Source organism: Notolabrus celidotus, chromosome 18 (assembly GCF_009762535.1).
Source record: "Notolabrus celidotus isolate fNotCel1 chromosome 18, fNotCel1.pri, whole genome shotgun sequence".
In the NCBI taxonomy this organism is placed as follows: domain Eukaryota; kingdom Metazoa; phylum Chordata; class Actinopteri; order Labriformes; family Labridae; genus Notolabrus; species Notolabrus celidotus.
In genome coordinates this window covers 19,134,289-19,256,184 of record NC_048289.1, presented here as the reverse complement: position 1 = coordinate 19,256,184, position 121,896 = coordinate 19,134,289, and the positions used below count along the sequence as shown (strand labels likewise).

General features: G+C 42.5%; 1 protein-coding gene across 23 annotated transcripts; it reads left to right on the top strand.

Annotated features, from left to right (window-relative positions):
* The first annotated feature begins 6,217 nt into the window (after positions 1 to 6,217).
* tcf7l2 (transcription factor 7 like 2) lies at positions 6,218 to 102,380 on the top strand. Of its 23 annotated transcripts, XM_034708430.1 has the most exons (16): positions 6,218 to 6,976; positions 7,134 to 7,200; positions 7,384 to 7,508; positions 42,352 to 42,453; positions 51,696 to 51,755; positions 85,228 to 85,360; positions 87,957 to 88,059; positions 88,970 to 89,056; positions 93,152 to 93,277; positions 93,376 to 93,538; positions 93,787 to 93,894; positions 94,576 to 94,624; positions 95,395 to 95,445; positions 96,651 to 96,723; positions 97,911 to 97,971; positions 100,119 to 102,380. In XM_034708430.1, the coding sequence occupies exons 1-15, from the start codon at positions 6,788 to 6,790 to the stop codon at positions 97,951 to 97,953; spliced, it is 1,479 nt and encodes a 492-aa protein (XP_034564321.1). In that variant the 5' UTR covers positions 6,218 to 6,787; the 3' UTR covers positions 97,954 to 97,971; positions 100,119 to 102,380. The 23 variants fall into 23 exon arrangements, with proteins under 23 accessions (XP_034564321.1, XP_034564305.1, XP_034564308.1 ...); XM_034708414.1 differs by lacking the exon at positions 97,911 to 97,971 and having other exon boundaries at positions 94,561 to 94,624; XM_034708417.1 differs by lacking the exons at positions 96,651 to 96,723; positions 97,911 to 97,971 and adding an exon at positions 97,286 to 97,358 and having other exon boundaries at positions 6,219 to 6,976.
* Positions 102,381 to 121,896: the final 19,516 nt, after the last annotated feature.

Sequence of the window (121,896 nt, the reverse complement as noted above, 5' to 3'; positions counted from 1 at the left end):
AGCCTTTGCATCAGCTATAACCTGTTCACAACTCAGCCTTGGCTCATATTTACCTTTTCTTTTGACTCGTATTGTAAAAAAAAGAAGACGCAGGCAGATGTCTCATTAATGGGCTCATCTTCTATCCTGTTAATGAAAACATCGCCAAATGAACACGGCGCTGCTCTGATTTGCACCGAGAGGAAACTCATTTGAGACAAGGTCGCGGCTCCATTGTGTCACTCGTTAATAAGTGTGCATGTCGAGCGTTGAAGATGCAACTGTTTCTCTGTGCTTAAGCTTTTCCAATCATTTATAGAATTAAGGAAAAACAGCCTCTTTACAACTGAGTGAATGAGCACCAAAACCTAGGTGAAAGGAAAAAAGTCTTCATTTTCTCTCTTATATCTTTCATTTCTCTCAATAGTTTGATTTTATTTCATATGAAGATCACAATGTAATGTGTGATAAATGCTTGAAACCTAATACAATGTCAGTCACTGAACTAAAGTGCATTGAAAAATAGCCCTGAACAGGGTGTTGTGCGCTGCAATTCAAGGAGCACTTCTGTGAGTCGGAGCAGCACGGTATATTATCTTTTCTATCGATATGATACGATTTCATTTGGTGCTTAAAGCTGGATAAATGGCTGTGGATAAAATAAATGCGCAAGTCAATTAAGACATAGAAAAAGCACAATACATTGACAACCTGCCTCCATCATGCACATTCTGACCCTTTAATTCAGGCCCCCTCAAAGGTCAACTCGCCCTCACCGTGATTTAATTATGCTCGCCATTGTCTGGAACGTTAAGAAGAGCCTGCTCCTTCTTTCTCTTCTGTCACAATAACCACTCCTGCTTCCTGTTTGACGCTGTTGCTCCTTTACTCTCTTAAGAAAAAGTTTCTCCCCATTAAGAGCCCTAAATATGTGATGCGTCCCACACACAAGGCCATAAGAGAGGGTCAATTGGAGGCAGATTCTCTAAAAGGAACATGTTTGTCTGACTTTTGCTTTAATTGCTCAACAGTTGAAGATCTGAAATTCACCATTCAACATTTTTCAAACATGACCCAAAATACTGGGATAAGAGATTCTTTTTTTTCTCACAAGGGGTTGTAAGCTTTCTGTTTTGGTTTTAAAGTCTGCCAGTGATTTTCTGCATGCAACACCAACATTATACTCAGCATTTCATTGCACGAGTCCACAGGAGGTCCAGTGGCAAACACACCATCTTTTCTCCCAATCAAGACATAAATCAGTGCTCAAAAATCCCTTATGCCACCTGTAAAGGAAGTGGGAAAATATGACCCACACCATTAACCCACTGACGTCTATACCATTGACCTTTAAGTAACATTTACAATCCAACAGCAGCTGGCTCTCCTCCCTGTGTGAGACGCAGCCGTTATGGACAGGTTAGCGCCATTTGTGCCCAAGATCTTCACCAAGCCAAGTCCATACTGTCTGCAGGTTTCCTTAGTCTCTTAGGTGGATTCCATGTTTAGAGAGTTCACGGCCTGCCTGCCCCGGGACCTTTGATTAATGACTATCGCGTCCGTTTCTGAAAAGCGCTGGGCTGTTTGCTTTGGAGGCGACGGGAGACGGCTCACGTAGCTGTGGCCTGATCTTGTTCCCACGATGCTGCTTGGATGGAGACGCTCTGCTCCTGTTTGAGTCCAATACATACAGTGCTGCGATAAAGCAGTGTGCATACATTAATCATGTAGTGTCCAGAGTGAAATCTCTGATTGTACAACTGAGAGGTAAAAAACTTCTCTACATCCTGAGATTGAACCTTTTTTTTTTTATTGTTGCAACTTTAAACCTCATAAAAATTCTTGTTGGAATTTTTTCATACTGACACATTCATGTGTGTTAACATTGATTCTAAAATAGTTGGAAGTTAAATGTGAATGTGGCTCACTCTTCACTCTTCTATTATTCCCTTTCTTCCACTGTCTTCATTGTGATTTGAATTGTAAACATCCTGCATTTTAAATTGATTTCAGTGTTGACAACATTTCGAATATGGTGCTCTTCAATGCTAATGCACTCTTGAAAAAGTAGAACCTCAGATATTGTTGACTTTTAGTAAGCGTAAACACTGTTTCCTCTGTGCATGTGCTTTGCTGTCAGTGCTAACACTCCCTACATATAGAGACTCCCTTTACGCTTTGGTCAACATACCACTCTTTTTAAATTCAAGGACTTTAGAATGCACTGCTGGCATACAAAGCTTGTATTTGTATCAATAAAGTCTATGGTCTTATTGTGTCAAATGATTACAGCGTGGAGGGGGCAAAGGAGCAGAAAAGCATCTTTCTTTGATAACAATGAGAGGAAAACAGAATATACGTCTATAGTACATACACAACTCATATATAATTACTCATTCATAAAGAAAGACACCTTTCATATAAGATGTTTTTGTGTCTTGATGTAACGACTACAAATCCCAAGCCTCCCTCCCTCCTCTGAGTAGTTAATATAGTTCTAAAAAGAATGATTGTACATGTACACAGTGACATACTCCATTTAATAACAGTTTCAAGTACACTATTCAAGAAAAAAAACATTAACACAAAATACAAGCACAGGATGAGAATGTTTCTAGTCTGATTTGCTTTTACTCTAATGAATAATATAGAGCATGAAACAGTCTTTTCATTATCAGGTAAATCAGACGTCTATTTTTCCATCCTGTTCATTCCAAACTCTGATGAGCACCATTAGTATACATGTAATTATGGCTAACCACAGTATTAACCCGCTGACAGAATTTATATGAGCTGTGCTGACGATAAATGCCAAAATACTTAACAGCATCTCTCCGAACAATAGAGAGGAAAAGCACTCGTCTAAATGCAACTAAAGCTAAATGTTAAGTTTCACTTATTATCAAGCAAACAAAACGTCATTACCGGAATAAATCAAACCACAGTTGCCATAGAACAAGCATGTTTTTGTGAGGAGACAAAAAAAAACAAAAACAAGAAAATGTCCAGCGGTAATATGTTAATCAGGAATGAGGGACCTTTTAGCTGGTGTGGCTGGCAACATGGAGGCATGATGGGTAATTAACTGTTTGCAAACACAGAGGATGTGTGCTCGCCGTGTGCTGCTGTTACCTTACTGGAGATGAAACAATGAAGGTGTTGGCAGGAAAAGTAGGTGGTTTCTCACAGAAGTTTGGTGCTCTGTGTGAGGATTTTTGTTTTAAACAGTTTCTTTGAGTGTGTATTTATTTTACCAGGTAGTTCCTCTGTCTAATTGTGTCAGAATGAGTGCTGGAGTCAGACATTTGGTCACATAATGTGGGTGCAGAAATGAAGTGAAAGCTGACAATGAAAACAGTCATGTGTGTAAAAATTCATGACGAGGAGCGGATCGGTTTAAAATCACTGCTCTGAAAAAAATACTCTGACTGTGTGTAAACTTTGTATTAAAAAGTACATATAGCTTAATTTAATTAGCTGCCTTTGTTTTATTTTATTATCCATTCATATTCAAATCACATGACCCACTAATTCTCTCCGAACACACCCCTTTTAGTAGCAGCTCTAACCTGTTAAGCATACTATCTATCAATTAACGCTTAAATTATTCCACATTTAAAGGTACTATTTCTCCAGACTCATTCAAATCAGTTAAAAACGGATACAATGAAAAACACTTTAAAGTGTAAAATATTTGTTGAATTATAAAAAAGCCAGAAAGACACAAAAAATACATTTTTAAAATTATTTTCAGCATATTGTAAATATGTTTTGTTCAATGTCTTTTAGTGTAAAAAATAAGGCGTTTCAGTGTCTTTATTTCAGCTTTTTTTTCCCCCCTATATTTAATTATAGCACAAAAGATGCAGTTATAAGTGACACATGCATAGTGGGAAATAAAAGACTGAAAACGTTGTGTACTTTTGAAAAACTTCCTAGAAGCATTTAAAGTACAATACAATATATTGATATAGCAATAATAAGTACAACAATCGCAATAGAGCACAGTATCACAGTGTTATGCATTATTTAAAGTGTAAAATGTATAGGAAAGAGAAAGAGATATTTGATTGAATTTTCTTGTTTGTTGCAGAGGTCAGAATCAATCATCAGTGAAGATGAACACAGCAGAGATCTTCATTCTTGAGATCACACACTACTGATGCCGCCTCTGACTTCCTCCACTGTCTGACACATGGACGTGCATGGATGAGCCAATCCCCTTCTGCACACACACACACACACACACACACACACACACACACACACACACACACACACACACACACACCACATCTGCAAGGGGAGCAGAGGTGAGCATGCAAAAGCCCTTAACAACAATATAAATAACAGCAACAAAAAAGCGGTGGCGGTGGTGTTGCAGCCTATCATCATCTTATTAAAGGGTCCTGTAGATTAGAATCATCAGAGGCAGGTGTCCCCCCAACGGCAGGCATGATAACACGCTGCCAGAGCCCACTCCCCTCCCTGGTACACTCTCAGGTGCCTGCTGAGGCGATCCGGGGAGAGGCCAGCTTGGAGCTCCTCTGCTTTGGTCTGGTCCGTGTGGGGGTTCGGTTTTTGGAGTGGCCCTGATCTGCGGGGTGCCTCTTCTTCTTCCACCGGCAAAGAACCAGAGACGCAGATCCCCCTTTTTCCTCCCTAACACTGCTGCCTGGTCTGCAGCCAGCTCTCTCTCTCTCTCAAACACACACACACACACACACACACACACACACACACACACACACACACACTGCTCTCACCTCATCCAGATAAAGCACATCAGTGATCATGGAGCAGAATAGTCTGCTTTCATGGTGCTGCCTGGTGTAGATGCGTCTGTGTGCAGCTTCACAAGCCTTTTTACACTGTGCACATAATTCCTCATCACTGCTGTCTGACACGAGCAGAAACAGAGGAATTACTGTCATAATATTTGGTTGTATGCATCTAACCGCGTGATGACATGAAACAATATTTTTTAATCAGCTATTCTGCGTCTCCTTTTGATCTTACACTGATTTATTTTGCGTGAAAGGAGCCAGCCGTGTTGCAACAGAGTGTAAGTGTCACCTGCGTGTGTGCGTTTCAGCTCCATTCACTCGCAGTTACACATCTGAAATTCATTGTTGATTTTGTGATTGCTGCATCAAATATGGGCTGTGATAGAAAGTGCATTTCCTGAGCTGATGAGATAAGGGGGACTGAGCTCATCATGGCCCACACACAAACAGACTCAGGTTTTCCTCTCCTACTGCTTTTGTTTACATTTCAGGTTAGGAACGGCAGTTTAATATGATGTATTATTTTTTTTATGACCCATAATTAACCTGTTTTAACTCACAGGGAATTGTTCAAATTCCACATTTTAACATTTTTGTCTTTTCTTTAATATATTTTTCAATTTCTAAAACATGATAGTTAATTAATAAGGTGCACGGTACACTAAAAATGCCTTATTGACCTCTTTTAATAAGTGGTATGCATTTAAAATGAATAATAGGAGACAAAAAAAGAGCAAAGCAAGCTTTTGTGTACACACACTGTACGGACAAATATACAATCTAAGGCAATTTAATGTGTTCAAATTCTACTCTTTTTTTTTAAAACTCCAATTTTCATACAGTACGCATTATCTCGCATGTCTATTTCAGTATAGCTGCATTTCTATAAGGAAATAACACACAGAAATAGAGCCTCCAAATCTGCATCAGTTATTTGTGTCCAGTCTGTCTGCTGAGGGAGGAAAAAAAAAAAAGAAAGGAAAAAAAAAAAAAGAAAAAGCAGTCTGTGCTGCCAGTGAGGAATTCAGGTTAGTCCCAGAGGACATCACACCTGTCAAGAAAAGCAGGATGCAATAACACCCTCCGTCCCAAAAAATAGATCTGAGGAAACATTATCTAATATAATGAAAAATAGATCTAAAGGAACTGACAAAGCAGGTAAAATTGGAAAACAAGCTCGGAGTGAAAAAGCTTTTCTTCTGCTTTGATTGGCCTCTGGTATTTAGTAAGCAAAAAAAAAAGAAAAAGAAAAGTAGGTTATAGAGTCTTAATGTGAAGGATAGGTGAAGAAGAACTTTAATTTAAGCTGTAATGTGACTTAATGTGGCCCCAGTGTGACAGACTGGTGGAGTCAAACTGGTTGCAAACAGCCTCAGGAAGTGCCCTCCTCTTTTTTTTTTTATTTCCCCTCACCAGGAGACCGCCCATATGTGCGTTTAATCCACATTTTCTAGCAACTTCCCATCTTCCTCCTATTTTACCATCACTGTCCTGCTCCCAAACTGCCTTTTTCCTCCTCACATGCTTTTTCTCCGCAGTCCTCTCTCTCTCTCTCTCCTTCCCTCCCTCCCTCTCTCTCTCTCTCTCTCTCCCCCCTCTCTCTCTCCTTTTTTCCTCCTATTTATGAAAACGTCACTTCAAGTCCCTCCCTGTTTGAATCTCATTAGTTTCTTGTGTGTTTCTCCCTGTCAATAATCCTGAATCCAGACTCTCTCTATTTCCATCCCTCTCTATCTGTCAATCAGCGCCGCCTTTGAACTGAAAACCACTCCGACCAACTTCAACTCACTCAATCCGAGCGGCTCGGCTCCTTCTCCGGCTTCCTTTTTCTGCCAAGATTCCCCTTCTTTTTTTGAGTTTTCTACCAACCGGCCAGAGCTTTTTGGAAAACGCCAATACAAGACCCCCCTAAACTTAAACTCGGGACTTTCTAGATCACCGAGATCAAGGGGTTTTAAAAACTTCGTGTTTTTGCCCCCTTCTTAAAAAATACAGAGAAGAATTTTTGCAGAGGGGAAAAAATGCCGCAACTCAACGGCGGTGGAGGGGACGATCTGGGTGCAAACGATGAAATGATTTCCTTCAAAGACGAAGGGGAGCAGGAAGAGAAAATTTCGGAGAACTCCTCGGCAGAAAGGGATTTAGCCGATGTCAAATCTTCTCTCGTAAACGAGTCGGAAACGAATCAAAACAGCTCGTCGGACTCAGAGGTAAGTTGCACACTGAAACGCGGAGACGTTTAACGTCTAACTCAGGGGCCTAACGTTTGTGACATGTTAACACTTTAAAAAGAAACTTTACCATCTCCCTCATAACACCGTGGTGTTAACTTTAACGCAATCCCTGTGTTTCATTGCATTTTTCAAGGCGGAAAGACGGCCTCCGCCTAGATCTGAAACTTTCAGAGACAAAACAAGAGAAAGTTTAGAGGAGGGTGAGTTTCTGCTTTATTCTTCCTCTCTTCTTTAATTCCTTGCACCGTGACATTACATGTGCCCGGCGGAGGGATATCTCTTTGCTCCTCTTATGTGGAGAAGGGGGCATAATAATAATAAACTTAATAACAAGGCCACTTTATAAAAAAAGTTTCTTCTTTTTTCCCCCCCCGCCATGTTAGCTGCGAAAAGGCAAGATGGAGGGCTGTTCAAGAGCCCACCGTACCCGGGCTATCCATTTATAATGATCCCCGATCTCACAAGCCCCTACCTTCCCAATGGATCACTTTCTCCAACAGCACGCACAGTAAGTTCATTTATTTACAACTGTATATGTGCACACACACTCCTCACACACACACTCTCTCTCTCAGACACCGGGTGGACACGGAGGCACACAGAGACGGAAAGTTGTCACATAGAAAGTGCAGCAGATAAAAATGTAGAGCCAAGTTTTGCAACAGCTTCATGGAAGTGTACAGTACAATGGCATGCATGTCCGCCTGCAGCGGCAGCAGCAGCAGCAGCCTGTGTGTTTGTGTGGACGGCTGCTAGCATGCTAACTCTGAATGGTTGCAAATAATAAATGATGGATATGTTTGGAAAAAAAAAAATCTCACATGCACCTGAGATTTTTTTTTTGCACCTTCTGAACTTTTAAAATTTAACCCCCGAAAACAAGAAATATGACTTTTATTGTTATAATTAGTATTAACATAATAAACATGTAATAATTGTGCTTGCATTCAACGCTACAAGTGCATGTTTTTTTTTTAAACCCACTGAATAATGCACTTGGCTCCTGTTTGCACAGCCTCATCAAACATGCCCTTTTTTCTAACACGAGCTGCATGAGCATTCAGACCTTCACACTGACTTTCTGACACGCTGCACGCTTGCAATACAATGTAAAGGCACACAAATAAAATCAATATGCAAATGAGCTTTATCAAAGTGATTTGCATGTGTCAAAACGTGTTAAGGCAATAGGGAGAAAAGGTGCATGAATTAAAGTGGGATTTTTTTTAACACTTCAATGATGTTTATTTCTAATTGTTATGTATTTCCAAAATAGTGATTTATTGAATGGTAATGATTGTGCAATACTTTGCATGTGCATTAGATTTGCTTCTAATGAGGAAACCACTGCCTTAAAAAAAAAAAAAAAGCATGTGCTATGTAAACCCATGTTTATAATAAATTCATGTTATTTAGACACAATCAGCCATGCTATAATTATGCACACTTACTCATTTGCTCAGCACCTCGCTAGTCCCAGTGGGCAATGTGCAATCCTTAAGCGGAATAATTTTCTCAAACCACGGGTGTTTTTTTGCCCCCCTGTTTTAAACGGCTGCAATTACAAGTCTGCACTTTAGGACCTGTCATCTCATTTTACAAGGTTAAGGCAAAGACCAGGCATTAGGAAATGTGACCCCTCCACCCCAACACCACCACCACCTCCTCCACCTCAGCTCCGGCTAACGAAACTGATATTCCTCACCTGATTTTTTTTTATTTTTATAAATGCACACCTGACACATAATGCCTTCTTTTGTGTGTGACACAATTTCTGCCTTTGAGTTCCACATGATCACCCAGCGTTTCACCTGAAATTATTTGTGCTGCTTACACGTGTGTGTGTATGTGTGTGTATGTGTGTTTAATAGCTGAACAGATTTGATCATTCCAGGCATATGCTCATAAGAGAACATTTTGCCATTCTTTCCCTCTTAGTCAGCCGGCCTTGTTAACGCTACCGGCTGGTATTTGGAATTAGTCACTCATTATTCTCATCAGCGCTGACACAAACACTCATTGACAACAACACACATGATTTGAGCTGAGGCACTTCCTTGTTTCAGTGGCAGGGAGGTTTGTAGTTTGTTCTTTGTGGCTACCACAGCGCTGTGTTCTGTTACAGTCCGTGGAGCGCTCAGTTCAGTGTATTGTGCTTATGCAGCAGGTAGGAAAGCAGTAAATTGTAGAGCATGGCCGGAGGATGCTGCGGCGAGACCAGGGTTGACCTTTGCCCTTATAATCTCGCACCTGAGGAACTATTTTCAGCAGTAATTTAAAAGCAGAGATCTTTTTTGAAAATATTTTGAGAGTGTTCTGACGCTACCTGATTTATTTTTGATGTTTCTCTCTGTCACCTCTTTGTTAACCAGATAAATAAGTCATCATATATCTGATTATGTCGAGGCCTTTATCAGCAAATTAGATGACTACAGTGATTCCACCTTAACCCACAGATGTACCTGAGCAGCGACTGTGGAAGAACACAGTTTTTCGGCTTGCGGTGAGCCTCGGCCCCCACTGTCTGCAGCGCCCTGTGTGTCCAGCCATTAGAGCTTTGAAGTCAGCGGTCGCTGTAATATAAATGTATTAGACTTAAAGCTGGCATAAATAATTCACCTGGACATTGATTAGCTGTCTTGCTCCCTAACATGTCATGTGAGGTGCTGAATATGACTGCTCGTATTATTGCAATGAGCTCTTTTCTCTGTCTTTGAGCCTTTTGATTCTCGCTGCCTTGCCTTTCGTTCTTCTTCTTCTTCTTCTTCTTCTTCTTCTTCTTCTTCTTCTTCTTCTTCTTCTTCTTCTTCTTCTTCTTCTTCTTCTGTGTCTCCTGCTTCGGATGTTGCTGCTGTTTTATTTTTTTAGGATGTCATATTCAAAGTTAAGGCCTTTAAATCTCTTTTTTCTGTTTTGGATATTATATTATTTAAGTTATTTATTTTATAAGGCAAAAATGTCATTTTGTCTTGGGGGCAAACATCCACACAAATTCAGATTTTTTTCAGTCACTTATCTCTAATTCAATCTATTTTGACATTCTGCTTTGTTTCCTAAATTTCTCTTTAAACATGGCTTGAGATGGGGAAAAAAATACTGCATGTGGCGGCTACCATAATTTGTTTGACCTCTGGGAGCCATAATCAGTGAGAATTTGTTTTTCCTACCACCTCAGCCCAAGGAGGCTCACAATTTAGCATCATTTAGCAATTTGACATGACGTTGTGCCCAGGCTTTAAAAAGCCTTTCTCTCCTCCTCTCCTCCTCCACCTCCCTAAACCTCACACAAAGGCCTGCTGGATCACTGGGTGCAGGTCGAATTGGAGAAGTGGCCTGCCCAGTTCACCCTGCTTTTCCATCCTTTTTTGCTCCCTCTTTACTCTCTCTCTCTCTGCCTCTCTTCCTCTCTCTGTCTACCTTTTGTTTCCTGCCGATGCTTACACAGGTCTTGTGAAAAAAGGCGGTGGGTTAACTCTGCTGCTGTGGGCTAACATCACACCTCAACAGGTCTAAGAGACCGCAGAGGCTCAGGGAGGGAGAGCGGGATCTGGGCGGCCGGCTCTCCTGCATCGGGGGGCTGCAGGGCCGTAAATCCACTGGCTTTATTTACTGCCTCTCGGACTTATGAATGTTAAGATATTTGACGCCACCCCTGGCCCCATAATTCTCCAAGCCTGGAGACTTTTGGCGGAGGTTTTGAGTTTCGACGTATAATTACGACTAGTTTAAAAAAGAACAAGACAGTGGAAGGAAGGGGGGTTGAGAAAGAGAGAGGGGGGGGGGGGGGGTGAAAATGCAACACCAAGCATCCACTGCTGTGTTTAGAGTGAAGAAAGACGCTCCCAGAACCTGTGGCGATTCCACTACAAGACGCTGGAAAGGCTTTGTGTGGTTGAAACAATAGCTTTTCTCCCCTTATCCCTCTTTGTTTCACTTCCAGGATTGCTCATGTTGCTGCAGACTCACCTTTCGGAGAAATAAATCCGCTTTCACGCGGGGGCTGACTTCCCCCCTTTATCATTTTTGATTTTTGGGAGAAAATAATGGAGGATTTTCTGCTCAGATTATTGTAATGAACATGCAGTAAGTGAATGCAACGTTGCTGCCTTTGTGCTCACGTGCACACATTGCTCGGGCCTTATCTGTTGTAATTGGCACAGACAGACAGTATCTTCGCTTAACGTGGCAGCAGCATAAGCATAACAATGGTATATCATATGGATTATGTGTGTTCGGCTGCTGTAAATGGATTTTTTTTTTGGCTTCGACAAGAGGAGAGATAGTTTAATGCGGATTTAAGGGATAGGGCCCACACCTTATCAAATTGGCTTTACATGTTAATGGGGCCTAATTGGTGTCCACGGGGGGTTTGGTGGCACGACGCGGCCACAATTTGTGCCCCTAGCTGCAAAATGCACTCTGAATTTAGTCGGAAGGTTGCGCTCCTTTTGTCTTGCAAATCACTTTTGTTTACAAAGTATGGCGGAAGCTGCTCCCGCTCGCTCTCTCTCTCTCCCTCCCACTACTCCTTTTTGTGCTCCCTCTCTTCCTCTCTCTCTCTCTCTCTCTCCCTCTCTGCTGCTCCTCTCATCCTGTGCGAGGAGAGGGGAAAGAAAAGGTCCCTATTTTTCCTCGACTCAATAAACAGTCATAAAAAGCACAATCTGCTTTGGATTTGAGGAGTTAAGTTAGAGAAAGGGTGGGTGTGGGTGTGGGGGGGGTTTGAAGAAGGGGGGACTGGGAAGCAAAGTTTGGCACCATTAAACTAAAATTGGGGCCTGCTAGACATTAGCGGTGCGCAGCACATTCTCAGAGCTTAATTAGTCCAAACTGTAATTGTTCATGGTCTGCCAATAGGAGTAATGCTCAGGAAAGTGGAGTTGCACTAAATCGGCCCGGGGTTTTTAAAACAATAAATCACTCGCATATTTGTGCCGTGATTCAGATGGAGGCTCGACCTCTCCCATCTCGACATGTGGTAAATTGTAAAGTCAATGAATCGCAGATGTAGGGGTGGTGGTGGTGGTGGTGGTGGGGACGACTCAGAGAGAGAGAGAGGCAGAGGGAGTACAGTAGGTTTTGTATCTGGTGAATGAATGGAAAAGATATGTGCAGTAAATATTATCAAGGAGACATATAAATATATTTCTCTCAGCTCAGCCTGCTTTAATTGTCTTGTGCTGCTGATGACGTTGGCAGGCTGAGCTGTGTGAGAGCTTATACATACGCTCATCGATCTGTCACTGCTTGAAACACCAAACAGAAAAAACAGAGTCAGTTTGTGAGTGTGTTTCTAATCAGATGTTTAACTGGTGCAGAGGGAGTCGTGGCTCCCTGGTGGCGTCTAGCGAGCTTGGTTTGGGTGTAGCAAAAAAAAAAATTCAGCTGCAGTCAAGTCTGGTTTGGGGCTGAACCTTTCTTCAATTAAATCATTGACTTCATTGTTTTTAATGTAATGACAGCTAATCTGATGCCTAATTTGGACTTCAGTGTAACAGATTAGGCCTGTTAGTCCTTAGCACAGCCTGGATGTTTCCTTTTTTTTTTTCTCTTTTTGATGTATTATTTATTTTTTAAAGCAAATTATTATCAGATGGTAATTCATTTCACATCCCTGTTTCTGTCAGGGAGCCATCACACTCTGCTTTTTCTGCGCCTGAGCAAGAAAGAAAGAGAGAGAGAGAGAGCGAGAGAGACTGGAGTAGGAGAGAGATGAAGAGAGAGGAGAGACGAGGAGAGAGAGATAGAGAGAGACAGGCATAGTTTAGCAGCTGTTGCACTGGTGCCCCCCCACAGCCCCCAGGTGTAACCCTCCACACCACCACAACCACCACCACCACTATCCCACTCCCAGCAGCACCCACCCCCTTTTCCCTTTGCTGCCTCTTTCTCCCATGCATTTCTATAGAGCTGCACACAAAGATAGTACTGTACATCTGGAATGCACTTTTGTCATCTGTTAAATATAGGCTTGCTCTGCTGCTGGCCCACAGGGCTTGAGGCTCCCTCAAACATGGAAATTAAATTATTGTGTGCATGTGTGTGTACGTACGTATAGCCACCATTTAAATTTGTATTCATAAACAAATGTGGGTGTCATTATTTTGTTCCTTTTTTTTTTCTTCCTTTTAGGTTTTATATGCACTGAAAGTTTACTTAAATCTCAAAAGAGTGCAGAAATGTGCCTGAGAGAATTTAATTTGTATCTTGTGACTTTTTTTTGCATTTTGAAACCACTTCAACATGGACATACATAGAAGGTCCTGACTGTCATTTACAAATAAAACGCCCATTTGGAGTTACACTGTCACATTATTGCAGAGTTTTTGAAGAGTGTTGAAGCTTCCTCTTAGTGTTATAAATACAGACTTGTTGTTTCTGTGTGATACATTATAGGCAGTGATTCTGCGCTGCTTTCCGCTGAAGAAAATAGATCACGATGACTCTGTTTTTTGCATTGTTTCGATTTAAAGGTTATGGTTCCCATGAGCTAGTTCAAGATAAGCTAGAGTTGGTCTTTCTTGCAAGTGCCAAATCACAGAACCTTTGATTTAAGTAAGTTTAAGTTACATTGAGGGTATAAAATCCACACAATGTATTGTGCAAAATGGTTTGAGCTCTGGTATTGCACCAGAAATGCTTCTGGTATGTGCATTTCTTTTTTTTTCTCTTTCCTCGCCTGCATGTGCACATTTCTGTAAGTTCATTCATAATGGGACCAGAGTGCTCCAGTAGCCAAATGAGTTCACAGTAGCAGGGTGGGAGGGGAAACATGGGCTTGGGAGGGTGCAGAGGGAAGCGGGAAATGTGTGTTACGGACTGTGTGTATGTGTGTGAGAGAGAGAGAGAGGACAGAGAGAGAGAGAGAGAGCGAGTGAGGGGGGGGAGCAGGGGGTCGGACGCACAAAAGCCGTACTGAATAGAGCGCATAATTGCTGTTAATGCCGGGGCAATGAGAGCAGCGACAGTTCCTGGTTAGATGTCCAAACAATGGTGCCCCTAGGCTTCACATTTATCTCCCGGTTTAAAAAAATAAGAATAAATAAATAAAACCCAGCAGGGATTAAACACAGATTGTGAGCAGGCAAGTTTCAGCCAACACTATCCTCATGTTGCTCTGCATGCTTCCCACCCTAATCGTCATCAAAACAACACATAGAAACCCAGAATCAGCTGTAGAAGCTGTGTGTGAGAGGGTCGCTGTGACGCTGAAGGAATCTGGTGGTGCTGGCCTTCTGTTTGGATTGTGGAGTGTGTTTGGGAAGGGTCAAAGTGCACCGCCGTGACAGCTTTTCGTTGAGGAAGGAGCTTCCCCTCTCACCCCTTTCTTTTTTTTTTTTTTTTTTTTACACCAAATGATAGTGCTCGAGTCTCCACCAGTTTTTCTTTATTCCAGCAGTGTGTGTGCGTGTGTGTTTCTGTGTGTGTGTGCATGCAGGGAGGCGTGCCACAACTGCCATCACAGCCTCTTAATGATCATGTTGGGCTGGATAAGACTAGCCCTGCCAGTGTGCAGTGAAACCTGTGGTTACACACAGCCCTTTTTATGGATGTGGTTAGAATGCTACGGAACACACCACAGAAGAAGAATTTCATTCATGCTAAATCTTTAAAAATACTTGTTTATTATATTTTTTTGTCAGCTCTGACACATGAATCATATACAAGAAGTGATAGAAAACAAGCTCCCAAAACAAACAAAAATAAACTCTGGTATATTTTTTATATCTCTTAATTTATTATAAATGCTATCAAACTTCATGTCGCTTCAACATTAACTCAGCATATAATATTATGTTTCAGGAGTTAGTTTGTATCTCCAGTCTTTAAGTCGGCTCGGGAATGTCTGAATGCAGATAATCTGTTTTAAAATGGCTCAGATGGGAAGGAGGCCCTTTGTGTGTGCTCAACATAATAGAGGAGTTTAGGTGATAAAACTCCAGTCAATGTATTTTTAATCTACTAATTAAACTTTTAATTGTAGCAGGATAAGCTCCAAGGGCTGTGTGTGTATGTGTGTGTGTGTGTGTGTGTTCGATTATGTGGTGTTTGGGAAGCGGAGTGAGTCCACTAATGAGGCGATCGTCTGTTGTTTGTCGTTAAAGGTGCTGGATTCATACCGCCTGCGAAAGGTGAGGGAGGGTTTAGAGAGCAAGGCAGAAATAAATTCATCGACTAATCTGCGGATTATGGTGGGATTTCGAGGGAAAAAAAAAAATAGTTTGCGAGATACTCAAAAATGCACAAGGCTAATAAGATGTAACCCCTTTACAGTGATTGGCGAGCTGTGTGTGGAACAGCGTTAGATTCCTCTTGTGTTTTTTTCTTTCTTTTTCCTCTAGCTGATGAACCAATTCCAGTGGAAAACAGATTAAGGGTAAATTCCCATGTTAGCTCTTTAACCAGCTGTTAGAAACCTATTTAAACGCAATAATAATACGCCTCTTGTGAAGAGACAGCTGTCAACTTGTGTACAGCAGCAGATAACATTTCATGTGAACAGCTTGTCACATCCACACATGGCCTACGCGTAGCACGTCAGCATTCAAATGCCAACCATTGTGCAGGTAATGGAGTGTTTATTTTGCCCCAAAATGCATCTTCAATTTTCATGGCTGGTTGTGCAGATTTAAATGGTTTGCAGTGTATGAATAGTGCTCAGTAAGGTGTTTCAAATCAATCATTTGGATATTTGCTTTGGAACTTCTAAAACTCGGAATGAATCTCAAAGTGAAAAGTTTTAGGATCTCAGCTTGTTCCCTTTTTTCTTCCATTTAGGTTTTATATGCACTTTAAGTTTACTTAAAATCTCAAAAGAGGGCAGAAATGTGCCCTGAGAGAATTTAATTTGTATCTTGTGACTTTTTTCACTTTCAAACACTTAAACATGGACATACATAAAAAGTCCTGACTGTCCTTTCAAAATAAAACGCCCATTTTGAGTTCCACTGTCACATATTTGCAGAGTTTTTGCAGAGTGTGAAGCTTCCTCTTAGTGTTATAAATACAGAGTTTTAGTTTTTTGTATGATACATTTATAGGCAGTGATTCTGCGCTGCTTTCAGCTACAGAAAATAGATCGAGATGACGGGGAAGGTTATGGTTAGCATGAGCTAGTTTCAAGATTAGCAAGAGTTGGTCTTTCTTGCAAAGTGCCAAATTCACAGAACCTTTGAAAATATTAATTATAAAAAGTTTTAAAGTCTCAGCTTAAAATCATTCCTTTCAGTCGTAGTAAAGCATATTCGTTCCATTAAAGTGCGAAGGCACAGTGTCCGCTGTGATCGGGGTCATTTCCAAAAGTGAACAAATTGACTCTGAGAGTGAATTGTGGATGGCCTCCCTCCCTCCAGGGGTCAGAGTGAATGGAGTGTCTTGTTTGGACAACTGTCCCGAGGTGAAATGAGTGAGTGGCCTCCAGTGTCCTGCCAGAAGTGACGAAATGACAGACAAGAGAGACAGACATACAAAGGCGCTAAATGGACTGTCGGAGGAACAGAAACGCAGCACTGTCAGAGTGGAAAACAATGCAAATCGAGCCACCCTGACTGTGTTGGTGAACAAGAATCTTGCAGTTTATTGATATGGTGTTTACATCTGAGCAGGGTTGTCATGATGACAGAATTTTAAACTTGTTTCGATACCCTATGTGATTAAGTCTAGTTTAGAAAAAGTCACCAAACAGAGACTAACAGTTCACATACTGAGACATCTGATTTGTTGTTTCACCGCTTTGTTTTCATTAGCAATGCGCACTCTCTTCACTTTATCTCTGTCAATTCAATTCAATTTGCTTTATTGGCATGGACAAAGACATGTTGTTGCCAAAGCACATAAAATTCATACACATACATTGCATATATTCATTACATATATATTCATTACATATTATATATTACATATTTTATACGCATTAAAACAATGGTGTCACCCATACAGCATATCTCAATGTCCTCACTTGATGCGGTATGTTCATAAAACCTTCACCTAAAATCAGATATTAGGGATGGTGCGTCCCCAGGCTGTGACAGGCAGACACATATTTAGCAGCCAGAGGAGCTGCTGACCCTTCCCCCAGGAGAACTGACAGTTTCTCTTCTGGGGTTAATGTTGGGAAGTTTGGTACCATTTTAGTAATTTCCCTGTAGTGGGAATCTCTTAGTTAAGACAACTTGCTGCAGTGGAGGAGGAAGTGCATCTCTGTCTCTATGTCCCCTCTAGAGCAGTGAGCACATAGACGCTCCTCTCTGGGCAGCCATGTCTGTCTGTGTCTCCCTATCTCTACAGCTAGCTGGTGGTCACTCAGCCTGTATTTGGTCAGGATTTGTCTTTGTTTGTATCTCTGACACTGTACAGATATTCAGATAATTTAAATCTCTCTCTTGCACCTGCAGCATCTTTGGGTTGAAATATGACTGTAGATCTGTCTTTTTCAACAGCTTTGACACTTTTTTTTAACACTATCAAATGCAAAACTGTTGGGTTAAGGGATTACATTTTATTTGATTTGGAAAACGCTGTGGAGTGGAGCCAGCCCTTCAAAATTAAAGTCCAAAATTAACAACACTCAATTTTAAAGCTGGTCTTTGACTTCTTTTTATCACTTTGACACTTCGAGTCATTGATTCTCAAATGTTCCTTATTACAACACAGCACAACCTTATACATTTTTATTGTCAAAAGACACTTACTGTTCGGTTGGCATGTAAACCAAAGGTTGATTTCAGATATTACCTGGAAATGAAACCTGTTCAGTCATAATGAAAGTTGAGCTTAAGCCTGGCATGGCCAAAGTAGAGGTGGCCTTTGAGTCATGTGATGCATGTCACAATGCCCTTTAGAACCAGGACTCTCTTTATCTCCTTTTTTACTGCCTTCACTATCTTTATTGGCCACCACACTTTGCATATTTGAAATATCAATAAAGATAAATTTCCAGCTTTGTCATTACAGTGGCGTCAAGTGGGTACGATTTCAGGATGGCTCCTTTGGCGACGTGATGGTTTCAGGTGCCTCAATAGCTAATCTCTTTCCGTGGGAGGTCTGCTTGGACTTTGGCAGTCAGCATTGAAGTAGCAAGCGTAGCCCTTTGGAGCATTTCTAGCAGAAGAGTCCAGCTTTGCATGTCTATAAAAGCCCTTTTGTGTGTGTAGTGGATGACCCTGGCTGTTGTAAGGCCTGTATCTGTCTCTGCTCAGGCGGTCGGGCAGGCCTGCAGTGAGGATGCAGCAGCTGGCCGGGGCCCAGGCACAGGAATGCTGTGTGCGCTGTTTAAACAGTGGCTTGTCTCAGTGCAGGGCCTGGAGGAGCTGAGGGAAGGAAGTTGCTGCATGTTTACATAGCTGAATTGTCCTCTGGGCCCCCCCCAGTGTCTAATGCACTTCTGTTCAAACATTCACAAGTGTGCAGATGACCCCCACTGATGCCGGTGTTCACAGCTCTGCCTCTGCTCTCTCTGTCTGAATGTGTGTTTGTGGACAATGAAACAGTACAAGACTTATAGCTACTACTTTCCTCCCTACTGTGGGTGTTTGCTGTTTTAACCTGCAGGCTAGGATGATAGATAAAAAGTAAGACAAGGCTCAATTTATCACACTGAGACATAAGGGAAGGGCAACAACAAGAGATATCCAGATAGATGAGGATATAGAAGGCACGTCATCGCTCCAACCAAGGTCCTGTCCAACAAGGAGCCAGACATTGACATACGGCGGAGTCGCCGAGCTAATTGTTGTTTGAATTACCTGTTATGATCCGATGACAAATCTCTCACTCTCTTGCCACCAGAGCGGAAAATGCATCCGGGGATTGGCATGATCTTTGGGAGTGTGTAAACCTGGCTTCAACAAGATGGATAAATGCAATTATTGGGCAGACCTGGAGAGGAGAAAATCCATTTAAAGCCCGTAAAGCTAAGCAGGGGCCGTGGTTAATTCATTTGGCCAATTTACGGGTGATGTACGAGTGTCAGGGCACATTAGTCAGGCGGGGGAGAGAGGTGAATGTGTGCGTTGGCTCAGTGGGTGCGCATATTTTTTCCTCTCTTTGCGCATGTGATGATGCCTCTTGGTTGAGGAGAAGTCTCCTTGAGACCAGGTCCCTCACCGTCTCCCCCTCTCTGTGCCGTCTCAGTGGACAAAACAAATGGAGCTTAGACAGGGAAATGACAAAAAGATGCACTGAGGGCACTGAGTGGGAGGGAAGCGGGATTGCTTTGCAAATGAGGTGGGGAAAACGTGGCTGTGGTCTGCTGGCCTGCAGAGTGAGTACCAGCATACTTTGCAGTACCGAGAGCTCAATCAAGTCCTGTCGGCACCCTGAAAGTTAAACGTCTGCTTTGTCTGCGTGCAACTGTTGTAGCAAGTCCTCGTAATTATATGTCTTTAAGAGCAGACCTAGTTAATTCGTCTTGTGTCAATCCATCAAGCATTGTCTTTAGGAACATTTTAAATGTCATGTTAGTAGAAATGAGCGTCTTGGAAGCAGGCAGCATAAAACAGTAAAATATTGACACAGCATTTGTGTTAATGTTGATGGTAGAGTTCACTCAGAGTGACCTTGATACTCTCTGTGAACTTATGAGAGATTCAAATGAGGCTGTAATTACTGTCTGGATGCTGGTGTTTACTGGGTAAGCATAGCTGTCTGTACTGTGACTGGCTCACCTGAGAAGTGCTTCCTTTCGGACAGTGTCTGCCTCCACCTTTGGCAGCCTCATGTATTATTCCTTTTATTTTCTAATCAAGAAACCTCCTCAGCTCGTTCAACTTAATTTCCTCTGTTTTTCTGGTCTTGCGTGAACAGAACTGTGTTTATCAACTCTTGCGAGCGTTTGACATCGGATGGCCTCGCTCTGCTTAGTCTGTTACGCAGCCATTGTCTCGCTTGAGCAAAACCACTCAACGGTTACACAAGCTGAGCGGTATGCAAAAACAGTGGTTAGAGCGTAGGGGCGGGTAAGAGGCGTTGAGGTAAGCTTTGGTTTACTGCTGTAAGCCACAGCCTGAATCAGGGCAGGGTTATATTATCAGACAGAGAAACACCAGAGGGTAAGACCTCTCTCACTATGATGCCGATGCTTTTTAAGTGGTTGGTATCACACTTGAGTGCCTCTCGGTTCAGTAGATTTGGATTGCTGTGTTGCATGCGTTTTTTGCAGTCCGTGTCCGAGGCAGCGTGTGTGTGTTAGCATTTGTCACCTGACTGCCAGGCAACGGGCCTCAGGAAACCAGAGTCAGTGTGAATGCGGCTTGTCAAAGACAGGTGCCAGAGCTGCAGCCCATGCCTGTAGTATAGCAGCTGGGGACAGACTGCGAGGCACACAGTTAAGTGTGGGCCATTGGGATACAGCAGCAGCTAGAGTTCAGTGCTGGTGGAGGATCAAATGGGCATGCCTCACTACAGTCCTGCAGCTTAAGGCTGAAACATGCTGTGTGATAGGGGTTCAAGTCAAAAGTTGCATCATAATATAACAGTATAGTGACTTTTTGGACAATAACATGGTGTTTCGTGGAAGTCTGCGCGGATATGATCCAATTTGAATCACTTAAGCAGACTGTGAATGATTGGAGACAAAATCACAGCTATTTTTAAGGGCTAAATTAAATTTCATTCAACTCGCAGAAAAACTTCTGAAATATGTTTCAGAAAAGAGAAGAAGTGACTCACCTCCGTTCAAGTTAACTTTTTTTTCCACTGGTGCTTGGATTGAGTCAGCGAGCCAGATGTGTGGAAGAATTTAAAAATAAAATCCTGTCTTAGATATGACCTCATGGATACTTTCACTTTGTATCAATGACATTGAAGCCCTGATCTGTGAATCCACTTATCAATTCATATAAATGTGCACTTCCATCCCCCCTTGTGCACCTGTGCATACACCTTTTAGTCACTCCTTGCACTGGATATACTTCCTATTTTCTCATCTTTGCACTTTTTTATTTACTTTGAGTAATTTGCCACCAGAAATAAAAACTGTTGTATCAAAATTTAGAGTTTGGGAGATTAAAAACTCCAACACAAGACTTCCTTGAAATGGCTTTGGACAAATGTTAAATCAAAACTGAAACTTTTAGAATCTTATACAGGAGAGTTAAACAGTTAACCAGTTCAGTGCAGTTACATCACACCGTTATGTGACATCTAGCCAATCAGATAGTGTTGTGGGCGGAAACATTATGTGACAGACTTTAGAGTCTAAAATACAACTATGGTTGAGAAAACCACAGTCTGTTATAAATCTCATTGCACCATGACACGCTGTCCAACACATGAAGACTTTGAGCACAAGCACCCATATACCATTTCTCTTTTGACATAAAAGGAGAACTTGTTTTGAATGTAAAACCCTGATAAAACTTTCAGCTTTTTATCAACACACTGAATTAATCGTACTAAATGTACTAACTTGAATGCATGCTGAAGTTTCTAGAAGCTTGAGCAGGCATCTCCGAAGGGATATGTCGTAATGTGCTTTGACGTGTTAAAAAGCCCTTTTATTATTTAAGCACTCTTACTTTTTTTTTGAGTCTGTTTAATTTAAGCAGACTATAACACTGAATTCTGTGTAAATTCTTTAGCTAGATTAAACAGCTTATCAAATTCTGCTTAAAGTCTTACCGCCGCAAATATTTAAAGTCCAGCTGATTTGTTGCTTTGTTTTGAAGCTTTGTTTGAGTGAGCTGGAATCCAATGCATTTACCAAGAATCAAACACCTAAGACTGTGCAAGGGCAGCATCTCAACTCTTTTGGGAAAATTGGAAACCACTCTGCACATGTCAGGATTTTACCAATACAGCCATGAGACCTGGCATAAGGCGTTATTCGACTGCAGGAACTTTACCCTGGAACTAGGGACTTTACCCCTGAACTACGTGCGTTTTGACCGGAGGAATAAGGGTCTAAATTTAGTTCAGGGGTAGATAATCTCCCCCATGAAAAGCCCCTGTTTGGGGGGTAGTACTTTTCAAAGGTCCTGGGACTTTTGGTTGAACGTAACGGTGTTTGTGGAGTTTACACAGTTGTTGAAACGGAGGGAGTTCCTGGGAATGCATACTAGTTTAGTTTTTAATTAAGATTTTACCTTTTTTAATTTTATGTAATCTTTTTTTCTCCATACGTCACTGGCCTGATTTGCACAATCTACCCGGGACTTCAGCCCGCGGTCGAGACGCAGACAACAATAGGGGCATAGGAACCTTTTAGTTCTGGGGAAAGTAGTTCTGGGGGCTAAAAGACCCTGGAACTCTTGGTCAAAATGCACCTATAGGCTAGTTAGCACCTCTACAAAAAGGGACAAGTAATGGCCTTCAGTTTAGTTTTTGATATTTAACTGTTTTGACATCTGTTGCCTGATTGAAAGAAATAAGAAAATGGGATGATAACACAACAGTTAGAATTATGAATGCAGACTAACCGGTCATAATATCATAACTCAGAAACATCAAACTCCTCCCAGTTAATGATTTTATGTCTTGGTACATTATTTAGAACACTGCGGTGTTAAACTACATTACAGCTTCTCTCTCAGTTGGGGCAATGGCACACAACTGGAAAGTGGAACAGGAAACCCCCGTCCGTCCTCTTGAGCGAGTGGGGTGGTAAATGTGCCTGGGAGCCATTACTGTAAGCCCTCAGAGGCTTCTGGGGAAACTTCCATGGACCCCTTTCTTCTCATTTTCTCCACTTGCCTTTGGGATCATTTTGAGTGCAATCTGAAAATCCTCTGCAGTAAAAAAGCAGATCCAGTCATCATCTTTCCTGATCCACTCGCTCGCTTCTTCCCAGATGCTTGCATGCCCCCATGGGAGAACAACTGCTGGCTGCCGTCTAGAGTCCTCTGCGATTCCTAACCCCGACTCAGAAAAATAACCACATGGAAGTTTTCGATATGCTCCCACAGATCATTTTACATCAGTAGACGTGCCTCTCAACACAACTGTTCCCCGTTAGTGGCGAGCTGCCAGTCTTATTACGGTCACTGGTAGGACAAATGCTTTTCACTACCTCTCTGTTTCATGCTATGAGGCTTGTTTGGAAAAGTTATTGCAGCCAGGAAAGTCGTCTTCAAAACTTGTATCTCAGCTGTACATTATGTAGTCAAGTTTGCTTTTACATTTGGTATTAAGTGGAGGTTTAATATGACAGTAATCATGGAGACGAAATGTACTCAAACAAGCAGCCAATCGGCCCAGGAATCATCGTCACGTAGGCCTGAGCATCATCTGTCCTGGTAGTTTTGGTAAATGAGTCAACATTCAGAAATGATCTCACTGAAGGCATTCTTTTTCTGACACTAACAAGTCCAGTCAGCAGAGTTAATTTGCCGTTATTTAGCTATGCGGTGCTGTTAAATCATAAACAGGAAAGGAAAGAGTCCTCACAGACAGCCAGTGATGAATAAATAGTAAAATTGAAGCCTCAAGTTGAAGGGAATCTGTGTTTCTTGGCTGGCCAGTTCGGCTGTTGCAGCTCTGCCGGCCAGGATTGAGATGCTGTGGTCTCAGACGCTGGGAAAGTCGACCTCTAATTGTTCACAGAAGCCATTGGCAGGAGGAGCTGAGAAATGATGAGTGAGGCATCGACAGGGGTGGACACTGAGATGAAGGCGCTCACACTTGCTGTTGTGGAGGTTTTATTCGTTAAGAAATCAAGCCCCTCTGGATGCTCCCCAAGGACAAAACTGGTTGTCCTAAAGGGAAAAAGGAAAAACTGGGGGAAACCTTACTCTTTTTCCTTGGCTCATTTTTGAGAGACAGACACTTCTTCACTGTTTAAATTGGCCTTGTCGTGTGGTTTCCCCTCGACTGGGCTGCCGGGAGCCGACTGTTTCCACATCGGCCAATGTTTCTGTACCGGTTTTGGTTTCGAGAAAAATAAGGGTCTGTTTTGTCTGGCACTGATCACTGTGGTATTAAACTCCAATTTTTTTCCAAAAGCTAACACAGTCATGCGCTTGGTATTCGTCACAGCCTTTTGATCTCTGTCACAGTTGCTTGGCAAGAGGCACATCTGCCTCTCTGCCCTAGCACTGCCACGACCCCGTAACCCTCCCCCCTCCCACTTGTAGCACAAATCCAGTATCTGTGGTACTTTTTCTGTGCACCATAATTTAGCAAATAACACCAGTAATGATTCAATTGGGCATAAAGTAATTGAGAGACGGCCTGCTTGCCATCTGTCTGGTGAGTATACTACTTTCTGTGTAATTAAACGTGTGACCTTGTGGCCATGGAGGGAGGTGCCAGTGGGCAGCCGCTGCCAAAGAGCAGGGCCGTCTTATATGAAGTCTGGGGAGGCTTTCTGAGAGGGTTTGGGGGGAGTTGTTGTGGCGTTTTAAACAGTTTAGCCCAGCTGCTAAAGATAGCACAGGCTGATTGTGAGTCCAGCTTAAGTGGCAGTCTCCTTTACATGGAGGTGCCCTGTGTGTGTGTGTGTGTGTGTGTGTGAGTGTTCCACACATAACAAGCCTGTGTCAAAAACCCAAAGTCACTAACCCTGAAACATTTGGCGATGCGAAAGAAGCCCAGCTGAAGTTGGAGTGATCCCTGTGTGCACACAGTGTAACCAGGGGCCAAGGGTGTGTGCGTGTGCGCTAGTGGAGTCACGACGGGCTGAATCGAGGCTGCTGTTTTAACTCTGATTTTATGTGTGTTTTGGTTTGACTCCTGAGGTTTGTTTCCCTTGGACAGTGTCCAGAGACTACAAGGCCTGCTTCTCTTCAGCTCTCCTGCGAGGCCGACGTGATGGGCCCTGCAAAGCTGCATGATTGGATTTCACTCCTGATCTGGTTGTTTTGTGTTGTAAACAGGACATTAAAGACAGGGGGATATGGCGAGCTAATGAGTCTTTGTGTCAACGTGTGCATAGGAAGGGGGGTCCCGTTTGTGTGGTTTTTAGGCGCTATCTTCTGCATCCTTCGTTCTGGTGTCACACCACCCTGTTGAGAAGAGGAAGTAAAGCCCTTATAGTGCCCTGTTGACATAAAGTCCACACACATGCAAACACAGAATGCACAACTGAAAAAGACATCAGTGAGGTTTACTCAGTGTGGGCTGGATGGTGTCTTGCAATACTTCCGCCCAGAGCTTGGAAAAAAAATCCCTCTTGTTCCCCTAAGCAAAAATATCCATTTTAATTACTATGCTTATGCTATGGTGCAGCCACAGCGCGGCTGGCAGGACCCGGCTGAGGTGGCACTGGCCACTGGGGATGGGGAAGAGGTCTGGGCCGGCCTCCAGGGAAATTACAGGGTGGTGTGGAAGGGGGGGGGGGGTAGCTGAAGCCTGCCTCCACTCCCTGCTGTCAGCCCAGAGAGCTGCTGTTTGCTGCTAGCTAGCTCGTCTCTGTTTCATCCTTTGCCCTCTTGAGATAATTGGTGATGTACTTGTTGTAAACATGTTTTTTGTTTCAAAGTTAAGTTTTTATTGTTGCAGTTAGAAGATCTGTATGCAGAGAAAATAAATGTGACTTCTTTGTAAGAGAATAACATCCTCAAAGTGGACACAGTTTTCATTTTCTGTTTTCTTACCTCTTCACTTCTGTTCCTTCTCTAACCTCTTCAGCCGTCTCCCTTCTCCTCTCTTCCACCCCCCCTCTCTCCCCCGAGCACTCCCTCTCCTCTCTCAGTATGTGCTCTGATTACCTCTCCAAACTGGCATAAGTTGATTGCTTTACAGAGATGATGTAAGCCCCTGCCCTAGGTGACATCAGTTGGATTTCTCCCGCTTTATCTTGTAAAGCCTAAATTAACAGCTGGTTTGGTTGGAGTTCTCTGGATCTGACTAAAGGAGTAGGCCTTGGTTCTCAATGCGAGTCAATCCGTTTGATTTAATTGCAGGTCTATCAAAAAAGATCATGGGAGTCCTTTTGAAAGTAAATCCTTATCGCTCTTTGCACTTACGTGTCATCATTGTGAATTTTTTTCCCTCCCTTCTATCTCTTGCTCTCTCCTTTCTCCATTTCTCACTCACCCTAATTCTTATTCTTCCCTTACACACCAAGCCGTGTCTGTATTTATTTTTTTCTCTCTTCCCCTTCTTTACTCCACTGAAGCCAATCTGCAGTACTGATCTGCCTCTGGTGAAGGTATCACGGTGAATTGGGGGATGGATTTTTCTCTGTTCTCATTAGCTAGCCATCGAGGCAAGGCAACCAATAGCAGGGCTTTAGCATCCTTGGTTTTGATCATACCATGTATTGAGACCTTCTTGTTTTGGTCTTCACCCAAACTTCACCTGAAACATGCCGTGCCTTCTCTTCATATTAGGCCCGCACTCACATCTGACTCTAGTACAAGGAAGCTAGAGTAGTCACGTTTTGTTGGAAATATCCAGCCAATATTAGTGAACACAGTCTCGTCTATTGAGGAATAAATTGACAGTAAATCTGCAACCCATTTTAAAATGTTGAATATTTTATTAGGGATGTGAATGTTTCCGTCTTCAATAATTATGCTTAGTTTTGACCTTTAAGGAGTTTTTTCTTACCTTTAGCAAAGTTGGCTAGTTGAAAGGTTAAATTTCTGTTTAAAACCAAACATCCTAGAAACGTTCCTAATGTTTATCCATGGAGAGAACGATTGATCAATTAGAGAACAAGGTCTTTTGCTCTACTCATAACAGAACTCATGGATGGTTCAGACAATTGCAGGCACTATTGAGATATAGTCAATCAGTAGTGCACCAGTCGAGAAAGTCAGGGCCCATACTGAGACCAATACTGATTCTGATACCGATATTTAGAATTACAATTAGGCCCGAAAGAGCTATAAGATTGATATTCTTAAGTTGTTACCAGAAGTCTGTCCCTTGAAGTCCCTCTTAAAATTTCACTGGACATGATGTAAAAAACGCATTGCAACTGATATTTCTTAGAGATGGCGTGTTCTTCCCATTCTGCCAGTTTTCTAACTAGCATGCATTCCCAGGAACTCCCTCTGTATTTCAACAACTGTGTAAACTCCACAAATAACATTAAGTTCAACTGATGGTTGGACCTGGTTCTCCGGTCGAAACGCACACAATTCAGGGGTAAAGTCCCTAGTTCCAGGGTTAAGTTCCTGCGGTCAAAAAACGCCTAGAGTTTTGTCCAACAGGGGATCACTGCAGCCCAATAAAATCCTCTCATTTGAATCAGCAGTTAGAACAGCTTGTTGGTGTTAAGTTGATGGGATACTGATAAAGATGATACATGCATAAGATACAGATGAAAGTTGGCTACTGACATTGGTACATGATCGTGCATCCCTACACCCTTTTAGGTACCTTGAGGAAGTGCAATGATTAAAGGGAGACAATACTTTATCAGACAGACACCCTTCTTCATCTTTCACCCTCGGATATTTCAAATCTCAGTCCTCTACTCTTTTGGGGTTGAGGATGGCGTTCCTAAAGACATATTGAACTCTTGAATATGGTGGTAGCTGTTTAGTAAAGTATTGTTTAGACTCCCTGCTCATCTTCCTACCACCCCTTACTTGCATCTTCATCCCCTCCAGGCCTTGATACATGCTAACACACGAAACGTGCTAAACCCATTCCAGTAACACAAGCCGAACTCCTCGGTTATCTCACATATTGAGCACTGAATGCTTCTTTTCTCAACCATTTAAACCCACATACTTCCCTGTCAACAAAATGATATAACACTCAAACAACACCCTGCTGCATATTTTCATGCAGACATTCGTAAAGTGACCTGGCAGCTGTTGAGAAGTGGGGAAAGGGAAAGGGGGGGGGGGTTCTTCCTACTCCAGATCGCTTTCCTCACTTTCGGTAGTTCCTCCAACAACTCCTCCATTCACTCTTTGTTTCACACCATCTCTAAGGCCTTGACTTTCAGTGAATATTGTGACCAGTAGCTCCACCAAGGGCTCAGATGGACAGAGAAACCACACTGATGGTGCTGATGACAGGAGACCTTCAAAAAGCTGTGCTCGCTTCTCTTGAGTTTCTAGTTGTACTCGTCTGCTTCTGGAGTTTGTTTTTTCTTCCGTTGTGTGAATATACGTCGGACCGATTGAGGTAGTATAGACTCAAGGCTGATCGATGTCAAATTCAGTGTGTCCTCCTGCATGCTTGGCGAGCTGGATGGCTGCAGACCTTAGGGGGGTAGTGTGGAAGTGTGGGAGGGGCTGCTGAGTGGTGGAGGTTGGGTGGAGGGGGGAGTGAGATCGACGGATACGTGGGAAGGAAGAGCTTGCTGTCAGCCAGCTGGACCTCTTAATCCTTCAGCCTTGGGGAAAGGGTGTGTGAGTTTTGCGTGCACGTTCTTGTGTGTGTGGTGTGTGTATTTGTCTCGTAGAGATTTGTCAAGTTTAGCACACCTCTGCTCCCCTCTTTGGCCCAGCTGAGCCCACATTGTGAGTGTGGTGTTGTGTGTGTGTGTCTCTGTGTGTGTGTGTGTGTGTGTGTGTGTGTGTGTGTGTTTGCACTCCAGTCAGACACAACCAGGATCTATGCACAGTCTGTTTACTGTAGTCCTCGCTTTAACGGCACACTGTATATTTATGTCGAGACGACACAGCCTCTCGAACCCCTTGATGTTGGAGAGGCACTGGGGGTTGGTGTGAGGTGGAAGTGGGGGGAGAGGGGAGGGGAGGGGGGGGGGCGGCTGTCCCATGTTGCTGGTTGAACGAGGGGGTTGAGGGGGGGGAGATGTGAGGGCAACAAACACTGCCAGCAACCCCTGCTCCGCCCCAAAACATCCCTGCCTCAATGCCCAGCCCTCTTTGGGTATCCTTTCTCTGAAACTAGTGTGTGTGTGTGTGTGTGTGTGTATGCGCACACACTTCTCCCACTATGTTCTACTGTAACTAGCTGACTGATTGCATCATCCCCTTGTCATTCATTAGACCCAAACATACTATTTAGCCACATTCCATGCAAGCTTCCCTTTTTTTTTGCTCTCGTCTCTTTTCCTCTTCCCCACACAAACTCTCTCTCTCTCTCTCTCTCGTCTCTCTCCTCTCTCTCTCTCTCTCTCACGTCAGTCTCCTCTCTCTCCTCTCTCTCTCCATCTCCTCTCTTCTCTCTCTCTCTACTCTGTCTCTCTCTCTCTCTGTTGGCGTAGACTTTTGCATATATCACAGGGCTGGCAGGCTAAGAGCTTGGGACTTCCCCACGCCACACTCCAAGCCTTTGATCCTTTGCTTTGGGAGGGTAACATCAAAAGGAGAGGCATAGAAAGGCAGCTACTACTGTGAAGTTCAATGTTCAACTTGATGGCTTGGCTGAGGGCTTTTTGTTTCCTCCATCCTCCCTCCTCTCTCTCTCTCTCTCTCTCTCCGTCTCTCTCTCTCTCTCTCTCCTCTCCCTCTCTCTCCTCTCTCCTCTCTCTCCTCTCTCTCTCCTCTCCTCCCTCTCTCTCCTCTCTCTCTCCTCTCTCTCTCTCTCTCTCTCTCTCTCTCCTCTCCCCTCCCTCTCTCTCCCTCTCGCCTCTCTCTCTCCCCCCTCCCCTAACCCTCTTCGTCCATATCTCTCTCTCTCTCTCCTCTCTCTCTGTCTCTTTCCTCCCGTCTGCATCCTTCCCACTTCCCTCCTCCCCCCTTGCCTCCTCGAGCCCTGCGCATGCATCCCTCAGCTGACAAAACACACATTGTGTAGTCCAAGGTTTTTTTCTTTCTTTGTTTTTTCTGCTGTGTGTTTGCATCTGACCTCACCTCCATAGAACCAATCTGTCTTAAACAGACCCCTTCCTTTGCTGTTAAAACGCACATGTACAGATGGCGTCTACAAACGATGCAGATGCCTCTTTTTTGATGGACGTGTCAAACGTGTCGCTTCCATTGCCCCGTCGACTTCCCTTCACTTTCCTCTTTGTCTCTTCCACTCTGGCTGTGTGTGAATGACATGCAGCCTCCAATATTGCAGCTGGTTGCACTCAATGCAAAAGCCAGGCCCAATGGTGCAGTGTTGGTGGATAGGTTATCAGGAAGAAAAAGGGCATTCCACTATACTGTTTTCTCTCTGTATGGATCCATCCTTAGCTCTTTACATCTCTTTTTTCAGTAGTGAAAAAAAAGAAGAGACATGCTCAAAGGACAAGAAACTCCATCTCTCTGCTCTTTTCCTCACTTGCTGTGTTGACACCAAGCCTGTAAATGTTGCAATCATTCGTCCAGAGGGAAACAAACAGTCTTCACATAATGAATGCCTCAGCTGAGTTTCCTATGCAAACTCTTAAATTAAGAAAGTATCAGATGAAGCTGTGCATTCCAGGTCAAATCCAGGCTTCTCTGTGGTGTAGTCATTGCTATTTAAATGACACTGACTTGATAAGGCAATCCAGAAAGCTGAGGTGCTCCACTAAATGCTTTTTCCTCTTTTATGAGCTTCCCTGTCTGACTGTGCCAATTAGCAAAGGCGTGTGGCCTGCTTTTCTTCTCCTCTTTTCCTCTCTCTTTTTTCATCCTGCTCCAACTCTTTTTCTAGATAGACGCTTTCTATCACACACACTCACACACACACACTGCCGTACACACACCAAGCACACGTTTGGTGTATCATTAGCTTAGTGTGCGGGGAGGCGTGCGAGCCCGGGCTCTCCCCTGCCTTATCTCCATGTCAATCACAGCGTGTGTGTGAACATCAGTTGTAATGATCTCCATCCAGCCTGTCGGTGCGTGTTAGCGCCTGGCTTCCCTCGCCCCCGGAGCAAGCCGTTCCCTAGCTAATAGATGCAAAATTAAGCTGATCAATAGATGGCCTCAGCTCATTATTGACATGTTATCGCGGCGTGGGATTTTTGTGCGGGGGTTTTATACAGAGAAAGTCAGAGATGCAAGGCAGGAGGAGCAAAAAAAAGAAGTTTGCTGTCTTCTTTAAATGGCTCAGGTCACTTTATTACAACCCTGAAATGATATTACATTAAGCTAATTTATTCTTACCAAATATGCATGCTATATCTCAGATGCTTGCGCTGGTTTGTATTCCTCTTCCTCGTCATATTGAAGGAGTAATCACCTGCTCAGTTGTAGGAAATGAGATGGAGACTTACTAAAACGCCATATTAAAGATTCATCAATAATTGGCATGTGTGCTGCTGTTTGTGTTACGGGGGAGGGAGTTGGGTGGAGGGGGGCTCTTATGGACCGATCACCATGTGATTGAGCTAAGTGGTAATTAACCATGAGAGAGGTATGTTTGTGTGTGTGTGTGTGTGTTTGTGTGTGTGTGTTTCTTAGAGTCAGTGCTTGTAGGGTGTGTATGCATGAAGATGCTGCTGTGTCAGAGAAGGTGGGATGCAGAGGGGAACGTGTGTGTGTGTGGGTGTGGGGGGGTGTATAGCTGACAGAGTTGATTTGGAGGTGAGCGCAGGGGTTATGTGGTCAGGTTAGAGAGGGATGGGGGGGCTACACAGCCACCTCCTCTGACCCTCCTCAGGTCTTTTTGTCATGGAAGCGTCTCCCATTTTAATGAGCCCCAATAACCAAGCCCTTATTACTTATTTATTCATTAAGCCACCGTGGCAGAGCGGCAGTACCCCTTTGTATGAGTGTGTATGTAATTGCTTGTGTGGGAATTATTTTTATTTTCCTTCTTTCATGCATGATATCACTGTAAATACTGTTTTGTAACAACAATGACAAGTTTGGTTAAAGCTAATTGAACCCAAAATAGGATAGCTTACAGCTGAAGAATTAGCCCAGGTGGTTGGGTAACAAATCCATAACCTTAAACCACATTTGAGATCTGAGTTGAAACCCTTAAAATCTCAGGCTTTGGGTACGCTGAGGGAGCAGGCTTCATGAATATGGAGGCTGAAGTGCTTCAAGGTGTATGTGCAAGTGTGAAATAGTGTTTGTTGGTTTTGTATGATGCTTTTGTGAAGATAATTGCCTGTTGGTATGTGTGTGTGATGCCTTCCACATAATGCTTTCTGATTGATGAATGTGCGTAGGTGGAATTGTGTGATACAGTGTAGTGTTTCAGAATATCGGAAGTCTCTGTGAAGCCTGTGAGTGTACACATTCTCTCCCTCTGAGGCATGTTTCGCAGCTTCCTTATATCCAGTCTACCGTTTAACTAATTCATAGTGAACTCTCGCAGAACAAAACCAGACACCCAACATCAAGGGCAGCGTTCAAGCTCTCCTCCAGCACAATACCAAACACAGCAATCTCCAGCACAATGTGGGCGCTGAAATCAGCCTACTATTCTCTGTCAGCAGAGCTGAGCTGCTGTTCACGTTTTTAACTCTCCCTCCACGCCTAAGACCCTGGTTCCTGCAAACAAAGGTAAGCACGGAGTGTGAGTTATGGTTGCCTAACCTCCTCTCCTCCCTGGCCCTGGCCTTGCGTAAGGGGCTCAGACACACCTAGGCCTGCGGCGTGCCTGTTCACCTCTAAATAGGTCAGTGTGTAAGAGACGGCAACCAAGAAGGTCCAGGACTTGATCTTTGGTCTGATGATCCACCAGCTTACTTCAGCTGAGTTATAACTACCCGTTCTAATGATTCCAATTTGACTGTGCAGAATATCAGAATCAATCACGAATGATGGAGAGATAGCCAGATTGATGAAATACCCAGATGAAGCCAATAGTTCAAAAATAGTTGTAAATAGAAAAACTGAGTATAAAGAACCACTATGTAGAACTTGTAGAGCTGTTTTCTCAGAGTAGATCGAGTCAACATTTTTCAAGCACAAACCAGTTGGTCCAGTTGCTACTGAGTCAGTGATTTAAGTTTTACTGTCACCTAGATGTCAGAACATCTTCTTGGAAAGTAATTTAAGGGACTCATTTGTAGTAAAATAAAACTACTTTTGGTGTTATCCTGAAACAGTAGCCTAATTTAGATCATACGCCTTTTGTACCATGAACCCAAAAAATGAAAACTGAAGCTCTACCTTTTCCTATCAACATATCAATTCTAGAGCAATTTAAACTTTGCATATTTCAAATACCTCAAAGCATATGCTCCTAACTTGCATGGCATCAGTAGTGCTGCAGTGTTCTATACAGGAAACGTTGAATTGATGGTCCAAGTGCCCCACAAACAGAGGCTACAGTCCTCGTAGCAGGGGTTGCTGATTCGATTCCCGGCCGGTCGACCATTTCCTGCATGTCTTCCCCCGCTCTCTACTCCCCACATTTCCTGTCTCTCTTCAGCTGTTCTATCAAATAAAGGCAAAATGTGCCAAAAATATAACTTTAAAAAAAAAGTTACAAACTTTTATAAGTGCTAAATTGTGTTCTTGCACCAGCACATTTTCATATGATACTAAAAATGATCCTGTGTTAAAGGTGGTATTGGAGCCAGAACAAGTAAAGGACAATGTGTAGTGAATGGGTGGTTATGCAAATTAGAATCCTGACAGAGTGAGCAAGACCCAAACGCAAAACAAATACCAATTTAGAATGCCAACAGAAACATTTTTTTTGCCACAGTTTCAACAGGCAGAGGTCAAATGTGATGGACCTCCTCTCCTCTGACATTATATGTGTGACCAGGATATCCCTAGTATTGCTTTTACTTTGCTAATAAATAATCATTGTTATGGGGTTTTTGACCAATCAGAGTCAAGTATTTAACACAGCCTGGTAGTTGCTAAGAAAGCTGGGCAATAAGCTACATTAATTACCATTGAAATAATCATAACTTCCAGCTTCATAACAAGTTACCAACTCTGTCACCTTGGTGGTCATAGGAGCACCCCAAAACTCAAGTTCCATTTGAGCCAGAAAATAAAATAAATAAAAAGAAAGCATCATTCAGACAGAAAAACAGCAAGTATAGCCCTGTGAAGCAGAAGAAGCGCCTGAAAGCAGAAGCATTCTGCAGCAGAGCCTGGTGCTAAAGGTGCCAGAGCGCCTGTTCATTAGCAGGGCTGATGGAAGACCAGCCAGCTCCTGCTGGCCTTCACCCACCCTGCCACAATATTTATAGAGCAGCCAAGAGATACTCTTAATGACACAGGGAGAGGGACAGTGGGAAAGGGGGAGGGGGTGCAAAAGTCAGAAGTGGAACACTGTTTACTTTCTGAGGCTTGTTGAGAAGTTGGTGTGATGTGGACTGTAATTATGTCACCCTCACACCTCCTTTGAGAACACAGCATGCGCATTCAGATGGGCTGTCTTTGTCCAGCGTCACCTTTTCGACTTAATTATAAGTAAGGAACTTCATTTATACAAACTTCTGACTGGTGGATAGCTTTGTATTCTCTCTGGGTTGTCATGGTGAAATGTGTCGACTTTGTGTTGTGCAATTCTTTGAAACATTTCCCTCAATCAGCTGGTGTTTGAACAGCACATTTGTCCACACTTGCTAAGTAAACAGTGTCGCAGCAACACCATACTTATCTTGTGAAACCAGTGTCTAAAAGAGCAAAACTCACTTTCAGAACTGGCCAGACAGAAGTCAAATACTGAGTGAAATAATTCTTAAGAAAGGATAACAAACAGATCAGTGAAACACAAGAAAATCTGTCTTTATTTTGCCAAGAATGTAAAACTTTCCATGATATTACAAACAAAAATAGTCCCCCAAGCCTGTTACTACCACCTAATATAAAGGGGGCAAGAAAAGTCTGCATTGGGCCGAGTGAAAAGGGAGGTCATGTGCACGCTCTCAATTAAAAAAAGGCTTACATATAAAAGTGTCAGGTTTAGTTTTTCTGCAAGACAGAGAGGAGGGGAGTTTGAAGTGGAGGTTGAGATTGTTGGCAAAGGGGGTAGGAGGTGGAAGGGGAGGTTTTGGATCAGGTCGGCAGCCCCAGTGCTGTCGGGGCCAGTGGAACCCCCAAGCGGTTCTGGCTTTGGTGTAAATATGGGCCCAGCGGACCCTTTCCTGCCCCAGGGCAAACAAACCCCAGGCCTTCCCACATTCTACTTTTATTTTCCTGGTTGCAAAATGCCTCTGGCTATCAGAGCAGGTGGGGTGTGTGTTTTTTTCTTTAATATTTACTCATAAAATGTGCATTAGTAGAACCAAAGCAGCCATGATGGGCCCCTCTTGTGTCGGCTAACTTTCTCCTAGGTTTGACGAGGAAAGCTCGCACTGCTCCCAGGTTGTCAATGTATCATACAACTGAGTTTGCAGTTGATTTTATTTTGTACCCATGATGATTTCAAAGGATCTGTACTACATTAAGCTTCTCTTTCACTAATTACAGAAAATTACTCTCCTTTACTCAACAAATTATGCCTTTACATAAGCACTTGTTTGCGTCGTCTGTTGAACTTGCCAGTAAGGACATAAACTGGCGGCAATATCCGCAACAGATCAAGACAATATGCTCAGCTCTCTTTTTTAAAGGGATAAAATTGTAGTCAAACTGGAGCGACTAATCTTTTAAGCTCTGTGCAGTTTACTTTCCGAGCTTTGAATGGGCTCCTCTTACTAGCCTTGATCATTTCAGACTTAAATAAAGCTCTTTATAGTAGCGGTCTGATTGGTGTAATCTGCAAGCTGTCAATCCCATCTCTGAGTGCTCTCCCAGAGGAGCTGCAGAGCCTGTCGACCAAAGGATGTTCAGATGTAGGTGAGTGTTGTTGCTCAGGTGTGAGCGAGTGAGTAAGCATGTAAAGTATGTCAGAGGTGGGTCACTGTTAATGTTATTAAGCCTTTAAGGCCTGTGTAGAGCTATATCATGTCTGCGATATGAGGCTGCCACAGATGGGTCAAAGATCTGCTTCACTCTCTCTGGAGCTACACCCAGCATCCATATGCTGATTCTAAACCCAAGCTGCTATGTGTCTGTCTGTCTATCCCCCCCCCCCCCCCCCCCCCCCTTCTCACATTGCCCACATGGCTGGAATGCTCGATGGAGCCCCAGCGCTCCTCATCATCTGCCCATTGGACCAGTGTTTGGGAGCCACATTGGCACATAAGGAGCCCTGTTTGTTTGATTGGTCCGGAGCCCTCTGCTCTTAATCCAAAACAAAACGAACAAGCCGTGTGGTGGCTGCTGTTCCAGTCACTGGGCCGCAATGTGATAAACACATCAGATGGAGCCTTGATGGAAAAACATGCCAGTTTGTTGACCAGAAGTAGGCAGAATAATCCCTCACTTTCTGTGTTTGTCGTTCACACTAAAAAATTTATAAGAAAGACCTCTCCCTCCCCTTTTCTCGGTCAATAGCAGGTATTGACGTTTGGTTAATGTTTGATAGGATGTGGAAAAAGATGGTTTATTTTTGGGGAGGATCAGAGTCAAGCGCTGGAACCAGGAAGGAGTGTTTTAAGCCAAATTGCTTCACTGCCAGCTTGTTGAATTAGTAAAAACAGCGGTGGAAGCCAGGGTGTAGACATGAGGATGATGTGTCAGAGCACAGGATGACCCTCTGTTTGTCTCCAGTCTAGTCCCTCTCTGCCACGAGCTGTGACACCAGGACCAGGGCCCCAGCTTGTTTTCTCTGCGATGACAGTCAGTGTGGATCTGGGTTAACATTCTGTAGTTCATACATAACATGCCAAACCTCAGTGCAGAAGCAGTCACTCATTTAGGGGTGACTGGTCCTGCATGCAAGTAGGATGGACTTGTTGAAACATAGTACCTAAAAAAATAGTGCTGAAACCAGTCGCATATGGTAGAGCAACTGAGGATAAGCCATTCATTTTACAAAGATAATAATAATAATAATACATTTTATTAATAAAAGTGCTTTAAAAGTTTCTCACAGACAATTTACAAGAAAAAATAAATTATACAATAGAAAAACAAAGGAAAGCAAAGCAGCAAAACGAACAAAAATCAATCAATTATAGGTTAAAAGCCTTTTTAAATAGGTGGGTTTTGAGTCCGGATTTGAATTTGGTGAGTGAGGGAGAGAATCTGAGGTGTTGGGGGAGAGAGTTCCAGAGGGTGGGGGCAGCGACAGAGAAGGCCCTGTCACCCCAGGGTTCAGTGCTTAGGTTTGGTGAGAGGGGTGAGGAGGTTGGCACTGGTGGAGCGGAGGTTCAAAATTGACATGGCTCCTGAAAGAATGTTAGAAAAAAACCCCCAAAAAGTTCAAATGAAAAGAGTTGTTATGATACCAATACCAGTGAAGGTATGAACCTTTGATTAAGGATTTGCACATTGAGACCACTAAACAATGACATGTCTTTACCATTTCTAGTCAGCACCAGAATTACTGGTTGGTTAAACTAATAATTAAGATTCAAGATTCAAGGTTCACTTTATTGTCATTTCCTTTCGTATTTTCATACTCAATGAGACGAAATACTGTTTCTCAACCAGCTTGACTCTAAAGACAGGCTAAAACATTTAAAGACACTTGAAAAAAAACACATAAAACAGTATTAGCAGTATTAATAGTTTCAATATTATAGAGTGATATGCTATTTATATATTATATCTAGTACAGCCATCTAGCCATAATGCTATAATGCTCTACTACCTGGATGTAAACAAGCACAGATGACAGATGGCATCTCGTGGCACTGATCAAAATAATGGAGATAAAGTTGTCTGTGGGCTGTGTTGGGTTTGACTGGCATACTACCACTCAACTTGAGTGTAACCAGCACAGGAATGTGAATGTTAACCTGCAAGGCTGACCGAAGGCTGGTGGCGCTAGCTCTGCAAGTGTTAGCCAGACTCAGCAACCGAATTCCACATTGCTTACCCATAATAATAATATCATACATTTTATTTATATAGCACCTTTTAAAAACATGTTTACAAAGTGCTTTACAGAGTGCAAGACACAGAGAGTGAAAACACTAAAGCACATGACAAAGGTAAGGAGAGCTAAAATTAGTTAATTAAAAGACAATAATAAAAACCATGCAGGAATTAAAAAGTCAGTGATGAGTTGAGAGTAAAAGCACATTTAAAAAAGTGAGTTTTTAAAAGAGATTTAAAAGAGGACAAGGATGTGGCTTGCCTGATCTCCTCCGGTAGGTCATTCCAGAGTGACGGGGCCCTGACTGCAAAGGCCCGGTCCCCTCTGGTTTTTAACTTCACTCTAGGAAGTTACAAGAGGGACCTGCCAGAGGATCTCAGGCAGCAGTTGTGGACATACATTTTAAGGCATTCACTTAGGTACTCAGGGGCCAGTCCATTTATTGCTTTAAAAGTGAGTGTTAAAATCTTAAAATCAAATGTACTGTACCCATGTACTGTTGACCCCCTGTTGTCCATCTATAACAATGCTTTCCAAGGGTTACTTGGGATCAGTGTTGGGATTGAAGTTGGTTTAAGGAAAATATGGTATCAGAGCATCTCTAAAGCATTATCAGTAGTTTAAATGATCATTACAATTACACATAAAATCATTACAGTCCTTGGAAACGACTCCCAGCCCTGGACCACCAACCCACTTCTTGAGCTTGGGAAAGCAGCAGAGGACAGAAAAAATCGGGACAGCGAGAGTGAGTTCATCCCTCTGTAAGGATTTAGAGGACTCCCTTGTCTTTCACTTCATCAGAGACAATTGAGTCATTCAGTGCCCATTGTGAGGCCGACCAGGCGAGGAGGGGCGCAGGGTAGGGGAAGAGAACTGGGGAGGGAGGGGGGTAGTGGAGTTGGGACGCTGAAAGGGAGAGGGGTAGAAGGAAAAGCCGTCTGCTGCACAACCCGAAGCCAGAGCGCAACCGTCGGGTGGCTCTTACGGGGCGGGGGTTTGTCAAAGAGGGGGGCCGATTAGTGTGTGTGTGAGTGGGTGGGTGGGTGGTGGTGGGGGGGCAGGAAGAGGGACAGAGGAGAAGAGAGAGTTATCCTGGAACTCCAGAGCAATTTGTCACATCGGAATGGCTCTTGAGTTACCCGGGGGGCCCCCTCATAGCAGGAGAGTTTTCAGGTCGCAGAGTGGGTAACAGGGAGGGGCTTGGAGCAGCCAAGAGGGGTCAGAGGTCATGGCCTACTCAAGCCCAGGCGGTGCGTCCGTTAGTAGGGCAGGCTGGGTGGGGGGAGAGTGAGAAAGGAAGGAGGCCAAGATGGGGGGGGGTGGTCGGAAAGCCCGGTGCTTGCCAGGGCTTCGTTTTCCTTGGCATGCTTGTAAAACCTGCAGGAGAGATTAGTGTGTGAGAACATTTGCAATAGCGGGGCTGAAGTGGAGCCACTTGTTAGGGCATGCGCTGCGGCACCCTCCCTCTCTCTGTAGTCTTTCAGTGTCTCTCTACCCCACTGCCACACTCAGGGGTGTCACCTTCACGCTTCTTACCCACCTACTCAGAATGTCCTCTTGTTCGACCCCTCGCCCGGCTGCAGCTGTGTTGGAATATTTGCATGTGTGAGCATGTGTGCACATGCACACGCTATACGACAGGACTTTCCCATGACTGGATTCACAATTTACCCCCCTTCCTCTCCAGTACTGCGCTGTCTTCTACCCCCCTGTGGCACCCGTGGATACTGTCTTGAATTACCTCATACATGACAGCAAGCCTGTCACTCTTTTCCTCCTCTTTTACGTTTACAACACCTCCTCCTTTTCCCACTCCTCATCCCCCCCCTCCTTCATGGCAATTAATACCCAGTGTGGGGGGTCCATAAAAACCCACAAGACCTCAACTCTGGAGTTTTTACAACCTTTCCTTTTTCCACTCACAGGACATACAAACAAGCATAAACAAACCTCGTTTTTTAAGCAGTAAAAGCCGTCTTAGGGTCATAAATGAGTGGTAGTTGTGGAGAAAGACCAGGCAGCAAACAGTTTTTTTTTCCTTGCAGGGGCTGTAAGTGAGGACATGGAGTCAATAACTCCCTCCAGCGTCTACCACTGGCAGGCACCCCACAGTGAACTCTTCGCTAATTACCACTGATTTAGACACAGTCTCAGGAAGGGTCGCGACATACTCACTCTCTGACCAGCTCTGACACACATACAGAACACACGCACACCCACAAGCCCTGAGACATGCATACCAACTAGCGGCCACCCTTGCTGGATGGCAGGGCAAAGACATTGAATCTGATGTACCTGCATCACAATTGGGCTGCTACAGAGTGCGTGCAGGGAGGCATCGCTATGTTCCATTTGCATTTCACAGTTTTCTGTCTCTGGAACAGCAATAATGTTCCTGGGTCAATTTGACCTGGGGAATATTCAATTATCCAAAAGTGTCAGAACCCCAAAAAATCCAGATACACATTTTTTAATCTAAGTTTGAACTCCATTACTAACCATTTAAATCCAGATTTAGTCCATTGGTGTTTTTTAATTCTCTCAGATCATGGTTCAATGAGGATAACTCACTCGTTTTTCATTCAAATTAATGTTAAAACTTTTTTAAATGTACATTGGAAAGCCCTAAATATAAATACAATAGTTTTACATGACATAGGTTTTGGTTTATTGTATTTTACATTTAGATTTTTTTTATTTTATGAAGTGATGTTGATAAGTTAACACAACACCTCTTCTGTCACATGCTGCCCAGATTTTTATGCTGCATTTAGCTGGTTTGGAAGGCATATATTACCTAAAATAGACTTTAAAAGGGGTCAATTTGACCCGCAACATAACATGAGGTTTAAAAGACAGAAATGTCCAAAGTCTCAAAAGTGAATTGAGATAATTAAAACATGTAACCGGAACATGGTCTCAATCACGCAATATGATTCACACACTGTCTTAAAATTTTGCAACAACCTAAAGCATTTGAATATCAGAGCTTGTGCAGAAAGCTACCTCATAGATTGCCTTTCTTGCTTTAACTGAATCTTTACGTCCAATTGAAAAAGACTTGACTTAAAGCTCCTGTGAGAAGCTTTTAGCTGGTTATGAAACAGACTGAAACTAATATTGACGCCTCTTTGTGACCTACAAAAGCAAACAAGAGCATCAGCAACAAGATTGATCACATCTATAGAGGTTTTCGTTATTGCTCGTAGGCACCGCAGCAGGGTAGGTGTCAGAAGGAGGGAGTCAGCCTCTGTCAGCATTTTTCGAAACGGAAAGATTCCCAGTGGGTGATAAATGTGACTTGAAATAAAGCTGGACATGATTTTTCACCCCTAAACACTGCTTAAACATACACAGGACAAAATCAGCAAAGAGTTAAGATGTCCCGTTTGGCCACCGGGGGCGTCAAAATCAATGCAAACCCAATGTTTTACAGGAGCTTTAAAGCAATCCAACTTTTTAGGTTGAAATATCTTCAAAAAGGCGTTTAAGATTTCTTTCTGACTGTCTATTCTTACAATTGTTAAAAAGTGACAAAGCTGGTTTATCTGTAACATTTTTGGGTATTATTTTTAGGTTGAACTCATTTTCATTGCAACCAAATACCTAAAACTATCGCCTAAGTTTCAACTAAGATTCCTCTTAAGGCCACTGGCTGGTTGTTACATCAGAACTTCTCCCTATTAGTAATGCTTTGGCTGTTCCCCTCTTTGTGCATCGCCCATTCCAATGGCCTCAGCTGCCATGACCTCTTCCCCTCCTCAAAGGTGGCTGTGACATTGACCTGCAGAGTCTGGACTCACTAGACCACATATTGTAGCAATGTCAACACCAGGCAGTTAACAGCTGGAGAGAACCTGATGTAGGATCCTGAAGTAGTTGTTATTTATAAATATATGAGTCTTCTCAAAATACTTTGATTGGTTGGTATTGATTGGACATGTATTGAAAAAGGGGAACCAGCTAGATCATTTGAGGTAGGATCGTCAACGCAGCACTTGTCATCAAATAAAAATGGCTCCACCCAGTTTATATCACAAAGACAGATGTTTCTCATGACCCTTGTTTCTGCTTATCTGTTTTCCTCTTACTGTGTGTGTGTGTGTGTGTGTGTGTGTGTGTGTGTGTGTGTGTGTGTGTGTGGAGGGAGTGGAAGAAAGAAAGAGAGACTTCTGATAGAGGGAAAGTCAATCATTTATGGAGGCAGTCAGGAGGTCTACCCTGCAGAGGAGCGTGGTGAAACGCCACGCTCTAACCTCTTTATGGCTTCCAGTAAAAGTCTGACAACAGTCACATTTATGATATGAGGTCATCTTAAAGTCATAAGCTGAGTACAGTGCTACCTCTAACCTCTGCCCTCTCCCTGACTCACAACAAGTGACGTCATGGAATCCAAAGTCACTTGTTAGCGACTCTGAAAAAACAAAATAATGTTGATGTTTTTTTGTTTTCTGCTCACTCTGTTGGAGCGTTGCGAACAAAAGGAAGAGTATTGTGCTACATTTTGGCTCTACACAACTACTATGTGCCCTCCTGCTGGACTCTCAGATGCATGCTCGAGGCCATCCTCACCTCATCCACCATCTGCCTTAAGATCTTTGTTTGCCTCTCCATGTTTTTCAGTGTCCATACCCATACACCCCGTCCAAGAAATGTCGTCTCCCTTATTTTTTTTTTGTCTTACTTTTAATTTGTTCCTTTTTTGGTTTTTGATTTCTGCATTGTTAACATGTTTTGTTTCTTTCTTTCCATTCTGTTTCCTTTCTGCCATTCAGTACCTACAGATGAAATGGCCCCTGCTAGATGTTCAACCAGGAGGTCTTCAAAGTAGACAAGCACTTAAAGATGCCAGGTCCCCGTCACCGGCACACATCGTTGTAAGTAACAACTCCGCTCGGTACTTCTCCCTCTGCTCTCCAAAACTCTTCTTCCTTTTTTCATGACAGAAAGACAAACAAACCCTGCTTTTCCTCTCTCATCCCTCCTGAAAACACCTTGTGTTAAAGCTCTTCCCTTTTCCCCCCCATGAACGGATGTTTGACCGGCAAAATGTGTTTGCATCTACCCCTGAATCACAGTCACTAACACGTCCAGGCGGTTGTATGTTAACTTGATTTCTTTGTGGGTGTGAATTTTGACTAAGAAAGTTTGGTTATTGCAAGTTTGTTTGAGTTAGTGAGCTTCAGAGATTGCTTGTCACTGGATTCAGGTGCTGCAGTTGTTCTTGGACAGCTACACTGCGTGTTATCCCAGAGAAGACGATAACTTCAAGCCCAGTTTGACCATTGTTGGTTGACAAAGGAACACTGGTTGACAACTTTTCCATGAGAATGAGCTTATGCTGGGCTTCTAACATGTTGTCTTTGAGGGAAGTGTGGGCGCTCCTACAGCATTGATTACCCTATCCACAGAGTTGGAGGAGTAGTCAGGAAGGAGAGGAGAGTTGGCTGGACGGCTATAGGGGCATATGGAGTACATACACATAACAGAGCATCCACCCCAGGCATGTCGATATCTAAGAGGCTATAGCAGCTCCAGAACGAACAGTTGAACTTCGTAGTTCGCCAAAGGCATCAACTTTTCAGGAGGTCAACGAAAGGTTGAGCGCAGGGAGGTGTTCGTATGTGGTCACAGGGTGAGGGAGCCAGGAAAATCAATGAGAGTGGGGTTTGAGCAGAATTAGTGAGGTGATCATGAACGCCCCTGGGCCAACATTGGCAGAGTTGTTGTTTTGTTTTTGGAGTCTTCTGCATATTGTTATGAGAATGAACATTTAAGAAACATTTATAATGATTTTAAAAACGGAGACGCCTTCCGGTTTGTGTGCTCATGAATACAATATCTGCTGTGGTAACTGTGCAGCGCAGGAGCTAATAATACACCGCTGAGTCCTTTTTGTTTATGTGCAACAACAACAGCGTAGTTAGCAGTCGCCATGGCTCTGCGGCCTCACACACGAGGTGCTGATGATTTTTTATCACACAAATTACACCGTCAAGACACAGCGTCCCTCTGAGTCACATTTGACATTTGATCACTTCAGTTACTTTTATGGTCTGTAATAAATACCATCCCGAGCAGTTACTCAAAAATTGGCGAGCCTCGGCCTCCTTGGTATTCTGCCCGTTTAAGTTAAGCACGTCTTAAAATAGCAGGAGTCGACAAGGCTGTTTATTTGAAACAGAAACCTTGTCAAAAGTTGTGTTTCAAGACAAAGAGCCAGCGATGACAGTGTTATTTTGAACAAAACAACCCCAGCATAGGCCCTCCTTATCTTTCCCTGCGATGCTGCTGTTATTTTTATACCAAAGAGTTCAGGGGCCTCTTCGTACTCCGTTATTTTGGGAGACGCTGAGAAAAGAGTCCCAACTCCTGTGAAGTCATTAAACTGGTCGTAGGCTGCGAAAAAAAAAAAGCTGCAGGTAAATACTTGAGGTTTTATGCTGCGATGAGTCATGTGGCTGTAAATACTTTCCACCTCACATCCACCTCAGCTCCTGCTATATAATTCACTTTGAAAGGTTAAAGACTGCACTGACGTGTAATGCTCCAACTTTTTAGAAAGCATAAGTGATGTCATGGCATAATTCATATCCACTCAGGAATATTCCCTTAAATAAGACTGCTCAGTGACAAATGCTCTATAGTTTACAACAGAGCTCTTTATTTTTATAGGTTTTTATTTTTACTAAAACTCAATTCAAGCCTCTGTTTTTTCACAACATACTTGGAGCGTTGAAATACAAACAGTCAAGTCTGCAACACTCGCCAGCTTTGAACAAACACCAGCATCTCATCACAGAACAGAAACTGGCTGTGGGGCGAAAACAAACTTGAAACAACAAAGATGGACAACCAGACAGATGGAAAAAATAAACTTGCGCATTGCTGAAGTGCAGACCTACTTTTAACAACACAATGGATTGACTGTAGTACAAAATACTGGGCGACATCGTGTTTTGAACAATGTGTTGATCACTTCACGACTTTCCTACATTTTTAAACAAACAAAGAAAGTCGTATTTGAAGAGAGAATGACAGATGAAGCGCAGTTTAACGCAACATTAATGACTTAGCAGGAGATGGAAATTGCTAAAACCTTTTTTTTAAATTGCCAATTTTGTATATTCAGTAAACACATTTTATCAGGGTGCTTTTAATAAACTTCACATGCTGTCACTCATTCAGGCACAAAAGGCCTTGGACCCGAGGCATGACAGATTACATTTGGGCAGGTGTTTATTCAAATGTAGCCACAATGTAGAATGAACTGACGAGACATGTTCAAATTCACAAGACGTCTATCAAGGGGCAACAAATCAGTCAGATTGGATGATTAAGTCTCACTTTCTGAAAGTTAAATAAACTCCCTTCATCTCTCTGATTGTTCTTTATTCAGTTCAAAGAAGAGAAAGGCTAGGAGCACATTAAACTAATATTGTTATCAGTGTTGACACAGATCAATATCAGACGATATATTGTAATATTGCTGCTCACATTGCCCAGCCCTATAGTGTGATCTGTTTGATGGGGTACACAGGCTGGTAAGATCAGAGGCATTGCAGCATCGCTGCACAGGCACACAACTCTCCGTTAGCGCGAGTGATAAAATCAAATGTGAAATGCAGCTTGTATTGTTGCTTGCTACCCTCCTGCTCCAGCATCCACCTCTGACTGTGAGGGAAGTGTGATTGAATGTTTCCCTGGTTTGCATCATACTGCCTGTTGTACGTACAGAGAAGACAGATAACTGTGGACAGCATCGTGAATGCCGACGGTAGCCGCACACTGTCTCCTGCTACTGCTAATGTCACTCAATCAGTTAAAAGTCTCCACTATTTTATTTTTTACCACAATGTTAAGACCTGCTAGTTCATAGACTTGGTCCTCTCCCCTTATCAGTGCACAGAGCTGTAAACAGTAGTTTCTTTTTGTTTACAAATGCAAAGAAACACCTTGACCTCTCCCTGCCTGGAGCACTTGCAGGCTACATTTTCAGTGATAAGAAGCTGTTGATTGGCCTGTGAGATAACAGCGATCTGAAGCCTGAGTGACCCACAGACAGGTGAAACAACAATAGAAGACAGTGATAGATTAAAAGGAGAGATAAAGATGGCTGCAGAGAAGCCTGGTAGAAAGTGATGGCTGAGGGGGGAAAGATGGAGATGCAGGAAGAAGGTCTCATCGGATGTGGAGTGCTGGAAGAGCTGCAGAGAGAAGAGGAAGTGACCTCACGCAGGCCGCTCTGTCTGAGGGCGCGCTGTTTGCCCCTGTTTACCATGCCCTCAAAGGGGGCCACGCAGGGCCCTTTTGAAGTACCTGACCACGCCGCAGGCAGCCTCAAAACCTGCCGCCACTGAACTTTTATGCTATTGGCTGAAAGTTATTCAATATTTATCCGCCTATTGATGTGTATTTTTTGAGGGAGAGACTCTAAGAAATATTTTTTTTGCCTCACACAGCTCCTGAGGGAAAGATCATAAACAGTGCCCTCTTTGTCAGCTTGGCTTTTATTGTGATGGTTTAATTTGATATTGTCAGCTTGAGGAGTTTCTGTGGATGTTTGAGACAGGGATTGGCTCACAGATGGCAAATGAATTAAGGGAGTAATGTGTATTTTTTTTTTTAACCATGAAAAACACTTTTGTAATTAAGATAGTGATGATTCAATTAACCTAATAACGCAAATAATAAAAGACAGTTTATTAATTTTCAGCTTTCAAACCATTTTCTTATTGAGTCACGTTTCTTAATTTGCTTTTCTAGGAATTGGGGCAGAAACATGCAAATGTTAAGAGCATATACGCAGAAACTACTTTCCTGACATTCACGTACACACACACACACACACACACACACACACACACACACACACACACACACACACACACACACGAACACACACAGCCTTAAAGTCTAGAGCCTAGCCCAGCTTGAACAATGTCTCCATTGTTTTGTGGGCTTTCACTGGCAGCAGGGGACGGCTGGAGTGTTAACCATTTCCCAACTGTGCCTCACTGTGTACTCTGGTGTGTGCGGTGTGTGTCAGAGGTACTGAAGCATGGGCTCAGGGAAGAAGAGAGGGAGGGAACTTGCTCCAAGTGTATGGTAATTAGTGTGGAGGAAGTGATGGAATCTGGCCATTTTTATGGCCTGTAAGACCTCCCACCTGAGCCTTTTACAACTCCTGAACATGCTTATTTTATCCCCCATTCAGGCTCACTCCTTTCCCCGAAGAGTGTGTGCTGGAAAAGAGGCTGTGTGAAAGGAACTGACGTGTTTTTGATATTGTTAAAAAAAATCCTCACAGAAGTGAAAACACATGCCACAATGACTCTGTGGATCCAAACAAGCGACTGCACCTCTCGGGTTTGTGTTAGAAAAGACAGAGGCACGATCACATTCAACCTCCTTGACCGCTTCTCTGTCCATTTTGTAGGAATGGGGATAAAGGGGGCTTCCTGTGGTCTGAATAGGCCATGCACCTGGGTTAGGCAGACAATTGCCCAGAACTCTGGGATGCCTGGCCTCCTCAGCTGTTAATGAGCGACCCCATGGTCAGCAGGCACCACCCACACACTGTCCACAGGCCTAGAAGGCTTTCTCCGCCTGACTTATACCGACCTTAAACTGCTCTTTCTGACTGCATTTCATACCTTTTTCCTCATAACCTCTTTGCCCCATCTTTTGTCTTCTTTCTGTGAATGCACCCCCCTTTTGCACCTTTAACCTTTCCAGCAAGTATAAGCTTATATTTCAGAATTCAATTAGGGTTTAGTCACTTCAATTAGAGGTTTTTAAAATTATTTTGTTTGCTGAATGGATACTGGTGCCATTAAAAAAAATTAACATCATTAACATTTCATCACCCTATTAAAATAATGGCCTAAGTCATTTTTTTTTGTTTTTGGGAAAACACAAAAAACCTTACCAAATGCAGAGCATATGATATTTATTAATCATTTCAATCAAAAAGGCATTGACAGTGGATGACTGTTGACATACATAGAATTGTATATGTCAATTATGTAACATTAAACAATAAAGTGACTTAGGCCAATTTTTGGAACATTCTAGTGTGACTGAGGCAACTTTAAACCTGGCTTAAACTGCCCTTTTATTCCATAGTGCAAACTCAAAGCTGATATTACCCTGAGTTAAATTAAACAAATGTCAGATAAATCAAATCTGTCAGGAGGCAGTCTCTTTCCTCACTTCTCCAGGTCTTCTTTGCTGGGTTTTTTATTGAACTTAACCCATTTCCAACAACCAGTGTTGACAACTTTTTGAAACCTGACTATTAACTGTCCTTTAATTCCATAAATCAAACTCAAAACGTAAATAACTCTAACCTAAATTGAACAAATATCAGGTCGATAGTAAACCTTATCACTCACCGGTAGAAACTGATTCAAGAATCATGTTTAGAGCTTCTTCTGCACTATAGATTCTGTTGCTTCTTGAAGCAGCTGCCATCATGAAAGCTTGTTAAATTGCCCAAGTCAGACATTTTACCATAAAGAATCAAACATTTTGACTTAGTACAAGAATAAAATGGCCTAAGTTACCCTCTTGACATAGGCCATTGTCCTACAGGGCATAAAGAGCATAATCCTTTCAACTAAGGATTAAGGCGATTTTTACCATAGGTGGCCAGAATCATCAAGAGATGATATAGACCAAAAACTAATTTTCATTATTTTAATAGGATGGCGATTTGTGAAAAAACTGATTGCTGACATTTTCTAATTCTCTTCTAAGTTGCTCTCTGTTAGCACCATGCTGTTGTGGTTTATCGCCCCTCAGCAATTGACCCGCCACCACTTGACTTTTTAGAGGTTAATTGATTATTACTAAAACAAGCATACTCAATAATAAAACATTTAAAGCCCCTGTAGGAACCTTCAGTCTGTGTGGCGCCCCCTGTGGACAAAGTGGTGCATGTTATCTCTTTGTTAGCCTTTCCCTGTGCATCTCATCCAGCTTTCTTCAGCTGTCAGATGTTTCACTTATGGAGAAAGGCTACTGAAACAGGCTGCTTGGTACTGCGCAGTTAGACCCTTCATCTTCCACCTACCTTGGGACAGCAGTTTTTTAGACATTTAGACAGCTGTACCGACATAAAAAGTCTTGTCGCTGATGGTGCTGTTTGCTTAAATAGGTCATAGAAAGGTATCTATATTGATTTCAGTCTGATTTTTGACCCCCCCAAAAAACTCCTAACAGGAGCTTTAAGCTACTAGCGAAGGACGATATTGATATCAGCTTGAGGGTTGCAAAACGCTCTTGTTATCAAAGTTAGGATGACATACTCATCTGTTACTTTCATTTCTAAATGATTTCTAGCTTGAACTCCATGGAAATACATTCATCACAAATCAAAATTTTCACATGCCAGTATCACATCTTCATCTATATCTCTGATCTAGACCTCAGATAGACACCATTGTGCTTGTGGGCTGTCTCCCGCTGTCCTCACCAGACAAGACATTTCTTCAAGGGGTCACGCTTACATCACCAGCTCGGAGCCAAATTCTGAGGCCGAGTCGAGACATGGCGTCAGGCCCGGGAGCTGTGACAATGAAAATGAGAGCACCTCAGTCTTTGTCCGGCAGTCTGGACGGCCGCTTGTTCCCACAGACAATCCACTCAGTGTTGGCTTAGTCAGCAACAATACCACAACAATGACAGAGGAGTCTTATCACTCTTTTATGGGCATAACAGAAAACCTAAGTCTTTCAAAGTGAGGATAGTTTGAAAGTGCCAAATAACCAGATTTCAAAATGTCAGATTTTCAATTTTTTTTAGACAAATGTGTAGACTACATGTGCAGAAATGTAGGTGAGGAACCAGTCCATCACAACATGTGATTGTAGTCAATGTGAATAGCAGTTTGTTGTATTGTCTGTGTGTGTGTCTCTGTGTTAATAGCTCCAGGGAAAAAGTCGTGTATTTTCCATGCTGTGGTATTTGACCGTTGTGTAACCCTGCTGAACTTAAGCTACCCCAGGAAACGTGTGACTCTGTGTTGGACATGCACATTTAGAAGGATAATACATATGTGTATCTGTTAGCGTGTGTATTTTTGTGTGTGTGTGAGTGTGTGTGTGTGTGTGTGTGTGTGTTTCAATAACAACCACAGTGTTCACTGTTGGAAGAGTTATCTAGCTGGCCTTGGGATCAAGCACAAGTACAAATAGAACCCAGTGATCTTTGTGCAGAGAAAGCGACCGGCACAGTAGCTTTTGGAGACCTTTTGTAAACTACAGGCCCTGTTGCTTTTTCTCTGCATGTTCTGAGACTTTCTACTAGCATGTCCTTTCTTCTTTAGGAAATCAATAACTCCCTTTCCCTATTTTTCCTCTTTCTTCCTTTCCTGTCCTCTACCATCTCCTGAAATCTTGCGGGGAGATGTGAGATCTGAGTTTTTTGCTCTTAGGGGCAGTAGATACAAATGTGCCAAGTTAACCTCTGAATGCCTTATCCTCTGAAGAATCTTGTATTTGAACAGCTAGTAAGACTTGGCAGGTCACAATTTTAAATTTAGTACACAGTGAAGTGAAGAAAATATATATATATAAAAAAAAAAGAGTGCTCTGGGGACTTGTAGTCAGTACTGTAGTTGTTCCGATACCAATGCACCGGAAATGCCTCAGATTCAGCCTTAAATGGGTATCAGGTAATAGCAAGTAGTAAACGCCCCATCTAATAAATAACCTACTAGCCCTTTAATAATGAGCTTATACCTCCTTCTCAGAAATATCAGCCTACTCAGTAAACATATACAGTTGTGCTCATAAGTATACATACCCTGGCAGAATGTATGATTTCTTGAGTAGTTTCTGTTGTCATTATCATATAAAAAGAGTAAACACAATTGTTTGACAATAAACGGCTTCACCCAACCACTAACCATGAGTGGAAAAAAAAAGTTTTTCTCTTATCATTCATATTCTCTGAAAAATTGCCAAAGAAAATCACAAATTCTGCCAGGGTATGTAAACTTATGAGCACAACTGTAGCATACAATTTGGTTGCCATTAGAAGTCATAATACAGAATGACAAATAACTAGCTTCAGGTAAATTACCATGTATCATTGAAAAATAACAACAGTGTTGCTAGCTAAGAATGTCAAACCTAGCAAAATGTTAGCTAACAGTTTTTCCATTCACACATTTAAATGCTTTAATGTTTTATGTAGCTGTTTTGATAACTAGAACGGTAAAATAAAACATGAAATAAAGCAGTTCATGATAAAAATCAGAGTGTTTCGAACTCTCTGGCAGAGAAGCACAAGAGGGGCTGCTAGCTTAAATTGTTTCTAGACGCACAGCTTAATTTTATGTCAGGGTTCCCTAAGTAAACTGAGTCAGGCCGTACAACAATGATAATAATCATATCACATTTACACTTGTTTGTTTCATACAGCTGTTATAATAATTCAAAGTTTTTTTCTCTCTTACAGAAGGAGTAGCTACTTAGGCATCAAGCTAGCTGTCAGAATTGGTATCAGGAAGAAAAACAATGGCACTATTACCACCTCTTCAGTCAGCACAGATTATAAGCTTACTTTATAAATGCCCTTTTAATAGCTCCAACACTAGGAAAATAATACTTCCTAACCAGGGTGAGATTATTTACTCCCTTTGTGCTACATACACTTTGCAGTTACAGATATTAAGCTTGAAACATCAGGAGTGACCCTGGCTCCCTAGACCGGCTGAATATCTGTGGAGGTGTAAATGCTGAGGAGATAAAATGTTTAACCAAAGTGAAATATTGCTTTAACAACCAGCCAGCCAGTACCAACAGTCATGTAACCAGAGCAGAGCTGGTTCTCTGTGTTTAAAATTAGTAATAATGGGGCCAAACACGCACCCAGGAGAGAGCTGAGCCAGCAGAGGAGAGGTAGTAGTTTAAATAACTTAAAAGCCAGGGGATGCATTATTTCCAGGGAGATCATGTTTCTTTTGCATAAAACCTGGCTGGTTGGGATTGTGTGCAGATGTGTATATATGTGTGTATATATATGTGTGTGGGTGTGATGGAGGGAGCGTACAAGAGATAGTGAGCTGATATAATTGTGTGACTTGGGAACGTCCATCTTTGCCTTTCAGGGGTCCTTCTGCTGGGAATTCCCCGGACAGTCAGATCTGAGCCTTCACCAATTTCATTTGGTGAGAGACCTTTGAATTCCAAAAATATCTTGTTGGATTTTTTGGTTGATTCCACACGCAAATTAACAACTGATGATTGATTGATTAAAAAAAAAAAAAAAAAAAAAGAATCAAAACACCCTAAATCCTGGTGATGATGCTGATAATCATGCTGTGCTGTTTGTGCATTGTGCTTTAATCCCGTGCTGCTGCTTTGTGTGCTTTTTTTTATGAATGTCTAAAATGTCAATCCAGATGATGGGATGTTTAAAGGGGAGAGATATATTTGACACATATTGACCCAACAGCTTACTAAACAGAGATTGTCCAGCATTACTGGGTTGTTTTGGTGTTTTCTTGTCCAGCTTTGTTTGGTTTTAGCTTCTTATTGTGTCTCTGGATTCTGTTTGTTGTCTCTTTCTCGTGCATAACCTTTCTCTGTTTCTGGTTAAGCTTTTGGAATCATTGTGGCTGTATTTGGTTTGAATTAGCTCTCACAATCCAACAGCAGGAGGAGGGAGTCTCTCTGTTTGTATTTTTCTTTTTCTGTTATGAAGAAAATCCTCTTTATTGACAGCATCTGGTTCTAAATGCCTCTCACAGAGAGAGGGGGAGTAATAAGACACCCTGTTTTCTTCAACTGGTTAAAGATTTGAATTAAATTTGACCGAACCTGAATGTGAAATAACACTGCATGTCTTTCTCTAATTCAAAGTATTCCAGTTCCCTCTGTCTTTATCCTGCAGCTCTGCCTTGAATAATTTTGAAAAGTGGAACTTAAATGCAAAGTTAGTGTTGATTTTGCCGCAGAGCTGACGTGCTGAGGACATCAGTAAGCCTTGTTTTGGTTTGCTGGGCGGGAAGACGCATTACGAAGCCCAGAGGATAACTTATTAATCTCCTCTGAGGCGACCGTGGCTCTGTGGATTGCCTACTTGAATTGTTTGACTAATCAATTGCTTGTTGATTTTGCACACTCCTCAGGGCCTTTGTTGCCAGTAAATAACACGAGTCCTTGAAAAGAAAAAAGAAGTAAGAAATAAAGAAGGGAAGAAGGTAAATCATGCTTGATTGTGCAAACAGCTATTAATACGATGGTCGAGTCTATTAGGGAGAAAAAGGAGCATAAAAAAAACAACAACATTCCTTTCCTCATGTCAGCTCGCTGCCTGCCTCCCCTCCTTCTCTTATACAAGCGCCTTTGCTAGAACTTGTTTGACAAGGTCTGGCAGGAATCCCTGTTGGGTGTGCCTGTCTTTCTGCGTGTGTGTCGTACAAACACACCTTTGTCTACACCAGCGTGTCTGTAGTATCCTTGCGTCGAGGGTGCGACTTGAGTTTTGGATGACAGGCAGTCAGAGATAGGTCAGGCCGGGTTAAAAGTTTCATGTGTTTACATACAACAACATGAACTCGTTTAACCCTGAGTTCTGTCTCGCAGACCAGCGTGAAGTGGACAGGGTGCATCAAAGAAGGTTTTAGTGCCGATAAGGTTGAGGTTGGAAGTGATGTTGTTAAATAATCTTATTTGTGATAAATTTCCAGAGATTACACAATTCCTGGGCAGCCAGCCTCGTGAGCGACAACACACTCAGCAGCTCCCTGTGCTACTGTATGAACACTGGAGGCCGTTTCACAGGGAAACTTGTTTTGACAGAACTCCAGGTGTCTCATTGTTGCGGCTGGCATGGTTCAACAGATTTACCAATTAGCACCGGGCTGAGGGCACAGGAAGGGTGGGAGAGAGGGAGAAGAAATATAAAAGGGGGAGGGATGAGGCAGATTTGGCTGCAGTGATGGAATGAGATTTTAGAGTGAGAGGTGCTGGTAGGGGAAGGTGTGGAGGAAGAGGAGAGGAGAAGAAGGGAGGGAAGAGGAGGGGAGGGGAGGGGGTGTTGTGACCATACGGAGGCAGGCTGGAGTAAGAAGATACGTGACCTCGTTTTTTTTCACCCCCACAGAAGCAGCATGCAAGGGGCTGAGGTTTGAGCTGAGCCACTGAGAGGAAGGGAAGTACTCAGGAAAAGATGAGAAGGGAGGAAGAGGGGTGGCAGAGGAAACACACATTTTAAAAATGACAACTTCCCTTTAATTTTGGTCATGTGTAAATGAAACACATTAAAGTTAATTTGTAGTATTTTCTGAAAGATTAACTCCTCATTCTTGACTCTCACACACACACATCCATCTTCAGGGAGCATTGATTTGTTTTTGCTACCCGTCCCTTCTTGGCTCGCCGCTCTCACTGCTGTTTGAGGCGATGTTGTGTTGGATTAAACACAATGTTATTACTCGCGCTAACCCTCTTTGTTTTTCCTCAGAAAAGTCTGCTTCGTTTTCCAGGAAGTTTGGAAGTGAACTTTAGAGAAGGGGTTGAAGTGATTAAGTGAATATCCCAGGGGTGGCCTGCAGATTTTAGAGTAGCTTTTGGCTCCTGAGTGTTATGACGCTAACACACACACACACAAACACGTGCGTGCACAGACCTTGGAGGATGCAGGTACAGTAGGTATGCTTGTTTATGAAAAACACAGGGTGGAAAATATGGTGAGGGTTTATATTAGAATTGACAGCTTTATTGAAGTCGTGACTAGCTTCACTTTTTGAGAGAAGGATGCTTTTTGAGTGCATTTGAGCCGACCAATCACAACAAAGAAAAGCCACGCTCTTTTTGTTTGTTGAACAACTACGAGGAGACTAAAAGTGAAAAATAGCACAGGTGAAGATAAGGGGAAGTACTCTGTCTGATCTTTAAGTCTCTGAACATTGCATGGGACGTCTTGTTTAAGTCAATGTTCAGAATTGGGGTTTTGATCATGAAGGCCTGTCTGTAAGAGAACTGGTGACCTGAGTTCACGGTGCTGTTGAAGCTCCCTGCACCTTTAAAAAAAACTAGAATAGGGAAGATGTTTGCGAGACTTTCACCATTTAAACGTCTGATAAAGCATTAAGTCAAAGTAAAAAACAACTCCTGCAAAAGCAAGCTAAAAAGAAAACATTAATGAGGGCAACAAATGTTCCAAACTGTTTCTTCTTGCTGCAGACATCCAGCTGCAACAGGAAAGGTTTGACGCTCACAGACAAAATATCTGCACCCTTTACAGGTGCTGATGCCTACATCTTGTGCATCAGAAGGGCAAAGCTAGGCTAATGTAAGGCATTCATATTGAAGGGTGCACCAGTGTCTTGGAGTATACAGATGCACAAACAAGTCTTGGATATGTATTGTAAATTAATCCCTTGACCTTTGAACCCCTGTGTTTGGAGATCCTGTAATTGCTACAGAGACAGTCAGATGAGTAGAGGCAGCTAGTGATGGAGTAATGGAGAGAGGGATGGGAGAAGAAGGGGACAGGAGTTGGGGAAAGAATATGAAGACCTGCCAAATTCCCCAAAGAACAATTTACAGTTATGGATGAATACACTGTCACAGTCACATTTTTAGACTCTGTGGATGTGTGTGTGTGTGTGTGTGTGTGTGTGTGTGTGTGTGTCTGTTGAAGACGCTGGAATGCTGAGTGATTCCAGAGAGCACTTAAGCCGCCTTGAATTCAGTTTTCTGTTCCCGCTTGTGTTTTAACAGGAGAGTGGGCTTTCATTTTTGGAAGTTTTTTTTTAGGGGTAAACACAGTGTATCTGCTTTGTGAGTCATTTAGCATCGTCCTCTATCACCTTGCTCATATATTCCAAACTGTGTTTCCCGGTATGTTGGGCCAGCCTGAGCAAGTCTCAACCCCCAATTTATTTGATTTGGTTCTTCTTGGCGGTTCCACTGAAGACCTATCTGAACTTTTCTTTGGATTTGTTTGGCTCCGGTTTTGATGTGCGTGTTGTTATTCTTTTTTCTTCTCCGTCTTCCAAGCCTGTGTAGTCGATAGCGCTTGAGTGCCAGGCCCTGCTTTTGTCTCGGCCCAGGGAAGGAATTAGATGTGAGGCTTTATTTTCCTACCCAGTCGGTTTTCTTTGAGCATTTTTTTTTCCCAGCTCTTGTTTTTGTTGTTGTTTTGTTTTTTGTAATAGTCCTAGAAGTTTGGGACAGTGCTTCTAAGGCAGGTGATGCTACTGTTTGACTGCTCTCTCATGCTTGTGCAGATACGCGCATGATTTTTGTGTTTTTTTATTTATGCATTCTTTCAAAATAAAAGACGCACTGTAATTGAATAACCTGTTTAAATGTCACAGAAATCAGTCATAACATAGCGTGATTGAAGGTGTGACAGGGCGAGAAGGAGACCTGGATTCCTCAAAAATGAGGCGCATCATCACACCTGAAGTTTCGGATGAAGGGAATTGCTTTGGGGTTTTTTTTTTCATGGAAGAGAAGTCTAAACTAATGTGTCAGACCACTTTTTCTTATCAGCGAGATGTGCTATAGACGCCCTGAAATGGCCAGACACCGCCTGCAAAAGATGCAGAGAATTGCATTCTGGGAAAGGAAATAAACAAGCCTGTCACCAAAGTTGGGAAGAATCCTTAGTGCAGCGTTACTGTCAGAAAGCATCTTCCATTTCATACATTATTAACATTACCTAAACGCATTATTTGTGTATTTATTCATTCATTTGTCTTGTTAACATCCTCCTGGAGTAAGATAAACAGCGCGGCCAGACTGGCTGTGTGACAGTTGTGTGTGAGATTTGAATAAAAAGCCCGGCAGCATGATTTGGAGCGAGACAGGAGCCGATTCTGTGGACACCAGACTTCCTCTCCAGGCTCATTAAGGGACAGTAAGGCGATGATGTCGAATCGGCGCGCACTTTACCGGCCTGCCTTCTTCTTTGAACAGCGTCGCCCTCTTATCTGCAACATGCTCTGTTCCTCCATAACAAGACGCTCCCACTCTCATACACACACACAAATGCAGGCTCTGTCTGTCTCACTTTCCCTTGCGTGCACACATCCAGCCTACACACACACTCTTCATACTTAGTTTGTGTAGACAGAAAACTCTTAAGTGTGTGGCTTGTCCACAGAATTTTGGCAGCTTTTGTTGTATTTTCTCCTACGCTATCGAAAAAGCCTGGTACTTGTTTTTTTTTTTTTCCCTTACTCCTTTTTTTTCTGCACAGACATCACAAATGGATATTTTAATTGGAACTTTTGGCACTGTCTCCATCTTGTGTTGGAATGGCAGACAAGTGAGTGGCTGGCGAGGGCCGGGGGCCGGGCTGATTGGTGTGTAGCGAGGCGTGCCTAAATCAACTGGCAGCATGAATAGCTCGCTTGATTCTCACTGGCATTCACTGGAATCCATGGCATCTCTTTTTTTTTTGAACAAGATTCTTTCTTTGGAAAAAGTCTGGAATAACCAACAAGGGAGAGAGAGAGAGAATACCTCCGGCTTTCTTGAAGCATGACTTCCCTTTTGTCTTGTTGGTGCAATTTACTCGCCTTTATGCCAACTCACTGTTTTGTTATGTCAGAATAAAATAGCTAACCTCTGCTGCTGCTGCTGCTGCTGCTGCTGCGTCCCAGCCTTGGAGTCGTGCAACTTCATTTGAAGGTTTCGAAATTAACTCATGGTTATGGAAATAATCACATTACCATAATAAATAAATTATCACTGCACCCTTGATGTTTTGATTTTACAGTCTACTAGCTCAAAGGAAGTGATTAGCCTGCTGGGATTAGTAAAAAGAAACAAGAAGTGATGGGATCGCTTGGAAGATAATTTAGAATATCTGCTTTTTGAAGTGACAGTCAGCCTTCAGACTCTGTGTCTTGAAATTGTTATGCACCATTGTATCTGGCTGGTAGAAGTTGCTGGAAAGACTTGAAGAAATAGTGATGTCATACTGAAGTTAGAGCCCAGAAACGACAGATAAATGATTTGAAACAGTTGATAAAACAAATTAAAGTGTCATTTTCAGGTTAATTTGTCAATATGGTCAGTTTAGTTGTTTAGTTTTGCTGCTTTTTTTTTAGTGGAACCTCACAAATGAAGGCAGTTGGGGCACTGGTGGCCTAGCGGTCTAAGCGCCCCACATACAGAGGCTACAGTCCTCGTCGCAGGGGTCGCTGGTTTGATTCCCGGCCGCGACCAATTCCTGCATGACTTCTCCCACTCTCCACTCCTCACATTTCCTGTCTCTCTTCAGCTATCCTATCAAATAAAGGCAAAAACCCCTAAAACATAACTTAAAAAAAAAATGAAGGCAGTCATGATAAAAAATCAGCGTTCCTTCCTCTGTCTATCTGCAACAGAGGTTAAATCAAACTTTTCACTGCAGATTTAATTTGCATACATGACCCCTGAGTAGCATTTTTTTTTTCATTCACCTTTTTGGAATTTTCAGGAAATATCCACTTCCTGAATCCAGGGAATAGAAAGTGCATAGATCACCAGCCCCAAATGACATGTTTGGCCTGACTCCTGCTCCGCTGAAAGCTCACTCTGGCTCCACTGCAGCCACTAATGCAAACCACATGCTCGAGCTGCGCATCTGCATAAGTACACACCTGTTTAAACTGTGTACTGTCTTTTAGCTCAAACAGTAAATTCAGGCACACTCACGCCAGAGGCAGAGCAGCTGCAGAGCCGGGTCAGGTTGGAGTCATTGTAATCCTGCTTGACATAATGTAGTCCTTGTGTTTGGCTGGGCCTGCATGTATGTATGTGTGTGTGTGTGTGTGTGTGTGTGTGTGTGTGTGTGTGTGTGTGTGTGTGCAGTTGGGGATGTGTGATCTGTATGCTGTAAGTGTTGTGTGTGTGTGTTTGTGTGAGGTAGTGGGCCTTTCTCTCAGGGCTGGTAGTCAGTGCTGTGTAATTACCTGGCTGCGTGCCGCTGAGCCCCACCAGAGCAGAGACGGAAAGTGGAGTTGAGTCTTGCACTACGTAACACGGCAGCACCTCTGAACCGCTGGCCCAGAGTCAGTCCAGCACGGGGTCAAGACACAACATGGGATGTGTTAAGTCACAGGCTCAGTGTGGGGAAATCCTATAAGATAATGAATCAAAATATATACGCAAGACTTAGATTTATGTAGCCAAAATAAAGCAGTGTGTGGTTGTATTTGTTCAGTGTCTGACAGGAGACATCCGGCAATCATAGTTCATACAGGAAACGCCATTTAACTTACATTATGGTACAATGTGTGCCATTGACAAGAAGTGTTTCTTATTATTTCTCACTTGTATGTATAAACAATTATGTTGGTTTCTTTCTTCTGCAAGGTTACTTTCAAAACAATTGGGACTGCATACAATGATCAAAACTTAAAGCTCCTGTAGGTAGTTTTGACTGGTTATGAAACAGGCTTAAATATGCAGGAAAGCCTCTTTATAATCAACAAAAACAAGACAACACCTTTATTGAGTAACTTTTTTTTTTAAGTTATATTTTTGGGGCTTTTTTTGGCCACCAGCGCGCCTATTTAGTAACTTTTAACCCCTGTAGCCACTGTTAGGAGGTAGGTGTCAGGCAAAACGATTTATGACTCACTGAAGAAACAGCCTTTTTTTACTTTTTCCACAGTAAAAAAATTCAGTAAGTGAAACATTTCACAATTAAAAGAGCAGGATGGGATTTGATGTAAGTAAACACTACATATACATGCTCAGGACAAAATTCAGTAAAGATATAAGAGGTACCACTTTGTCCAGAAGGGGCGCCAAAACAGACACAAACAAAAAGTCACTCACAGGAGCTTTAAATCTGTGAGAAACTTTCAGCCAGTTATGAAACATGCTGGAATTATAAACGATACCTCTATATGAGCAAAAGAAGCAATAATAAAAAGTATCTATATATAGGTGTAAGGGTAAAAACGTGAGTGTCAGACACGGCCATCAACAGTATCCCACTAAAACAGCGCTTTTGTATTGGCAAAAATTCATTTTGAGTGAAATGTATGACTTTTTAGCAACAACAGGATTAGATTTGGTCAGATCATGCTACTTCATAAATAATACATAAACTTTATTAAAGGGAACACTTTGCCAACAGGGGGCGCCAAGGTCGACGCAACCCAAAAATGTCTCCCCAGGAGCTTTAAATGTGGATAGATTTGAAACATGAAACAAAACGATGGTATTATTTGCATTAGAGATCCAAAAATGTATGCCTTTTTTTCTCTAGTTTATGACTTGATAATACATTTGTTAAAAAATTTTCATTCTTATGTGAAATTTTTGATTTATAGACCAATGAATTTAACAGTGAAATAAAAGCAAAGCCACAGGGAGGAAAAGGTTGAGAAAACTCTTAACTGACAGTCAGAGGAACATAGTGCCAGCCAATCAGAAGCCAGGGAAAAACCACAGGGTAGATTTATAGCATTGGCCTAAGGACTTTTTATTGCTTCAACCTTCATTGGGAAACTTGTATCTGCACCAAGAACCTGTAAGGGCCAGGTTCCTGAGTGTGCAGGGAGAGCACGTGGCCCACGAGCTGCACAAGCTGCACGAGCTGCGTACTGCGGTGTCAGCCTGCCTCACCCGCCATTTTAATTGTTATATCTCCTCAGCCTTGATATGAGCAAAAAGGGAGGCCTGGGCAGAACCTGGCACATCAAAGGCTACCTCCCCTCGTCTTACAAGTTGCCTGTCTCTTTGGAGGCTTCGCACAGCCAGAAAAGGGGATTGGAGAGGCGGTGTGGATTCCCGGCTGGAATGAGTTTGATGGGCTAATTGTAGCCCCCAGTGGACACAGGCGCTCATCACAGAGGGGCCGGCAGAGTGGGGAGCAGGAGCTGTGGGTGAGAAGCTGCAGTGGCTGGAAAATACACCTGCTAGCTTTTTCCTTCATCTCTGGATTTTTGCACATGGCTCTCCTGTGTCTTTGATTTTACTATCCTGGTTTGAATTTTATGGATGTCAGGAATATTCCCTACATTTAGAACTCTTTTTCTGGACTGTTCCCTTTTATTATTTGTGTTGCATAGTGCTGTTTTATTCTCTGTCCAGCCCATCTCTCCTTCATTTTAAAAATCTTCAATGGAGCTGAAGGCCTAATCTGCAAACTTGTTTCCACCAGCACCTTATTGTGCAATTTCATCTTGCAAATAAAGCAGTGTTCCCTGACAAAGGTGCACGTTACTCATATTTAAGCCTTCAAACTGTATACAATGGCAGACCATAACCATGCACAAACAAGTGCTGTGTGCCGTGTACAAACAAGAACAAAACCAACCAGATCATCTGCAGTGATCAAAAAGGCTCTGCAAAGCTTTGAACTGTTCTCTTTCTTCCCCATCTGCATCAAAAAGAAAACAATAGTAAAAACTTTTCAGCGCATGTATCAGTTTTATCTTCCATACCCCCCCCCCCTCCTCCTTCCATTTCCATCCTAAAAGCCAGTTTGGCAGTTGTACATTTTGCCACAAGAGTTAAAACGCAGTTAAAAGCAGAGAGGCACAAGGAGATGACACTAGTGAGGAAGCGGCTCGTGTTGGGAAGGGCCCTGGCTGGGAGAAAATCAATGGGAGGGAACACTTCCATACACGGAAACGGCACAATGGGAGGGAGAGGAGGGAGTAAAGATTCTTCTCTCTTTTTTTCTTTTTTTTTATACTGAAAAATGATGCATTTGTTTTACCCAGGGAGAGAAAAAGCCAAGATGAGGAGAGCGAGAGAAAAAAAAACACTCTTCTGAACATCTTTTGAAAAAAGCAAGTTCTTTGGTGAGGTTGAGTTGTGTGGTTAAGGTTTGTTTTATCCAACTGTGCGGAAGCGTGTGTAGCTGTCTTTCAGGTCTCTTTTTAGTCGAGGCGAGGAAAGACTACTCATGGCATGTTCAAGGGCACTCAGTGGACACGGATGCCCTGCAGGAGGCGGATTTATGAATACAACATGAGTAAACAGACACCTACATATACTATTAAAATAGTAAGCCTAGTACGTGGCAAGAGACCATCCTAAGTAGTAATTTGAGCTGGTCCGTAGCAATTCAACCTCCCTCTTCTGAGGGTCATTGATAAAGACTTGTGAAAAATCAGCTCTAATTTGCCTGATAGTGGAATGATTTGCACATTGGCGGTAATGTATTCCTGTGTGCATTCCTCCAATACAGCACTGCTAGTATTCAGTGTAGTGATAAAGGATTTTTTTACACAGCAGCTGTGAACAAAGAATACAATAGCGCACAAACTCTAAACACAATTCCAAGCCTGAGCCTTGAATGGCATTCAGACTTCACTGTGACTGAGCGAACCCATTCAGCAGGAGTGCGCGGCGGTTGGAGAGATGGTATCAAGTTGCCTGCAGATGGAGGTCAGTGTGACTGGCACAGTTGGCACCTTGGCACGGCAGCAGCGTGCTCCTGCAGCACTCAGCTCCGCTAAAGGATGCGTCGACTGAAGAGGCAGGAGGAGGAGGAGGAGGGAGGGGAGGGCAGGCGGTGGGGGGGGGTGGGTGGTTTGGGGAGCGAAGCGTTTTTCTCACTTCTTCTTTTTTTTATTGTCTGCGCTTCCTGTTTTGAAAGCCATTAAGGAGCAAATTTCCTCACAGCGAGAGGGGAGATGAAAAGGCCCGTCTTTTGAAACATGTCCAAGCGCAAATGTGAAAAAGAGGGGGAATGATAGCTATCTGTAAACATCTCTGTCGAGGGGTCGACGGAAAAGGAATTGTGAGGGAATGATACATTCATTTGCGCTTTTTTTTTTTTCCTTTTTTGATTTGCTGATGAAAGGGATGCTGCCGTTTTTTGTTCCAAGCCAGCTGTATTGCTCTATTCACAGCCACGCTAATATATCAGGGCAGGCTCACATAACTACACAGCCACCACCCCCCCTATCCCCCCCTTCCGAAAATGCTTTGTGACATCTGCATCCACACATGTCTGCATTCACTGCAGCCAGTGAGTATTTATAGACGGGTTTGGTTTTGTCGTCCATTGATCCCTGCAGGTTCTCTGATCACAAAACTGTACTTTTAAGCAGCTTTTATGTGGCATCAGAAAGGTAATCTCTGTGTATTTGAACTCAGAGCACCTGAGTTTGCCTCTTCAACATGACCTGGTTATGAAGACTTCATCAGGCTCTTTGCACTTCTTCAGTTCTGAGTCCATTTTCTCTGTCACAGCTGTCTTTTTTGTGATGTATCAGTTGGCATTCTCTATATTTACCCCGGTTTCCTCTCAGCCTAGCTTCTCGAGAGTAGCGCTAGCTTGGTGCAGCAGCCTCTCCTCCTCCCTCTGTTCTTCCTCCTCCCTCCTCTACCCCTCACTGCCCCCGAGCCTGGCCAGTCTGTGCCTCTTAATAAAACTGACAGGCTCTAATTGGGCTTAATTGCACCCTTCGGGCGTCGTCAAAAGGAGTGTTGCTAAACAAACTGCAGGGTCTGCAAGCAGGCCAGCCAGTCTAACGGCAGCACATTGGCCGCTGAGCTCATGCCTGCATGTATGTGTGCAAACCGCCAAAGTGTGTTGTGTAAATGCAGTGCATGTGAGGGTATAATAGCGCATTTAGGAATGTGCATGAGTAAGCATCAGATTTAATTGTGTGGATGTACGTGTGCACCAGTTTGGACGGGATGTAGCGAACCATTCATGCCTCACATCGAGCCAACAGAACAAGAACTCACAAGTCTGAGAATCTCATGCATTCAAGCAGGCAGCATCTTCTGACTGTGAGTGTCTGAGCGCTCGCTGCTCCTGAACGGCCAACAAGACTACAACAAGAGTGCGCCTGTCTCTTTTGAGGAAGTGTGTACAGCTTCAGGTGCGAGGAAAACCTTTTTCAGAACCTTCTTTTTTTTTAAATAGAAAACTCCAACAAAAACAAACCCTTTTAGCTTTAGCGCGCTTCATCCCAGTAGCACCACCTCCTGGTTGACGCATCCATGATGCCAGCTCCCATTTGAAATGTAGTCTCATTCAGGGAGGTGGGGCGGACACTCGCCACATGGGCCTTTGCTGGGTCACTGAGCACAATCGATGGAGAGCTCCAGATGCGATTGAGTCAGTGAAATGGCAAAGCCTAACCTGTGTGTGTGTGTGTGTGTTTGTGTGTGTGAGCGTGTGAGACAGGGGAGTATGAGATGGCGCTGACCCCTAAAGCTGGGAGGAAAAAGCAGAGATAATCACATTGAGCACAGCACTGTGCTAGAAATCGTCTCGCCATTTGTTCCTTCCTTCTGCCCTTTGAGCTATTTACTCATTACAGCCTTTCACAGCCCGTTAGTCTTTGTGAAAAGTTTTTCCGAGCTCCACTTTGTTTTGAAGCGTGATACGAAAAAAAACCCTGCCACAAACAGGATGATTTCTATTGTGTGAGCAGGTTACGCCAGCGAAGACGCAGGGAAGGATTCATCCACTGTGTTTTTGTTCTGAGCTTAAAAGTCATGTAATGATGCAGTAGCTGAGCTGGAGGCCCCATAAAGACTGGAAGGGCCTCATTTCAGCGGCCTGCTGCTGCTTCCAGTGCCCGACTAGCCGGCTCGGTCACCCCCTTCTTTTAGGAAAAAAGAGGCAGAGCACATAATTAAGATATATAACCCAGGGTGGACTGAATATATAGACTGAAAATATAGAGGAGCAGAGCAGTTGGCCTCAATCACAGCCTGTGGTTTACTGTTTGGCTGCAGACGGTGCCCAGACCTGTACGAGTGTGTGCGTGTTTGTGTGTGTGTGTGTGTGTGTGTGTGTGTGTGTGTGTGTGTGTGTTTGTGTGTCTGTCAGCAGTCTGAGCAGCATGCTATAAAAGGCTGGTGAGTCGAGCCGTAGCCTCTCTGTGTGTCGGGGTCACAGCGAGCCAAACTGTTTGTGCAAGTACACGTACACAAACTCTTTGCGGGTATTCTGTGTATTTATTTGTGTGTGTGTGTGTGTGTGTGTCTGTGTCTGTGTGTCTGTGTGTGTGTGAAGGATACAACCTCCCTCCCTGACCCAAAGCTCCTTCCCCATCCCGTCTCTCCGTATTCATCCCTGTAGTAATATATAATCCTGCTGTCTCGGGCAATAGTGTGTATCTGAGAGGACACATCCTACTGCTCCTTGACTTTACACACACACACACACACACACACACACACACACACACACACACACACACACATATACACACACAGTTGGTCGCTCACGCCTCAGTTGTTTCAGTGCTTTGTCACTCTCTAATGATAACTATCCATCAATGGTAGGGGCGTCGCTTGTGGAAATGAAGATGGATTGAATTAGCGCTGAGTGCTCTGGCCGCTGCATTGCGGTGGCAACCCGTAATTACACTGTCAGGACCATTGAACCCCCCCTCAGCCAGACGTTGAACTTAACACATTCGCACCAGTGTTGATTACAAGGTCTTTTAGTCGGGGGCAGATCCACATCATGTAGTTCCTAATGGCAAGTGAAAGGCCCAGTCATTTGTGGAGGATTAGCGTAGCGTGGCGTGTTTGCATCAGTGTCAATGCGTTGAAGCTACAGCTATGTGACTGCTGCATGTTCACACGTATTGTTTGAAAAATGGAACTAATTTCAATACTTTTAAGGCGTCTGCAGAATACTCTTACACTTTAGTGCTACAGGATATTCAATAGAATCCTGCATGGGAGCAGATGTTACACCATTTTTCTTTGAAGAAAACACAGATAGCTTGCAAGTTTGCTCAGGTGAAGGCGAGATAAACACAAGCACAAACAACCAAACTCTCCCTCTCTCTCTCCCCCTTGTGCCACCTCCTCTCTTCGGGAAAATGAATATTGGCCTGAAGTGTTTGTTATTAAATCCGTCCGGGGGAAACTCTAGGAAATGGACTTTAATTTCATATAGAGGCACATGACTCGGAGGATCTTAGCGAACCAATTAACCTCACCTCAGCTCATTAAAAACTCTCCTTTCATGGCCAGAAGCAGCGACTCATCCACTAACACGGGACATGAAAGCGCAAATTTGTCCATCCAAAACTCTTAAAAGTAATTGGAAAGGTAGATACGGAGGGCCAGTAATCTGGTGACACGGGCTAACTCGAGTGAAGTGAAAAGCAGAGGTGATTATTGGGAACAGACAAGCTTATATAACTCTGAACATGCTATCAGCTCCAGAAGGGCAGGAGTTCTTAAAATTACCCTTCAGGATTAAGACAATTTCAGTGAAGGTCACCGTGTGGTTAAAGGGGAAGGATGAGCGAGACAGCAGCTGGAAATACAGAAACAAATCCTGCACAATAAAGAGGATACTCAACTTATTGACAAGAGGATTGCTTTCCAAATTGTTTCTGGTTAAACCCACAGCATTCTGAGCGTAATTGTACGATTTTATGTGATGTAATTAGAAAAATCTCGGAATATTTTGCAATACGATTCAATGTTTTTCTTCCAAAATGATCCTTTGCTGCTGTTATTGAACAAATTAGGGATTTTCCTAAAAAAGAAACAAAAGCCTACTTTTGTATTTTAAATAATGTAAGTATTGAACAATATGGAGCTAAATATTTTTACATTTAAATCCCAATTTTCAAGAAAAGACGGATGTGGTGTTTGCTTTTTTCCTGTTTTGGTCGCAACATGTCTGAATTGTCGTCTGGGGTTTTCTCTTTTAAACTCATTGAAAGTCCATTTGCATCACCCAACAGAAAGACATATTACTCATAAGTTAAAAATGATGCCGCAGTAATTGCGTGCGCACTGTTTCTCTGCACATGTAACATTATTTCCAGGCCTTTGTTGAAAGTATCTAATAGGTTAATGGCATTGAGAGGAGCCATTCAGCTCTCTCCACGCCAGCATGTGTCGTGTGTGTATGTGTGTCTCTGGCATGTGCTTGACAAAGTGCATGCATGTCTTGGCTCACACTGTGCACACTCATCAAGCCACATGCAAACAACCAATCTCTTGTCATCTGCATCAAAATAATTACAGGGAGATAAACACACCATTTGACCATTTTCACAGTGATCTAATCTGGAGCCGGGCGGTGAGAGCGTACGGGGGAGATGATCAAATCCCTGCTTAATGGAACCGATCACTACTGTGTGTTCAGGATTTAGCAGACAGACGTGCTACACGTGCATCTCCTTGTCTGCTTTTTGCATTTACGCTGCCTGCTTCATCGCTTCAGCTCTGTTCTTTAGCAGAGATTAGGGTTAAAATTACATGTTATATTTGGAGCCATTTATAGCTGCATTAAGAGTGGATTAGATGTGAGGAAAACAAATGCAGGGCCTTTGTCTTGAGGTCAGAAGTGTATTGGTTACAGCTCCATTGCTCCACGCATTTCTATCTCCCTTTAGCCAGAAGGCAAACAGCATCCGAAATCTGATTAGCCTCCATTATAAAGAGTGATATTTTCATCCCGTCGCTTCTCGGCACTGCGTCAGAGCATTCGCTCGCTTTTAATGCCGGGAAAGGCCTGCTCCTTTGACAGATAGTAGATACTCCCAACATCACTTGTTTGGACATTTATGTCTTTTGTGACATGGAAGAAAAGACGGGCAAGAAAATAAAAAGCAACTAAATAATGTCAAAAGATCAGAAATCAATGGGGCCGGAGGAATGTGATCCGCATGGCTCCGAATGCGACCAACCCTCTCTCTCTCTTCCCCCCCTCGCCCGCCCGCCCTCGCATCATGAGTGTCTTTTCCACAGCCACTAAAGTTGCTTTTGTTCACCCCCTCAGAGATGTAACTCAAGCACGAGGAAGCCGTCTGACAATGTTTGGATATCGGCAAAAAATAGGCTTTTACTTAAAGGTTACGGGCCGAGGTTTATTGAGTTACATGTTCATCAGTGATGGAGGCAGATGAGTTGAGCCATGAGAGAGCTGCGTTAATGTGTAGGTTTGTGTTTCACATTTTGAAGTGAGCGGGATGTGAAGGAGCAGGAAATGATCAATGAGGCAGTGGACGAAATGGGAGTTTTTATATGGACGTTTTTTCCAACAAAGCACATTTAATATGAAAAATTAACTCCCCTATGAGATCAATCAAGAACTATTTTTAATGATAAATTACTATTTATCTATTTTTAAAACCTCATGGATTCTGGGATGACCTTATTGTCAATTTATTTTGAATTCTCTTTTTATGATGGAGGTTTAAATTAAATATACAGAATTTGTATGAACCAGATTGTATGGAGAAATATATATATTTAATTGTTAAATGATGTCATATAACTTAGAAAATATTTGATTGAAAGACATGAATCGAATTGAATAACAACACAAGTCTTTTGAAACATTTCTGCAAAATAAAAGATTGATTATTATTTAGTGTGTCTCAAATTAAATGATAAATACCTGTATAGAGATAGATATTGAAGAAAGATGGATACTCTAAAAAGAAATGTGTAATATTTCTTTCATCTGATAATAGCTCCCCTTGTTGGGTAAAAATAGAAACTGCATTTATCACTGTATAGTGTTTTTTGTTAAAGCAGTAGGTCACTTGCAGGCTTTTTTTATCGCCTCCTTTTAAAGAAATGTCGGAGTCCTTTTAGAATGATTTTTACGGGTTACACCAGAGTTTACAGTGTAGGGTTTCAACTTCTGTGGGAGTTGTGATCTGTACTAATGAGAAAAAGAAAATGCAGCAGCACAATGCTTTGTGTCACCCACTGAGGCTGAGAGATAGACACAGGATTAAAAAAAAAGAAAGAGGGGGGAAAAAAACAATTTCTGGACATTTCTAGGAGATAAATTTAATTTCTTTGCTATTTGGAGGTCTTCTTTGAAAATGCAATTGTAATGAACACATTCAAAACTGGAGAATAGATTTACCCTCGGCTTCAAATAAGTCGGCGTTATCGGACTCTGTCATTCGCTCCTTCCCATTTTCGAGCTGCTAATTGATGTTTTTGATGTCGGCAAGAAAATTGAAGAAAATGTCATGTGTGAACCGGCGCGGAAGTTAATAAGATTGACTTCGTTGACTGAATTCACAATGAGCGACGGAGAGGCGTGTAATGGGGACTGCTGCGAATTCGCCAGTCCATCTGGCGAGGGATGAAATCGACACCTAGCAGGAACAGGCCCGTGGAGGTCGATAGCGAGGGATGGAGCGCTTGGGATGCCCCCTTCACCTCGAGAAATCCCCTCTATTTCTTTGGCCCCTTCGTAGCAGTTGGGTTTTCGTTTTGTTTCCCACTGATTGGAGTGCATAAGCAGCTGTTTTTCCAGAGGGCTTCTTGCCCCTGCCTGGTCCCGGCTTTTCCTTGGAGTCGTCTCCCAGGGCCACGTCCTTCCAAACAATACTCGTTCTTTATGCTGTTTTGAGTCTGAAAAGCCACGGAGCTTTATGGGGGTTAGATTAAGATGTGGCTAAAAAGATGCACCGATATCAGTTAGGGTCATTGCATATGTTTGGCCAATGTGTAACAGAGCCTGAACTTAAATCCCCTTAAATAAAAGGATAGAAGCACCACCGGGGTCGCTCCATCTTGAGCCATTTATCGAGCCCTGGCTGAAAGCCAAACGTAGGCGCTCTACTTCTCTTTTCCTTAAAGTGAATTTAACTGAGGAACCAAATGACTCTTAGAATTTCCTAATTGTAAATAAAGTAACAATGCAATATTTGAAGGTGTTTATTTGTTTATTCACATTAACGTAAGGTATAATGGGTTCTGCGTTTTTAATTGGGGCACGGATTAGCCGAGTTTGGTTCAATGCTTCTGATTATTCCTCGCAGTCTAAAGGGGACTGAGATAAACCCCTAATACGGCCAGTACCCCTAAGCGCTCTCCTTTTTGAAGACACCAAACAAAAAAAAAAAAAGTGGCCTCTGCTAGCGTTCGGCCCTCCGAGGATCGTGAATAAGGGACATTATTCTCAGAATAGGCAATTAATTCCGCTGGCAACGATCGGTTAGAGCGTCTTCCCCCCACCGCCCCTCCAAATGCCCTCCTCTCCACCCTCCACTCGCCATTTGAAATGCTAACACAATGAAATATTTTCCTATTGGTCCGTGTCCCTCGGCTAAGCCAGCGCCGCGGGCGAAGAATTTCATCGACTGATGAGACCACAGGCATGCCCGATAAAAAGGTTAACTGTACGTGACACGCACTCCAAGCAGCCTGCGCTACCTTGAACTCTCAAGTTCTGTAACTTTTATTTGACTTTTTATTGTTAGCGAGGCTGGGCTTGTTTGGCCGCCGAGGTCAATACCGAGCTGGTTTGTGTGGCTGTATTACTAAAATAAGAAGGATAACGTGCCATGTTATTCTTTTTAAATAAAGCAATTTCCGAATTTTTCGTCATGGTTTTCTTGTGATGACATTCTGCCGACCAGTTTTATCGTATACTGATTTTTTTCAAACAAACACAACGTGGCTATGATCAAATAAAACGCATTTAAGATGATAACACAGGATAATTCTATGCTGTGCTGTGATTGAGGAATTAATTGGTAGAACGGCAAAAATATCCACTGTGACGAAAATGTAATTGATTAATATGAATGAATTAAAAAACAACACTGAATCATTTTTTGTTCCAAAGCTATCAAAACCTTTTTCTTTCATTTACATTTACCCCTCCACACGGTATACATTTTGTATCCATTGTGTTGTATTTCACAATAGCTTGGCTCTGCTGTGCAAGAATAAAGAACAATCCAGGATGGCACATTTCTTCTTCCACCTTCAGGGAAAGGCAAGGTTGACTGCCAGAGAGTGGGAGGAGGATTCTAGGCTGTTTTTAAATTGTTAGTAAAAGATATATGGGCACAGAATAGGTATGGCTGCTGCAGTACCCCCCAACCCCATCTTTCACACGCACACACACATACACACACACACACACACACACACACACACACACATGCAGAGTGCTGTGCGAGGACTGAGGCAGGTGGCTCCCCATGGCTGCAGCTTCATGACAACATGCCATTAGAAATAGCAGGCCTGTTGATCAATCCTGCCGACATGACAGCTTCGCCGCGAGGCCCGGCTCTTTGAGTGCCGACGCCGCGGCAGCTCCCTCTCCCGTTTCTCCCCACTAATTGGTGAAGGTTTCTCTTATATATGCTCGTGGCACAGGGCTTTTTTTTTTTTCTCCTCCACCACCACCACCACCTCCTCCTGCTGCTTTTCTTCTTTTTCTCCCTCTCCCTCTTTTTTTTTTGCGTTTTTAGCTGCAGCTTCTTTTCCCCCATCCATCCCCCCTCTGGTGCCACCCATTTGTATCTCTCTCTCTCTCCCCCTCTTTCCATATATGTATTTATTTATATATATATATATATATATATATATATATATATATAAAATATATAATTTTTTTGTTTTTCATTTTAACATTGTCACATTGGAAGCGATATCTTTAGGTGAGATATTGCAAGTGGGTTGAGTAAAGGGATGTGTGTGCCGCGGGCTCTGTTCGTTCTGTATTTTTTGTGGGACTATTGGAGCTGGGATTTGACATTGACTCTAGGCAATGTGCATCAGCACCACATTTACACAATGGGGATCATCCAGAAAAAATGATATCTTTGTCAGGTGAAACGAAGGAGAAATAGGCCTTTGATACCATTGCATTTTTTAATTGCATGGTTTATTTTGACGATTTGAGCGAGGCTTCTAAAAATACCATATCCATAATTAAGTGACACTGTGTCATTTACGTTGAAACTCATTTATTTTTTCAACACTTTCAGAAACAGCTGTGTTGCAGAATCCGCATTTGTGTTTATTTGATTTATCACGTAATCCCTGTCTTTCTCATCAAACAGAATTAAGTTGCAAAACGTCAAAACAATTGTCAGGAAATGGCTGCGTGTTGCTCGCTGACTTGTCACGGCAACACGGGGCTGCGTTTCTAATTCCACCAGTTTTTTTTTTCTTCTTCTCCTTCTTCTTCTTCTTCTTCTTTTTTTTTTTTTTTTAAGACCGCGCATCACTCTTTAACGCCACCCACTCTGAATCTCTCCCAACTAAACAAATGAGGGGGGAGATAAGCACACATTAAATGTTTAACTGTCTCGCATTTGTCATCTGTTTTACCCCTCTTAATTAAACAGACACAGCTTAGCCCCGGCACTCCAAGTGCAGACACACTCGCGCACAAACACACACACACACACACACACTCAGCCTGTGAGCACTGGAGCCTGAGCGCAAACACTGTCCTGCCGATGATTAATTTAGCCGTTAATATTTATTTTGTCGGTCTTGGTTGGTTAGCGGCTCAGTAGAGTGTGAACCCGAGGTTTCGCTTCTGAAAAAATAAGGAGGAAAAAGACAGATTTTATTGTTTATTTTTTTGACATTTGTCTCATGATTGTTTTATTTTGGAAGAAGAAAAAAAAGGAGAAGAACTCTGGACTGGTTGTGATTTGTGTCTGCTTCAGTGTATTATAGTGATACGGCGCATGTTGAAAACATTAACTACTACCTCCACCCAGTGGCACAAAGTGAAAAAAAGGCAGGTGTGATTGGCAGCGCACAGTATTTAATGTAGTGGGAAGAGTTGCCTTAAGCGAGGAGGGGGATGAATTCAGCACACAATAGTGCTGCTATCTCCCTCTCTGCATTGTCTCTCTCATCGCCGACCTTATTACATGCCGTATTTGGCATGAAGAATCCCCTTCTTATCGGCACTGAATTTTAATGCCACTACGCTTAGATGGCCGCCTTATTCTAGTAGTTGTTTTGACATCACATTGCATTTTCCGTGTGTGTGTGTTGGTTTATTATTTCTCACAGAATCAGAAAAGGAGATCTGTCTGCACCACTGTACACTCTCACTTTGCTGACTGTTCTGTTAAATTGTGATGCTTTGCCGCTACTTGGGGCATCAGCAGACGTGGTGGAAAAAGGAGGACAGAAAAAGGAGAGCAGGAGAACCGGGCCCGGGGTGAGCGGTTGAGAAAAGAGGAAAGTAGAGTAGAATTGGGGGGTTCTCCTCTAAAGCCCCCTCTCCAGATCGGAGGAGCAGAGCGGGGATCAAAGCGGCTTGTTTTATGTGGCTGGCGCGACACTTTGAAGTCCCCGAGTCACCTACAGCACTCACTTCATCAAGTTCACTAGTGTCTTAATAGCAGATCAATAAGTTTCAAAGTCAGAGAGTTAATTTGATACCAGCGCTGATGTGATCACGCTGGGCCACAGAGCCGCTCCCCTCTCGTCTCCCTCTTCCCCCGTCTCTCCTCCTCACCTAGATTGGACCTGTTTTAGGCTCTCAACTTGAATTAAGCCGCGCTGGGATTCTGTGTTCGATGCCTTTTTTCATAGACGGCCGCCTGTGATGACTACATTTAGAGTCTGCGCTCGTGTCACATCAATTACAAATATTTGTTTATTGTTTAATTAGAATTGAAATTACGGCATCCAATTCACAGATTTTTGAAATATTTAATCTACATGTTACATTATATTTTTCAAATAATCATGAAAATGTTTTATTTATTAATGTGAATAAACATCCTTTGAGCTGAATAAAGATATTTTTATCTTCAGATATTTCAGCAATACTTGATTCAATTTTCTGCCTTGAAGTAATTTTGTATAAAACCCAAATTAATGTGACAAAATGTTACATTTGTTTTATAGTTAATCACAATTTTTGGGTCCTATTTTAATTCCATGTCATTCTTTTCTGCTGAATTGGATCAAAACTAACTAATAAGACATCTTATGAATACAACTTTTGAATTTGATTGGAAAATTACATTTATAATAATCCTTGTATAGATAACATTCAGCACCAAATTATCTAAATATAGCAGGGTGAAATCTAAAGTTTTAAATATAAACAAAGCGCTTAAAAAAATAATCTCTGCGATGCCGACGGCTTTCAGAGATTGGAAGAATCAGGAAAACGGAGCGCCGTCTTATGCGCGCTATTCATTTCAAGAAAAAGGCAGCACCATCTGTATTTGGTTCTGCGACACCAGTGAGTTGCAGAAGGCTGGATCGGCACCTGGAGAACAAAAGGCCAATTTAGTATGTTCATCTAAGGGTTGCTAATGGTATTATGGAGCCGGCAGGGTGGTCGGCAGGGGCCCGGCGCTCCAAGGTGAGCCCGCAGCTTGACCTCCGCACTCACACCAATTCACTGCGCTGCTGGCATTAGTGCCCCACATCTGCCATTTTTTGTGTGACCCCTTCTTTATCATCCTTTTAAAAAAAAAAAGCTGTATAGGAAATAGAAAATACGCTTTATTTCAACTCAAATAAGATTTAAAATCAACCGTCTCTCCGAGCGGAATCAGTAAAACAAGGAAAATAAATTGAATATTGTCAGAGAGCTTGGATGCTGCTCAAGAAGCTCGACTGTGTTGCTTAGAATTTGCGATATGAGAAAAAAGAATAGCTTTTGAAAAACATGCAAAAGAAACAGTGAAGCTTTGTGTACAGAGGAGTAAAGAGGATGGCATGTCGTCTGCTTAATTTTTCAAGACAGGTACTGGTAGGAATACTTTTTGTTCATAAAATCTTTCAGATTTGAGAGAGCTTCATATTTTTTAAAACACACTCCTGAAAAAAATATGAAGGGAAAAATTAGAATGTCGTTATTATTTAGAGAGGATTTTGAAATCGTGCGTTGTGACATTTTTGATGACGGTTTGGGAAATTGTGCTGAGAGCCGTGTTTGACAGAGCCGCGGTTTCCCGGTGTGAGGCTGTTTCTGTGGGGAAGCGGGTGGCGGAGGGCTCCTGGATGGAGCTGAAACGCTGCAGCGGGTGGTGCTGGTGGAGGCTGCCTGTGTGGTCCTCAGCGGTCGGTGCTCCAGCGGGCTCTGCCGAGAGAGATTGCTGGAGGTCCCGGGATTTTAATGAATGTTTCATGTTAAATTTAGCGCCGGCGTCGCTCACGCTGCAGCGCTTCGACATCTTATTTCTCTTAATGTTCCAACTAAAGGTGAAAAAGTGAATCCAGATCTTCTTGTAGAAAGAAAATCAAGGAGAATTAATCTGTTATATTTCATCAAAAGAGAAAAAAAGGGAAGCTCTTTTGATTTAAAATTTTCTGTGGTGATTAGAATGATTTGTAATTTATGATTTCAGTCCCTGAAAAATTGTGAAAATTACAAGTGAAAATATTTCTATATTCCTCTCCTTTTTTCTCGAGGTTCCTGCTGTTCATGCACCATGAAATCTTGCTTCATTAAAAGTGTATTAATCTTGTCTCGTCTCATGGGAGGTACCTTAAGATGATGCTGTGTCTTTTTCTTTAAATTGTTGGAGGAAAAAAAAAAATCTTCCAGATTTGGTCCCTGTCAGTCAGAAATAATTGTGTGCTTAATCTTGTCCCTGATGGATGACTTGGAGTTCAGCAATGGGCCAGCTCCAATGACAAATACAATATTAATATTCATTAACTGCTTTGACAATGCTAATTTTGATGCAGTAGTAAAGGGCCTTCCAAAGTTAGCGGCCAAAGCATCAGAGCTGAGCAAGGTGGCAAGATAATTTGTGCTGCTTTGCTGAGCTGAAGGCTTTTAAAGTCTTAAGCAGGGGAGAAAAAAAGGCTAGGTACCACAAACAAAATAAAAGAGAAAGGGAAAAAGTTCAGACGCATTGGAAACCAGGACTGTGGAAGTAATACGATCAAGAGACGGCTACAAAAATTTGACACCTCCAATGCTGCATCTTTGAGCAAATATTTTTTTTATTTAAACAAAAAAACCTTACAACAAAAAAGGAGCACAACATGGTAAGTCAGCACATTCTCTTTTTTTTGTTTAATCTTTTTGATCTTTTCAATTATCGCTATTTGAAGATCAATAGTCATTTTTTCTCTGCTGTGGTTAAAAGGCTCACAGCGGTGGTATAGTGGATGGTCGGATCACGGCTTTAAGAGTGGGCTTCCTCTCTTCAAGCCACCAGTTGGCCGGGTTGAATTTTTCTAATGCCAGCTCTGCTGAAAACCGTGCGAGGCTCGGGTGTATTTATTGGTATTTTTGTATTGTTTTAACTGCTGTTGTTGGCTTGTTGTGTGGCAGGTTTTGACTTTGGAATTTGGGGGTTCCTTTTCTCCCTCAGCTGTCTTGAGAGAGTTCATGATGGAGAGAGTTTGGGGTGTAAAAGCTGCACTAGAATGAGAGTCTCTTTTGCTGATGAATGTTTGTTTTTTGTGTTTTTTGTGTGGCTGTTTTTTTCCGGGGGTTCCTACGTGAAAAATTGGGGCTACCGACGGGCAGGACTGACACCCATTGCCCCGGATCGGAATGCTTTCTCTCACCTTTTTTCCTGACACTTTTCTTGCCCGGCGTTTGTGTTTTTGCGTTTAATTTACTGTGACTAGCGGTGAATGGAGCGTGGCTAGTTTTGGGGATTAATGACATGACGAGAGACACCCCGCTGCTTGAGTTTAGCCAAGTTAGGGCAACTCCTATAGACGGCACTCCACTACCTTTATGTCTGCCAAGCCCGCTGAATGAAAGCCTCTCTTCTTTCTCTCCCTCTTTTTTGTTGTTCTTTCAACTTATCAAAGAAAGAGAGATGGACACAAAAGAGCTTATTAGGGGGGATATGAAGATGGGCGAGGGGGGAAAGAAAGAGGGAGTCCCCGGTCAGACGCGGAGAGGAGCAGCGCAGCCTGAGTGTGCGTTTGAATGCGTGAGGGGGGCTGAGAGTGAACAGTCGGCTTCGGCCACCGGCTCCCGGTCCCTCTTTCTCTCCGCTCTGGGACCCGTCAAGCTGCCGTCCTAAGTCGCTCCAGCGTACCTTGGCTCCTCCGGCCGATTCTCTTATCGGCTCAACCCATCGGGCGTTAGCGAGGGGGGCTGCCGTAGATGAGGTGCTGCCCCCCAGTGGATTAGTGGCTGACATGGTGGTGGGAGTCTGCTTGGAGTCTGTGCACTACCACGAGTGCCAGCATGCTTGTTTTAACCAGGAACCGAGCAGCATCCCAAATACAGCTCTTTTAAATGGTAAGACTTTTCAACATTTTAATTACCGCTCTGCTTGATTTTCTATTGCTTGTTTGGCTTTAAATATTATGTGTAGATTGAATTTATTCATTGGATATTTTTCTTGGCGTTTGGCAATTTATAACACTTATGTTGCTAAGTGACAGATTGACAATTTGGATAATGAAAGGCAGTGTTTGATTGCTTTGTCTTGACAGCCTGACAGGGGTGTATTATTCTATAAGACATCAAACTAAATATGATTATTTTTTTATTGTATTGTGAAATACATTTCTATTCAGTCTAATCATTAAAAGACATTATTGAGATTGAAGCCATTTAAAATATTACATCTTGTATTTACATTCAGATTTAGGTAATTTTTCCTGAACGCTCATCAGCTGTTCCTGTGAGTCTGTTAAAATGAATAAATCAGGGATGATATTTTTCAAAATTTATGGTTTCAATCTTTTACTATTTTTTTCATTTTTTATCAAATTGGATGTTTTTCAAAAACATTATCACAGCGTAATTTTTTATAGTAGAAGAAGAGTGAAAGAAAACAGGAGTTGTTTGCTAATAGTGTTTTCTTTTCAACGTTTCATCTTGTGTTGTTTGAATTTATCTGAAAATAGCCATGAGTTTGTAAAGGTCAGAGGCCGTTCCATTTGCTTGTTTTGTCCAAGGTTTTTTTTTGGTCTTTTTTTTGTGCTGCACACTTACGGGTCTCGTGCGAACATCTCAGACAGTAGAGAGGAACAGAGCACTTTTTTCTCCCTCCTGCGCGCTCTTGTGTCTTGGACGTTGATGCCATTGTGGGTCGGTGATTGGGAGCTGTCCATCACTCGCCGGTTGAACTGGCAGTTTACTTAAGAAAGTGCACGTGGGACAAAAGGAGATGGCAGGAGCGTGGCAGGCCGGCTGAATGGAGGGGAGGGCAGGCAATTAGCCGCCGCCTTGTCGGGGCTCTTTTACTTGTCAAGCTGGAGCCCCCGTGCTATTGTCCGAGCTGTGTAAAGGACATTCCCAGGGCTTTGTTTTGGCTTTAAGGGCCTCAGGACTGCCTGCTGCAGGCCAGGGGAAGAGCCGGCTCCTCACAGTGACAGAGGCTGAGCGAGGACAGGAGAGAGAGGAGAGAAAAGTCAGTAAGTTTTTAGATGTAAAATGAAAACTGAAAACTGTGGCTGAATCTTTAGCTCTCATTACCTCTAATTCCAAAGACATATTTTCTTAATTTTTCCAACATTTTTAAAATTCCTTTACTGTAGTCGATTATCTGTTCTAATTTTAATAATAAATTTCCTCTTAAACAACCTTCATCGGATCATATTAAAAATATATTAATTTTTTACCGTGCTAAGATGGATATAATTCCCTGTATAAATATTTAATTTGTCATGGTCATTAGTCAGGTTCAGGTTGTTAGAGGTTATTAAAGGTAATTAAAAGCTGACAAGGCTTGTTAATTATAGATTTTATAGCTGAGAATTAACCATACATTTACAGAATGTTTATTCTGTCATTTTTCATCATTTAGAGTTAATATGAAAAATGTTCTTTAAAAAAAAGTGATTTCATATTTTTTTCATGTTTCTTTATTAGATAATAAAATCCTCCAAACAATAAATGTTTAATGTGGGAAAAATGTTCCCCTCAGCCATTAGAGTAAAAAATACAGATTTTTTTTTATTAAAGTAAACAATTTAGTTTTTCCTATTCAATTTCATTTTTTTTTTTGATATTGCGTACAAATTACGGATCATATTTTATTTTGTAAAACACCGCTCTTAAAGTCACGTTTGATGGAATTCCCCTTGAATGCACTTTGTTTGTTTTGGGCACTGATGGATGACAAAAAAAGTCTTCTTGACCATGTGAAGCTCATCATTTGACTCAAGTGCTGAGGAGAATACTAGATTTGAAGGTGAAATAGTTGCAAAGAAAAGACTGAGAGAAGAGAGGGCAGCGAGAAGAGGGGGGGGGGGGTCTTGAGGCCTTGTTCACATGAACCTTGAATGGCGGCGAAGTTGGAGGGAGGGGGTTAAGAGACAAATTCTTTCCACTCTAAGGTATTGTTTGGAAAAAAAGAAGTGGGGGGGGGGGGGGGGGGGGGGGGGGTAAAAAAAAAGAAGAAGAGACGAAAGGTGGCACGTCCATGTCAGAGTGAAGACTTTCTCTCCCCCACGGAAAGTGTATGAAGAGGGGACTGTCAGCATCACACACATAAAATGACTGTTGGCCACACTTTGCTGAGCCTGCCCTCCCTTTGTGGATGTTGTTGTGTCTTGTTCCTTTTTTTTTTTTTTCTTCTTCCCTTTTCTATCTCTCTCTCCCTCTCCTGCTCTCTCCTCTTTGTCTCCATCTCTCGCCTTGCTCGCTTTACCTTGTAGCCAAAGCTTTTCAAGCTGCCAGTTCGTCTCTGGGCATCCTGGAGGCACAGCAGAGCCCACACACATACACACACATCCTCTAAGAAACACATACACAGACCCAACATACAGCAGGGATTTGGGTAATAACTGATTTTTCTTCCTTTCTTTCTTTTTTTTTTTTTTTTGCGTGTGTGTGTGTTTGTGAGTATATATTTTTCTGGAGTATAGCTTGTGGGAAGAGTGCTGCAGTGCTGAAAAGCTGCTCACAGTAATTTTTCCTTCTTTCTGTCTGCCGCTCACTTCTTCTACTTCTTGTCACCGGCATCAAAACTTTCACTGAGAGAGAAGAGGAGACTGCTGGCCGCTGAGAGCGAAGGCTTCTGTGGTTAGAGTGAGGGATTTTGGGAGATATTTTGTGGGAGGCTTGTGGTGACTGCGTGTGTGTGTGTTTGTAGAGGGAGGGGGAGGACTAGGCCTCAAACCCTGACGCCTCAAGAGATACACACGCTCTAATGTAAAAAACCTAAAGGGGAACAATGGTCAGCCGGCCACAGAAAAGAGAGGGGGGACGATAAACACACACACACACGCACATACACCACATATGCCCAGCAACACACTCGCACGCACTGGAGGAAGGAGCCAAAGCAGAGACAGACAAAGAAGGAGAAGAAGAAGAAGTGGAGGAGAGAAGCGGCCAAGACAAGCAAAAGGGCTTCTCCCCGGCGTAGAGAGAGAGAAGGAGGATCTGGGGGGGCCAGGTGGAAGAAGGAGAAAGAGGAGGAGGAGACGGGGGCGAGGGCGGGGGTGGGACTGAGGGGGTCATGTACCCGCGGGATGGAGCTCCAGCCGGGCCGGAGGAGACGGGAGCCAAGGCAGGAGTCCTGGGCCCCGGGCTCTCGCTCCTCCAGCAGGTGGGCTGCTGGCACCTCAATCTGAGCAGCTGGGTGAGTAACGCAGCTCTGCTCCCCTGCAAATTCACTGTCTCTGCCTTTTTCTTACGTCTGACGGCATTTAGCTTTATTCTTACAGGTTGTTGTTGTTATGGTGTCGGCTGGTGTTGGGGGGAGGAGGGGGCGTATGTGAGTAGATGGACTTGTGGTTATCTGAGTTTGATGTTTTGGAAATATCTTGCCTCTAAAAACGTCAGGTTTTGTGTACGCTAAGTGCAGTACACGTGCATGCTAATAGCTAATCCATGAAAATGTGATGCTCCACATACTTTTTGCGATTGTCACACACCTTAAATGATCTGTTTTTGATAAATTGAGGCCCCAAAATGATAAACATTAGAAGCAGTGCATCCAGATGAATGTAGTATTCCTCTCTCTCAAGAGGAATATTATTCACGCGACAAAAGCACATTTGATCGAGCTCATGTCTTAACCATGAAATGTAAAGTAAGATTTCAATAACCTCACAGATTAACATATTCCTTTGTTAATGTTGCCATCCAATTCAAATTCTTAATTGCCCAGCTTTCAACTGAAATTCTGAGAGGCTGATTGCATTTCAAAAGGTAGAATTCAGTGTGGCTCTTAACACCGTGGTACAATATCACCTCTCAGAGAAGCCCCCTTTAAACTCAGGTATGTTTGAGAGCTCAAGAGGCTGTTTACGCTGAAAAGAAAAAGCTTCAACACACGTGCGTCTTAAGAGCCGATTTGTCTTCACAGAATACAACAGTTCCACCAAATACCACTTCATATTTAAGCTATTTGTGCGCACTTTTATTTATCTGTGACATGTCAGAACATGTCCTTTTCTGCGATTCCATTTGATGTGCCGACTATCAAAGATGGGAAGCGAAAATAAATGGTGACGAACGACTTGAGTGCTAGCGAAGAGAGCAGGAGGAAGGGGAGCAAAGGCTCTGGCCCACATAATATTTTTGTTCAGCGCTCTGATCAAGCAGTCGGCATGTCACTGCAGCAAAGTGAATAGATTAACTTTTAAATATACTGTGGTCTCGGGAGCCCCTTGCCCTCAGAGACGCATCTTCTCTGCCAGAGAGGAAAACTGATCAACACCTCCATATCTGCTTTTTAAATCCTTTGCTCCCCCTTACAATTCCCAGGTTCCTAATATTGTGGAGGGGTTTTTTCTATTCTCAAATGATTAGCAAAGAAATCTGATTTCTGAAATGTAGCAGGGGTTTTTTTTTAATCAGCGTGCTCTACTGGACGATCATGTCTCTGATAAGCCTTTAATTTGTAGGAGCATTTCATATTCCATTGCCGTTAAACTCTAAGTATTCTTTTAGATTGTCTGCTTGAATCTGAGGTCTGATTTGACTTGAGTGTGTCTGTAAATGTGTGTGTGTGGGAGCGTTTCTTGGTGTGATATGGTGTTTGCAAGGAGATGAAGATGGAAGCCTAGAGGGGGCACCTCCCAAAGGAAAACAGCATTCATGTGTGTAAACAGATTCCAACAGGACGACATTGAACGATACCAGATGATTCATTAGATCGGTGGCAGCACAGTTTGTACTTTTTGTTGTGCTCAAATCAAATACTCGCACACACACATACAAATAACTCTTCTCTGACACTTTCCCCCAGCATCCCAGTGTGTGTGTGTGTGTGTTTTCTACTCCATGTGCCTTGGATGTGGGCCACTTTGCACGCTCTGGGAGAGGCTCAGGGCGCTCTGGCAGCTTTTTTTCTGCTTGCTTTGGAATTTGGAGGCCTGAGAGGACCTCAATCCATCACGGTTCTGTCATCCCCACAACTCTCTCCTCTCTTCCCCTCTCGTGCCCCGGCCTCACTACAGCTCATTAGCGCCCCGCAAACTGTTGTGACAACTCATCATATCATGACACAAAGCAGAGAGACAGAGGCTCTCTGCCCTCCCCTCCTCCACCCCCTGGGCCTGCAAGGTCGCCACCTTCACATTTAGGGCTCAAATTGGCCCTGCGAGGTGCCACCAGGCGGAAATGCAAGGCCAACAGCTTTTTCCTGTCCGGGGCCTCCACCTCTCTGTCCCCCCTCCCTTTGTCTCACTCCGTCCTGCTGTCACTTTCTCACCCCCTCTGCCTTCTCCTGTACCTCCTCCCTTCACTCTCTCCCCAGAGGTCTGACTTGAAGCAGCTTATTCATTTGTCCACTTTCAAAGGCTCTTTTCACACGGTGGCGGAGAAGCATTAGTCATCAGCGTATAGAGAACATATTTTACCCTTGAGATAGATTTCAGGTTGAACCAGCAAAACTTTCAGTTACTTTTCTACAAGTTTTTGGACCAGAGGTAAAGTGCTGTTTGGCTGCCTTCACCGGCTAAATGTGCAGGTGCATCAGAGGACAACCTTGTAACAGGAGAGTGTGATCACAATGACACAAGTAATGTAATAAGTTCTGCCGTTTAAGCGCCTTTTTGCTTAAAGCATAAGGGCCTCAGCTGGAAACAGAAGAGAAGAATAGAATGAAAGAAATAAAGTCAAAGCAGTATCAGTAACATAACCAGAAGGTTGTTTGTGTCTGCTGTTTTTAAGTGTGCTGCTTGCTCCTCTGCAGCAGGCCTGTATGTGTCCTGGACGTGTAAAAAGTCAATGTGCTCATTGATCTTCGAACAAAAGTGTGTGCACTCAAATTCCTCCTGCGGGGTCTTTTGAATCTCTCTTTGAGGCCTGAAAACCTGGTCATCATGACTACAGAGCGGCGTGCCTTTTTTCGTCTTCTGCTATATTTGTTTGTTGTAATGACGGAGGTGGGTGAGAAGGATGCAAGTCAGCGGGGGTGTAAAGGGGCAGGAAATGTTCTTTCTTTTCCCCTGGCTTTTGTGGAGCAGGGAGAGTAAAGCCTCCCACGTTGCTTTGCTTTTGTTTCTCGACGCTCTATGGGCGGCTCTGTGCAGGCTGAAGCAGACCCAGCAGCCTGCCAGACGAGTCCTGGGCTCGCTTTGTCCCACAGTGGCCACAGGGCAGGTGCTGGGCCTTCTTTTTCCTTGCGGGGACCACCGGGTGCTGGCTTGACGTCAGTGGATGCTACAGTCTGTACAAAGATAAGCTGATTAAAGACATCAGACTACTGGAAGTCAACTTCAGCTGACCATAACTCTGAAGGAATTCACAAGTTTTCTCAGAAGACAGTGGATCTAACTCAAATAAGAGACCTCTAAACATGGAAGACAAACCCCCCCAAATAAAACTTATGTTGTTTCTTTGACTTTGTTCCCATAATCAGCCTCTTCCTTTAGTGGACTCATGCAATGATGAAGGCAGCATCCAGTCCAGCCCCTTACTTTCCCTCACTTGCACAAAAAAAGAGCACTCTCCTAGACCAGAAAGTGACTGTGATGTAAATCAGCTGCCTTCTAGCTCTCGCTCCCTCTCTCAATGTCCCACACACACACCCTCTCTAACACCCTGTGTCTAAATGTGGACTCAGTGGATGGGCATTTTGAACTGTCTTCTCAATGGCCGGGGCCCCTGGACAAAAGAACTCATTTAAATGGCCACTAAAGCTTTTCAGCACCGAGAGATGAAGAATTGACAACATTCTTTCACATCATTACCCGAGGGAGGAGCGGGGAGACGTGAAGGAGGAGGTTAGGAGGTGAGAGATAGGGAGGGAGAGGGGGACTAGAGGAAAAAGAGGCAACTAGGGAGAGGCCATCTTCTAGCATTCTGTCATAACCTCCATCCTGATTGTTTTTCGACCAGTTTCTCCTTTTCATCCCGCTGTTCTCCATGTGCAGATCAGATCAGGGAGCCCAATGAAAACGAGGGACTGCCTTGGTTTGTGTTTCTTTTTTTTTTTTTTAACGAACCCCATTCCACCTCCAACCCACCACCCCCCTCTACACAAACACATACACACCCCCCTCTCCAGCCCTTCTCTTTCCTTCTCCCCTCCACAGCCTTTCAGCTCAGGGCTGTGAATGAGTCCCAGGAGTCCCTCTGCCTCCCTGGAGTTCTGCTGGGGTTCATTAATCTTTCATTGGGACCATGGCAATAGGGAATGCCCCCCCTCCCCTCCCCTCCCCTCCCTGCTCCTGCTTCCCCTAGCTTTCCTCTCCTCCACCACTGCCACAACAGAATGGAGGTCTGGATGGCTGGGATTGTATGGACGACACACTTGGAAGACTTAGCTACCACTGTGAAAACTCAGCACCAGGGGTCTGGATGGATTGTGGGTGTTTAGGGCTTGTTTAGGGGCATGAAGGTTTCCCTCACATTTGTCTCACCCTAAGCCCACACAGCCATGCATTTGTATTGCCAATGAGCATCTTATGTATGTATGCCCCTCCCTCCAAACATCTAGTCCCATTAATGTTTTTCAAAGTCGGTTGCAAATGCGCCACACTGGAGCTTTTTCTTCCTCCTTTCTTGCACGGGTTAAAGTCGCTAATGAGGGTGTGTGGCCTCTGAGAGAGCAGAAACACACACACACACACACACACACACACACACAGAAACACGCACACACACAAGCAGCTTGGTGTCTGACTCCTCTCCCCCCTGAACATATCACCCATGTTATGATAAGCCTGATTAGTGCTGCTTCTTTGACTTGCTGAGGGCAGGATAAGGATGTGTGGGTAAAGAGGCGAGAGCAGCCTCTTCCACCAGTCTAATCTACAGCACAGCTCTAATCTGGTTATCTCGTGGTCGGTGGGGACTGTGCGTGTGTTAGTGTCTGTCTCGGCTCTGGCCCCGATGAGAGGGGGGCTGAGCTCTGGTTAACGCAAAGGGGCCCACGGCAGCAGCACACCCCTAAAGCTCCACTGTAATCTTTGGGTAATTGAAAAAAGGGGGCCTGCACCACTTAGGAGCACAAAGAGAAGATTACATAGCTAAAACTAATTTGGCAAAAATGCAGAAATGGATTTTCAGCCCCACCTCCTCTCTCCTAACCCTTTTATTACAATACACCCCTTACTCTCCGTGAACCGGGGCCCCTGGGGGGGATCGACGAGGGGAAGGGGAGCAAGGAAAGGGAGGCTGGAGAGCAGGGAGGAAGAGGAGGAGGAGGAGGAGAGTGGAGCGCCGACTGGATCTGCTAATGACTGTGGATTTACACGCGCTGCCTTGATTTCGTGGTTTACAGATGATCGATTACTTCACTGCAACAGCGGTTAAAAGTGCCCCATCACACATCAGACCCAAATGTGAACTGGCAACCCCCCAAAGCCACTTAGATTGTGTTACTGGATTCCAGGGTGACACCGCAGAAGTGTTTTTAATTACAAACCACACTATTTTCACTGTGGTTTGGTGGTTTGGCACCTCAAGAGTACCCGGAATGGGATAGCTCTTCTTTCCAAGAGCCTTCAGACTGGGTTGTAACCCTGTGGCGAACATGAGCGATCTCTAACCCTGATCCCAAATATTAACATCCTGATTTCTTTTTTTCTCTCCCCCTCTTTCTCTCTTATCTTCCTCTCCCTCTGTGTTCTCCTTCTTTCTCTCAGTCTAATAAGGTTCCAGTGGTACAGCACCCTCACCATGTGCACCCTCTCACACCTCTGATCACCTACAGCAATGAGCACTTCACACCGGGGAACCCCCCACCTCACCTACAGACAGACGTGGATCCCAAAACAGGTAAAAACCAATGAAATACCAGCATTTCTATTAGCAACATGCTAACAAAAACACATTTAGGAACCAATACAGTGTGTTAAAATATGTTTAAAAGAAGGTCAAAACTAAAAGTTGAGAAACCCACAGAGTCAGATCTCCTCACGTCAGGGACATCACCCCTCTCTAACTGTTTGCACTGCTGGGTGTGTAAATGTTTTATTATGCCCTGCCAACATGGCTTACATATTCACGACTCTGTTTGTCTGCATGGCGTCTCTGTGTCTGTCTCGAGTCATATTCTTGTAAAAACAACTCTAGATTAAAATATGAATCACATGTCAGGTTTACAATACAGGGCACACATAGGCTTGATTTTGTTAACACCAAATGTGTATCATGTAATGCATATTGTTTGCAAAATTGTACACTAATTTAGACTTAGACTTAGAACTTTTATTTGTCCACATTGTGGAAAATTGCCTTCAGCTTCACAGACAAAATGACAATACAACATTTTAAGACAAAAACAGAGAGAGCACTTGGGATTCTTCCTGGTGATTGCCAGCAGAATTCTTTTAAGGAGCCAGTATAAAATATGGAGTATAATTTTTCTTTAGAATGAGAGAAGAATCATAACTGAGGCAAAGAGTGACACATTCTAGTTGCCTCTGGTTGCTGTGATCTGTTCCTAATTTATTTAGCCTCAACGCCCATAAACTTGGGTTGCTTCAGTGGCAAAACGTCTCCTCTTTTTGGTACAGAAACATCCAGTGGCAGGGCTTTAAACAAGAGTTAAGGGTCCTCACATTGAAATACCAGAGAGCAACCAGTGAGGCTGTCTGTGTCCAAATAAGAGCTCAAAGTCCTCAAAATAGAAGTTTTGACCTAAATAACCGGGCTTCGTCAGCTTTTCAGTTATCATCTCACTTCCTGTCAGAGCTGTTGTTACATCTTTGCAGCCTGTTGATCCTGCGGTATCCACATTTAGCAGTCAGGTCCAGCCCACACATCCCTCTCACTCACTACCGCTCAGCGTACATTTTTAGCCAATTCCATTCATTTCCGTGAGCATCTTGACCCAGCGCTTTATTTGGTTAACCGTCATTCAGCTCACCCTTTCAGGTTAATGCATTTCCCAGTGTTCTCTGGTGTATTCAGACAATGTTTTAGGTAATAATGTTCCCTTATTATGATGGTCCTTACAAGGGGGGAATAATGCGCCAGCTGCTGTTTAATGTAGTGCTTAATGGGGCTGCTTAATTGGGCTCAGTGTTTAATTAATTAATGAGCCATATTAGGTCTTCAGCGCTGGGTGGCGATGGGATAATGTACTGAGGCTTTCTTTTTTTAATATAATTTTTTTTTTTATAAGCATGGGAAGTTTTCCGCTGCTGCACAGTACAGCACATTGTCCATCAGTAACAGAATCCCTCTCTAGAGTCAGTTCCTGGATAACCTGGATCAGATCAGCTGCAAATTTTGGGTGTAACCGCCAGCAGCAGCCAAGTCCTGATCTATGAAGACTGACTGGCTCTACTTCAGCTGTGTTTTCACAGGTCGAAATGTCTGTAACAACAGCTGCAAAAAAGGCAAAGCCAGCTGTGTGGAAGAAAGTGCCAAAATAAAAGTCCCTCTGGTTCCTGGTCTACTGAGCACAGCTCCTCTCGCTGGGCTTTTTTACACGTCTAGAGTTCCATGTTTCAAGTTTGTCATAAGAAAGAGAGTTATTTTTACACCCGAGACCTTTTCATGGCGTTTGTTCAGGGCAGCTTGTTGATGTTTTTTTATTTTTTATTTTGGGCTTGTCAGCCGCCATGTGAGATACAGGCAGCACCGCAGAAGCTGTGATTGCTCGGCGATGCCTGCAACAAGAGTTGTCCTCAAATTGGACATCTTTGTCACCGTTTCTCTGCTGAGGATGAGACACAAGACGCCAATAAATACACAGCTTTTTCATTTAGAGTGTCAAATATTTGGTCAATTTGAGGATGTAATGATCGCACATTAAAGACAGATGTATCAAACTTAGACTGAATAAGACTTGGCTAAAATTTGGAGCTGATTCTGAGCATAATTATGGAGCGCATCCCTCTATCCTTCCTATCCATCTAGCCTCCGTGTCTGTGTAAATCAGCCTGAATCAAACGTTAGCCCAGTATTAGCAGCTCTGTGATCACAGTGAAGGCTTTAATTATATTGTTGTGTTTTGTTAACTTCTAAACCTCCGTCATTTTACATCATTAGTCTCCTGAATCAGCAGACAAATGTGACAAGAATCGTGTTGGTGTTTTCTCCTCACCTCTCTCACCCTGCAACACATTGTGCTGCTGCTGCTGCCACCGCCGCTGCTGCCGCCGCCTCAAAGGCCTTTGATCAGGAAGTGTGATTTAGCACTGTGTGTACATGCGAGCAACAAGCCCTCTTCCTCCTCCTCCTCCTCCTCCTCTTCTTCCTCCCATCTGCACTCCTGTGATGTCTGCCCCGTTCAGATGTGAAACTCTTGACAAAGAATTGAATCCATGCTCTGACAAAGATTTGGTTTCTCTCTCTTTCTCTCTGTCATCATCCTTTCTGTCCACCTCCTCTCTGCTCCTTCATCCTCCTTCTTCTTCCACAGGAATTCCAAGGCCTCCTCATCCTCCAGATATATCCCCTTATTACCCACTGTCACCTGGCGCTGTCGGCCAGATCCCCCATCCGCTAGGATGGTTAGTACCACAGTAAGTGAAACCTTTTTTACTTCTCTTTTTTGTCTTAAGAGGAAACAACAAAAATCAAACAAAAAGCTACCTTACATGTGCATCCTGAGTACGAGGATGGTATTTTTTATGTTTAAACTCAATAATGTAAGCTGTCTCTGGTCTCCTCCTCCTCCTCCTCCTCCCTCCTCCAAAACTCAAACTTGATCCTTTAACTTTGTGAAACACTCACTCCTAGACGAGAGCAGCCTCCTCAGGCCCTCTCCAACCTCAACTTGCTACTTTCTGGCAAATACTATTTTGCATGTCTCTGTATGGTCCAATTTGAGTAATGAACCGTGATTGCCCGTATTTTACCCACAATTCCACATGGGGGCTCTCCCCTGGTAACTCTTGTCAACACTTGTTAATATGACAAAAGGCTACAAATTAAGCTCTGTTAATTTAATGTTTTCTCACCGCGATCTAAATACCGAGAGAGGCCCCGAGCGCAGCCACGGCGCCCTTTGATTTGCTGCACTTTATTTTGGTATAAATTTACATTCATTATTGTTTGTCTTTGAATGTGTAGACCTCAATTAGCGTGATGGCTCCATTAAAGAGACCCGCGCTTCGTCTTTAATTATCACAACAAAACACCTAGTTCCAGCTCGGGGAGGAACAGGGCCCCACTCTGTCGACACCGAGCGAAGGGTTATGAAATTTAATTAGCCATCGCTATCAAGATTTGTGGCATTCAAATTGTTCAGAGTTTTCCTCCCTTTGATCCGCGCTCTGCAATCCCCTAGATTTTTGTCCTGATCAAATGAGAATAAAGAGGCCCACAGTGGGGAGAGGAGCGAGACAGAGGGCTTTACCTTCTCCTCTTCCATCAACCCTGCTCCTTTACCTAACTCGCCTTTCTTCTTTTCTTCTCTCCCTCCCTTCTCAGGCAAGGTCAACCTGTTTACCCAATCACAACAGGGGGTTTCAGACACCCCTACCCAACTGCGCTCACTGTCAACGCATCCATGTCAAGGTGAGTTGAGCCTCTAGGAGCAAAACACACACACTGTTTCACACCTTACTTTTACATTCAGTTTTGTGTTTGTGTTGGCTGCTCACACACACACACACTGAGAGCAGCAACTTCTCCCTTAAGGAGAGCTCACACTCCCCATCTCTGTGTGTTCAAAAGGCCAATCCTCCAGTGTGGCGCTCCAGCTCGTGTGCTCAAATATTAATTATATTTATCATTTTCTAATGAGGCCCCTGAAGAACATTTACCCCCACTGCATGTCAGGCAGATCTGAAATGAGCTGGGGCATGTCCTCGCTGTGAGTTTGAGCAGCCAGACACATAAACAAACACGGCAACACTTTGAAGAGGGACTACATGATAGAAGTCCGGGGCGCTGACACTTGGCTAGCGCTTTGGTCCAGCCCCGTAAGGGTCCAGCTCAAGTGCTGCTGTGGACATTAGTGCACCCAAGGGAGTGGGTATATGTGTATTTGTTGCCATCTTGTATACATGTGTGTGTGTTTGTCAGTTTAATGTTAAACTGCTTACTACTCCCTCAAGGGGGATGCACGTCCTCTGTGTTAAGGGTGGGAAAGGGATTAATTTTGGATGGTTTCTGGGTCTGGAACAGTCAGAAAAAGCAGCAACACTGAAAACAAACACCACCCTCCTCCTCCTCCTTCTTCTTCTTCTTCTTCACTCCCTCTGCTCCTCCTCCTCCTCCTCCTCTGTGCAGCAGGGGACTTTTATTTGGTACAAGCTGGTTAACAGTCCAGGGATGAGGCAGAGCTTTAGTTTAATTACAGCCTGATTGGAAAAGCAGCTCCTGAGGGCAGCATGTTTAGACCTCTGTGACATTGATGGATCATGTAGATGCAGGAAAGAAGGCAGGGAGAAGAGGGGGGGAGGGGGGGAGGGAGGAGCAGTGAACAGGGAATTACATTTTCTTAAAGTATAGCCCTGAGAATAAGGAAAAGCAAAGGGAAACAGAAAGAGTTGGTGCAGCTTTCTCTGTACTTTCCTTTAAGTGATTCATGCATCAAAACACTTTTTAGAAGAAGTAGAAGAAGAGTGTCTGGATTTCTCCTCCTGAGCCAGTCCAAGGCCACAAAGGGTCAGACGACGGGTCTGCCCAGACGTCTGCATCTGGCAGCAGCGCCCGACCAAACCTGGGCTTTAAGTGACTGCTAATTTGGTCCCTTAATGACAGCCTCTACATTGTGATCATCTTATTTCCAGTGTAGTTAATTGAATATACTGGCTGGGGTGTGTTGGAGAAAGGGGGGGACTGGCCATGGGGAAGAGCTAATGCCCTGTGATGAGGCCCCCCTAATTGAATTAGTATAACTGAATAGATGGAGGGCTCTGGGAGCTCTCTGGAGGATGGAAGGGTTTAACACATCTTTAAAAAAAAAAAAAAAAAGAACTCCTCATGCATAGAAAATGCTCCAAATTCTGATTTTGACGGATCAGAGAAGTAAAAAAAAAAAGAAAGGAATTGGGTTGTAAAAATAAGTGAGATACCTTTCAGAAATAGCCTTCAGCCAGTTGGTTTTGTTCAAAGAATGAACCAGACTGTTGTGGCGGCTCGACAATTTTGTAGCCGGCGCACTAAGAGAAGGAAATCGGACAGCAAAAAGATGTCCTGGCCTTGTTCTCCTGTCGGGAGTGCTCTGCTTCAGTATCAGTCCCCCTGTGCTGCAACCCGACCTGAATTAGAATGCAGAGAACGAGCCTGGTACCTTGTAGTCCAGCAATGAGCACCTTACACCCAGGTCCTGTTAAAAAATGCATCATTTTAGGACAGGGGGAAAAAAGGGCCAAGGAGAGTAGAGACAGACAGCAGAGCAAATGAAAGACATTATTTTGATAATGGGGTTGGAGCCAGCGCAGGTCTCCTATAGTGTGTGTGTGAACGTGTGAATTTACGTGTGACAGGTGGGAGGATGTGAAGGCCCCTTTTGCCCCCTTATGCTTAAGCCTGCCCTTTGATATGTTCCCCCGTCATCCCGATCCGTCTCTTTTGCTCGGGAACGGGGAGAAGTGCACCGGCCGGATCATTACACATTAAACAGGCACGGGGGCTACCGCTACGCATTGGCAATTAAATGGCACTGGCTGACACTGGGCTTGCTGCGAGAGTGACCCCCCCTCCTCACCCCAGCACCGCCAGCCATTCATACCTTTCAGATTGAGACGTAGGAGCCCCGGGGTTGTGGGGTAGGTGGGTGGGTGGATGGAGGGGGGTTATATGCTGCGTCTCCCCTTTCCCTGTGTTGGTTAAATTGGTCCAAGGCGCTGCTTGCTGCTGATGAGCCCGAATGATGATGATGGTGATGATGATGCCCCTGCGCTTCAAAGGGATGGCCGTCATGTTTAAACCATAACCTGGGCCATGCAGTGGCAGCAGGGAGGGAGAAGAAGAAGGAGGAGGGAGGGGGAAGGAGGGGGGGGCAGTGGAGCAAGGAGGTGGTGAGGGGACAGGGAGGAGTGGAGAAGAAGAAAAAGAAGAAGAAGAGAAAAAATAGATCTTGGAACAGAGGAAATTTTAACAAGTGCACAGAGAGAGAAGGAGGGAGGAAACGGAGTGAGCAGAGAGAAAATGCAGCAGCTCTAATGATGGGCGATATGCAGCCAGTGCTGCCGAGCTCCCCATCAACGCATGACATGGCACAAACACCAATGTGTCAGTGATGAAGGGAGAAGAGGGGAAAGGAGAAAAAGAGGGAAAGAGTTTGAGGGGGGAGCGCACTGGCACTCCCCTGAGATGGCCTCCAACAGAAACTAGTTGTTCCTGGCGAGTTTATCCTCATCATTATATTCTGGCTCCGAGCCATGCAGCCAGACACAGCCGGATAATGAGCTGCTTTAAAAAAAAAAAAAAAAAAGAATTATTCCTCCTCCTTTTGCTTCTCCTTCATCCTCCTCTCTTCTCGTAAATTTGTGTGTGGTCACGTGGAGCCGAGGCGCTGTAAACATACACATGCAGATGGATGCGCAGACGTTCAAATAATCTGATGCTAATAATTAGTGTTGCTGGAAGCGCATACACTGTACGACATACAGCACAGCACAGCACAGCAGTGTTGCTGCTACGGCTGCTCCGGCCTGGGAAAGCATTCCAAAATAAGGGTTTCTGGACTAGTTATTGGGACCAGTTGGAGAATATGAAATGATGATGGGAGTGTAGAGGCATGAAGATAAAAATGTCAGTGCTGCTGACAGTGCTGAATGTGCAGAAAAAGAATGGGAGAAAGCAAATAGAGGCCGAATACCTGCAGTGATGCTAGACTTTGATAGAGGATTTTAATCTAGTTTGCAAAATGTGAAAAAAGAGATAATGGTCCCAGTTTTTCCCCCTGTGCAAAAGCAGGTATTTTCATATCAGTGAAACTATGAAATATGTAATTTCTTTAAATGAAGTGAAGTTAACTCGGTGGCGCTTATCATCCATGGATGAAAGATATCGTCACTGCTTCTTAAATCTTAATTTGAAACCATGTCCCTTAAATCTTATTTAATTGTCCCTTAATAAAGCTCACACAAGAGGGCTTCTTCTACATCTTATGATCACTTTTTAACACTGATATATCCAACAGAACTATGAGCCAACAAGTTTTATTGAAAGTGAACATCTACCTGTAGTGCTTATGACACTCTTAGCTGGTGAACCTCAGTGAAGGGTCCCATTAGAGTGAGGTTAAAACACTCTTGGCTCAAGTGTCGAAAGTTTTTTGGGGGATGTGAAAATATGGCATTCACGTTTGGCCTTTTGCCGTTACGCTTATACAATGTTTGACTTTCTATGCTGTTATATCTGTGTGTGAATGTAAAAATGTTCAGGCTGGAGACTTTCACCATTTTGAGAAGTAAATGATAAAACAGGATGTAGCCTTGGTGATCTTCATGTAGATGTTTGTTTGTGTATCTATGTCTTTTCTTGTGACTAAAGGCCGATTCCATTTCTATGAAAGCAGTAAGAAAAACAAAGTTTGACATGTATTTGAAAGTTTGAAATGGAACTGAGCCCCTTTAGTCTTGTGTTTACATGTCTGCCATCTTCTCATTTCACCCGTGTCCATTCTGACGATTTACACAGTCTTCTGTCCTCCAGGTTCCCCCCACACATGGTGCCCCCCCACCACAGTTTGCACACCACCGGCATCCCACACCCCGCCATCGTCACACCCAACGTCAAGCAGGAATCCTCCCACAGTGACATCAGCTCCCTCAACAGCTCGTGAGTACACTCTCATACTTGAAGTGGAAGTCTCACCTGATTTTAATCACAGGGTTCAGGTTGCTCAATTTTTTTCTCCCCCTCTTGTCCTACCACAGGAAACAGTCAGACGCTAAAAAGGAAGAGGAGAAGAAGAAACAGGTCCACATAAAGAAGCCTCTGAATGCCTTCATGCTCTACATGAAGGAGATGCGGGCTAAAGTGGTGGCCGAGTGCACACTGAAGGAAAGTGCTGCCATCAACCAGATCCTTGGGCGAAGGGTAAGTCCTGGAAGATCTTCAGACACACAGAGACTCTTTGAGGGTCAAAGTCAAGCATGCAGACAAACAGAAGTTATCTCATGACATTTTACATCAAGAGCATATTATGAGACACTACATTTATCCTTAACTAAGCAGCAGTAGTGAGGAAACCTCAAGTAGAACCAGATTCATTTGTGGATAGCCGTCTGCCATTACTGAAGATTTCTCTCCTCTTCATGTTGGAAATATTCTTCTGTCTTTCTCAGTGGCATGCCCTATCGCGGGAGGAGCAGGCCAAGTACTACGAGCTGGCCAGGAAAGAGCGACAGCTCCACATGCAGCTGTACCCAGGCTGGTCAGCACGAGACAACTATGTAAGTTTTTAAGTTTACAAGTCGTAAAGGGGAGGACGAAGAACTGGTTCAGTCACCGTTTTCTCTCAGTGGCCTGACCAGAATGAGTTCTTCTTTTTTTGCATTTTTTTTTACAGCCTGAAAGATCACCTGTATTTTTTCCTGTATCATGTGTATCAGAGAATAGAGACATGGCCTTGACTCATCTTACGATTAATAACAACGTCCAACAATCAGTTTGTTTACGTGAATGTTCTACACCTTGTTCTGACACATGAGCGTGCAGGTTTTCATCATTCATGTCCAGTTTTTTTTGGATCAGACTGACCGGATCAAGCTGCCTAAGAGAAGAAGTAGATTCTTGTTGAGACGTCTGGATGTTCACAGAGCAGGGGAAAATAAGACAAAAGATTACAGAAAATAATAAAAAGAGCAGAAAACAAGAGAGAAGGAGGGAGGGAGGGAGGGAGGATTGTGCTCTGGCCTGCAGTGTCTGTTACAAACCGGAGGGCAGAGAGAGAGAGAGAGAGAGAGAGAGAGAGAGAGAAAGAAAAGGCAGAGAAAGAATGAATGAATAAATAAGTAAACACAAAGATGAGTCCTACTCTCTGTTTCATGTTTTGGGCATTCTGCAATATAATAACTAAGGTTCCTGTCTGTGTCTATTTTTTTCTTTCTATTTTTTTGGCGGCTAACCAACAGGGGAAAAGGAAGAAGAGAAAAAGGGAAAAGCAGCAAGCAGAGAGCAATGGTAAGTGAGCTGCAATTATCTCTCATATTAGAAGAGCCCCATCATGTGTCAGGCAGATGTGACATGTTGCAAGATAAAAGTCAAGCTAGTTTTTTGTGTGTGTTATGTTTCTTTTGTGTGTGTGTTATTGTGCCTGGCTTTTTTTTTCTTTCTTTTGGTATAGATATGCTACCCAATGCAATATTTAAATGGTAGAGTTGCTTGTAATACCCCCCTTTTCCCCATTTTCCCCCTTAGCCTTCCCCAGCTAATAACAACTGAATATGCATGACCCCCCCACACTCCCTCACCTCCCCTCTGACATTCCCTCCCCTCCCTCCCTATTTTGCCCCTTAGCGTTCTGGTATTGTGATATGTATGTTTTGAGAATGTGAAGTTGAAGCATTGTGAAAGCCATTAACTTTGCTAGTGTTGTGTGCGTGCCCCCCCTCCCCTCCCTTATCCCCCTGTTTTATAATGCCTGTGCCCTGCAGATAGACTGCACTACAGTACTGTATGTGTGCATTTGAGTATGTGTGTGTTGTGCTTTTTGGCTGCCCTTTGCTTGCTTTCATGCATGCTTAAGAAAAAACAAATCACTTACACCTTTAAAATTAAGGAGGTTTGCTAATTTTCTTTATGATTTATCCATTATTTTTTTTTTAAATCTCATGATTCATATTCTTCTGATCGTGTTGTGAGGAGACATGGCGACTTGTTATTTATGTATTTTGCGCTCGTTTGGTGACGGATTTCTTCTTGAAGGCCTCTTTATCTGTTCTTTTTTTCAGAACACAGAGAATATTTTCCAAACCCTTGCCTTTCACTCCCTCCGATTACAGGTGCTAATGTCATTTTGAGTATTAAATTACTAACTTGTTTTATTTTTCTTCTTTTTATTCCGTAATTTCTTAAGTAATGTCTATTTATATATCAATGAATGTGTATTATTTCAGTTTTTTAGTATGTTAATTGCTCCTTTTGCTTTGTTTGCTGCTTTATTATCATTAATAAATGTTTCAATGTTACTTAAAGCTAAGTTAAACTTTCTTTAATTACTTTTTATTACTCATGTTGCTATTTAGCTCAAAGCATATACAGTATTTTGGCATAATCTTGCTTGAGGAAGTGATAAAATAAAGTTAGATTGTGGAGTGTTAGCTGAAGGATGTGATGTCAGGGTAAACCTCCTTAATCTGTATGCTTCAAGTATCGCCGCTTGAGCCTTTCCTACAGGCCAGCATGAGTTTGGCCGACTTTAAAATCCCTTCAAATTTCTCTACTCGTACAAGACCTGGACTCAAACACTAGCAGATCCTGCTGTCACTCTGCTCAACCACTGATAAAGACTCAATTATTGGGTAGAGCTGAAGTGACTGGCAGCTTTTTTGTGTGCGTGTCTGCAACAGAAGCGCCAAAGTTGGTGGAAAACAGTCAAGTGTTTGATGCCAGGTCTGAAGAGTAGATTCCCCCTCTTCAGGTTCCAGCCTTTTTAATCCTTCCCCTGGCTAGGGCTAACTCACTACCGTGCTGTTTTAGCCGCCTGCTGCCTAGTTCTACTACTTTGACCTTGTCCTTTTGATAACATCTTGCAGCAAGTTAATCCAATCTGCATTTTGCTCCATTTTTATCCTCCAGACTAAATAAGCACATCCTATCTGCAGCTTTAACTCTAGTCAGTTTTAGATTACACAACCTGAAAGCAGTTTTCCTTCCCTGCTAATGTCTTAATTTGATTACTTGCATGCATTTTGATTTTACTAATGTCTGAAACACACTAATTGTGTTCAGTCCTATCTTGAAAGGCACACTTGAGAATGGCTTTGAGGGATTTTAAGGGGGGGGTTTCTTGCACATTGAGCCACTGCAAAGCTTCATAGATTCACTGTTACCTGTTTTTTCTCCTCATTTCTCTCCTCCTTTTATTTTAATTTCGGCTCCTTATGGTTTTGTTTTTGGTTCTATCCCTCCTCCTCTTCCTCCTCCTCCTCTTCCTCCTCTTCCTCCTCCTCTATGCTGGCTTCCCCCCTCCCTGTCGCGGCATCAGACCTGAGCGCTCCTAAGAAGTGTCGAGCGCGCTTTGGGCTCGACCAACAGAATAACTGGTGTGGCCCGTGCAGGTGTGTATGGTGTGTGCTTGCACCGGCCAGGGCCAGGTGAAGGCTGCTGGGTTACTGTACACTGGGACTTCCTCCTCTTTTTTCCTTTTTTTTGCACACTGCTGCCTCTTCCTCTCTTCCCCTCCCCTCTGTCTGCCCCGTCAGGCTACTGTGACCTCTCAGCTTCCTCCAGCCACGCCCTGCCGGTCTATCTCTAGGCTATCACTATTTGATTTGTAGCTCCTTTTTTTTGGGAAGAAGGGTGTTCACTTTTTTTTTTTTTTTGCTCGAGTGTTTGTATGAGTGATGTTTGTGTGTGTGTGTTGATGCAGGAACATCTCTGGGGTTTTATTGCAGGATTTTAAGTACAAACAGCCTCACTGAGATTGGTCAGAAACTGGCAGGTCGGGGCTTGGAGGATCTGGAGTCAAATACGGAGGACATCCCAGTGTTAACCAGCCTAAACCTAAGCCCTGGCTACATGTTTTTGTCTGTGCAATGACGTGTCCATTTTTTCTTTCTTTTTCTTTCTTTATTTTTTTGTCTCTGTGTGTGTGTTTGTGTCTACCTCTTTGGCTAACAGATGCAAATACCCCAAAGAAGTGTCGTGCCTTGTTCGGGCTTGACCAGCTGAGTTTATGGTGCAAACCATGCAGGTATAACTGCTGTAGTACCAAATGGGAGGAAGACATCCACTTTGAGCAGCTTCTTCTTCTCCTAGATTAAAACATGTTTCCATCAGTGTGGTAACAGTTGGCAAACTTTCTCTGCTCCTTATTTCCTGACTTGAGGAGCTTCCTGCTGTAAATTCCCTCGCAGCATTTTTTCCTTATTAAACTCAGTTCAAGCCAAGCGGCAGAAAATGGATTTGAAAATAAGATTACCAAACTTTTATCTCAAGGAAACATCTTTCTGGGAGATCTTGATTTCCTAATGTCATTTGGAGTAATACTTCTGTGCGATCTGACTGCTTGAAATCCATTTTCTACCCGGGCCGTGAATAATTCCCTCCCATCCTAACTGTCATGTTTGTTCTAATTGGCGTCCTTTTTTGATTAACAATGTTATGCTTACAAATTTAGCCCTGCTTTCTATGAGGGCCTGCTCAGTGACACTCTTTTCTGTGCCCTCTTCCTCCTCCTCCTCCTCTTCCTCCTCCTTCTCCACCTCCTCTTCCTCCAAACTCCTCTTCAATAACCCTTACTTAGTCCCTACCTGTTGTCTTTCTGTTCTGACACAAGCAGTCTTTGAATTGGGAATATTTTCATGGTAGGTATTTGTTTCTGCTAAGTAATACCCTTCTCTGTGTCTGGCTTGCACCACACCCTGCCCCACTCTTCTCTGACACAACCAGCCATTTCAACACATTGTGTCTCATTGTTACTGCTGCTATATCTTTCCTTTGTTTTCATTCTTTATACATGTCCGCTTGTATTTCAACATTTTCATGATGTTAGTATTTTTGCTGCTCGTTACTGTCACTTTAAGAGGCAATACAGATTATTAGCTTATTTCAAAAGACATTTGTCACATTTTGTCACAAAGTCAAACACACTGACTGCCCAATATATATTGGACCGTTTCTCTTTAAGTAGGATTACCCACAAACCTGCCTCTACAGGACACCAGTTCTGGTGCTGCTTACCCTCCTCTCCATTAAATCTAACACTTATATTATCAAAAATGCTCCATTATTCCTTAAACAATAACAACACATCTGAAAAGCGCAATGATAGCATCTTCGTTCTAGGAGCCGAGAGGTTAAAAGTTCTCTCTGGGCTCCATTTCCTAAAAGATGCATCTGGTGTAATTTCCCCCGAGAGGGAGAAATCAATAACATACACGGGCACATACTATGAATCGATATGTCTGTTAAAAAATGGATATTAGCTCATTTGTTGCAGTTTGACAGACAGTTATCGAGGGCAAGATGTGTATGTAGTGGCAAAATGATACCTTTTTACGGCCGGTCGATACGCCGCACCACCCACTGCTGCAGTATCAGTGTAGGCTGCACTTAAAAGCCTCATCCCTGCTCTCATACAGACTTCTGCTAGTGCTCCTTTACTGTCCAGTGTTGTGTGTTTATCAGAAGTGTCTGCTTGTCTTTCACTCTAGCATGTAATCAAGGTTTTGGTAGCACTCTCATGTGATTATTCGAATGCCCCTGAACAGTCATCCGCTCTCATTTGGGGTTAATGTCGCTTTTATCCCCTTTACAATCACCAACAAAGGTTTGATTTTACAACTAAATTAAACACAAGTTCAGCTTTATATCTTTAAAATGCCATATTTTTTCTTTTCTGAACACCTTTGTCTTTTTTACTAACTCACTGTTAGTTTTAAATACTTGTACTCTGTGGCCTTAAGGCATCAAAATGATAGAATTGAGAGCTGAGAGAGGGGTCACTGGCAGGGTCAGGCTAAAGATGAGGTGGGCAGATGTACCGTATAGCCTATTCCCCCTTAACCAAATCTGAACACAGCAGAGTCACCACACATGAATGCAACATTACCCTCACTCTCTTAACTCCCCTCCCTCTCCCGTGCTCATCCATCGGGTTCCACTGAGCGCAAACGGGCCTGGCCTCAGGACACGGCAGGCAGAGGGGGGGAGGGTCCCGACCCCTGGCGAGAATGCAGACATGGTGCCTTGACCCCTCACGCACACACACTTGTGTCTGTGGGGCAGATTGCACTGTAGTGTAGGATCTTGTTGACTTTTATTTTTTATTTTTTTTGCCTCGTATCCAAACTCTGTCCCCTCAGGAGAAGAGAGAGTAGAGGTAGAGGAGCGAGACAGGTCCAGAAATCTCATGTTGCTGGAGAGAAGAAATAGAAAAAAAAGGCTGATCCCCCAGCTGTAGCTCTGCCTGTAAGAGAGGCTGAGTCTTACATCCAGAGAGCAACCATTACTACATCTAATCTGCTTCATTTCGTCCTCTTGTATCCTCATCTTCATAATTATCGCCCCACATATGTGCCTCCATTCTTCCTGCTGCTTCCTGTCCAAGTGCTTCACCTTTGATCTTTCCTTCATGTCTGTCCTGTGTGATGGTTCTGTGTTTGGAATTCGACCCACAACTTTATTCTTAGCACAAGTTTTACAAAGCTACTTAAAGGCACCTTTAGTTGTTTGTTGAGTAAAATACTTGATTGGATCATAAAAGATATATATTTACAATAAGTTATAGAAATGTAAGCCAAAAAAAACAACTAAAAGGAATTGAATGACATTGAATTTGAGAGCATTTGTCAATTCTTCAGACTCTGAAGCAAGGAGATAGAGAAAAACTTGTTACATTTTTTAAATTTAATGTCAATGGTGCGTTTAAGTCAGTAACAGTGCTAAGAGGCAATCCGTTTCGAAGATGTGGTGCTAAAAAATGTTTTCTTTCTCTCGCCTTGTCCCTCAGGAGAAAAAAAAAGTGCATTCGCTACATCCAAGGTGAAGGCAGCTGTGCCAGTCCTCCCTCTACGGACGGAAGCTTACTAGACTCCCCCCCATCCTCCCCCTCCTCAGTGGCCCCCTCCCCCTCCTCAAAAGAGTCCAAACCTCAGACTGAACAAATGCAACCTCTCTCACTGACTATGAAACCGGCCCACCAGCCACTCCACCACCCGCACCTCCTGGCTGGGCCTCCGCCATCATTGGTTCAGCTGGAAAACTCCGCTGCAGCTAGCAAAACGCCCGGCGCCTCCTCCCACAACGGAGCCCTGGAGCACGGCGGCGACGTCTCGTCCTCGCGGCAGCCGGGCTCCTCTGTGGCGTCCTCGATGGCCCGGCCCTCAGCATCGCTGTGTCATTCCCACTCGCTCCTCCCCTCCTCGGCCCCTCAGCCTCTGTCGCTAGTGACCAAGTCTATAGAATAGTCTGCCCTATTCTTCTCCTCTTTTCTAGCTCTGCACACACACACCTTTCTAGGCCCTCACTCTGCTATATTTCACTTACCGTCAGCTCTTTTTTCTCTTTCTGTTTCTGTGCCATAAGGCTTTGAAATTTTAGTTCTTATTTTATTAAAGTTCATTGGTCAATATTTGACCCGTCATTATCAAAAAAAATCTAATTATTATAAAGAAATGATACAATGAGCTGTAGTATAGCTTTGTGAATCTGCCAAAATTTTTATGAATTTAGTTTTGTCTTTTTTGTAGTGTTCAACAGTGCAAACAGAAAAATTATTTAGTTCAACTTCGAAATGTTTAAAAGACGGATATAAAAAGGTAGGCTAGATTATTCAATGAGCCCTTTTCTTGAAAGAGTTGGTTCTCCTTCTTTATTTGTATTAAATACGAGCTCGCGAACCAATCATCTGACATCTGTTCAAACTCTCGGAGGGCATGAGGCTAGCGGTGACACCTCTCTGAGGAACAACTTTAATTGTGATGTTACTTGTTCTTGTTTAAATGTACAGAATAATGGGGAGGGGGGGATTACTGTGTTAAATATGCATTCTTCCACTGCGTTGTCTTTTTTTCTTTGTTGTTTACCTATGGGGTGGAGTCAGGCAAGTTGGGTGGGCTTGAGGGGAGGTAGGGGTGGGAGGGTTGAGGGTTATTAAATTCAAAATGTCACAACGCTAGGACCAGTAGTATTTATTGCTTTAGAGATTGCTTGTTGTATCTTGTACGTGTCTCTTTTGACCTTTTTTTTTTTCTTAATACATTGTAAAAATATTTTTTCTTAAGGTAAGCGACTTATATATGAATGATCCATTTTTACAAGGAGGTTTTAAAAAGGCAAAATCTTTTTGTTATTGATTTCTTTCCTCGCTGAAAACCTGGATTCCACTCAGTGTACTGTGTAGATCTCATGAACAGAAGTATGCACAACTTCATTTCAAGAAATGCGTCTATAAGCCATTTTACAAAAAGAAGAAAAGAAAACTTGAAACAAGAGACAGTGGGTACCGTGTCTTCAGTAGTTGGAAACGTGTCTAAAGCCCTTCTTTTTTATTGCACAGTCACATCTCTCAGACTGTAGATTCGTGTACAGATTTTCCGTGCCAAATTTTGTGATAATTTTCTCTGCCCCTCTCTAACCACGCTGTAGGGATCTCTCTCTTTTTTTTTTGTTTTGTTGTCGTTTGTTTTTTTATTTCGATACCATTCTTTGCTGTGACGTTACATAGATTGCTATGTATGTAGTATAAATGTTGCTATAACAAATGTGTTTGGTAGCAAATTGTCAAATATTAAAATTTAAACTTAATAAAAGGCGGACATCATACTGTATAAACCCACAAGGGCCAAATTATGTATATTAGGAGGTTCATAAAAAAACTATTAAATACAAAAAAAATACACAAACTGCCACTTTAAGTACACTACTACATATAGGTAGATAGAAAAAATAGGCATGTTGATGTTGCAAGAGGCTGTAAAAAAAGCTACAAGAGAATCATCCACTCGGTGCCATTGTAGTTGACATGACGCGACTGTAATCTGTCGATTTCTTCTCTGGTTTATTAAGATGCTAATGATAAATAGTTTGAATGTTTCCTTAACGGCTGTGATGTTCCTGTTCTATTTTATGCTCTTATCTTTTTGTTTGTTTGTTTTTTCCTGTTATTTTAAATGGTTCCAAAACCATGTTTTTTTGTAATGAATAAATGTTTATGCTGTACAGTCTCTGTAGCATGCAGTTCTGTATTAATAAAAGCAACTTAGTATGTGCACATCTTTGCCCTCCTTTTATTCGAAGACTCTCAGGCAGGTGCAACGACTCAGAGAACGTTTACAGGTCACAGTTTCCCTCAAAGGTTAAAACAAAGAGGGGAAAATCAGGAGTTTTTTTCCGAACAGGTTTCAGTTTGTGATCCTGTTGCAAGTTGTCTTTTAGAGTGAAACACTGGCTGTTTTCGAAACCACCTTCTATATTAGCAGTAAGTACTGATTTGGCCAAAATTCAGTATATAGTAAGTAGTATGTGAACAAGAGCAAAATCTGCAGTTTGCCAAAACTCCCCGGATGTCGTACTGATTCGGGAAAATTTCACAGTATGCATCGGACCAGTCTGCCTCACGTACTGTTTCCCACAAGGCACAGTGCTCGTCTGCTTTTTCTTTTCTCTTCTTATTTTGATGGGGGAACTCAGTTTTTAGGTACTGTGAAAATTATTAAATTCAATCTCTTAACTTTTAAAATCAAAAGTGGACACTGAAGAAGCAGTTTCTCTATCAGCTTGTCCGTTGTTTACTTCCGTTTTCCGAAACCCGGAAATTCAGTGACGTCTGACCCAGCGTACTGCAGACCAGATCCAAAGAACAGTCATACTACAGACTAAATTCAAACGCAGTGTGCAGTAGGCAGTACCTACTGCCTACTACATTATTAGGTAGTATGTAGCAGGCCATTCGAAAACAGCCAATGTTCCAGGTTTCATAAGACATTACAGGCTAACTAGAAGTAAATCCTTCAAACATGCCAACCATTTCAAAAGAATGGTATGTCGTGACTCCTGTAAAACAAAACTATCAATACTAGGGCGCAGGTTAACCTCAGCGGTTTAATCGTACACCCCATGTACAGAAGTTATAGTCCTCAGAGCAGGTGGCCCTGGTTCAAATCCTACCTTATAGGTCTTTCCCCCACTCTTACCAGTCTATAAACGTCCCGTGTTGTCAATAATGGCAAAACTAAATAAGAAGATAATCTTAAAAAAAGGGATTATCAATATAAAGTATTACTTTGAATAATGTAATGGAATAAAATTAGCTTCAATAAGAAACTTTCAACTGACAAATAAAGTCACTCAACTTTTGTGAGGATGCTCCAACCTATCACACTACGGATCAACTTAAATTCTCCAAGTTTGTTAGAAATAATAATATCACTCATGTTTGTGTACTAATTCTAACACTACTACAAGTTTCCAATTTATATTTCCAATTATTGTCTCAATAATTAACTATTAACTGAAAATTAACACACGTGCATCTACTGTGCTCCAAAAGGTGGAACTGTTCAAGATAAAACCAAGTTCCTTATGTTGCCTTTTTAAAGGGTCAAAATATAAGGAGAGTTCTTTACATTCAAAGATTGGATTCTGTTCATAGTTTGAAGGTGAATCAATTGTAGCAAGTTAAAGGTTTTATTCAGAAAAGTCAACATGTCATGTAAGAAGTTTGTTGAGCCCTGGAACATTTCATTTACCGCCACAAATATAATTTGTCCAGATTTTTTTTTTTTGAGTGATAACTTCTCATGTTGCTAATTAGTTCCTAGCTAGTTCCTCTGTAGGATTGTTGTAGTGCACTTTGTAGTACACCTGAGACAATTTACCGTCAATGAGATCAGTTTTGAATTTATTTAAGACTTTGAATGCTGGTTCATCATTTATGAAGCAATTTTTCCAGGTTTGTACAAAAGAAAAGGCAAGGCAAGGCAAGGCAAGGAACTTAATTTGTATAGCACATTCATACATGAGAGCAACTCAATGTGCTTTACATGAAAAGATTAAAAGCATTGGTAACTTTCAGACAAACACAAAAGAACACAACTAAAATGACAAATATAATAAAACAGCAAACGAAAAGTAAAATTAGAAATATATTAAACATACATTAAAATTTTAATTTAAAGCGAGTTAAAATAAGCTAAGATAGGAAGGCAAGTGGCAATAAAAGGTCTTAGTCTTAGAGCGGACCTTCAGCTTTCAGGGAGTGTGTTCCAGATATGTGGTGCATAGTGACTAAACACTGCTTCACCATGTTCGTTCTGACTCTAGGGACTGAAAGCAGGACCAGTAACTGATGACCTCAGAGGTCAAGATGGTTCATAAAGTAGCAGCAGATCAGCAATGTATTTGGGCCAAAAAGCAGATGTCTTTGATTCAATGTGGATTCTGACAGAGTTCAGCTGGCTGTGGGTTAACATGGCAGAGTACAGACTTGCACAAAGCCATTACATTATACAAAGGTAGAGAGGAGGATCAGTTTTAGTAGCTGTAAACTATTTGTCGAAACTTAACCTATTGAAGGTATTCAGCTCACGTAAATCAGCTGTTTTAAGATTGTTGTGTGCTACATGCACACTGCACATTTGAAATAGTTCTGAGGTTTTGATTTACTTTGTTTTACCAACCAAAGTAAGGGATGAGCAGAGCGCTGCTTGAGCTCAGTTGGTAGAACAAACACCCCCATTGATGGAAGCTACAGTCCTTGTTGCAATGGTCATAGGATTGATTCCCAGTCGCGGCAGTGTTTGTCATCTCTCTCTCTCTCTCTCCCCAACATTTCCAGTCTCTCTCAAGCTGTTTTATCATAGGCAAAAAGACCCCCCCCAAAATAATAATAATAGTAATAATAATAATAATGATAATCTTAAATAAAAAATAGGACAAATGAAACAACTTAAAAACGACTAAAGCAAATATTTGTTAAGAAACTGTAAGAACTTTTGTAAAATGTACAAAATTTGTTTTTGTAAATGAAGAATCTCCCTTTGCCTACACTGTCAGCTAACAATTAGCAACTCCTGCGTCACATGCATAGGCGACCATCACTACAAGCTTATCCCATTCCTATGCATTCACACTCTATGTACTCGACTATGTAACCGTGTGTCTTGCTCAGGGACATTTCAACATGTGACCACATGAGCTAGGAACCTCTGAGAGATGACCAACTCTGCCACTGCACTGCAGCCATTCTGTAGAGAAATTCTCTATTCCCTTACTGCTGTCTGTCCACATTAAGGTCAGAGTTTGGCTTGTCAGACATTCAGTGACGAAGTATAAAACACTTCAAAAATCGACTTCTTGATGACAAAGAGGCTTCATCATCACTTTTAAAGTTGAAGCTGCTCTTTTGATGAAGAAATTTAAGTATTATGGCACGAATATTAAAGCTCCTGTGTGGAACTTTCTGTTTGTGTCGATTTTGGTAAAGTGGACAAATGGCCCTTTTCCACCGGCCTGTCTTAGCCCTACTCTACTCTACTCGACTTGACTCGACTCTACTCGGTTTGTGTTGCGTTTCCACGGGCGCGGTACCTCGTGTCAGACACCAGTTTTTCGTACCTGCTCTGCTCTGGTTCCAAGCGAGCTGAGTCGATGCTTTTGTAGGTCATAAAAAGGCGTCACTGTGAATCTTTTTATGAAAACTTCTCATAGGAGCTTTAACTTCAAAATCCCTTCTTAATCCACACTTTTATGTGTTACATGATAACATTCATGGATGTAATTGTATTTACGTTGGTTTCCAGAGCCATTCTCCTCTGTGAAATATCACTACAGCACTTTAGGTCCTCTGTTTGAGATTTATTCAAAGGTATTTCAGGAATTTTGTGTACAAAATCTCTGAATTGAAAACAACACACAGGCGTTTTCACTGCAGTCAAAGCAGAGGGCTTGTTTGGGTTAGTCTCCATTTATGTGACGTTCTCACTGGATCAACAAAAGCTTTGTGAGAAAAAAGTCTGTGCGTATACATACATAAAAACACTTTTTATGGATTCCCTCCATACACTGAGGAGAGCAGAATTGATTTCTGATATTTTTTTGAAGTATACTTAAATCCACAAAGTATCCAAGCAAACAAGGATACTGTACTAGAGTATAGCTGAAGCACAGTGTGGATTTTGTACACAAACAGGGCCGAGTTGGTCTTTGAATACCGAGCATTGAAGACGTGAAACTACGGGGATGGGTTTGGATGTGATCACGTAAATGCAGGACTCTTCTTTGTCTCCTTGGAATGTAAACAACGTACACACTTAATGCATCTGTGAGGGGTTTATCCTTGAACCGTTGACTGTCAGACAAGCGATGTATAACATGTGAGTGTCCATGGCGGTTCTATTACATTTGAGGAAGGATAGAAGGCGTTGTATACCTGAACACAGAAGAAATGATGCTTTTTGATGTAAGCGTGGCATGAAGGAACAATGTTGAAGGCCATTGCTGTAAACATTGTTGAACATGAAATACGTCCCCTCGGTTCCCAGAAACAGACAAAAAAAGAGAATGTTTTGGATGTTATTATAAAAGAGATGTATATACCACTGACCCTGATCACAGAACTGAAAGGTTAAGGAAATGGCTGCAGTGTAGGTAAACACCTATCTCTTTTCCTGAAAATGAAAATGCTGCATATTTTTTTGAGCATTCTCATATTAACTGATTTATGTCCTCCTTAATGAAATTCCCCTTTTCACCTCAATTAGGTTTAATACAAAGATAACAGAGAAGCAGAGAAGGGTCTCTTGCAAAGATGAGTTTCCGGAGGTGCTCCATCTCTTATTGTGAGGGGACTTCTCATAACACTCTTGAAGCAGAACAATTTAAAAAAAAGCCTGAATTCGCTCAGATAGTTAAAAAAAAAATTGTATTGAAACCGTCTCCAATTCATCAAGAGCCCTGCTGTGACCTTCATCGTGGAGGAGCAAAACCTCCATCCATTCCTCATGCACTTTGATATTCTGCTCCCTAAAGGAGACAACAGCACGGCCATAAATTCATAGGTTCAAAAGCACTCGAGTAATTGTTTGGGAATTGGAATAGCGAGCCAGTGCCCCTGTTTGCGCTGTTCTTGACCGAAAAACATGATCTCAAGACTTAAGTCATGTGTCTAGGATGAACCAGAGTAAATAGATTTTTTTGTTGCTGGATTGTGGGAGAAAGACACAGAGGTAAAGGATTCTGAGGTAACATCAATACTTATTAAAAGCTGGCACTCTACAGCGTAGGTGAGGACGGTGAAAGGGGAGGGCACAAAGGTGTCGTGAAAGGAATACAATGCAGTGAGAGCAGAGTATTTCAAAGATGTTGTAGTGTCAGAAAAAAAGAAGTTAATTCAGAGTGTAACAGTGAAGGTATTATGAGGCCTTTTGAAAATCTTTTTGGGGAAAAGAGCACATCATAACAAACATGTGACACAAAGAGAAAGAGCTTCCAAAACTTAAAGAGGACAGTGGTGCTACAGATTTCAGCAACAGGTCAGAGTGTAGATTTCTATGTTGTCATTTTGACTCAAGAGATCTTGCGTCAATAAACACAAAACAGTTTAAAGGTTGGCAGAAGATGGCCGAGCTGTTGAGAAATAATAAGACTGTCATTAAAAGAGTTTGGCAAAGTAAAAAATACATGTTAGGAGGAGTGGAACATGAACATACCAAACCATTTCTGTAAGGTACTTTGGTTCAGAACTAAAGGTTCCTACAGGGTCCCAAGGAGTGCACCACAGTCAAGCAGGCAGTGCTGCGATTTTCTTAACAATTCACCTCAGAACATACAGAGAGTTTTAATTATGTATTACCTGTGATCAGTTGTGGGCTGTGAACTGAGAGGGGACAGGGCACCTCATTGAGAGTGGATCATGTCATCTCTTGGGGAAAAAAATACATATCAAGCTTTGTGCATGGCAACCAATGCAAGTTAGTCAGTAGCCCTATCATAAGTCTGGATCCTGAAAATCTGGTTCCAGCTGGGTAGCTGATGTCCAGTGTAGTAAACAGGGCGTCGGTGGATGCCATCCTGTGTTGGTGTTTGTGTGCAGGTTTGTTCAGCTACAACAAAAACAGGGTACATATTCAGCATAGTTGTTTTTTGATACATGACTGTTCTGGTACAAATATTTACCTCATATGTGGTGAGAACTCTGAATGTATTCACCAACGGAAAATCTGTCAACAGTTGGCGCTTGGTGGGGGTTAAGTTTGTATCCTGCATACTCCTTTTGTTTTCTATTTATTTTCTAGTATTAAAATTGTATTATGTTTCATTTGACCCTCCTGTATGTTCGTTTCTCTGAACAGCAATAAGTTCATGGATCATTTGACCCGGGGCATATTCAATTATCCAAAAGTGTCAGAACCCCAAAAAATCCCAATACACTTTTTTTTAAATCTCATTATTAACCATTAAAATCAATATTTAATTCATTGTGTTCTTTAATTCTCACAGATCATGGTTCCAATGAGGATAACATTTACATGACACAGATTTTGGTTTATTTTATTTACATTTTGAATTTTTTTTTTTTTATGCCAGCAACATACCAGGAGGGTTAAGATGTTCTATATAATGAGTCTGAGCAGGCCTACAAGCCTGAACTGCCAATGCTGCTCTTTAGACAATGTGTTAACATTCTTTATCTGCCTAATAAAGGAAAATGAATCTTGCTTTGAATTTGTTTCCCTTACTTTACCGAAAATGTACCCAACAAAGAACTCAAAGCTGAACACATTTTTATTTTTACCATTACCACCCCAAATTGTAACATGTCCACTACCTCTTGACTTTGTTTTTTCTTAAAGGTGACATATCACGCTTTTTTCATCAATATATATTGGTCTAAGAGGTCCCCAAAACATGTATTTAAAGTTTATACTCAAAAACACACTTTGAAATCAGATTTTGGTCTGCCTGAAAATCCCTCTTCTTCAGTCCTCTTCAGAACACTCTGTTTTCTCTCTGACCACGCCCCCTCAGGAAGTGGATGTGCCTCGGCTCTCCAGCACGTTGATCTAATGTTTACATGTTGGCTGAATATACACGGCTGCTCAGAGATCGCGTTACTTCAACCCTCTGAATCTGATCCAGAATCTGATCCTGGCGGAGAGGTGCCTGTAGCAGGACCTTTCTGAAGGATTGGTCACAGATTTAGTGTTTCTTGTTGTTTTATTTATCAGTATGTCGACGTGTGTCTTGGTACACAGCTACGAACATGTAGCTATGTGGCTATGCTAACTAGCGCTAGCACTTATCCATGATAAATAAAAAATCATCCACTAGATCTTCAAATCTGCAGACGTGGGGAGTAAAACAGACCTCTTCCAGAAAGGCAGCCGGACCTTTTATGAAGGATTGGTCACAGATTCTGTGTTTCTTGTTGTTTTATTTGTCAGTATGTCGACGTGTGTCTTGGTACACAGCTACAGCTACAGCTATGAACATGTAGCTATGTGGCTATGCTAATTAGCGCTAGCACTTATCCATGACAAATAAAAATCATCCACTAGATCTTCAAATCTGCAGACGTGGAGAGTAAAACCGACCTCTACCAGAAAGGCAGCGGGACCTTTTCTGAAGGATTGGTCACAAATTCTGTGTTTCTTGTTGTTTTATTTGTCAGTATGTAGACGTGTGTCTTGGTACACAGCTACAGCTACGACGTGTAGCTATGTAGCTATGCTAACTAGCGCTAGCACTTATCCATGATAAATAAAAATCATCCACTAGATCTTCAAATCTGCAGACGTGGGGAGTAAAACCGGCCTTTGTGTTTATTAAGACAGCCTACAACTAGCATGCCTCCCTCCTAAGCTCCTTGTTACCACACATTTGTGCAGGTAATGAAAAACGGAGGAGGGATTCAGTTTTATTTTATACAGTCTATGGGCTGAACAAGCTCCGAGCTCTGACTCTGTGACAGACCGGATATTGTTGTTACGTAACAAAAACACGGAAGGTCTGAAACGGCTCGTTTCACACACATTTAAAGAAAGGTGGAGATATCAAAACAGGGGCAGAATGGATTTTTTTCATTCTCGGGGGGTTTGTAGACATGCCAGGGAAACATATTTCAGGTAGAGAACCATTAAAAAGTCAATTTTGCATGATATGTCACCTTTAAGTTTAAACAACTAAAGTGCAAGCACTTTGAACATAATGATTACAACTCACAAAGAATTCATCAAAATAACTTCTGTATGGCAGGAGTGTTTTGTTTTCAGAAATGATAGTGGTAACTTTTCTCATGTAATTAGCTTTGAAGCTCAAAAACACTCTGTCAAATCCTATTTTCATCCATTTTAATACACACCGCTGAGTGACTTGTAGAATGAAAACCCTCCTTTTTTCCAAAACTAGTTTTTGAGAGAATCATTTCACTCTTTATTCAGCAACAATTGTCCTTTAACCTTGAAGAACAAAATGATGCACATGAAAGGCGGGTATTTTGAGATTTTTTTCCTGTCCTGCGATATTAAAGGGCCTCTTTTATCTGAGAAATAAATAGGAGGCTACCACACAAGGGAAAATTTGGTACAATTTGGTCCACAATGCTTTCCCTAAAGGACTATCCTGCAGCGTGCCAGTAACAAGGCCATCTTCATCAGAAAGATTTTTGGATCCACTAGGGCCATATTGTGTGTGTTGCACACCAATAGATTCTGAAAATAGGAACAATTAAAGCAGCGTTCAAGTAAACAGACGAGATGAATAAGCAACAGGGACAGGAGGTCTTTTCAATCAGAGAAAAAAAAAATCAGCAATTAAGGCCGGAACATGGAGAGTTTTCCTTTTTCAGTTTGAGACTGTCTTTTTGTTCTGTAGTCCTCCTCAACAATTAAATTCAACTTAGACTGATGATTAAAAACCAAAGGTCACGCTGTGGTAACAGTTTTCCAAAAGCACAGAACTGAAGGCAGAAAAAGATTCAGATATTTTTGTTCCTGAAAAAGCAAGAGAACAGTCAGTGCCTTCTAGAACATCCTCAAGTGTGACACATGTTTAGCTAAGGCTTATTAGCAACAATGAAAGTGTTGTTATAGAAGCACACCCACTCAAAAAGAGGCCTGTTAGATAAAATGAGAAATTTGAAAGTTGATGAACTTATTATATAATTTACAGAAACTAATTGACAACTATTGTGACGATGAATTAAGTCTTCTTTTAGGGAGGAAAAGGGGAAAAAAGGAATACTTGCTGTGTAGATCTTCACAAACGTGGAGTAAACTGATTGTCTCTGTTAAGTTTCATACTGGATTTTGTTTCAACCTTTGGCTATGAAAGCAGTTTGCAGATAAATCCTTTGAGAAATCAGCTGAAAAATGTTTTATTATCTATAGAGATAGAACACATAATCCATTTGTTATTGGTTATGAAATATTATCCTGAATGTGATCCTGAATGAGACAGAGAGAGAGAGAGAGAGAGAGAGAGAGAGTGAGAGAGAGAGAGAGAGAGAGAGAGAGAGAGAGAGAGAGAGAGAGAGTACTCTGTAATTATGAAACAGCATTAATATAAATCATTATATAAATAATGAAAACCAATAACTATGGAAAAATGAAAAAGGTTGCTTGTGGAGTTGAACCTAAGGATTAATAGTGTCTGATTTTGCTCTTCTTGTTAATAATAGTGATTTTATTCGAGTCCTCAAGGTCAATATTCTGTTTTTCTGGTCCAGCACTATTTTCTTTTGATTGATTTTTACCTTAACCATAAGCGTTGCTCCAGGTCCCATCAGAAGCTGTTTAAGCTGTCATTGAATACTACCGGACCTGATTTGGAGAACACAGTGGATAAGAGTGATTTGCAGTCAAATATTTTTTCAGGAGGGTGGCCCACAACAAAACAGAGATGATACTTTGAATATTGGTCATCAATGGCAGGGGTTCCCAGAGTGTGGGTCGGGACCCCCTGGGGAGTCACGAGATACAAATGGGGGATCGTGAGATGTATTCCAGAATGTTTTCTTTTTTTTTTTTAGTTGATCTTCCTTTTTATTTGTACTGTTTATTATTATTATTAAACATATTTTTATATAATTTTTTTGGTATTTATTTATCTATTTTTCTTCTCTTTGTTGGTTTTGTATTACTTATCTAATTTTTTAACGTGTGGTGAAAAAAGAATTACTGACAAATAGTAAATGTTACCCATTATAGTAAAAAATATCAACAAAAATAGTAGCTAAACTTGAAAATAGACAATGTAATGAGTTTTCTGCCTTTCTTTTGGCCAGATGACTCCTAAGTTTAGGATTAGTGAACAGTTAATTACCAAAAGCATCAGTAGCAGTAAGTTAATTTATAACGGCACAGGAAACACAGCCACATGCTCATATAGGTAGGCTAATTTTTTGAAGATCAACAAAATTAAGCCATATTAAATCACTTTGAGGGACAGCAGGGGTCACAAGTCTTTGGCACCTATATTTTGGGAGTCGCAGTCTGAAAAGTTTGGGAACCCCTGATCTTTGGGATCTTTTTTTTTTTTGTATAAACAGAAATCGAATTTCCAACTAAAAGACTAGTTTAGTTGTAAGAAAACACACTCAAAATTGAGCCTTATATATTTAATACTGTTAAACATGGTATCACAGAGTCTGTTAGTAAACAATCACACATTGGTTAACAATAGCAGAGCTGGTACCACTGGTCTATGGTCCTCCTTGCAGGTTAACGTCCAAATGTCTGTTTCAGTTACACATTGCTATGGCTGAGTGGTTATATGACAGTTTATTTGGACCTACATACAACTTTATCTCCATTTTTTTAGATCAAAATATTACTAAATGTCCCTGTGAGAGATGTCATCTGTCTTCTGTGCTTGTTTACATCTGGGTAGTAGAACATTATATAGCATTATAGCAGTAGCCATGAACCTAAGCTATAGCCCTGGTGAGCGGCAATTTACACAAATAAAACCTACAATTTAAAATAATAAAAACTAGTTTAAATGTTTAGTTCCGATGCTGATGACAATTGGACGACTTCACGTCCAAATCCCTAGTCTTCCTATAATTAGATGTGACTCAGAATGAAAACGTTGTTTATCTGCTGTCTGTGTAAATAAGCAACTGTTCACTAAAACTTTTTCATATTTAGTTTCCAGTATTATTATTAGTACTAGTATTTAGTTTATGTTCACTTGTTTTTTTCACTTCTCAAAGTGATCCAAAACGTTTCTTAGTCATTATCTTAATAATTTCAGTTTGAAAACACCTGTTGATTCCGTATCTTTTGCATATGAAGTTAACACTATTGCCATTGAGATTATGGTCCACTGATAAAAGCAGGTTTTGCAAATTAACTGAGGCTATAAATGCTATTGTGTTTGGCGTTGGTTTACTTGTTTTATACTGGTCCCTTTGCATGTAAACATTTAATAATATAAAATAGTGGGAAGTGGGGAGTGGGGAAGCAGACAGAGGTATTTTAGTGTGTTGCAAGTAAATGTAAACTGTGACTTATCAAAGAATAGATTGATAGCTAAACATGATGGCACATAAAGACAAGCACCAACCAGAAAAAGGTAAAACAAAAAAACACTGTTGCAGGGAGCACCTAAAGAATTGCAACTAAGTCAAAGGCTACGTTCACACTGCAAGGCTTAATGCTCAATTCTAATTTTTTGCTCAGATCCGATTTTTTGTTTGCCTGTTCACATTACCATCTATAATGTTACCTGTATCCGATTCCAGTGTGAACTGTTTGTGGCTCCAAACTGCCCCGCATGCGCAAAAGAACAGTAACAATGACGTCACATGCAGCTGTTTCACAAACGTAAACATGGAGGAAGTCAGCATTTTCGCCTTTGTTACAAAGTGTTTGTGCAGTGGGAGCGGGAGAATGAATGACCAGGTGTGGAGGAGGTCAAGTATACAGAAAAAGAGAGCTAAATTGCTTGTTTCAGCTTTTTGCGGAGCTGTGGACGCAAATATGATTGAAAGGTTTATGTGGATGCGGACACGGAGTCAGGAGTGGTGGGTTAATCATTTCACAGAGACAGAGTTTATTCAAAACTTCTGGATGTCGAGGGCAACTTTCAATTACATCTGTCAGGAGCTCTCCCCAAGACTCCTTCGGCAGGACACTCAATTGACTTGCTCCATCGTTGCTATCCTCCATTTTTGCAAGGTTAACGCTGCGCAGAATTGTGACTTGTGTCGCTATAAAGTGACGTGAAATTATCAAATGCGCATCAAATCCGCCATGGCCGTTCACACTGAGGTCCCATTGGAAAAAATTCAGATCTGTTTCTGATTCAGGAGCACATATGGAAGTGGTCTAAATCTGATTTGAAAAAATCAGATTTGGGCCAGATTTGAGTGTTCACACTGCCTCTAAAAACTCTAACCTGGTCACTTGACCCCCAAAAAATCGGATTTGGGCCGCTTTTGTCTGCAGTGTAAACATAGCCAAAGAGAACAAACCAAGACCTTTCATATTAATGCTTTACTGTAGGGTCAACTGAACTCTTTTAGCAGTTCATCTTTCTTCAGTTGTTTTATCAGGCATTTTTGCCTTTAGTAGATCGGACAGCTGAAGAAAGACAGAACATGTGGGGAGTGAAGAGTGGGGGATGACATGCAGCGAAGGGTCGAGGCCATGATACAGTGACTGCTGCGATGAGAATTGTAGCCTCTGTACATGGGGCGAGTGCTTCAATTGCGGAGGCAAGCCAGTGCCCCCTCTTTAGGGCAGTTCATGTTGCCAGCTCAGCATACCGACCATCAACCATAAAGAGAGGAATGTGCCAGGATATGTACTTGTATAGCTGGAATACATTATGCTGTTGAACATTTACCATCTCCTTCCCTGCTCTTTAAGAGTCTACTCATAGTCTGATCGTTGTAAAATGCATTTCTTGTCAGAATGATAACAGTCCGATCTACATTTCAACGAAAAAAACACTTCATGTGGGGGACTCAGAGTCTCCGTGATTATAGTGCAAAAATAACTTGAGAGGCCAAGACCAAGAGAGCCTCAGAGAAGAGGTGCAGCATATACACAGGTGTTATGTGTATGCGCCGCTGTCTGAATGCAGGCTTGTGTGTCACCTTCCCAGCTCTGAGTGCCCTAGTCCCTAATGATGGCGGTGTGCAGCGAGCTAACTACCCTCACAGTGGAGCGAGCCCCCAGGCTAGTGCCACATCTCTCCATCAAGGCCTGCCTTCATCCCGCTTTACACTGGGCCCTCTCCAAAGACACACACACACACACACACCAACACAGAGCCAATGACAAATAATTCATATTATGGCCTGCCTGAAAGTTTGCCACACTACCTCATTAAGCAGCCTATTGTAACTGGCTGACATTCTTTCAGCACAATAACACTCCTTGGTCGGGTTGTTTTTTGAAGTGACATCTCACTAGAGGGAAACAGAAATAAATAAAAAAAAGTGATAATAATATAAAAAAAAAACAGTTGTGCTGTGTTGTTTTTCACCTTCGGAACTCTCAAGGTGATGCAACTTTAGCTGCCAGGTATCAATAATGGATCCCTGTTGTTTCTCGATATGAATGATAGATACTAATGAAGACACCACAGCTCAATCCAAACCTACATATTGAGTTTGATCTCCCACTTAGGGCGGCATTGATTTTTCCTCTTAGCGGCACAGTCCAGTGCACTGCTTCTAACACACTGATGGAAATGAGTCTGTTTGATTTCAGGTGCAAAATGTACAATGAAGCTGGGTAGGTAGGAAGGGAGGAGGAGGAGTTGGAGGGTGGAGGATATATGGGGGGCACTGATGAGATTGTGGAGAAGGGGGTTAGTGAATATGCTGCTTTGATGTTCTCCATGTTTGCACACACGACAGCAAATGGCAGAACGGCAACAGTGTGGGTGTTTTTTTTTTCTTCCTGAGTGGTAATCAGGCAGTTCAGAAGCGCTGAGCTCCTGGCGAGCCTACAAGGCATGTGGCTAGGTGCTCTCTGTCCTGGGGGCGAGACGGAGGAGAGCTCTGACTTAGCTCTGACTTTTCCGGGGCATCAACGAGGCATGGGAGAGGAAGAAGAAACTTTCTCAGCAAAGTGAAGAGGAAAGAAGAAGAAGAAGAAGAGGAAGAGGAAGAGGAAGGAGGGGGGGAATCATCCAAGTATCCAAGGCAGACTTGAAGTTAAAGCAGCGACGAGCACTTCAATCTTCACTTCAGTCTCGACAAGTACGCCAAACATGGGTTTTGCATAAACACACAGCACTTCAGAGGCAGACGTGGAGATGAAGATGAAGTTATTCGAATAACAAAAGGGGGGAAATGAGAGGAGTATGGAAGGCGACCCCCCCCCCCCAAAAAAAAAAAACATGAGGGAAGATGGAAGACAACCCCTGCTAAGTTGGATTCTGCGGCTGTCTTCCATCTCCCTCAGCAGATAGCAGGAATGATAGTAGAGAATGTTCCAGCATGCTATAATGAAGTCCAGATGCATCAAGTCAGCTCTGCTACTCATCATCACAGGCTGTGACCTTGGGAAAAATACCTCAGCTGTGGGCCTTTTCGCACATTTACAGAAACTGCAGAGACATACTTAGAGATTTGGAGTATAAATGCCAAACAGCGGCATGTTTCCCCTCCGTTAATTACAAGCTTAATGGGCTGGCTTGCGTCCTCTTTTCCTTAACAGTCTTCCCTCTATAGGAGAGGTGATGCCATGGCGGAAACCTTAAGGAATCAAGTGTAATAAAAAAAAAAAGAGGCCACCTTAAGTTTGGAGGATTTGCTCAACTTTGCCTTGTTAGCTGCACGCACAACCTGGTGACATTTAAAAAATAAGGCTAAGAGAAATAAAGTTCCAGTTTTTCTTTCAAACAGTGTGTCACCAAGTAGTTCTGTAGAGACAGGACACCTTGAAATCAACATATTGACTTAGCAATGTGCGAAGCAATGAGCCAAAATAAATTAAAATAAGATTATATTTTAAGCACAATGTCAAAACTTACCTTCCAAGTAAGGAGAACTGATAAGCAGGCCCAGAAAAGGCCTTTAAGAGAAGCACTCGCCATTGAAGTGGAGGCAAAAAAAGAGACTAAAGTAGATAAAAGGTGTGAGAAATCTAAACCCTACTATAAGGAGAGTGATACTCAAATGCACTGGCTGCACACCTGGATGAAAAGAAAACATTGTTACCAATTAAAAGTAGCGGCAGTCTTAATCTTTTCAGTTGCCGAGGAAAAACTTGAGTATTTCTTGAAGTGAAACCTCAAATCCTGCACCCGTTTCCCTCCCAGGTGCTGAATATAAGCCTCAGAGAAGCGTCAGTCGTCAATTAGCATTCCTAAGCCCTTGTGAAATTCAACAGTCTCGATCACTTTGCCTGAGTATATGTTAAACAAGTTGGTTTTTATCCTAAGGCTGACAATGGGAGCAGATTGTGTTTTTGTACTGCATATTACTTCTTATTACCTCTTTTAGTGATGGGAGATTAGAAAGCACACAACGCGCAGATGTGGCTGAGAATAGCAGGTAAAAACATTTCACTGATTTTTGACTCCTCAGTCAAGTGCAATGTATCGTAACTTCAGTGGCGCGCACTCACTGTATGAAACAAAAAGTGTGTGTAAAAGTGGGACGGCAAGTCTCATCGAGTAGACACAATTACAGTGCCGAGGATATGCTGTGAGCATGGGATGTAAGACAAGAGAGCCATTTTAAAGGAGATTAGTGCTGACACCTCCCTGTGTCTCGGCGTGCAGTGATCACACTGCGCCAGCTACTGTGTGTGGGAGGCCTTTTGTCACTTGTACCATTCAAAGTGGGAGAGGGAAAACAAGCGATGGGATGACACCCAGCCGCCTGCGATAGATCAAAACCAAACTAATAAGCCAGGATGCTCAAATTAACAATGAGGCCTCTTGTTTAACTCAGCTGCTTGACTCCCTCTGCAGAGGCACATCGACTACACAGGCGCATTTAAATCCATACGAAGACAAGACTTTAGGAATAACAACTGCACTCAGCGTCATCTGGGGGAAGAATCTGAGAGGAAAGAAGATAACAAAAGCCATTTTCTGTCGATGCACCTCAATGTTAGAATCTAAAGTGGATGCATATTGCTCAAAATCACAACAAAAACTGCAACAATTGATAACAAAAGTAGTGCAGTTCAGCTGAAGTGGAGGCATATTAAGAGGCCAGTCATCCACTTAGTGGACTTTGGAGTCCAGCGCACAAGGCCCTCCCTTTGCAACCATAATCCATCTCCATTGTTCCCCTGAAGAGGCTTGTTGAAAATTAATTTGGGCTGGTCAACAGTCAATAACACGCTCCCCGGAGACACACAGTTTAACCCCCATACTGCTGAGCACGCACACACACACACACAAACACACACACACACACACACAAATCCACATTCCACTCAGTTGCCTCTCAATAGTGAGAGGAAAGCATTATTGACCAATTTTCTGAGCCTAATGTGCCTACATTTCACCCTCCAGGCAATCTACTCTCACCTCCTCCACCCGCTTTCATCCTGTTGTCATGTTACCCTGTTGTCATGCTGTTTTTTTTATTCATGTTGCACCACTGAACAGGAATTTTTCAGTGACAGGAGACAGTGATGAGGAGTGTGCTGGGAAAGTTATCAGAGAGTAGACCAACCTGATGATTTTACAAACACAAAGTAAATACTGCCTTTGGTGAAACTGAACCTGATAGACAGCTACTTCTTTTTTTTTTTTAAAGATATAACAGATAGTTATCACTACTGGTGTGACTTTTCTTTTATTTGTACAATTAACAAATGATTAAATCATGCAATGCAATCACTGTGGAGGCTAAATTAAAATCCCGTCTCCTGTCATTTATGCAAACTGTTATATGGAATGACACACCACAGTTCTCTGTGATAGACTCAAATATTCTGGTTTTAATCACAAGTATATGACACGTCATGTGAGTTCTGGTGACCTGCTAACACCAAGTGCTAGAACTAACTGTATGATCAAGTCTGTTCTTTTTAGAGGTTCCTCAAGGTTCAAGGTTCAAGGTTACTTTATTCGTATCCGTAGGTAGATTCTGTTTGCAGTGAGTGAGTCAGCCTCCTTTTAACATCGAAACAACAAACAGCACAAGACAATACATGACAAACAAAAGTGACAAAGTCCTTAGTGCTTAAGAGGTAACCCTGAAAAAAACAATAAAAAAAGGAAATGAGCAATCAATTAGAGCAAAATCAATAAAAACAAGATTGACGTAAAAATCAACCATTGGTCAATAAAAACAAGCTAGAAACAAGATAAAAGAAAGAAAGTGCCACCAGTAAAAAGCAAGATAAAAGGGTCTATAAATACTTCATAAATAGTTGAGAACTTGTTTATAGAGAATCATGCTGTATTACTGTGACTTGTTTATGTAACTGATGGCTGCTGGAACAAAGCTGCTTTTATATCTCTTGGTTGAGCATACCGGGACCTTATACCTCCGTCCAGAAGGGAGGTGCTGAAATTCAGGATTTAAAGGATGGGAGTCACTGCTTAAAATTGAACCAGCCATCCTCTGTAACTGTCGGGTATACAGAGCTCTGCCTGGAATCAACTCCCCACCAACATGACAATGATCAAAAACAGATTTTCTTTTAAAAAGTCACTTATACAAATGCTGATGAATTCCTCATAGGCGTTATTATGCAATCACTGTTTTGCAAGTCTTTGTTTTATAAATTTTTGGTGCCATGTGTTTGTGACAATTTTGCTTTTGTTTCCATTATTTGTAGTTTAATGCTGCTCATCGTTTATTTTCCAGGCAAGGCAAGGCAAATTTATTTATAAAGTGCATTTCAGCAACAAGGCAATTCAAAGTGCTTTGCATAAAATTATCAATACAGTTAAAAATCAGTTCAACATTAAAAGACATTTAAATGAAATTAAAAATAGTCATTAAAAATCTTAAAATCATATTAGATTGTGAAGAATAAAAAGTTACAGTTTAAGAAATAAATAATTATTTGATTTAATTAAAAGCAGCGGCAAACAGAAAAGTCTTCAGCTTTGACTTAAAGGAGCTGAGAGTTGCAGCAGACTTGCAGTTCTCTGGTAGTTCGTTCCAGATATTTGGTGCATAAAAACTGAAGGATGCCTCTCCACATTTAGTCCTGACTCTGGGGACAATAAGCAGACCTGTCCCAGATGACCTCAAGAGGTCTGGATGGTTCATAATGTGTCAGGTCACTAATGTATTATGACCGGAAACCATTTAGTGCTTTATAAACCAACAGTAGTATTTTGAAATCAAGTCTCTGACAGACAGGTAGCCAGTGTAAAGACCTCAGAACTGGAGTGATGTGATCCACTTTCTTGGTGTTTGTTAGGACTCGAGCAGCAGCATTCTCAATCAGCTGCAGTTGTCTGATTGATTTTTCAGGGAGACCTGTAAAGACACCGTTACAGTAGTCGAGTCTACTGAAGATAAATGAATGGAGTTTTTCCAAATCCTGCTGAGATATAAACCCTTTAATTCTAGATATACTCTTAAGGTCATAGTAGGCTGACTTTGTGATTTGCTTAATGTGGCTGATACTTAGATACTTAGTTTATTTTTTATTTTCATTTTTTATTTTTATAATTGGCTGCTATTGCATCTTTGTTTTATGGATAATGTGTGATTTTAAATAATTGTTTTTCTTGTTTTTGTTTTGTTGTGTGGACCCCAGGAAGACTAGCAACCACAATGTGGAAGCTAATGGGGATCATAATAAATAAAGAAAAAGAAATGCAAACTTGTGCATTAAGTAATCACATCAATATAGCAGAGAACTTTGAACGTGTAAAATTCATTGAGCAATATTCCAGTTTGAAAACATGAATTTGGACATGTGAATTTTTTAAAACAGTGACACAATATTAGAATAGAATTGAAAAACTTGGGGCACTGGTGGCCTAGCTGTCTAAATGCCACACATACAGAGGCTATAGTCCTTGTTGCAGAGGTCTCCGGTTCGATTCCTGGCCGTTCAACCATTTCCTGCATGTTTTCCCCCTGCTCTCTACTCCCCACATTTCCTGTCTCTTTTCAGCTGTCCTATAAAATAAAGGCAAAAAGGCCAAAAAAATATATATATTAAAAAAAAAAAAAAAAAGAAAAAGAATAGAATTTAATTGAAAAACTTGGGGCACTGGTGGCCTAGCTGTCTAAGTGCCCTACATACAGAGGCTATAGTCCTCGACGCAGAGGTCTCCAGTTCGACTCCCGGCCATGTCCGGCATGTCTTCCCCCCTCTCTGCTCCCCATACTTCCTGTCTCTCTTCAGCTGTCCTATCATAAAGGCACAAAAACCCAAAATTATATTTAGAAAAAAAGAAAAACTTGATAAAAGATTATATTCAAGTCTTACTTTTCATTATGGCTCTGAAGTTTCAAGATATATTGCTTGGCATGCACTAATAGGATGCATGATAAATGGACAAAATCCAATGCTTTTAAATTGTCACAGTGATCTCTTTCATTTTGTCTTTTCTTGTCAACATAAAAATATGGATAATTTACTGTATTTTTGAGAGCTAATAATCCTTACAGAAATACAAACTGAGAAACGAAGAACAGAAAAAGAATGTGCAATGATCTGAACCTCCCCAGACAATTTGTTCCCTTGCTGTATATATATTAGATCACAATAAACACCTGAAAAATGCTGCCGTCAGCTTTATTTATCCCACTCTCTTTAGACAGCTTTTGACATTGCAGACTTTTTTCACATCTTTCGCTGGAAAGTGCAACCAGATATGTTTTTAAAGCAGTC

Excerpts from the sequence above, each read along its gene's own strand:
- tcf7l2 (XM_034708410.1), top strand. The coding sequence starts at position 6,788 with ATGCCGCAACTCAACGGCGGTGGAGGGGACGATCTGGGTGCAAACGAT. Across the intron at positions 89,057-93,136 it reads GTCAACGCATCCATGTCAAG|TCTTCTGTCCTCCAGGTTCC; the intron begins GTGAGTTGAGCC and ends CGATTTACACAG. Across the intron at positions 95,446-97,285 it reads TTCACTCCCTCCGATTACAG|ATGCAAATACCCCAAAGAAG; the intron begins GTGCTAATGTCA and ends TTTGGCTAACAG.